The 143,239-nt window shown below is 44.3% G+C and overlaps 3 protein-coding genes, 1 long non-coding RNA gene and 1 pseudogene across 19 annotated transcripts in view; 3 read left to right on the top strand and 2 right to left on the bottom strand.

Moving 5' to 3' along the window:
* The window catches only part of LOC134809211 (uncharacterized), a 4,570-nt gene extending 3,476 nt beyond the window's left edge, over positions 1 to 1,094 (bottom strand). The window contains exons 1-2 of the long non-coding RNA XR_010154371.1: positions 1,019 to 1,094; positions 626 to 768 (exon numbers count right to left, since the gene is read on the bottom strand). This is a non-coding gene — a long non-coding RNA (uncharacterized LOC134809211). The remainder of the gene's footprint in view (positions 1 to 625; positions 769 to 1,018) is intronic.
* MFSD2A (MFSD2 lysolipid transporter A, lysophospholipid) overlaps positions 1 to 10,362 on the top strand; it is a 14,706-nt gene extending 4,344 nt beyond the window's left edge. The window contains 11 exon segments of the mRNA NM_001280162.1: positions 5,628 to 5,751; positions 5,888 to 5,966; positions 6,274 to 6,431; positions 7,022 to 7,112; positions 7,232 to 7,353; positions 7,507 to 7,590; positions 8,049 to 8,132; positions 8,225 to 8,337; positions 8,755 to 8,898; positions 8,987 to 9,163; positions 9,915 to 10,362. Coding sequence (NP_001267091.1) covers positions 5,628 to 5,751; positions 5,888 to 5,966; positions 6,274 to 6,431; positions 7,022 to 7,112; positions 7,232 to 7,353; positions 7,507 to 7,590; positions 8,049 to 8,132; positions 8,225 to 8,337; positions 8,755 to 8,898; positions 8,987 to 9,163; positions 9,915 to 9,978 — 1,240 coding nt within the window. The 3' untranslated portion in view covers positions 9,979 to 10,362.
* Positions 2,832 to 3,925, top strand: LOC134809209 (small ribosomal subunit protein uS5-like; annotated as a pseudogene).
* Positions 10,363 to 76,723: 66,361 nt separating the features above from the next.
* CAP1 (cyclase associated actin cytoskeleton regulatory protein 1) lies at positions 76,724 to 109,588 on the top strand. 16 transcript variants are annotated; one of them, XM_063804496.1, is made up of 13 exons: positions 76,724 to 78,002; positions 96,248 to 96,369; positions 96,981 to 97,081; positions 98,647 to 98,724; positions 101,182 to 101,325; positions 101,429 to 101,514; positions 103,159 to 103,264; positions 104,477 to 104,654; positions 106,627 to 106,811; positions 107,096 to 107,219; positions 107,368 to 107,450; positions 107,774 to 107,917; positions 108,388 to 109,588. In XM_063804496.1, the coding sequence occupies exons 2-13, from the start codon at positions 96,258 to 96,260 to the stop codon at positions 108,469 to 108,471; spliced, it is 1,425 nt and encodes a 474-aa protein (XP_063660566.1). In that variant the 5' UTR covers positions 76,724 to 78,002; positions 96,248 to 96,257; the 3' UTR covers positions 108,472 to 109,588. The 16 variants fall into 16 exon arrangements, with proteins under 16 accessions (XP_063660566.1, XP_009452952.1, XP_063660393.1 ...); XM_009454677.5 differs by having other exon boundaries at positions 76,869 to 77,642; positions 96,978 to 97,081; XM_063804323.1 differs by having other exon boundaries at positions 76,874 to 78,002; positions 96,978 to 97,081.
* A 63-nt stretch (positions 109,589 to 109,651) lies between these two features.
* Positions 109,652 to 134,636, bottom strand: PPT1 (palmitoyl-protein thioesterase 1). The gene is made up of 9 exons (XM_001172215.5): positions 134,065 to 134,636; positions 129,333 to 129,442; positions 128,980 to 129,107; positions 128,261 to 128,331; positions 126,334 to 126,436; positions 117,309 to 117,399; positions 115,478 to 115,576; positions 113,762 to 113,833; positions 109,652 to 111,122 (listed from the first exon to the last, which is right to left on the bottom strand). The coding sequence occupies exons 1-9, from the start codon at positions 134,186 to 134,188 to the stop codon at positions 111,000 to 111,002; spliced, it is 921 nt and encodes a 306-aa protein (XP_001172215.1). The 5' UTR covers positions 134,189 to 134,636; the 3' UTR covers positions 109,652 to 110,999.
* Between the last annotated feature and the right edge of the window lie 8,603 nt (positions 134,637 to 143,239).

Here is a 143,239-nt window from a genome sequence, read left to right as displayed (position 1 = left end):
TTGCCTAGGCTGGCCTTGAACTCCTGGGCTCAAGGTGTCCTCCCGCCTCAGCCTCCCAAAGTGTTAGGATTATAGGTGTGAGCCACCATGCCTGGCCCCTGTCTGGGTTTAAATCCCAATTTCCCTACTTAGAGCTGAGTCACTTCACATCTCTGAGTCTCAAGTTTCTTCATCTGTAAAATGGGGATAATAGTTATGCCTATCTCACACTCACAGAGTTGTGGTGGATTAATTTTTTTTTTTGACGTTCTTAGAACAGTGCCTGAATTAATTCTACTTCATAAGGTTGATGTAATTTTGAGACTTAAATAAGTTGATACTAAAATACCAAGCAGTGTTTGGGACACTAAGCGCTATGATGACCACTTCAGGGAAGCTCAGCAGGAGAGCTGGCATGTGGTCCCTAGTACAGGCCACACCAGGGGAACTGCAGAATCCTGGGCTGGGAATTAGACTTCAGGCCCAGCCTGCTGCATCTCTACCTCCATGTGGGACCCTCCAACAGCACAGTGATAAATAATTTGGCACCCCTTCAGGGTGGCTCCTGGCAGAGCAGGGGATGGAGTAATACCCGGAATGGGGTAGCAAACCCATAACCTTTGGCACCTTGGATGACGTAAATTACCTTCTCCCTTGGTACAAAGCCTGTGCTACTCAGCTTCAGGGGCAAAGTAGGCGGAGGTGGTGCCACGGATCGGATCAGACGGCAGGGGAGACGCACAGGATAGGCTGTCAGGCGGGGGCTCTGGTTCCCTCCAGGACATCCTGCTTCAGGGTGTGGGGGGGCATACCCCTTTCATCTCCAGCCCATCCAGGCTTAAGTGGGCGCCTTCCTGCCCCAGGGGCGCCCATACCTGGCCTCCGGCCTTCAAAGCTCTTCCCGCAACCCCTCCCCCCACTACAGCTTCCTTTCCCACGAGGCCCCCCACCCACCCCAATCCTGCCAGCCCCTGGCTAAGGCCCAGGTTGGAGCCTTTGATCCAGTCTTCAGGGCCAGGGGCAGGACAGCCTGCCTTACCTGTGCAGGCTGCTCAGGGCTCCCCCGGCGCCAGCCCGTGAGACTTGGCCCTGTGCCCACCTCCCTGGCAGCCAGTAGAAGGGGAGGCTCTGCTGCCACGTCGCCTCATGAGGCCCAGCCAATGGGAGGCAGCCGCTCCCAGGGATGGTGGCTGCAGGCCGGGTTACTCCCAGTTACACTGGGTTCCTCAGCAGCAGCTGCTCAGCTGCTTATGAGCAGAGGATGGAGTGTTTGACAAAGGCTGATGAGGAGCTCTTGTTCCCTGAGGAGACAGAGTCAAGAGAGGTGGAGGTGGGCAGGCCCTCCCTGTGGCATGTAGGAACTGAGCAACTTCCTGGGCAGGCGTGGCAGCCAGTTTGGGGAAGTTGCTGGGGGCCCTTCAGGCTGGTTTCTGATCTAGCAGGTGCCTGTGTGCGCATGCTTCTGTGGCTGGTGGTGCCTGTGTATGCCTGCACGCGGGATGGCTCGTGGGCTGAAGGCTGGTGTGCATATGACCTCCCTGTCCAAACTTTTTTTCCTTTTTGTGGTGAATGGGGTCTGGCTATGTTGCTCAGGCTGGTCTCAAACTCCTGGGCTGGAGCTATTCTCCTGTCTCTGCCTCCCTAAGTGCTGGGATTAAAGGCATGAGCATCACCATGCCTGGCCAGACCTCTCCATCCATACCACCTGACCCCTCCTCAGGCCAGGCCTGGAGACCTGGAACCCCCTTTCCTTTCAGTGTAGGAAGAAACTGGGTCTGTCAGGGTTTGTGAACCCTGTATCTCTCTCTCCTCCTGGGCCTCAGGGCAACCCCTGCTTTAAGCCTACATTTAAATCCTCTTCTTGAAACCAGGAAGACTTTTCTTCCTGCCCCCGCCTCCCCCCCCCACCGCTTTTTTTGTTTGTTTGTTTGAGACAGAGTCTCGCTCTGTCGCCCAGACTGGAGTGCACTGGCGTGATCTCAGTTCACAGCAAGCTCCGCCTCCTGGGTTCACGCCATTCTCCTGCCTCAGCCTCCTGAGTAGCTGGGACTACAGGCGCCCGCCACCATTCCCAGCTAATTTTTGTATTTTTAGTAGAGACGAGGTTTCACCGTGTTAGCCAAGATGGTCTCGATCTCCTGACCTTGTGATCTGCCCGCCTCGGCCTCCCAAAGTGCTGGGATTACAGGCGTGAGCCACCATTCCTGGCCAAACCAGAAAGACTTTGATAGTCACTTTGCCTGGAGTTCTCAAGGCCACTGTGTGAGAGACCAGATGTCAAGCAGGGTCCCATGGGGAGGCTGCAACAGCTGGACCTGAGGTCTCCTTCCCAGCCCAGGGCTTTCTACAGCTCCCCTGGTGTGGCCTGCATTAGTTACGCATGCCAACTCTCCTGCTGAGCTTCCCTGATGTGATCATTATAGCACTTAGTGTCCCAAACACTGTTTGACATTTTAGTATCAACCAAGTCTCAAAGTTACTTCAATCCTGTGAACTAGAGCCAAGGCACCTCCAGTGGCCTTTCAGGAGTTCCATTTCCACTCCCGCCTCATCTCCTAATTCTATCTCCCCGTTCTCTTTACTCCAGCCCTCCTGGCCTTGCCCTTGCTTAGGCCTGATACGCACCTATCTGAAGACCTTTGCACTGACTATTCCCTTTGCCCGGTCCACTCTTGCCTCAGATGTCTAAAAGGCCAACTCCCTCCTCTCATTCAGGCCTTTGGCATGGATGCCACCTTCTCAGTAAGGCCTACCCTGTCCACCCATTTGTGAATTGCACCCTTATTCTAATCTTCTGGAGCCAGCTTTATTTCTTTTCTTCACAGCACTCATCTCCCAACATGTTATATAACCCTTTTGTAAAACTACGGTAAAGTATATGTAACATAAAATTTACCATAACCTTTAAAAAATGTTTACGAGCTTCTTCTCCGAGAAAACACCAAATGGTGGATGACACTGGTGCAGCAGCGGGGGGCCTGGAGGCCCTGGTGGCCCTGGGATGGGGAACTCTGGTGCCTTCCGCGGAGGTTTCGGCAGTGGCATCCGGGGCCGGGGTCGTGGCCGTGGACGGGGCCCGGGCCGAGGCTGCGGAGCTTGCTGAGGCAAGGCCGAGGATAAGGAGTGGATGCCTGTCACCAAGCTGGGCCGCTTGGTGAAGGACATGAAGATCAAGTCCCTGCAGGAGATCTATCTCCTCTCCCTGCCCATTAAGGGATCTGAGATCATTGACTTTTTCCTGGGGGCCTCTCTCAAGGATGAGGTTTTGAAGATTATGCTAGTGCAGAAGCAGACCCGTGCCGGCCAGAGCACCAGGTTCAAGGCGTTTGTTGCTATCGGAGACTACAATGGCCATGTCGGTCTGGGTGTTAAGTGCTCCAAGGAGGTGGCCACCACCATCCGTGGGGCCATCATCCTGGCCAAGCTCTCCATTGTCCCCGTGCGCAGAGGCTACTGGGGGAACAAGATCAGCAAGCCCCACACCGTCCCTTGCAAGGTGACAGGCCGCTGCGGCTCTGTGCTGGTGCGTCTCATCCCTGCACCCAGGAGCACTGGCATCATCTCCACACCTGTGCCCAAGAAGCTGCTCATGATGGCTGGTATCGATGACTGCTATACCTCAGCCCGGGGCTGCACTGCCACCCTGGGCAGCTTCGCTAAGGGCACCTTTGATGCCATCTCTAAGACCTACAGCTACCTGACCCCCGACCTCTGGAAGGAGACTGTATTTACCAAGTCTCCCTATCAGGAATTCACTGACCACCTCATCAAGACCCACACCAGAGTCTCCGCGCAGCGGACCCAGGCTCCAGCTGTGGCTACAGCATAGGGTTTTTATACAAGAGAAGTAAAGTGAATTAAGCCTGTTTAAAAAAAAAAAATGTTTATGAGACAGAGTCTTGCTATGTTGCACAGGCTGGACTCAAACTCCTGGGGAAAAGCAATCCTCTTGCCTCAGTTTCCCAAGTAGCTGGGATAACAGGCATGTGCCACTGCCATTACAGCCATTTTTAAGCGTACAGTTCAGTGGCATTAAATACATTCACTTTGGTTTTTTTGTTTTTGTTTTTGGTACAGTAGGGATACAAACCTGTCGGTTCTCTAATATTTCTTTTTTGGGCAGTGCAGTTTTAACATTCCACATTAAGGATGTAATAATCAAGGAGTTTGTTTGTTTGTTTGTTTGAGACAGGGCCTCGCTCCGTCACCAGGCTGGAGTGCAGTGGTGCGATCTCGGCTCACTGCAACCTCTGCCTCCCGGGTTCAAGTGATTCTCCTGCTTCAGCCTCCCGAGGAGCTGGGACTACAGGTGTGCGCCACCATGCCTGGCTAATTTTTGTATTTTTAGTAGGGACGGAGGTTTCGCCATGTTGGGCAGGCTGGTCTTGAACTCCTGACCTCAGGTGATCCACTCGACTCGGTCTCCCAAAGTGCTGGGATTACAGGCATGAGCCACTGCGCCTAGCCTAAGTACATTCACTTTGTCGCCACCATCACCACCATCCATCCATTACATCCTTCCAAAGTGAAATTACGCAATATTTATCTTTTTGTGTCTTGCTGATTTTCCTTGGCTTAATGTCTACAAGGTTCATCTATGTTGTAGCATGTGTCAGAATTTTATTCCTTATGAAGGTTGAATGGTATATATAACTTTTAAATTATGTCAACTTTTCTGTTTGCCAACTAGTATGTAAGTTCCACAAGGGCAATGATTTTTTATCTGTTCTCTAGTTATCCTAAGTAATTAGAATAGCGCCCAGCCCATAGCTGGAACTTATGAGGAAATGAGGAAACGAGCTTCAGATAATTTAAATAACTTCCCAAGACTAAGTTTTATGGTTAGTTGGTGGAGCTAGAATGGAATCCCTGAAGAGTGGCTCAAAGGCCTTTCTCTTTACCATGGCCTGTGCTGCCTTGCTATACTGATGCCATGGAGTTAGTCCATCCTGAGGTCTAACCCCTTTTGATGGTGTGGAACTCACGTGGGGAAGGCGGACATTTGCCCACCTGGGCCTTCAACTCCTTCACTTGGAGCTGGCCTCTCCTCATCATGCCAGCTTCCCTGTGTGTGAATGTGTGTGTGTGTGTGTGAATGAGGTATGTGTGTGTGTGAATGAGGTGTGTATGTGAATGGGGGTGTGTGTGAATGGGGTGTGTGTGTGAATGAGGTGTGTGTGAATGGGGTATGTGTGAATGGGGTGTGTGTGTGTGAATGGGGTGTGTGTGTGAATGGGGTGCGTGTGTGAACGGGGTGTGTGTGTGCGGTTGATGAGTATCCGTGTGAGAACACGGGAGTTGGGGCTGCTCCTTCTCTTTGCTTCCTTGCCCAGCCACCTGAGGTCTTGGACTCCCGTCCTAGCTCTCAGCCCATTAGAGGCTGCTGCCTCTGGACTAGACTCAGGGTCTGACCTCACACTCCATGCCTAGGATTTCAGTCTGGGGTCCCAGTTCCCATCTGCCATTCCGGGCTTGGTCATCAGCCTCTTCCCAGAGGCCCAGGATGGGTGGATTTGGCAGGAGTATGGGGAAGGAAGGAAGAGCTTAGCTTCCTTCCCTGTGGGGACCCTGTGAGGCACAGCAGACTAGGCTGGGCCTGGTCCTGGGCTCCAGCCTCCAGCCTCCACTCACACCCTCCTCTTCCTCAGGATCATCTTCTCCACGCCCCTGGCCGTCATTGCCTACTTCCTCATCTGGTTCGTGCCCGACTTCCCACACGGCCAGACCTATTGGTACCTGCTTTTCTATTGCCTCTTTGAGACAATGGTCACGGTGAGTGTGGGTACCTCCCTTGGGTGTCTCTAGGGGCCGGGAGGAGGGCGGTCCTTGGGGCCCCCAGGGTTGGTACTGGAAGCTACATCAGTGTGTCCACCCGCCTGACCAGCCAATGACCTGTCTTCTATGCCAGTGTTTCCATGTTCCCTACTCGGCTCTCACCATGTTCATCAGCACCGAGCAGACTGAACGGGATTCTGCCACCGCCTATCGTGAGTCTCCCCAGCCCACCTGACCCCACCCTCCAGGGACCCTCCAGCCACACTTCTTCCCTTGCGGGTCCAGCTCTTTGCTCTGCTCTAGAGTGTGGGTGTGAAACTATCTTAAAAATAACTCAATCCCCTTATTGCTCAGATGAGACCTGGAGAGGTGCATATGCATTCAAACCAAGGTGTCACCTACCCCACTACCTCTACCCACCCTGCCTGGAGCTACCGCTGGGCTCCCACCCATTTGACCTTCCTCCCTGGGCCCACAATCCATGAGGCCCCTCCAAAACACCTCCTTTTCTCCTGCCAGGGATGACTGTGGAAGTGCTGGGCACAGTGCTGGGCACGGCGATCCAGGGGCAAATCGTGGGCCAAGCAGACACGCCTTGTTTCCAGGACCTCAATAGCTCTACAGTAGCTTCACAAAGTGCCAACCATACACATGGCACCACCTCACACAGGGAAACGGTGAGGCCCTGGGCAGGGCAGGGATTTGGGGAGATAAGGAACAGTGAGGTAGTTTGTAGTCATCCTAAAGATAGTAACAGCTAGTGTTTATTAAATAAATGTTGGGCATTTGATATACATAACAATTAATGCACCCAATATACCTACTTTGCAGAAAAAGAAACTGAAGCTTAGAGAGGCTGAATAAGTTGCCCAGAGTCATAAAGTTAGTGAATTGCAGAGATTTGGGAAGATTTGAATTCTGGGCTGTCAGACTCTGCAGCCTGGTTTCTGTTTTTTTCCTTTTATTATTATTTGTAGAGACGGGGGGGGTCTTGCCAAGTTGCCCAGGCTGGTTTCAAACTCCTGGGATTACAGGTGTGAGGGCTGCACTCAACCAGCCTGGTTTCTGAGCATGTTGTGAATCTTAACTGTCCAGCCTTGGGAAGCAACAGCAGGCCCGGGATGATCCTCCCATTTCACACATGGAGACAGTACACTCCCAGAGGGGAGGGGACTGGCCCAAGATCATTGAGTGGGGCTGCTGGAACTGGGGTGCTGGGATGAGCTCAAACTGACCATCCTTGTATGTCGCCTTCACCTCCTTATAGCAAAAGGCATACCTGCTGGCAGCGGGGGTCATTGTCTGTATCTATATAATCTGTGCTGTCATCCTGATCCTGGGCGTGCGGGAGCAGAGAGGTAAGGGGGTGCCTGGGAAGGGGTGCAGGCCTCAGCATGGACAGCTGTATCTTTCTGCCTGGCCCTCAGGCTTTGGGAGGGGTCTCTGCTCCTTCCTCACTGTCCGCTCTGGCCCCCAGAACCCTATGAAGGCCAGCAGGCTGAGCCGATCGCCTACTTCCGGGGCCTACGGCTGGTCATGAGCCACGGCCCATACATCAAACTTATTACCGGCTTCCTCTTCACCTCCTTGGCTTTCATGGTGAGTGGGTTCTGACATGCTCAGCCTGAGAAGGGGGTGTAATGGGAGCGGGGTGAGCAGAGGTCTCTGGGGCTTGGGGGATGTCTTGGGGAGGCTCAGCCCCAACATCACCTCCTTCCTTGCATTTCCTTCCCTACCTTGCTCCATGCCCAGCTGGTGGAGGGGAACTTTGTCTTGTTTTGCACCTACACCTTGGGCTTCCGCAATGAATTCCAGAATCTACTCCTGGCCATCATGGTGAGTGGGGCCTGAGCAGGGGCGGGCAGCCTGGGCTGAGGTGACATAGGCTGTGGAGTGGTTCTTGGAATAGGCAGAAGATGTTTCTCAGGCTGGCCCAAGGTCATGAAAGGATGAGGGAGGCTTCTCAGGGTATTTGGTTGGACCTTGCGAAGGTAGGACTGTGAAAGAAAGAGTTTGAGGTTAGATGTTTGAGTAGTGAGCACAGCAAAAGCAAGGGCAAGGACACCAGGAACTTGGCTCAGAGGTTTGAGAGGGCAGCAGACAAGGTGGGCCTGGACCAGCTCTGAGCTCCCCTGGGGAGCCGTCGAAGGTGCCTGTCATCTTCGTTGCTGCCCACATGATGTCATCTGGCTGCTCTTGGGCAGGGCTGGGAGCCACTTTGGGGTTCTGGGAAGGGCAGGAGGGGCTCTGCGGCTCTAAAGCACCTCCCTTTAACCCCCTTTGTCCATCCACAGCTCTCGGCCACTTTAACCATTCCCATCTGGCAGTGGTTCTTGACCCGGTTTGGCAAGAAGACAGCTGTATATGTTGGGATCTCAGTGAGTGGGGTTGAAGAGCAGAGCCTGGGTTGAGTTGGGATGTCTGGTGGGAACCTCCCAGCTGACTCATCTTCCTGCACCCCCTTCCCTAGTCAGCAGTGCCATTTCTCATCTTGGTGGCCCTCATGGAGAGTAACCTCATCATTACATATGCGGTAGCTGTGGCAGCTGGCATCAGTGTGGCAGCTGCCTTCTTACTACCCTGGTAGGTATATACAGGCCCCCCTCCTCAGGTATCTCCAGCCCCTAGTCCCCAGTTTTGAAGCTCCTTGGGGAGAGTTCTATGCAGTGTTCTCCCACAGGCCATTCTGTGGGTCCAGGTTAGGAGTGGGGGAGGTCTGTCCTGTACAGTTGTACAGGTAGTGAGCTTTGCAAGAACACCTAGTCAGAGTGAAAAATGGGGGCTGTAATCTGGCCTGGGCTCCACTTGCCACGCTGAGCACCTCCAGGCAGGGTTACTTCCTCTTAGAGCAAGAGGCCTTTTCTTATTCATGTGAAGGTCCCATATCCTCACTGAGCTGTGTACCCATGGTACTGCAAGCTTCCAGAGGGCCACCTCTTCTCATTAACACAGAGGCCCGTTAGGTGGGTCGGTCCTCATGGCTGTCACTACTCTGCGCAGGTCCATGCTGCCTGATGTCATTGACGACTTCCATCTGAAGCAGCCCCACTTCCATGGAACCGAGCCCATCTTCTTCTCCTTCTATGTCTTCTTCACCAAGTTTGCCTCTGGAGTGTCACTGGGCATTTCTACCCTCAGTCTGGAGTGAGTGGGGTGGGGACCTGGGGCAGGACTGGGCAGGGCCAGGCCCCAGGTGCCCCATCTTCACCGTTCTACCCCCTGGGTCCCATAGCTTTGCAGGGTACCAGACCCGTGGCTGCTCGCAGCCGGAACGTGTCAAGTTTACACTGAACATGCTCGTGACCATGGCTCCCATAGTTCTCATCCTGCTGGGCCTGCTGCTCTTCAAAATGTACCCCATTGATGAGGAGAGGCGGCGGCAGAATAAGAAGGCCCTGCAGGCACTGAGGTGAGTGGGGAGGGGACAGGATGCTGGAGGAGGGGACGTCACCGTGTCTAAACCCTCAATTTGTGTCTCCTGTGGCCAAGTCCAGACTCACCCCCCACACATCTTCTCTGGACAGCCGTAACACTTAAGTACGCACCAGGCACTGTGTTAAGTGGTCTTACCTTTATTCAACAAATACATACTGGCTGCCTACTATGTGCTAGGCATTGAGTGAACAAGACAAAAATCTCTGTCCTTAAGGAGCCTGTTATAGGACGTGTGCATCCATCACCTCCCATACCCCTCCAACAACCCTAAGTATCAGGTTCTTAGGGTTCCCCCTCTACAGGTGAAGAAGTTGAGGTTTCAGCAGGAAGAGTACCTGGCCCAGCTGAAAGGGGCGGAGCTGGGGTTTGAGCCTCAGCATTCCGGCTCCAGAGACTGCACTCTTCATCAGCCTCCTGGCATATAGGACCTCTAGTGTGGCCTGACCCTGCATCTGGGGAAACCAGTGGGCAGGCTGGAGTGAGTCATGCCAGCCCGTCAGCCAGCCCAGGCGAGAGTGTAGATCTAGGGTTTGCAGTACCCTGTGTGCAGCAAGGACAGTAAAGAGACCAACCAACAGTTGAAAGTGGGAGTGAGCAAACTCTGTGTCCCATGGTTCACTTTACTCCGACAGCAGGGCCAAGATCACGTGAGGAAGGAGGCAGGTGGGGCTGAGGAGGGGTAAGGATGGATGCTTCCTCCAACCCATCTCCTCTCTCTCTTGCAGGGACGAGGCCAGCAGCTCTGGCTGCTCAGAAACAGACTCCACAGAGCTGGCTAGCATCCTCTAGGGCCCGCCACGTTGCCCGAAGCCACCATGCAGAAGGCCACAGAAGGGATCAGGACCTGTCTGCCGGCTTGCTGAGCAGCTGGACTGCAGGTGCTAGGAAGGGAACTGAAGACTCAAGGAGGTGGCCCAGGACACTTGCTGTGCTCACTGTGGGGCCGGCTGCTCTGTGGCCTCCTGCCTCCCCTCTGCCTGCCTGTGGGGCCAAGCCCTGGGGCTGCCACTGTGAATATGCCAAGGACTGATCGGGCCTAGCCCGGAACACTAATGTAGAAACCTTTTTTTACAGAGCCTAATTAATAACTTAATGACTGTGTACATAGCATTGTGTGTGTATGTATATGTCTGTGAGCTATTAATGTTATTAATTTTCATAAAAGCTGGAAAACAGCTGCCTGTTTCTGTCTGTGTCCTCAGCCACTCACTGAGCCCTTCTGCCTTAAGACTCCGTTAGAGAACACACTGAGCCCCAGGTGCTACTGGGTGGGGGCGAACATGTCTGGAGTTGTGGCTGGAGTGCAGTGGCGCAATCTCGGCTCAGGCAATCCTTCCTTCTGCTTCACCCTCCCGAGTAGCTGGGACTACAGGCATGCACCACCACGCCTGGCTGATTTTTAAATTTTTTTGTAGAGATGGAGGTTTCACTATGTTGCCCAGGCCAATCCGTCTCACTGGACTCAAGCAATCCTCCTGCATTAGCCTCCCAAAGTAGTGGGATTACAGGTGTGAACCACTACACCTGGCCTCTTGCTAAGTCAGGACTGTTCTTATTTGAAAGATAAGAACACCCTAGTGTAGAGAGGGATTTAGCTAAAGTCACGCAGCCTTTAGTGACCTAACTGGAATTTTATCCCAACTCTGTAAGACTCCAATACCGTAATCGCCACTGTCTACTTCCTTGTGTCTGAGAATGACCAGGGGACCGGCAGACAGATGCTTGCTCTGGGTGTGCCTGTACACTGTGCTTCCTGCCTGGTGCATGCCTGAGCCTGCAGGGCTGGTGGGGCTAGAGGCCTGTGGGGTCCCTGGAGACTGGTGGTTCTTTCTCCACAACTGTTACTGATGGTATTGAAAGGTGAGAATGTACCTGCTGGATGTGTGTATCAGATGAGGGAGGATTTTACCACAGACGCACTGGTGACAAAAAAAACCAAACACCTCCAGTAGGGAACGGGGTGGTGGGGAAGGCCTAGTTGGGAGACTTGGCTAACTTCCATGGTATGAATAACTCCCACCATAGCCAATTTCAAGTTATCCATGGTTGTTCATTTGAACATTTCCTAAACATTTAGTAGTTGGCTTTTACAAGCTGGTAGGAGCTTGCCTAACACACCACTGGGTCTCACACTTAGGCCAAGCCCCCAAAATCACAAGAAGGCAAAGCTGGCAGGATCAGGAGCTACTAGTCAAATCTCCTGATTTTATAAATAGATAAATGAGGCCCAGACAAAAGAAGCTCTTAGGCTATTCTGGCTTGGTTCTTACCTTGAGTGTGGGGCTCCGTTTTGGGTGGGAGGGAGGTCCACCATTTTTACTGATGAAGTTCTGCCAGGTTACTTGATAAATTACATTAAGCGTTACTAACAGGCATGGTTACATGTGTGTAATAAGTATGAATTCAGTTAGTCTTCAGATAGTTGTCAGAACTTCCGTATGAGGAAGGTATTATTGTCATCCTCACGTTAGAGATAAGGAAACTGACGCAGGGAAAAGTTAAGTAACCTGCTCAAGGTCATTGGACAGTCACTGGAAGAGCTGATACTTGAATCGAGGTTGGCTATAGTGCCTGGGCTCTTAACCACTACTTAAGGCTGTTAGGTGAACCAATGGTTTTGTCAACACCAAGGCAAGTCACACACTGTCTTTGTATCAGCCATCTCATGTCAGGCTGTCTGGGCAAGGCAGGAGCCTAGAGTCTGGTCTGGCCTCTGGAGCTGGCCTGCTCAGAGACTCTGAGATAATGTTTATAGAAGCCCACTTATACCTCCTCTCTCCCTCCACTCTAACCAGTAACCACCAAGTCCTGTCTTTAAAAAAAAAAAAAAATTAAAGTTTTCAGCTGGGCGCAGTGGCTCACGCCTGTAATCTCAGCACTTTGGGAGGCCGAGGCAGGCAGATCAACTGAGGTCAGGAGTTCGAGACCAGCCTGGCCAACATGGTGAAACCCCGTCTCTACTAAAAATACAAAAATTAGCCAGGTGTGGTGGTGCATGCCTGTAATCTCAGCTACTCGGGAGGCGGAGGCAGGAGAATCGCTTGAACCCAGGAGGCAGCAGTTGCAGTGAGCTGAGATCGCGCCATTGCACTCCAGCCTGGGGGACAGAGAGAACCGGTCTCAAAACAGAAACAAACCAAAAACAAACAAACAAAAACAAAACTAGCCAGGCGTGGTGGCACATGCCTGTAATCCCAGCTACTTGGGAGGCTGAGGGCAGGAGAATGGCTTGAACCTGGGAGGCGGAGGTTGCAAAGAGCCGAGACCATGCCATTGCACTCCAGCCTGGGCAACAGAGCAAGACTCTGCCTAAAAAAAAAAAAAAAAAAAAAAGTTTTCCAAACCACTCAAGCTTGTTTCTTTCTTAGCCCTACAATTACTTCTCAGGCATTATGCTCTCTTACCTGGGTGAATAGACAAGCATCCTGTCTTGTCTCCTTGACTTTAATTTGATCTCCTCACCTTCTTTCTGCAAACTATCCAAGATAACTCAGTAGCTCTCCTGTTTAGAAACATTTCTGTAAACTGGGTGTAGTGGCTCTGCCTGTAATCCCAGCTACTGGGGAGGCTGAGGTGTGAGGATTACGAGGCCAGGAGTTCAAGACCAGCCTGGGCAACATAATAAGACCCCGATTCTATAAAACAAAAAACAATTAGCCAGGTGTGGTGGCTTGCACCTTGTAGTTCCAGCTACCCAGGCAGCTGAAGCAGGAGGGTCTCTGGAGCCCAGGAATCTGAGGCTGCAGTGACCTATGATTGTGCCACTGCACTCCAGCCTGGGGAACAGAGGGACACCCTGTCTCAAACAAAACAAAAAGTTTCCTAGAAATCCTTCTGTGAGTTCCTGTCTGAGTCCCCTACTGACCTCCCCAGGCCCAGATCTAGATGCAGCTCTTTTTGCAGGCCACCTGCGTGACCCTGGTCTTGCAGCTCCTGCTGCAGCTCTACCTGGCAGACACCCATCCAATGTGTCTTGACTCCAGCAAGCCCCTCTGAAGCAGTCCCTACCCCTCTGCCTTTGGGACATCTCTGAGGGATCGTCTCTTTCATCGTGGTCTCCCACACTGAGCCGAGGGCCAGGCATGGTGGGGTGCGGCAGGCACGTGGAGCTGAGTGAATGGGAGCTGTGACCAGAGCAGGCTTTGGCTGGGCGTCAGACCCAACTCCCACTGACCCACTGTGACACCTCTCTCCAGGTCACAATTTCCCCAAACTTCCTATGGGGATTTAGACTTTTCATTTTTTCTTTCTTTCTTTTTTTTTTTTTTTTGAAACGGGGTCTCGCTCTGTGGCCCAGGCTGGAGTGCAGTGGCGCCATCTCGGCTCACTGCAAGCTCCGCCTCCCGGGTTCATGCCATTCTCCTGCCTCAGCCTCCGGAGTAGCTGGGACTACAGGCGCCCGCCACCGCGCCCGGCTAATTTATTGTATTTTTAGTAGAGACGGGGTTTCACCGTGTTAGCCAGGATGGTCTCGATCTCCTGACCTCGTGATCCACCCGCCTCGGCCTCCCAAAGTGCTGGGATTACAGGCGTGAGCCACCGCGCCCGGCCAGGGGATTTACACTTGAACACCCTTGCTTCTCTCCAGTTTCACACTCACAGAAAATTGCTCTCCTCTTCCAAGATCCCCTGTTGAATTCTTGGGGACTTCTTTCGGGGTGGGACGGGTGAAGAGGAGAAGCAATGTCTGTTGGGTCATTGGCTACTCTAGGTCCCTTCTGGACAGATCATACCTACTTATTCTTGGGAGAAGAGCCATATTGAGTTCCTCTATGCTTGGATCCAGCATTACTACAAGAAACCCTGTCTCTCCCTCTTCACTCGGCCCTGCTGCCCTGTCTTGCCAACCTCACAGCCCAGCCACACCTCTGGTAAGGACCAGGTGCAGCTTTGGCGCCACCTGCTGGAAGAAAGGAGCAGCACCTCTACGTTTCAAAGAGGAAATTCCAGATCTGACATTGTTTTGGAATATCGATTCCATTGATCCGAACAGATATTTACAATGAGTCTACTATATGCCATACACCAACTAGGCTCTGAGGACAAAGTGGTGAACAAAATAGAGCTTACATTCTCAGTGGAGATCAATGACAAATAAATAATTTCAGATCGTAATAAGCATCATGAAAGAAGCGAGGTGATGTGATGGAGGAAACTGGTACGGAACTACTTTAAGTCAAGTGCTCAGGAAAGAATGTCCTGAGAAAGTAACATTTGGCTGGACACAATGGCTCATGCCTGTAATCCTAGCACTTTGGGAGGCTGAGATGGAAGGATCACTTGAGCTCAGGAGTTCGAGACCAGCCTAGGCAATATAGTGAGACCTCATCTCTACTAAAGATAAAAAATAAAAAAATTTTAAAAAAAGAAAGAAAAAGAAAGTGATCCTCATGAAAGATGAGAATTAGCTAAATGTGAAGAGAGCTTAGAGGGAAAGCGTTGCAAGTAGAGGAGACAACGCAGACCCCAAGGTCCCAAAGAGCTTGGAATATTGGAAGGACAGAAAGGAGACCAGTGTGGCCAGAGTGTAGTGACTGAGGCCAGGCACGATTGCTCAAGCCTGTAATCCCAGCACTTTGGGAGGCCGAGGCAGGTGGATTACCTGAGGTCAGGAGTTCGAGACCAGCCTGACCAACATGGTGAAACTCCATCCTACAAAAAACACAAAATTAGCCAGGCGTGGTGGCGCATGCTTGTAATCCCAGCTACTTGGGCAGGAGAATTGCTTGAACCTGGGAGGCGGAGGTTGCGGCGAGCCGAGATCGTGCCATTGCACCCCAGCCTGGGCAACAAGAGTGAAATTCTGTTTCAAAAAAAAAAAGAGAGTATCTCAGGGAGAAGGAACAGCATGTGCTAAAGCCCAGAGGCCAGGGAGATCATGGTGGAGTCAAGGAACAGAAAGGCCAGTGTGCCTGGAGCACAAAGATTGAGGGAATGGGATGCAAGATGAGGCTGAGGATGAAGGCAGAGGCAGATGGTCCACAACATGGCTTTGTGGGTTGTGTTAAGCATTTTGGTCCTTATCCTAAGAGCAGAGGGAGGCCATTGAAGAATTTTAAGCAGGGAAGTCATATGATAGATGAAGAGTTTGGAAAGACCTATCAGCTGCTCTGAGGAGAAAGAATTGAAGAAGGTGAGAAGGGAAGCTGGAAGACCAATGAAGAGGCTGCTCATGTAATGTTCCAAGGATGAGTGGTATTGATGAGTACAAGACGAGTGGAGGCAGTGGAGATAGAAAAGGACTGATTTGGCAGCTGGTAGGACTGGATATAATTGAGATGGAGAGGGAGAGGGGGAGAGAGTATGAAAGTGATGTCTATATTTCTTTTTCTTTTCTTCTTTTCTTTTCTGAGCTGGAGTCTCACTCTGTCGCCAGGCTGGAGTACAGTGGCACAATCTTGGCTCACTGCAACCTCCGCCTCCTGGGTTCAAGTGATTCTCCTGCCTCAGCCTCCCAAGTAGCTGGGATTACAAGCGCGTGCCACTACACTCAACTAATTTTTGTATTTTTAGTAGAGACGAGGTTTCACCATCTTGGCCAAGATGGTCTTGATCTCTTGACCTTGTAATCCACCCGCCTTGGCCTCCCAAAGTGCTGGGATTACAGGCATGAACCACTGCACCTGGCCTATATTTCTTTTTCGTTTGTTCGTTTTTAAGAGAACATCTCACTGTCGCCCAGGCAGGAGTGCAGTGGCACGATCATGGCTCACTGCAGCCTCCACCTCCCAAGCTTCAGCGATCCTCCTGTCTCATTTTTTGATTTTTTGTAGAGACAAGGTCTTGCTATGTGGCAAAGGCTGGTCTCGAACTCCTGGGCTCAAGCGATCCTTCCTCCTCAGCCTCCCAAAATGTTGGGATTACAGGTGTGAGCCACGGAGCCCGGCAATGCCTAGATTTCTATCTTGGGAAACAATGAGTGGGACTTCTAAACACAGCAAACATGAGCAAGTTTGGAGGCCAAAAAAATTCATTTGCCACTTGTTTGTAACATTTTCATATAAATAGGGAAGAAATCACACTTAGGAATTCCACTGTCAGGGACAAGCCTACAAACTATCACCACTACTACTATACAACATTTCTTTTTTTTTTTTTTGAGATGGAATTTCGCTCTTGTTGCCCAGGCTGGAGGGCAGTGGCGAGCGATCTCTGCTCACTGCAACCTACACCTCCTGGGTTCAAGCGAGTCTCCTGCCTCAGCCTCCCAAGTAGCTGGGATTATAGGCATGCGCCACCATGCCTGGCTAATTTTGTATTTTTAATAGAGACGGGGTTTCTCCATGTTGGTCAGGCTGGTCTCGAACTCCTGACCTCAGGTGATCTGCTCACCTTGGCCTCCCAAAGTGCTGGGATTACAGGTATGAGCCACCACGCCCAGCCACTATACATTTCATTGGCCAATATAAACAAGCAATATAAATTGCATTAGATAATGTAATTAGACAAGAAAAAGAAATAAAAATTGGAAAGATATATGTAAAATGTTTAATTTAATTTTATTTATTTTTCTTTTTATATATTTTTTAAAAACAGGGTTTCACCATGTTGCCCAGGTTGGCCTTGAACTCCTGGACTCAAGGGATCCACCTGCCTTAGCCTCCCCAAATGGGATTACAAGAGTAAGCCACTGCACCCGGCCTGGTAAAATTATCTTTATTTGTCAATGACATGTTTGTATTCCAAGACAACCCAAGTGAATCAACTGAAAAACTACTATAAACGATGAGAAGTCTCAGTAAGGAAAAAGGGTATAAAATTACTACACAAAAATCAATCCCCTTCATATATACAAACTGCATTAAGCTAAATTGCATTGTTCAATGTAATAACCACACCACATTGCCTATTTAATTTTAAATTTAAAACGAATTGTTGGGAATAACGTTCAAAATCCTAAGGAAATTGAATACTCAAACACAGGATTCTTAGCAAAGCAATTTTACTTCTGCGCAGAGGGGTGCTTCTCCTTGGCCAGTCGCCATGAGAGCACACCTGAACAACGGAGCACAAGAGCCTTTATTCCTGACGCAAGTCCTGCCCCTGTACCCTTTTCCCATTGGCTGGGGTCGGGTCATACACTCTAAACTAATCCTGGTTGGCTAAACATTTGAACTTTTTTTAGATAAGGTGGGCATGTAAGGGAGAGAGGGGAAAGAGAGAGGGGTATCTGCAGTGAGCGAGAGAGCTAGTCTTCTTTCCAAATAAGGAAAGGAATGTGAGCTGGTACTATTAACGCCTGGTACTGTGGCGTGTCTGGGCATGTAACAAAAGCAGAAAGGAAGAAAAAAAACGAAAAAGAAAAAAGGGGTGGGTAGGGGGGTACTATAAATTAAAGGATAAAGGATTGATCAGGCTATTTGAAGAGAAACCTCATCATATCCCACATAATTGAAATCAAATAAATTTAAAAATCAATTCCTCAATCACGCTAATCACATTTTAAGGTCTCATTACCACATGTGACTGTTGGTTACTGTATTATAGAATATGCTGTATCAGAACATTTCAATCATTGCAGAAAGTTCTATTGTTCGGTGTTGACTTAGAAGATACAGTGAAAGAGGTGACCTCATTTATGAGAACAACAAAATGCTTCTGAATAAGAATGAAATAATTCTTTGTCAAACCACATAACTTAGTTTTTGGTCATGGGCCACCTGCATGGACCTCCCTGTATTTCAGGACATAGCTAAAGTATTATCTCTCTGGGAGTCTTTCTTGATGCTTCCAACCTGAGTCAAAGATTCCTCCAGGATCTCCTAGAGCAAAACACAGTTAACCTTCATCATTCACAGATTCCATATTTATGAATTGGTCTACTTGCTAACATTTATTTGTGACCCCCATATTTTTTTCATTGCTAGTGTATAGAAATACAATTAATTTTTTTATTAGGAACTTTTTTTTTTTGAGATGGAATCTTGCTCTGTCACCCAGGCTGGAGTGCAGTGGCGTGATCTCAGCTCACTGCAACCTCCACCTGTCGGGTTCAAGCAATTCTTCTGCCTCAGTCTCCCGAGTAGCTGGGATTACAGGCACCTGCCACCACGCCTGGATAATTTTTGTGTTTTTAGTAGAGATGGGGTTTCACTATATTGGCCAGGCTGGTCTTGAACTCCTGACCTCAAGTTATCCGCCCACCTCAGCCTCCCAAAGTGCTGGGACTATAGGCATGAGCCACCATGCCTGGCCTGAACTTTTATTTTATTTTATTTTATTTTATTTTATTTATTTCAGTAGGTTTTTGGGGAACAGATGGTGTTTGGTTACATGAATAAGTTCTTTAGTGGTGATTTCTGAGATTTTTGTGCACCCATCATCCAAGCAGTGTACATGGTATCCAATGTGTAGCTTTTATCCCTCACTCCTCTCCCACCCTTTCCCATGAGTCCCCAAAGTCCATTGGATTATTCTTATGCCTTTGTGTACTCATAGCTTAACTCCCAACTCCCATATTAATACTCACGGTCATTCATGGATATGCACAGAGTGGCAAAAATTTCAAGTTGTCTAATGTGCATGTTCCCAGCTGAGGCTGAGCAAAGTGATGCCCTTCTTTTTTTTCACTTGGTATTGTTTATTTAGTGCCATGTTTTTTCATTTTCATACTTTTTCTTGCCCCAAACAGAGTGCTGAAGTGTTGTCTAGTGTTTCTAAGCACAGGAAGGCTGTCGCTGTGGTTTGAATGTGTCCCCCAAATTTCACATGTTGGAAATTTAATCTCCAAATTTGTATGTTGATTGGAGATGGGGCCTTTAGGAGGTAATTGGGATTAGATAAGATAATCAGGATGGGACCTCTATGATGGGACTGGTGGTTTTACAAGGAGGGGAAGAGCGACCTGACCTAACACTTTTGCATGTGTTGTCCTCCACCATGTTACGATGTAGCAAGAAGGCCCTCACTAGATGCTGACACCATGCTCCTGGACTTCGCAGCCTCTAGAACTGTAAGAAAGAAATTTCTTTTCTTGATAAATTATCCAGTCTCAGGTATTCTGTTATTGCAACAGAAAATAGACTAAGACAGCCGTGAAGTGCCTTACAGAGAAAATATATATGTTAGACAAGCTTCATTCAGGCATGAGTTATAATGAGTTCAATGTCAATGAATCAACAATACCAATTAAATAAGGTGTCTTTAAATAGAAGCACATGTAAAACATGGTTATGTATTGATCATTTAATAAAAGTGTTGTGATCAGGCCAGGTGTGATGGCTCATGCCTGTAATCCCAGCACTTTGGGAGGCCAAGGCGGGCAGATCAATTGAGGTCACAAGTTTGAGACTAGCCCGGCCAACATGGCGAAACCCCATCTCTACTAAAAATACAAAATTTAAGCCAGGTGCGGTGGCATGCACCTGTAATAACAACTACTCAGGAGGCTGAGGCAGGAGTATCGCTTGAACCTGGGAGGTGGAGGTTGCAGTAAGCCAAGATTGCGTCACTGTGGTAGGAGTTATTAAGAAGTTATTTTAGGCCGGGTGCGGTGGCTCACGCCTGTAATCCCAGCATTTTGGGAGGCCGAGGTAGGCGGATCACCTGAGGTCGGGAGTTTGAGACCAGCCTGACCCACATGGAGAAACCCCATCTCTACTAAAAATACAAAATTAGCCAGACTTGGTGGCACATGCCTGTAATCCCAGCTACTTGGGAAGGCTGAGGCAGGAGAATCGCTTGAACCTGGGAGGTGGAGGTTTCGGTGAGCCAAGATCGCGCCATAGCACTCCAGCCTGGGCAAGAGCAAAACTCTGTCTCAAAAAAAAAAAAAAAAAAAAAAAAGAAGTTAGAAGTTATTTTAGGCAGATAGAGTGGAAAAGGGGTCCTGGGAGAGTTTTCATTTTCAAAGCAGCTCCAAAAACATTTCTTGTCTAGCATGAAAGCCCTGGCTCTTAGGCCTGGGCGGCAACCTTTGATACGCAAATGCAGGCCATTAGAAGTTGGGTCCACCCAAACATGGGGATTCCTGCCCTCTTCTTCTTGCCCTTGCCCCATATATGCCTGGCAAAATAGCCACCCCCACATATCTCCACATGTGTAGAACATCATGGTGCCCTGTATTTGCATATTAAAAGGCTAGGGTGGGAGGGCCAGTTTTTTTTTGTGGGCTACATGAATGACATGCCTGGTCAAACTAATCCCCTGAGCCCTATGCAAATCAAACACCGCCTCCTCCAGCCTCTTCATATACCTTGTTAGTATCCGTGGCACGTGAGATCTCCTCTCTTGGCTTTGGAGCCCCCCTCCCTCTGTCTCTGTACAAGAGAGCTTCTGCCTTCTTTCTTCTCCCTTCCTTCTTGCCTATTAAACCCTCCGTTCCTTAAAACCACTCCATGTGTGTCCGTGTCATTTTATCTAAACTGGCATGAGGACCAAGAGCCCTGGTGTTTTTTCACTCATCGGAGCCGTATCATCACTGTACTCTAGCCTGGGCAACAGAGCGAGACTCCATCTCAAAAAAAAAAAAAAAAAGTATTATGATCAGAGGCTCTCAGGAACCTAATTTTGTATTTCCCATTTCCCCTAGGAACAATGGTCTAGAATTTGCTAATTCAGTGTTCATGGTGACTGTATGGAATATAATACAAGTCATAAGAACCAACTGTACATGTCTATGTCTCTTCTAGTCTTCGAGTTCCTAGGGCAGGACCCACCTTGGATCACAAGTCTTTGTATATCTAGGATCTAACACAATGCCTAGCACAAAGTGGAGTCATAAATATGTTGAAAAGAATGGAGGCAGGGAAGAGAGGAGAAGAAAGAAACTGTGATGACAGGAGGTAGCAGTCAGAAAAGGTTTAGGACTGGCTGTGTTGGATAAGATCTAGAGCCTACCTTTTTCCCTCCAGGGCAGCTGGGCAGGGTTGGGTGGGGCTTATATCTCCAAGGCAATCAAGGAAGTCCCTGATTGCTGTGGCTTAAGGCTCTTTCTGGGGTGAGGCCCAAGCCCTAAAGAGGCCCAGCCCTGCCTGCTCACCATCCAGGAAATTGCCCTTTGTCTGGTAGAAATCCTGTTAAATTAGCCTGGGTTGAGTGGACTGGATTCCTGCCCCAAGGTGATCCAAGGTGGGTGGCATAGGAGGAAGCTGGGATGTCCTAGGGCTACTGAGGGTCAGAGAAATAGGAAAGGGCAGGACTGTTTGCCCTTACTGTGTTTCATAAGAGATGGGGAATGAGTCCTAAAGTCTCTCTTTCTCCTGTCTGCCACTACAGTCACCGCAGTCACTCTCCCAGTACCTTCCCCTTCAGTGACTCCCATCTGGCCCAGGTGGCCATCCGTGTGGCCTCAAAGGATGCCAGTACCAGAGAAGGCCCAAGAACTACCCAGCCTAGACCCCAGGCTCAGAGAGGACAAGGGAGTTGCACAAGGTCACACAGCCAGCCACAGGCAGAAGGAGAGAATCTGTCTCACTCCTAGCTCAGAGTTATTTTTGTTTTCCAACCAATTTTTTTTTTTTTTTTTGGAGACAGAGTCTCACTCTGTTGCCCAGGCTGGAGTGCAATGGTACGATCTCGGCTCACTGCAACCTCCGCCTCCTGGGTTCAAGCAATTCTCCTGCCTCAGCCTCCCAAGTAGCTGGGATGTGCGCCATCACGCCCGGCTAATTTTTGTATTTTTCATAGAGACGGGGTTTCGTCATTGTTGGTCAGACTGGTTTTGAACTCCTGACCTCAGGTGATCTGCCTGTCTCGGCCTCCCAAAGTGCTGGGATTATAGGTGTGAGGCACCGCGCCTGGCCATTTTTTCCCACCAAATTTATCAGTTCCTTCTTTCTTTCTTTCTTTCTTTCCTTTCTCTCTTTCTTTCTCCCTTTCTTCTTCCTTTCTTCCTTTTTCTTTTCTTTCTTTCTTTTTTTTTTTTTTCAAGGTCTCACTCTGTCCCCTAAGCTGGAGTACAGTAGTGTGACCATGGCTCACTGCAACCTCGAACTCCTGTGCTCAACAAATCCTCCTGCCTCAGCATCCTGAGTAGCTGGGACTAGAGGCGTGCCACCTTGCCCAGCTAATTATTTTATTTTTTGTAGAGACAGGGTCTCCCTATGTTGTCCAAGTTGGTCTTAACTGCTGAGCTCAAGTGACCCTCCCTCCTTGGCCTCCCAAAGTACTGAGATTACAGATGTGAACCACCTCCTGGCCTGTCCGTTTCTTAAGAACCAAGACTTTTGTCCTGTGTCCTTCCCTCCCTTTTCACTGCCATCAGGGCTCAGACTCCAGAGCTAGTCCTCTAGCAATCTATGGCTTTCAGCAGATGGGTTTGGCCATTTCTGTTAACACAAAGGGACAACTCATAGTGTGGGAGGGGCCGTTCTACTCCTTGCTGTTCCTTAAAGGAGTAGCAGAGGCAGAGGACGAGACCTAGGCTGTCTAATCCAACCCCACCTGATGCATGGATGCCTGTGGCTGCCTTCTGCTTGCTCATGCCTTTGGCAGCCAGCTCATTTTGGCTCAAGGCAGCCTGTTTCATTTGTGGAGAAGGGCATAAAAAAAGGTTTCCTTCATCTTGAAAGCTATCTCCTTGTGGATTGTCCCCACAGATTCTAGATCCTCTCTTTGGCATCTGCACAATACAACCCTTCTCTTTGTCCCATGGAAGACCTGCATAAATTTGAAGACAGATCTTGTCCCTAGAAATGAGATCAAGGCCTGTCATTCTTCTAGTTATACTTGTTTTAGTAGTCTATAAAGACCAAGCATTTATTTTGCTTTTGTAATTAAAAATAAACAAAAAACTCCTTACTTTTCAATGTTTTATTGAGATATAATTTACATTCAGGAGGCTGGGCGCGGTGGCTCACGTCTGTAATCCCAGCACTTTGGGGAGGCCAAGGCGGCTGGATCACCTGAGGTCAGGAGTTCGAGACCAGCCTGGCTAACATGGTAAAACCCCGTCTCTACTAAAAATACAAAAATTAGCCGGGTATGGTGGCGCATGCCTGTAATCCCAGCAACTCGGGAGGCTGAGGCAGGAGAATTGTTTGAACCTGGGAGGCGGAGGTTGCAGTGAGCGGAGATCGCACCACTGTACTCCAGGCTGACAACAGAGTGAGACTCCGTCTCAAAAAAAAAAAAAAAAAAAAAAAAAGAAATCTTTACTTACCCCAATATCAAAAAAATTATCTTATGTTTTTATTTAGAAGTTGTTTTATTGTTGTTTTATACTTTTTTTATTTAGGTCTATGATCCACTCAAATTAATTTTTGTGTATAGTGTGAGTTAAGGGTCAGAGTTTATTTTTCTCTGTACTTATCCAATTATTCCAGCACCTTTTATTAAAAGGACGTCCCTCCCCTACTTGATTACAGTGGCATAAATCAAAAGAACCTATATGTGTAGGTCCATTTTTGGACTCTATTTTTTTTTCTTTTTGAGACAGAGTCTTGCTCTGTCGCTTAAGCTGTAGTGCAATGGTGCGATCTCGGCTCAATGCAACCTCCATCTCCCGGGTTCAAGCAATTCTCCTGCCTCAGCCTCCCCAGTAGCCGGGATTACAGGCACACGCCACCACACCCAGCTAATTTTTGTATTTTTAGTAGAGGCGGAGTTTCACCATATTGGTCAGGCTGGTCTCAAACTCCTGACTTCAGGTGATCCACCTGCCTCGGCCTCCCAAAGTGCTGGGATTACAGGCATGAGCCACCGTGGCTGGCCCTGGACTCTTTATTCTGTTCAAGTGATCTACTCAGCTATTCTTACTCCAAGAGTCCCCTGTCTTAATTACTATAGATTTATATAGTAAATGTTGAAATTTGGTAGTGTAAGTCTTTCAACTTCAAGGTTTTGTTTTGTTTTGTTTTTGAGATGGAGTCTCACTCTCTCCCAGGCTGAAGTGCAATGGCGTGATCTTGGCTTATTGCAACCTCCACCTCCCAAGTTCAAGCGATTCTCCTGCCTCAGCCTCCCAAGTAGTTGGGACTACAGATGCCCGCCATCATGCCCAGCTGATTTTTTTGTACTTTAAGTAGATAGGGGGTTTCAGCATATTGGCTAGGTTGGTCTTGAACTCCTGACCTCAGGTGATCTGCCTGCCTTGGCCTCCCAAAGTGCTGGGATTACAGGTATGAGTCACCATGCCTGGCCAAACTTCAAGGTTTTTGGATTGTCCATATGTATTTTGGAATCAGCTTGTCAATGTATGCGTGTGCGCGCACACACACACACACACACACACACACAGAATGTGCTGGGAGTTTGATGGAATTACACTGAATCTATGAACTAATTGGAAAAAACTGGCATCTTAACAGTATTGAGTCTTCTAATTTATGAACATGAAATATCTGTCCATTTATTTAGGTCATGTTTAATTTATGTCAAGAATGTCTTATAGAAACAGGCATGGTGGTGCATGCCCGTAGTCCCAGCTACTTGGGAGGCTGAGGCAGGAAGATCACCTGAGCCAGGGAGTTTGAGACCAGCCTGGCCAAAATAGTGAGACACTGTCTCTTAAAAAAGAGAGAGAGGGCCAGGCGCGGTGGCTCACACCTGTAATCCCAGCACTTTGGGAGGCCGAGGCGGGTGGATCACGAGGTCAGGAGTTCAAGACCAGCCTGGCCAAGAAGGTGAAACCCCATATCTACTAAAAATACAAAAAATTAGCCGGGTGCAGTGGCAGGCGCCTGTAATCCCAGCTACTCGGGAGGCTGAGGCAGAAGAATCGCTTGAACTCGGAGGGCGGAGATTGCAGTGAGCTGAGATCGCGCCACTGCACTCCAGCCTGAAAACAGAATGAGACTCCGTCTCAAAAAAAAAAAAAAAAAAAAAAGAGAGAGAGAGAATGTTTCAGGTTGAGGTCTTTTTTTTTTTCTTTGAACATTTATCATGATTCTTCTTACATTTTTTGTAGAGGTGGGGTCTTGCTGTGTTGCCCAGGCTGGTCTCCAACTCCTGGGCTCAAGCAATTCTCCCACCTCAGACTCCCAAAGTGCTGGGATTATAGGCATGAGCCACCACTCCTGGCCACAGGTTAAAATCTCGAACATCTTTCAATAGATTTATTCCTAAGTATTTGATATTTTTGATACTGTTGTAAATGATATTTTTTGTAAATTTCATTTTCTAATTTTTTTGTTGCTATTATAAAGAAATACATTTGTATGTTGATCTCATATCCAGTAGTCTTGCTAAATTCACATATTAATTATATGAAACCTCTACATTTTTAATTTTGAAAACATTTGCATTGATCTTAAAGTTCAAGCTAGTATTTTGATTATTTTAAAACTTCCTAGGCCGATGGGCGCAGTGGCTGATGACTGTAATTCCAGCACTTTGGGAGGCCAAGGCAAGAGGACTGCTTGAACTCGGGAGTTTGAGACCAGCTTGGGCAACATGGTGAAACTCTGTCTCCACAAAAATACAAAAATTAGCCAGGCATGGTGGTGCATTCCTATGGTCCCAGCTACTCGGCAGGCTGATGCGGGAGGATTGCTTGAGCTCATGATTGCACCACTGCACTCCCGCCTGGGTGACAGAGAAAGACCCTGTTTCAGAAAAACAAAAACAAAAACATCCTATTCTTTGACCGTCACCTTTCATCTTTCTGGCTCACTCTCTCTAATACTCTGAATCCAATAATTTGTCAACCTCTTCATGACGTCCAACCCATTGACCCTATCACCTTTTCATTGCCCTTTAAGTTGTCATCTTACACATCTTAGATTCCACAGTCTCATTAGTATTACTTTCTTGTTCCCTTTCCCCGCCACAGATCTTGCCTGGATTTACTTGTGTTTAAATCCAAAGCTCAGGCTCAGTCTGATTGCTTCAGTCTATTCAGGCTGCTATAACAAAATGCCAAAGACCAGGTGGCTTAAACAACAAGTATTTACTTTTCATAGTCCTGGAGGCTGGGAAGTCCAGGATCAAATGCTGGCAGATTTTGTTCCCAGTGAGGACCCTCTGCCTTGCATGCAGATGGCCACCTTCTCTCTGTGTCCACACATACTAGAGAGAGAGCACGCTCTGGGCTCTCTTACTCTTCTTATAAGGACACTAATACCATCATAGGGAACCTACCCTCATAATTTCATCTAAACCTAACTACCTCCAAAAAGCCCTGCCTCTAAATACCATTATAATGATGATTAGGGCTTCAACATATGAATTTGGGGGGTTCTCAACCCAGTCCATACCAATGGTTGAGAAAAATACATGATATTCACTAGTTTCACTCTAAATGGGCCAGTAATGCTGCTCATTTCCCTAATCGTTTGTTCTCCCACTCTCTTAGCCAACTATTTCACTCTTACTTCCTCAAGCCCCCAAAGTGTCCTCCCTATTCTCACTCTCAACTGATGATTTTGCTTCTTATTTCATTAGAAAAGCAATCAGAAAAGAACCTCTACCACTCTCCCACCACATCTACCTACCCCTAGCATCTGTGCCCACATGTTCTGTTTTCCTGCTTTTAATAATGAGAGAACTGCCCTGTTTTCATCTAAGGCCAAACCTTCCACCGGTGCACCAGATCCCATTTCCTCTCCCCTATCCAAGCATTTTCCTTCCACAATTATTTATTTATTTATTTATTTATTTATTTATTTATTTATTTGAGACAGAGTCTTGCTTTGTGGCCCAGGCTGGAGTGCAGTGGTGCAATCTCAGCTGACTGCAAACTCCACCTCCTGGGTTCAAGCGATTCTCCTGCCTCAGCTTCCCAAGTAGCTAAGATTACAGGCATGCACCACCACGCCTGGCTAATTTTTGTATTTTTAGTAGAGACAGGGTTTCACCATGTTGGCCAGGCTGGTCTTGAACTCCTGACTTCGTGATCCGCCTGCCTTGGCCTCCCAAAGTGCTGAGATTACAGGTGTGAGCCATCGTGCCAGGCCAATTATTTTATCTCTCTCAAATCTTCCATCTTTCCCTCTCTACTGATGCACTCTTGGGAACTTATAAACATGCTATGATATTTCCTGTCTTAAAAACCAAACCAATCTACACCCTTCCCTTGACAGCACACTCTTTTCCAGATACCACCCCATTTATATAATCCACTTTAAGAGCAAAACATCCCAAAAGGTTGACTCTATCCTGTCCCCATTTCTTTCTTTCTTTCCCTCTTTCTCTCTCTCTCTTTCTCTTTCTTTCTTGACAGGGTTTGGCTCTGTCACCCAGGCTGGAGTGCAATTGCATGATGTGGGCTTACTGCAACCTCTGCCTCCCAGTCTCAAGTGATCCTCCTGCCTCAGCCTCCCAAGTACCTGGGACTACAGGCGTGCGCCACCATGCCTGGCTAATTTTTGTATTTCTGGTAGAGACAGGATTTTGCCATATTGCCCAGGCTGGTCTCAAACTCCTGGACTCAAGCAATCCTCCCGCCTTGGCCTCCCAAAGTTCTGGGATTACAGGCATGAGCCACTGTGCCCGGCCCTGTCTCCACTTTTTCTACTCCCATTCTCACTTGAGCCCATTCCAATCCACTTACCCTAACCACAGGGAGTGCTGTAAAAGGGAGCAGAGAAATGGGGCAGTATCCATAGAGGTTGTATCTGAGAGATTGAACTCAAACACAATGAGGTTTGGCCCCCACCATTACATTAAAACTGCTCTGTCGGCTGGGTGTGGTGGCTCACACCTGTAATCCCAGCAATTTGGGAGGCCGAGGCGGGTGGATCGCTTGAGGTCAGGAGTTCCAGACCAGCCTGGCCAACATGGCGAAACCCCATCTCTACTAAAAATACAAAAAATTAGCTGGGTGTGGTGGCACGTGCCTGTAATCCCAGCTACTCAGGAGGCTGAGGCAGGAAAATCGCTTGAACCTGGGAGGCAGAGGTTGCAGTGAGCCGAGATTGCATCACTGCACTTCAGCCTGGGTGACAGAGCGTGATTCTGTCTCAGAGAAAAAAGACATGGACCATTTTCTTGCATATCCACAAGGCCATGATTATACCTAATAGAATGTGAAATTGTTTTTTGGTGTTATTTAATACGCAGTCTATAGTTATACTTTCCCTAATTCTCAGGTATGTCTTATTACAGTGGGTTTATTCAAATTTGGATCCAAAGAAGGTCTACATATCGCATTTTGTTGTGCACTTAAAATCTTTTTAATCGCCAGCAGTTCTCCTCCCCACCCTTTGTTTTTTATACCATTGACTTATTGCAGAGACCAGCTCAATTGTCCTGTAGAATGTTCCACATTCTGGACTTACTCTCTTTTTATAACGAAGCTTTTGTAACTGGGCCCTTTCCTGTCCTGAAATGAAATTCAGAGATAATGTAACTACTGTGTTTGTTAGAGCCTGGCAGGAAACAGATGGAATACTTAAACCAAGTCCAATTGAGGCCAGTTTAATGAAGGGATTATTGCCAAAGATGTGGGCAAAGTAAAGGGAACCAACAAGGAACTGTGGAGCACTGGAGAGAGTATCTGCCACCCTTAGGCCTGAGGGACCAACATGAGGGAATGGTATCTCGCCTTGGCTGAACCCAGCGGGAAGCCACTGGGCAAGAAAGCTGGTTGATGCCATCTGTAACAGTCAGTCTTCTGGGGCAGGAAGCAAGGTATGGAAGAGCAGAGTGGATCTGGAGGGGCAAATGGAGAATACCCCCTCACAATTATCTGCATACATAATTTCCTTTTTTCTTTTTTTTGGAACAGAGTTTTGCTCTGTTGCCCAGGCTGGAGTGCAATGGTGCGATCTTGGCTCATTTCAACCTCTGCCTCCAGGGTTCAAGTGATTCTCCTGCCTCAGCCTCCCGAGTAGCTGGGATTACAGACACACGCCATGATGCCTGGCTAATTTTTGTATTTTTAATAGAGAAGAGGTTTCACCATGTTGGCCCAGCTGGTCTTGAACTCCAGACCTCAGGTGATCCACCTGCCTCAGCCTCCCAAACTGCTAGGATTACAGACATGAGCCACCACACCCGGTCTACATACGTAATTTCAAACAAATGAATTTAATTTCCTAAACGTAATACAAAGACAAATAAGAGGAAATTAATGCATACAAATATTATATGCTTGAACATGTAAAAATTACACACAACTTTATCAGAAGCCCAATGTAAACATCAGATGCTTGTGGTCATTCTAGAATCAGTGTGCCTGTCAAAGTTGCTACATGCAGACCAATCCGGGAGAACTGGACTGGCAGCTCCAGCAAGCAGTGTTGTTGATTTTCTGAACAAAACAAAGCACACTCTTTCATCAATTACATGGAAGTGGTGTTCCTGGGAAACCCGGTGTATATTAAAACCATACAGAAAATACTGTGGTTCATGTGGAAAACAGAGTTAGATTCTAGGATGAGATAAATAATAAACATCTTTTTCACCAAATGAATGTCTGACAGGACAATTGAGAGTCATACGGGATGTGAGTCAACTTCTGTAGTGCAGGGTTGTTCTGTGTATTGCAGGATGTTTAGCAGCCCTGGCCCCACCCACTGAACCCCCCTGTAGAGCTCCTTACCCTAATCATCATGACATCCTCCCCCATCAATGTTGTGCCACGTTTCCAGAATTTTCTCTAATGAGTAGGTCATACCAGTGGAGAATCATTGGTCTAGGTGATCTCCTCTGGTCCTGCGGATTTATTAATACATTCACTGTCTTCAAAACTATTTATTCAGGCTTATCCTCTCTGCTGAATATGCACATTTATACGTGATGTTTCGATTTACACCATTAACTGGCATCTCAATATTTATTTATTTATTTTTATTTTGTGTATTTATTTATGTTTTGAGATGGAGTCTCGCTCTGTCGCCCAGGCTGGAGTACAGTGGTGTGATCTCGGCTCACTGCAACCTCTGCCTCCCAGGTTCAATCAAGTGACTCTCCTGCCTCAGCCTCCCGAGTAGCTGGGATTACAGGCATGCGCCATCACGCCTGGCTAATTTTTGTATTTTTAGTAGAGACAGGATTTCACCATGTTGGTCAGGCTGGTCTCGAACTCCTGACCTCATGATCCGCCCGCCTTGGCCTCCCAAAGTGCTGGGATTACAGACGTGAGCCACCGCACCCAGCCTCAAAATTTACATGTCAAAACCAAAACCTTGAATCTATTCCCCAACAGATACACCCCCATCCTTCTCTTCTCCCAGATTTATTTTAGCTTAGTATGTGGCAATTTAATTCTTCTACTTTGTTCAGGCCAACAATATTAGACTAATTCCTGAGACCTCTCTTTTTCTCATGCCCCATATCTGATCTATCAGTCAATTCAGTTGGCTCTACTTTCAAAATGCGTTCCAATTTGACCACTTTTTATAATCACTGCCATCATTATCACTACCACCCTGGCCCCAGCTATTGTCATCCCTCCCCGAATGGTTACAACAGCCTCCAAAATGGTCTCTATGCTTCGACTCTGGTCTCTACTTTCTATTTGCAACATGCCAGCCAGTGTGATTTTTTTTTTTTTTTTTTTTTAAAGACTGGATCTCGGCCAGGCAGGGTGGCTCACGCCTGTAATCCCAGCACTTTGGGAGACTGAGCGGGGGTGGATCACATGAGGTCAGGAGTTCAAGAACAGCCTGGCCAACATGGTGAAACCCCATCTCTACTAAAAATACAAAAAATTAGTCAGGTGTGGTGGCAAGCGCCTGTAATCTCAGCTACTTGAGGGGCTGAGGCAAGGAGAATTGCTTGAACCTGGGAGGCAGAGGTTGCAGTGAGCCCAAGATCACGCCACTGCACTCCAGCCTGGGTGACAGAGCGAGACTCTGTCTCAAAAACAAACAAAAATACCACAGACTGGGTGGTTTAAACAACAGAAATTTATTTCCTCACAGTACTGGAAACTGGAGGTCTAGGATCCAGGTGTCAGCAGGTTTGGTTTGCTCCTGAGGCCTCTCCTCTTGGTCTCAACTTCCTCACCTCGAGTGATCCGCCCGCTTTGGCCTCCCAAAGTGCTGTGACTACAGGTGTGAGTCACTGCACCAAGCCCAAATTTCCTCTCATAAGGACACCAGTTAGATTGGGTTAGGGCCCATCATAATGGGCTCATTTTAACGTAATTACCTTTTTAAACGTCCTATCTCCAAATATAGTCTTAATCTGAGGAACTGGGGAACTGGGGATTAGGATTTCAACATAGAAATTTTGAGGGAATGCAGTTCAGCCATAACCACACCTTTATTTATATAAGGAATAGGTGTTCACGGGTCAAACCAAGGGAAGGGCTGCTTATTCTCACGGCCCAATAACGAGATGCAGATGAACTGGGAAAGGAGGGAGTTTATTTCTGTAACTGGGTACAGGGAGAAGGCCTGGAAAATATCAGCAGACGAACTCAAAATTACAGTTTCCGGAGCTTATGTACCTTCTAAGCTATATGTCTACGTGTAAGTGTGCATTCATCTAAAGACGTGAGTGATGAACTTCTCCTGTAACTGAGATCTGAGTCCTGAAGACCTTCCTCTGGAGCCTCAGTAAATTTATTTAATCTAAATGGCTCCCGGTGCTGGGGTGATTACCCTTATCTTGTCTTCTGCTAAATCATGGAGGTTTGGGGAGTTCCTTCAGACTCTCAGTAAACTTATTCGTGGAGGTCTGGGGAGTTTCTTCAGACCCCTAATGAAACTTATTTAATCCTAAATGAGTCCTGTTAAGAATTGCTTCATTGGCCGGGTGGTGGCTCACACCTGTAATCCCAGCACTTTGGGAGGCTGAGATGGGCAGATCACGAGGTCAGGAGATCGAGACCATCCTGGCTAATACGGTGAAACCCCGCCTCTACTAAAAATACAAAAAATTAGCCAGGCATGGTGGCGGGCACCTGTAGTCCCAGCTACTCGGGAGGCTGAGGCAGGAGAATGGCATGAACCCGGGAGGCAGAGCATGCAGTGAGCTGAGATCGTGCCACTGCACTCCAGCCTGGGAGACAGAGCGAGAGTCCGTCTCAAAAAAAAAAAAAAAAAGAATTGCTTCATTATCTTGTCATGCTTCAAGGCTCAGGAAAGGCCTGGGCAAAACTCTTGGTGAGCTTTTGTTACATTCCAGCCTTTGTATAAGGACACTGCCTCTATCAGCTTTTAATATGTAACTCAACCCCTCAGTCAGTGCTGAAACATTTGTTATGGAGGCCTGGGTTAGTGAGACCTGGTCTGCCATATAGGTGCCTCATATTAGCTAGAGTCATTAATATTGTTGTTTGAAAGTTAAACATAGATAAAAGAGTGTATATGAATTTCACCGACTAGCCAAAGGTATAGACCAGGGATGTCCAATCTTTTGCCTTCCCTGGGCCATACTGGCAGAAGAAGAATTATCTTGGGCCTCATGTAAAATATACTAACACTAATGATAGCTGATGAGCTAAAAAAAAAAAAAACAACTCATAATGTTTTAAGAAAGTTTACAAATTTGTGTTGGGCCACATTCAAAGCCATCCTGGGCTGCATGTGGCCCGTGGGCCACGGGATGGACAAGCTTGTTGTATACCATACCAGATTGTTGGCATCTCTGCCCCATTCTCACTTCCTCCTATGCTTTCTCCTATATTTTGGGAGCTAGAAGGCTCAGAACTATATTTCTTAGCCTCCCTAGACAGGATTCTAGCCTGTATGCTGCAAATGAGAGGTGCTTATGTGAAATTTGGATGGCAGAAGGACTGGAGAGGCCATTATAATTCTGTTGGTGGTGAGTAGGCCTAGGGCTTCAGCAGATAGAGGATGAGAGATTGGGGTGCAGCTTCCAGACATCCTCCTGTGAATCACCCACTTTGATGCCTTTGGCAGATGAGATCACTTTGTGGTGGTTTCTTGTGATTTCTGTATTTCCTCATTTCCTAAATATTAGCAGATATATATTTTTTTGCTACAGGATTCTTTGCAAAATACTTCTCAAAATCGAATATTATCACTACTAAGCCTTCTTCCTCTTCATCAATTACATAGGTGTGGAAGCCCCACTGGACAGGCCAAGTTGGAATAGCCTGGTTCCCCAACCAGAAGTAGAGGCATGGAGCAGTTTTCTTTTCTTTCTTTCTTTCTTTTTTTTTTTGAGACAGAGTATTTGCTCTTATTGCCCAGGCTGGAGTGCAATGGCGCGATCTTGGCTCACCACAACCTCTGCCTCCCGGGTTCAAGCGATTCTCCTTCCTCAGCCTCCTGAGTAGCTGGGATTACAGGCATGTGACACCACGCCCGGCTAATTTTGTATTTTTAGTAGAGACAGGGTTTCTCCATGTTGGTCAGGCTGGTCTTGAACTCCCGACCTCAGGTGATCTGCCCGCCTTGGCCTCCCAAAGTGCTGGTATTATAGGTGTGAGCCACCGCACCTGGCCCGGAGCAGTTTTCATAACACCCTCTGGGCTTAGGTTTTCACACTCTTCCCAAGGAAACTGCAACAGGTGGTTGGTTGCAGGACATACAGGGTGACGGAACAAGCATTGAACTTAGGATCAGGAGACCTTAGTTCCAGGACCTACTATGTAATTGCTACATCAAGAGCAACACCTTTGACTTGTTGGGTCTTGGCCATGTGACCTGATACAGAAATACAGACTTTTACAACTATGTATATTTTCCTCTTTTCTTTTCTTTCTTTTTTTTTTTTTTTTTTTTCCGAGAAGGAGTTTTGCTTTTGTTGCCCAGGCTGGAGTGCCGTGGCACAATCTCGGCTCTCTGCAACCTCCGCCTCCCGGGTTCAAGTGATTCTCCTGCCTCAGCCTCCCAAGTAGCTGGGATTACAGGCATGCACGACAACACCCAGCTAATTTTTTATTTTTAGTAGAGATAGGGTTTCTCTCCATATTGGCCAGGCTGGTCTTGAACTCCTGACCTCAGGTGATCTGCCTGCCTTGGCCTCCTAAAGTGTTGGGATTACAGGTGTGAGCCACTGTGCCCGGCCTATTTTCCTCTTTTCTTTGTTATGTATATGTTTGCATATATTAACCAAAATTTTGCCTCTCCTTTTCTTCACTACCTTATACAGGAATTATTGGTAGTGGTTAACTTTGTGACATATGAAATAGCAAGGAGGAGAAAACAAATGTGAATAATAGATAACATTTACATACTGCCTTCTATGTTTGAGTCATTATTCTGAGACAGATCCACTCATTTAATCATCACAAAAACTGTATGAGAAAGCTACTATTCAGTATTATATTCCTGTCTTTTTTTTTTTTTTTCTGAGATGGAGTCTTGCTCTGTCACCCAGGCTCGAGTGCAATGGTGCGATCTTGGCTCACTGCAACCTCCGCCTCTCAGTTCAAGCAATTCTCCTGTCTCAGCCTCCTGAGTAGCTGGGATTACAGGCACGCGCCACCACACCTGGCTAATTTTTGTATTTTTAGTAGAGACGGGGTTTCACCATGTTAGTCAGGCTGGTCTCGAACTCCTGACCTCATGATCCGCCTGCCTCAGCCCCCTCCAAAGTGCTGAGATTACAGGCATGAGCCACCGCATCCGGCCTATATTCCTGTCTTATAGTTGGGGAAACAGATACTGATAAACTTACCCTGCTCACCCAAGCAGTCTGTGTCCTCATTGGGGCTTTTAATTGTTAATCTAGCCAGGCATGGTGGCTCACGCCTGTAATCTCAGCACTTTGGGAGGCCAAGGCAGGTGGGTCATTTGAGGTCAGGAGTTCGAGACTAGCCTAGCCAACATGGTGAAACCCCATCTCTACTAAAAATACAAAAACTTAGCTGGGCGTGGTGGCACGCACCTGTAATCCCAGCTACTCGGAGGCTGAGATAGGAGAATAGCTTGAACCCGTGGGAAGGAGGTTTCAGTGAACCGAGATCATGGCACTGCACTCCAGCCTGGGTGACAAAGTGAGACTTCGTCTCAAAAAAAAAAAAAAATCATTAATCTATATGGCCTCTTGTTACATGAAAACATGTGATAAATTGGTATTGACTTATAGTTTGGAAATGACTGATTTGGGATGTATTGCTCTCTATTCCAAGTTCTGTGACTCCCCAAATGAAGTAGAAACCCAGTGGGACCGGGAACTAAAGATATCAGGAATCCCGTTATATTTCCTCCTCTCATAAGTGGTTCTTCCTCTCTCTGCACACCACCACTCAGCTGCTCGTTCCACATGGCAGGTAGAAGAGGCCAACCCACAGCTCCCAAGTATGTATCTCCTCCGTTCAACCTTCCCAGATTGAATTGGATACTCCTGATTCTAATTACAGATGTGTGTGTGTGTGTGTGTGTGTGTGTGTGTGAGAGAGAGAGAGAGACATCACAAGAGTGAGAGTGATATTGCCGGTCCAATCCCTGTGGCAGAGTCATCAAACACACACTTGGTATGTAGGACTGCCCACCTGGGAGTGAAGTGGGCAGACACCTCAGGAGGTGGGTGTTTTGAGTACTTTAACTCTGTTTGATCGTAGAAGTATTTAGGTCCTATACCATTGTTTTCACCCGCTGAGGGACAGTAATATGTCTCTCCTGAAGGGAAAACATCTTTCTACTCCAGGCTCGGTGGCTAGCTCAGCTATAGCAGAAATGCTCTACCATACTAGCAGCCTGAAGTCCTGGGATTAACTTACAGTTCGCAAGGTACCGGCTGTGTGACTTCAGGCAGTTTATATAACCTCCCTGAGTCTCTGTGTACTGATTTCGGAAGAATCAGAAAATGCAAACAATTGCAACTAGAAAAAGAAAACCACACTCTTGTCTGGGCACAGTGGCTCATGCCTGTAATCCCAGCACTTTGGGAGGCCGAGGTGGGTGGATCCTGAGGTCAGGAGTTCGAGACCAGCCTGGCCAACATAGTGAAACCCCCGTCTCTACTAAAAATACAAAAATTAGCCGGGCATGGTGGTGTGAGCCTATATTCCCAGCTACTCAGGAGGCTGAGTCAGGAGAATCACTTGAACCCGGGAGGCAGAGGCTGTGGTGAGCCAAGATCGTGCCACTGCACCCCAGCCTGGGCAACAGAGTGAGACTCTGTCTCAAAAATTAAATAAATAAATAAATACAATAAAAAGAAAACCTCACTCTGTGTCCCCTTCTTTCTGCCTTTCTCTAGGCTCCTTTTTATGTAATACACACAAGCACAGACTGCAGGAGTCTAGGTTTAGTTTCAAAGCTTTGGCAGTGCCTTTATGTCTTTGTGTAGAAAAGGGAGAAGCCATTTAAGAGGTACCTGACTCTTCAATAGGCTTGCTTATTATCCCCAGCAGGCCTAAGGGAGCACAGTTTTGAAAAGCCAAGGATCAAAAAAAAAAAAAAATACGACTTGTTCTGTGTTGCAAAGAGAAGTCCTAACTCCATGGCGAGGGAGGAAGCTTTGCAAATTACAGGGGTAGAGGGAGTGAGGTCACTAGGGCAGGAACAATTTGTAAAACCCAAGGGTGGAGAACTGTGTAAACCTCCAGGGGAAGGTAGGTGAGGAGATGTTATAAAGGACTGGTGTGGGAGGGGTAAGTTCCCCTTCCTGTTCTGACAGCTGGAGGCAGCAGGGCTACCTCTACCCCACAGGGCCCCTTGGTGCAAGTTATAAACAGGTGCCCCCTCTCTGAGTGGCGCAGCTCACAGTTTGATGAGAGGAGTGTTGGCCAGGCACCATGAGCACTGCATGACTCCCAAGGCTATGCTCCACGGCCTGAGTGGCAGGCCTCATTGCAAATCAGTGGACTGCAGAGGAACATCTGCCAACAGGCATAGATCCAAAGGGAGATGGAACAAGGGCAATGCCCAGGACTCTCCCCATCTCCAGACATGCCTTGTAGAATGAGAAGAGGAGAGACCAAGCACACAGGTTTTATGTGTAGCCCAGCTCTCTACCCTCTGAGATTACTTAAAATTTCCTCTAACCTCCAATCCCAGACCCCATGAAGGAAACCCACACACTCTTCAAGGATCCCATGAATTCCCATGGATTCCATTCTCACATGATCCCTCTGCTTTTGGGATTCCACATATATGATCTCATTGCTTTCTCCAAGTTGTACAAATACTACTCATACTAAGCATTCATATAGGTAGCATGTATTATGAAAGGTTTGGAGGTGGAGGACAGGGAGATGATGAAGGAAGTGTTTAAATTGAAGTGATGTACACTTAAACTTTGCATAAGGATCAACTCCAATCTTAATTTTTTTTCAGTTGTCCTACTATTCTAAGGGTTTCTCACTAACCTTTAACTCTGTATCTTTTAAAATGTTCCTGGCTTCATTCTCTCCCCTTCCCATTTCCTCTTTCCTCTAGAACTGCCCTCTGTACCCCAAAGTGGTTTTCCTCTATTATGCCGAGCAATTTTGCTCTCTCCAGTTCTGAACCTCCAACTTGAATATTTGAACCCATCATGTAGGGTCTTATATTTAATGGAATCCATCCTCTGTAATACATACGATACAGCTATAAAAACCTAAGGAAAAAAACGTTGGCTTTATTCAACCATGCAACTTGCCTGGGAACATCCTCAGTTATGTGATTTTTTTTTTCTTTTTCTTTTGAGATGGAGTCTCGCTCTGTCACCCAGGCTGGAGTGCAGTGGTGCAATCTTGGCTCACTGCAGCCTCTGCCTCTTGGGTTCAAGAGATTCTCCTGCCTCAGCCTCCCAAGTAGCTGGGATTACAGGTGCACGCCACCACAGCCAGCTAATTTTTGTATTTTTACCAGAGACGGGGTTTCACCATGTTGGCTAGGCTGGTCTTGAACTCCTGACCTCTCAGGTGATCCGCTTGCCTCGGCCTCCCAAAGTGCTGGGATTACAGGTGTGAGCCATGGTGCCCAGCCAGTTATGTGATAATTAATAAGTAGGAGGGAAGCACAGAATATTAGGTAAAATTAGAAGCAGAGTGACTTTTAGCCAGACTGGAAACTTGAGTTTTCACATGGACTTCCACACTGCTGGGAAATATATAATGTTCTGTGTACCTGTTTAATCATTAATATATTGATATTTTATTAACTTGATCTCTAAGTAGAAATTTTACAAGCCAGGCACAATGGCTCACACCTGTAATCCCAGCACTTTGGGAAGCCAAGGCCGGTGGATCACGAGATCAGGAGTTCAAGACCGGCCTGGCCAAGATGGTGAAACCTTGTCTCTACTAAAAATACAAAAAAAAAAAAAAATTAGCCGGGCGCGGTGGCAGGCGCCTGTAATCCCGAGGCTGAGGCAGGAGAATCGCTTGAACTCAGAGGGCAGAGGTTACAGTGAGCCAAGATTGTGCCACTGCACTCCAGCCTGGGCAACAGAGTGAGACTCTGTCTCAAAAAAAAAAAAAAAGAATATGGATGCTGATGACATGGGATGGTTAGGACAGAAGATTTCTCATCCCGTAAGCAACGTGATAACCTCGTACCAGCCAAATGGAAGGCCACAGGAGCTTTGCATTTGCTGCTCTCTTCCCCTAGTTCTTCATGTCTCCTATTCCTGGTAATTATCATAAAACCTAGGAAGAGGAACTGAAAGCTTGCTTTCAAACAGGTGGAGTCCTTTAAGAAAAAGAATACAACCGGGCACGGTGGCTCACGCCTGTAATCCCAGCATTTTGGGAGGCCGAGGCAAGTGGATCATCTGAGGTCAGGAGTTCGAGACCAGCCTGGCCAACATGGTGAAACCCCATCTCTACTAAAAAGTACAAAAATTAGCCGGGCATGTTGGCAGGCACCTTAATCCCAGCTACTTGGGAGGCAGAGACAGGAGAATCATTTGAACCCGGGAGGCGGAGGTTGTAGTGAGCCAAGATAAAGCCATTGCACTCAAACCTGGGGGACAAGAGCAAGACTTCTCTCAAAAAAGAAAAGAAAAGAAAAAGAATACAAAAGTATGAATACAAAATTAGGTACAAGTTCTTGGAAAAGTGTTTTGCAAGTAAGGGTTCTTAAATTTTAAACTTCCTTAGCTTCATGGTAAATATGCCTCTAAGCCTGTCTGAGATTTGGGAAACTTCTTTCTGCCTTCTTTATTTCTGGCCATCAGTCCTTCTGGAAGGCAATGTGGAAAAGGACCAAATTCCACCATATTAATTACTGCTGAATGGGTGGCATAACATCAGAGCAGGAAGCCTGGGTCATCACAGAAACCAGCCTTTCACTAGCTCATTAAAGGTCGACTTTGAAATGAGAGAAACAAGTAGAAATAGCAAGAATCTATCCGGAAAACATCCGGGTTATTATGACTGTTTTCTCAGCATTATGCTGATTGTTCAGAGGTTGTTTGTACTGTATTATGAAGTGTGGAAAAGAGTCAAGATGATTAGGCCAACCTCTGTTATTTATAAGTTCCCTTGGCAGTAAGATCTCCCTCCTTTTTTTAAAAAAAAAAATTAATTTGCTAGGGATGGAATATCACACCATTTTTAATGAGATGGCCCCTGGCTTGCTACAGTATAGCCAGGGATGACACAGAGGCTATGTTTTCCAGCTGTCTTTTTTTTTTTTTTTTGAGATGGAGTCTCGCTCTGTCACCCAGGCTAGATTGCAGTGGCTGATTTTGGCTCACTGCAACCTCGGCCTCCAGGGTTTAAGCGATTCTTCTGTCTCAGCCTCCTGAGTAGCTGGGATTACAGGCACTTGCCATCACACCCAGCTAAATTTCATATTTTTAGTAGAGACAAGGTTTTGCCATGTTGGCCAGGCTGGAAGCTGTCTTTTAAATTGACCTGTGACTATATATCTGATGTGATCTGATTTGTATTTTGAAAAGTTCCCCTAGCTGTTGTGTGGAGAGCTGATAGTGGGGACAAGAGTAAAAGCAGGCAAATGAGTTAAGGGGGTATTGCAGTGGTGTAGGCAGGAGATGATGTGGGTTTAGCGTTGGTAGGTGGGACTTCTGATAAGTGGTTGGATCCTGGATATCTTTTGAAGGGAGAGACAACAGGACTGCTAAAGAATTGAACATGAGGTGGGTGGGGTGGGGGTTGAGAGATGGGAGGAAAAGAGGATTGAAGGTTGCTTCCTAGAGTTTGGCCTGACCTAGTAGATGAAATTACAGAAAAAAGGAAGATGGCTGGGTGCAGGGGCTCATGCCTGTGATCCTAGCCCTTTGGGAGGCCGAGACGGGCAGATCGCTTGAGGTCAGGAGTTCGAGACCAGCCTGGCTAACATGGTAAAACCCCATCTCTACTAAAATTACAAAAAATTAGCTGAGTGTGGTGGCACACGGCTGTAATCCTAGCTACTTGGGAGGCTGAGGTAGGAGAATCGCTTGAACCCAGGAGGTGGAGGTTGCAGTGAGCCAAGATTGCGCCATTGCACTCTAGCCTGGGCGACAAGAGCAAAACTCCATCTCAAAAAAAAAAAAAAAAAAAGAGAAAGAACAAAGAAAAATGGAAGATGAGGGTAAACACATGTTTGAAAAAGACAATTGAAAATTCTTTTTTTTTCAAAGTGAAATCGTTTACTAAATTGATTGAGTCTAATTCAAGAATTCTTTTTTGATCATGAAATTGACCAGGTCTATGACTCCACAGTCTAAGGGATACCTATTCTAAACAATGTAAATTTTCAAGTCAATCACTAAAATAGTCATCATAAATACTAAGCTCTATAAATGCCAATGCAAATAATATATTCACGGAAATAAATTTTATTTCTATTACCCTGACACAGAGAAAGCCATGTCTAGTCAGTGTTATAACTAGGTCAGCATAACCAAATTCCACTTCCTCTGGAGACTTTCAAGGCTTAAAAATAACATATAAGAAGAAGTAAAACTCAAATAACCACTGTATTTGTAGGCCAAGCAATAATATGTAAAATGCAACTCTTGAGGTTTCATTATCAACAGTAGACAATTCTGAATGATAATCTTAAATGGGCAAGTCTGATATATCTTCATTAATCAATTAATTTCTTTATTTTTGTAACTATCTCATATGCAAGCAAAAAATGCACTCAACTCCTTCCAAAAGGAGACAATTCATGTCCGGTTATGGCATTCATTCCTTCCCTGGTTACATTCATTCATTCAACACACATGTAATGAATGCCTACTATGTACCAGCCACAGTACTAGTTTATGGGAACACAATTATGAGCAAGACAATCTCTATGAAGCTCGTAGTCTAGTTGGAGAGACAGAAAAGTAAACACACAGAACATTCAATTCAGCATCTGCTGACTAGATAATCTGAAGATGTTCTTGTAATAAATATTTAGAAATGCTGGCCAGACTGGGCACAGTGGCTTACGTCTGTAATCCCAACACCTGGGGAGGCCAAGGCGGGTGGATCGCCTGAGGTCACGAGTTTGAGACCAGCCTGGCCAATATGGCGAAACCCCTTCTCTACTAAAAATACAAAAATTAGCCGGATGTGGTGGCAGATGCCTGTAATCTCAGCTACTTGGGAGGCTGAGGCAGGAGAGTTGGTTGAACCTGGGAGATGGAGGTTGTGGTGAGCTGAGATGGCGCCACTGCACTCCAGCCTGGGCTACAAGAGTGAGACTCCACCTCAAAAAAAAAAAAAAAAAAGAAAGAAAGAAAGAAAGAAAAAGAAATGCTGGCCAAAATTTAAAGAAATGTAGAATGAAGTTGGAAGAAAAAAAACATCTCCAGGGTCCAGAGTGAAGAAAGAGCTGAAACCAGACAGATAAATAGTTTACTAAAGTGATAGAAACTGATCAACTTAGAGCAGAAGATGTAGCTATGCTGGGGAAGGGCTATAATTCCAACAATCTAAAATATTCTAGGATATACCTAGTATGGGAGGGGACTACACAAAGGCATGGACCAAGAGGTGAGAGTCATTTGGTGCTACCTTGAAGGCTGAGTTCCACAACCTACCTGGCAAAGCGCTAAACCAACTGATGTGCTGGCCAATCAATGGCAAGACAATGTGATTGGGTGGGGGATGAGAGAAGTCATAAATACCATGATCAGTTCCATGAACGAGGACTGTAGCTTCTACCAGTATTCCTTCCTTGCTGCGTCATGGATATTTTTTCTCCTTTATTGAGGTATAACTTACTTATAGTAATATGCAGAAAGTCAGATATATTTTTAAAGTAATTTTCTTTCTCTTTTCTCTTAGAATCGTGTGTGGTATGGGTTGATGATGGTTAAATTTGTAATTTAGTACACAAATTGTAAACTATAGAGAGGGGTCATGATGGAACTAGGAAAGAAATAAATGAACATGGGTTGTCTCCTTTTAGAAGGAGTTGAGTGTATCTTTTGTTTGCATCTGAGATAATTATGTTAGGCAGAGGCATTTAAAAAATTGTATATGGCATTTTTAAAAGTGGGAAGACGTTGCTTGGCAACCCATGGTTGGAATGCAGAGGACATCTGTTGTTTTTCTCTATCAGCATTCTACCTCTTTCTCTGGAGAACACCCCCTCCCCCACTACACACTGGTTTGGTGGGGCTGTCAATCATTGTTCAATGCCCTTCCCTAGTCAGGGGATGATACTCAATCCCAGCTAGATCAATTGGATGTGATTTCTCTGGAAGAAAATTTTAGTGGGAGACAGCAAGACAGAAAACTTGAAGCTGATTCATTTTGGAGCAGTATCCTGAAGGGATTTCCTATGAGTTTCTGTTACCTGCATGTCCAGAACTGCCTTGATTCCTGTATATCTTGATACTTGGCTGTTCGCACTGTTCTTTTTTTTTTTTTTCCAAATTGTCTTTTGAATCTGTGAATTTTCACATTTTCTTTCAATAAATTCCTTTATGTTCTTTTTTAAGTTAATCAGAGTTGGCTTCCGTTGCTTGTGGCCAAATAATTTTAATTAGTACTTAATCTCTTGGCATTAGCTCAATTAAGAGGGTCCCATTGCAAAGAGGACCCAAAAATGAGATAATATTTAGTGATTCAGTATTTTCAACAAATGCATATTGCAATTTTCTCCTCAGGCATAATAACTCCACAGTATCTGAATTGGAAAAGGTTTTAGGAAGGGTACCAGTAATTCCTGACACATTGTATTCAGGACCACTATCTGAGGTATGGCTTCACAGGTTTTGCACTACAAAAAACTCCTGGAAGTGAAACTTACACAGGTTATGGTGTGAATGGTGCTATTGGTACTGTGCAGTGTAGTGTCCTGTTACAGTCAGTCCCTATTGCTGAATTTGGCTTTTTGTGCTAGCCTCATGCAGCTTCCTCCTCTTGAATTTTCTCACAAACCCACAGTTGAGTTCCCTGCAATCAGTCAGGGCTGTACCAGCCCAGCAGATCAATTTGTATGTGTCTAAATCAGATGGTGGACAGAGATCAAGACTTTGTTTCTCAAGAAGTTCCTAGAAAATCAGTGGATATACTGAATGTAGAAAATCAGTGGATACACTGAATGTTTGTGTACTTCCCAAATTCATATGTTGAAACGGTAACCCACAGTGGCGGTATATGGAGATGAGGCCTCTAAGGAAGTAACTAAGGTTAAATGAAGTCATAAGTATGGGGCCCTGTCTGATAGGATTAGTGTCCTTATAAGAGACACTAGAGGACTACCTCCACCCCTATTCATTCATGCATCGAGGAATGGCCATGTAAGAACATAAAGGTGGCTGTCTGCAAGCCAGAAAATGAGCCCCTACCAGGAACCAAATTGGTTAGCAACCTTGATCTTAGGGTTTCAAGCCTCTAGAACTATAGGACAATACCTTTCTGTTGTTTAAGCCGTTCATTCTGCATTATTTTCTTATGGCAGCTTAAGCAGGCTAGACAGTAGAGGTGGAGAGAAGGGTATTATTGGATTCACTCATCAAAAGCACTGACTCTGAAGTTATGTTCAATCTAGCCATCTTGCTACATAAAGAAGTGGAAATTAATTGATTGGGCATTTGTCGAGGGAAGGATAGACAGATGAATGAAAGATATGAGACAGGAAAGAACTGAATTTTGCTGTATGTTATGTTTTCTTTAACATATAATCCATTAATATCTTGTTATTGAAGCAAGGTAATTATTACACCACCAGCACCACACACACATACATAAACACACGAGCGTTACAGTCATTAGGGAAATGCAAATTAAAACCACAATGAAATGTCACCCCACACCCACTAGGATGGCTACAATTTAAAAAAAAAAACAGACAATAACAAGTGTTGGAGAGATTGTGGAGAAATTGAAACCCCCATACGCTGATGGTAGGGATGTAAAATGGTGCAGCCACTGTGGAAAATAGTTGGCACTTCCTCAAAAAGTTAAACATAGAATTTCCATAAGGCCCATATGACCCAGTCATTCTTTATTATTATTTTATTATTCTTATTTTTTTGAGACAGAATTTCCCTCTGTCGCCCAGGCTGGAGTGCAGTGATGTGATCTCGACTCACTGCAACCTCTGCCACCCAGAGGTTCAAGCAATTCTCATGCCTCAGCCCCCCATGTAGCCAGGATTTCAGGCAAGCACCACTATGCCCAGCTAATTTTAGTATTTTTAGTAGAGATGGGGTTTTGCCATGTTGGCCAGGCTGGTCTCGAACACTTGAGCTCAAGTGATCCGCCCACCTCGGCCCCCCAAAGGGTGGGATTACAGGCATGAGCCACTGCCCCAGCTGTGACCCAGTCATTTTACTCCCAGGTGTATATCAAGAAAATTGAAAACAAATGTTCATACAAAAGCTTATATACCATATTTGCAAACTATTCATCCAACAAGGGATTAATATCCAGAATATACGAGGAACTCAAACAACTCAACCATAAAAAATAAATAATCCCATTAAAAAGTGGGCTAAGGATATAAATAGATATTTCAAAAGAAGACATACAAATGACCAACAGGTATATGAAATAAATGCTCAGCATCACTAAGCATCAAGGAAATGCAAATCAAAACCACAATGAGATATCACTGTATCCAAAAGGAATGATTGTCATCATGATTATGATTATTATTGTTATTCTAAGAGACAGGCTCTTGCTCCATTGCCCAGGCTAGAGTGCAATGGCATGACCATAGCTCACTGTAGCCTTTAACTCCTGAGTTCAAGCAATCCTCCCACCTCAGCCGCCCCAGTAGCTAGGACAACAGGCATGCACTACCACACCTGGCCAATATTTTAAAAATTTTTCTAGAGATGGGATCTTGCTATGTTGCCCAGCTGCTCTCCAACTTTTGGCCTCAAGTGATCCTCCTGCCTCAGCCTCCCAGAGCACTGGGATTACAGGCTTGAGCCACCGTGCCCAGCTGAGACTCCATCTCTACAAAAACATTAAAAATCAGCCAGGTGTGCACATATACACCATGGAATACTATGCAGCCATAAAAAGGATGAGTTCATGTCCTTTGTAGGGACATGGATGAAGCTGGAAACCATCATTCTCAGCAAACTATCACAAGGACAAAAATCCAAACACCTCATGTTCTCACTCGTAGGTGGGAACTGAACAATGAGAACACTTGGACACAGGAAGGGGAACATCACACACCGGGGCCTGTCGTGGGGTGGGGTAAGGGGGGAGGGATAGCATTAGGAGATATACCTAATGTAAATGACGAGTTGATGGGTGCAGCGCACCAACATGGCACATGTATACCTATGTAACAAACCTGCACATTGTGCACATGTACCCTGGAACTTAAAGTATAATAATAATAAAAAAAATTAGCCAGGTGTGGTGGCTCATGCCACCTACTTGGGAGGCTAAGGTGGGAGAATCACTTGAGCCAGGGAGGTCAAGGCTGCTGTGAGCTATGATTGTGCCACTGCACTTCAGCCTGGGTGACAGAGTGAGACCCTATCTCAAAAAATAAAATTAAATTAAAAGTAATAGTCATTTTCAGGCATGGTGGCTCACATCTGCAATCCCATGCTTTGGGGGTCTGAGGCAGGAGGATTGCTTGAGGCCAAAAGTTGGAGAGCAGCTGGGCAACGTAGCAAGATCCCATCTCTAGAAAAAAATTTTAAAATATTGGCCAGGTGTGGTGGTGCATGCCTTTAGTCCTAACTACTGCGGCGGCTGAGGTGGGAGGATTGCTTGAACTACGGTGAGCTATGGTCATGCCGTTGTATTCTAGCCTGGGCAATGGAGCAAGAGCCTGTCTCTTAGAATAACAATAATAATCATAATCATAATGACAATCATTCCTTTTTGGATACAATGATATCTCATTGTGGTTTTGATTTGCATTTCCTTGATGTTTAGTGATGCTGAGCATTTATTTCATATATGTTGGTCATTTGTATGTCTTCTTTTGAAATATCTATTTATATCCTTAGCCCACTTTTTAATGGGATTATTTATTTTTTATGGTTGAGTTGTTTGAGTTCCTCGTATATTCTGGATATTAATCCCTTGTTGGATGAATAGTTTGCAAATATGGTATATAAGCTTTTGTATGAACATTTGTTTTCAATTTTCTTGATATACACCTGGGAGTAAAATGACTGGGTCACGGCCGGGGCAGTGGCTCATGTCTGTAATCCCACCCTTTGGGGGGCCGAGGTGGGCGGATCACTTGAGCTCAAGTGTTCGAGACCAGCCTGGCCAACATGGCAAAACCCCATCTCTACTAAAAATACTAAAATTAGCTGGGCACAGTGGTGCTTGCCTGAAATCCTGGCTACATGGGGGGCTGAGGCATGAGAATTGCTTGAACCTCTGGGTGGCAGAGGTTGCAGTGAGCCGAGATCACATCACTGCACTCCAGCCTGGGTGACAGAGGGAAACTCTGTCTCAAAAAAATAAGAATAATAAAATAATAATAAAGAATGACTGGGTCATATGGGCCTTATGGAAATTCTACGTTTAACTTTTTGAGGAAGTGCCAACTATTTTCCACAGTGGCTGCACCATTTTATATCCCTACCATCAACGTATGGGGGTTTCAATTTCTCCACAATCTCTCCAACACTTGTTATTGTCTGTTTTTTTTTTTTTTTAAATTGTAGCCATCCTAGTGGGTGTGGGGTGACATTTCATTGTGGTTTTAATTTGCATTTCCCTAATGACTGTAACGCTCGTGTGTTTATGTATGTGTGTGTGGTGCTGGTGGTGTAATAATTACCTTGCTTCAATAACAAGATATTAATGGATTATATGTTAAAGAAAACATAACATACAGCAAAATTCAGTTCTTTCCTGTCCCATATCTTTTATTCATCTGTCTATCCTTCCCTCAGCAAATGCCCAATCAATTAATTTCCACTTCTTTATGTAACCAATATTTTTAAAATTTTTGTAGAGATGGGATCTTACTATGTTGTCCAGCTTCTCTTCAACTTTTGGCCTCAAGGGATCCTCCTGCCTCAACCTCCCAAAGCACTGGGATTACAGATGTGAGCCACCATGCCTGAGAATGGCTATTATTTTTTTTTTAATTACAAAAAAAAAGTTTTTTTTTGAGACAGAGTCTCCCTCTGTCTCCCGGGCTGGAGTGCAATGGTGCAATCTCGGCTCACTGCAGCCTCCACCTCCTGGGCAATTGTCTTGCCTCAGCCTCCTGAGTAGCTGGGATTACAGGCGTGTGCCACCACACCTGGCTAATTTTTTGTATTTTTTAGTAGAGATGGGGTTTCACCATGTTGGTCATGTTGGTCTTGAACTCCTGACCTCATGATCCACCTGACCTCGTGATCCGCCTGCCTCGGCCTCCCAACGTGCTGGGATTACAAGCGTGAGCCACCGTGCCCGGCTTTTTTATTTTATTTTATTTTTTGAGATAGGGTCTCGCTCTGTCACCCAGGCTGAAGTGCAGTGGCACAATCATGGCTCACAGCAGCCTTGACCTCCCTAGCTCAAGTGATTCTCCCACCTTAGCCTCCCAAATAGCTGAGACTACAGGTATGAGTCACCACACCTGGCTAATTTTTAATGTTTTTGTAGAGATGGAGTCTTGGCTGGGTGTGGTGGTTCACTCCTGTAATCCCAGCACTTTGGGAGGCCGAAGTGGGCAGATTACCTGAGGTCAGGTGTTCAAGACCAGCCTGGCCAACATGGTGAAACCCCATCTCTACTGAAAATACAAAAAATTAGCCAAGTGTTGTGGCACGTACCTGTAATCCCAGCTACTTGGGAGGCCAAGGCAGGAGAATTGCTTGAACCTGAGAGACGGAAGTTGCAGTAAATTGAGATCACACCATTGCACACCAGGCTGGATGACAGAGTGAGACTCTGTCTCAAAACAACAACAAGAAAAGAGATGGAGTGTCACTGTGTCACCCAGGCTGGTCTCAAAATCCTGAGCTCAGGTGATTCTCTCACCTCAGCTTCCAAATATGCTGGGATTATAGACATTATCCACCTCGTCTGACCCATAATGACTACTATAAAAAGATAAAAGCAACAGATGCTGGCCAAAATAAAGAGAAAAGGGATCTCTTATACACCGTTGGTGGGAATGTAAATTAGTACCACAGTTAATGAAAACAGTATGGAAATTTCTCAAAAAGCTAAAAATATAACTACCATATAATCCAGCAATCACACTACTGGGTATTTATCCAAAGGAAAAGAAATCAGTATATCAAAGGGATACCTGCACTTGCATACTTATTGCAGGACTACTCACAATAGCCAAGATACAGAATCAACCTAGGTGTCCATCAATGGACTAACGGATAAAAAAAAATGGCATATATACGAAATGGAATACTATACGGCCATAAAAAAGAATAAAATTGTGTCATTTGCAGGAACATGGGTGGAACTGGAGGTTATTATGTTAAATGAAAGAGGCCAGGCATGGAAAGATAGATGCCACATGCTCTCGCTCATATGTGGGAGCTAAAAAATTGGTCTCATAGAGATAGAGAATAGAATGATAGATACTAGAGGCTGGTAGGAGTATGTGGGTGGGAAGGGGGAATAAAGAGATATTGATTAGTGGGTACAAACACACAGTTAGATAGAACAAATAAGTCCCAATATTTAATAGCAGAGTAGGGTGACTATAGTTAGCAACACTGTATAGTGTATCTCAAAGTAGTTAGAAGAGAGGACTTGAAATGTTATCAACACATAGAAATGATAAATGATAAAAGTCAAAGTGATACATGCCTCCAATACCTTGCCTTGATCATTACATGTTCTTTTTTTTTTTTGAGATGGAGTCTTGCTCTGTCGCCCAGGCTGGAATGCAGTGTCACGATCTTGGTTCATTGCAACCTCCACCTCCCGGGTGCAAGCGATTCTCCTGCCTCAGCCTCCCCAGTAGCTGGGACTACAGGCGCGTGCCACCACGCCCGGCTAATCAAAATATGTTCTATTTATGTAACAAATACATGTACCCCATAAATACATAAAATATTTTGTATCAATAAAAAGCAAACGATTTTTTTTTTTTAATTTTATTTGAGATGGAGTCTGGCTCTGTCGCCCAGGCTGGAGTGCAATGGCGAGATCTCGGCTCACTGCAAGCTCCGCCTCCCAAGTTCACGCCATTCTCCAGCCTCAGCCTCTCGAGTAGCTGGGACTACAGGCGCCCGCCACCACGCCCGGCTAATTTTTTGCATTTTTAGTAGAGACGGGGTTTCACTGTGTTAGTCAGGATGGTCTCGATCTCCTGGCCTCGTCATCCACCCGCCTTGGCCTGCCAAAGTGCTGGGATTACAGGCCTGAGCCACCGCGCCCGGCCTACGATCATTTAAAAAAAAAAAAAAGTCTTGTTAAGAATGTTCAGGTCCCGTGTAGTGGCTCACGCCTGTAATCCCAGCACTTTGACAGGCCGAGGAGGGCGGATCACCTGAGGTCAGGAGTTCAAGACAAGCCCGGCCAACATGGTGAAACCCCGTCTCTACTAAAAATTCAAAAATTAGCCAGGTATGGTGGTATGTGCCTGTAATCCCAGCTACTTGGGAGACTGAGGCAGGAGAATTGCTGGAACCTGGGAGAGGGAGGTTGCAGTGAGCCAAGATTGTGCCACTGCACTGCAGCCTGGGCAACAGCGAGATTCCATCTCAAAAAAAAAAAAAAAAAAAGAATGTTCATAGCAGGTTGGGTGCAGTGGCTCACCCCTGTAATTCTAGCACTTTAGGAGGCAGAGGTATGCGGATAACTTAGGCCCAGGAGTTCAAACCAGCCTGGGCAACATGGCGAAACCCTGTCTCTACTAAAAATACAAAAATTAGCCAGGCGTGCTGGTGCAAGCCTTTAATCTCAGTTACTCAGGAGGCTGAGGCATGAGAATCACATGAGCCTGGGAGGTGGAGGTTACAGTGAGCCAAGATTGCACCACTGCACTCCAGCCTGGGCAGCAGAGCAAGACTCTGTCTCAAAGAAAATTAAAAATTATGTTAAAAAAAGTTCATAGCAGCATTATTCATAAAACAACCCAAATGTCTATCAACTGATAAATGGATAAACAAAATGTGGTATATTCACAAATAAAATATTATACAGGCAAAAAGAGAGTACTGATATATGCTGCACCATGGATGAACCTTGAAGACATTATGCTTAGTGAAAGAAGCCAAACATGAAAGGCCACCTTTTAATGATTCCACTTGTATGAAATGTACAGAGTAGGCTAACTCATAGAGACAGAAAGTAGATCAGTGCTTGTGGGGTGAGAGGAACAGGGAATGACTGCTAATGGGTATGGAGCTTCTTTTTGGGGTAATGAAAAATTTCTGGAATTTGATAGTGGTGATATTTGCACAACCTTGTAAATATACTAAAAACCACTGAATTGTACGCTGAAAAGGGTGAATTTTATAGTATGTGAATTATATTTCAATTAAAAAACCCAGAAATGATAGCAAACTGATTTCTATATTTATAGACCTTGGGCAACAAGCGTTTTGGTAACACCACCCAGCTTTGCATTTTCCACCAAAATGTTAAGCAAAAGAATTACTCAGAGAACAAGGAGAAAAAGCTGGCTATAAATTTTGAAACATAATTTTTAAAAATCTATATTGCATACAATGCTGATTACAAATATGCAATGTAAAGCTCTGCAAAATGCAAACAGTATCTAAATGTAAAATGTAGAAAGTTGCAGTTTCCTATAACCCTATTGTAGGGATTAATGTAATGCTAGCAGTTTAACAGATCAATCCTAACATCTCAAATGCCTAATAAGATAAGATTTTATCTTTTACCAGTGAAATCTAAAACAGAATTTTGCCCCTATCAACATGAAAGAATCAAAAGGATCAGCACCCGTTTTTAAAGAGTTTATTCAGGCTGGGCACAGTGGCTCACACCAGTAATTCCAGCACTTTGGCAGACCAAGAAGGAGAATTGCTTAAAGCCAGGAGTTCAAGACTAGACTGGGCATCAAAGTGAGACTCTGTTTCTATTAAAAAAAATTTTTTAAGGCGTTTATTCCGTGAAAATGGGGTCAGTGAAATGGGGTCCGTGCTCTGATGTCAAAAGTTAAGGTCTTGTTTATAAAGGAAGAAAACAAAGAAATTTAACAGGATTATTTCTTATACAAAGCTGGTTTATGAATTAAAACAATTCAATTAGTTAATTTGTTTTCTTTTCCTTGTGGCTTGGTTTCATTTATTTTCTAATTTAAAAGAGTATATAATGTGACAGTCATGAAGGCTTTGTGTGAGAGAGGTAGGAAGGAAGTTAATCTGCAATGAAGATCAGCAGTGAAGTGGGACTAAAGGGAAGTACCCTTTAGTCATTTACAACATTTTACAAAACTATGTAGATAAGGAAGGAGGCTAATCTATAATCAGAGAAAAAATGTTTACAGTTTCCTAGGTTACAGCTGCCTGTCACATGACTCAAGTCTCATAAACACATGTCTTTAAAGCTCAAAATAATTTAATGTTCCAACAGCTTAGATTTTTTTCTTTTTTGAGGCAGAGTCTTGCTCTCTTGCCCAGGCTGGCATGCAGTGGTGCAATCTTGGCTCACTGCAACTTCCGCCTCCTGGGCTTAAGTGTTTCTCGTGCCCTAGCCTCCCAAGTAGCTGGGGCTACAGGCGTATGCCAACATGCCCGGCTAATTTTTTGTATTTTTAGTAGCGACGGGGTTTCACCCTGTTGGCCAGGCTGGTCTCGAACTCCTGACCTCAAATGATCCACCTGCCTTGGTTTCCCAAAGTGCTGGGGTTACAGGCGTGAGCCACTGCACCTGGCCCAATAGCTTAGATTTTGAATTACTTATTTTCACACCACTGATCAGTAAATTGCTCTTCTCCAAGCAATAATTCAGAGACCCAAGGTCATTCTATCTTCTGTCTTCATCTTGAACACACAACATTCAAAGTTGCCACAGAAGGAGAAAGAGCATGGAGAACTGTCCACAGTTCCATTGGCCAGATCTCAGGCACACGGCCATAGTTATCTGCAAGAGAGACTGAGAAATGTAAGCTGATGAGTGGCCAGGCGGAAGAGGAAACAGATTTGTTGAACTTTTGGCCAGTCTCTGCCACACGTATCTCACCAATAACTCTGTCAATAGTTTATAGCAAAGTCCTCCACCTTCTTTTGGTATGCATATACTAATATATAATAACATTTTTAGGGAATCATGCTATGTATATTGGATACTATGGACTGGGTAGGCTGATTCAGATGCGCTTATTTAGTCATCATCCATATACATTCAGAATTTAGAGTATACTGATTCAAACCTTGGTAACCTCAAGCGGGCATTACACATTGTTATTCAGATGTTTCTCATACTGACTCAGATGCTACTCAGCACACTCTTACATGTAAGCCTGTGGGGATGGCCAGTCCCAAGTCCGAAGAATTGAGGAGGGTTTCATAGCTCTGCTGAGGTTTATCTCCCTATGAAGTTGCTTTCTTTACTCCTTCAAAAAAAATTCGTTTTATCTGGCTTTTTATATTATATGTTGTTTTAATTTTAACCTCAGATGTGGTTAATTATTCTCTGCATTTCATGGCACATTACTGTCATTGGTCCATGCAATTCTTCTTCCACTTCTCCCCCTGTCTCATATATGTGTATATATGAGAATTGGGCTATGGAATGAAGGGAATATTTATATACACACACACACACAGGCACATACAGAAAATAACTGAAACCAAGCCATGAGGAAAAGAAAACAAATTAATTGAATTGTTTTAATTCACAAACCAGCTTTGTATGAAAAATAAACCTGTTAAATTTCTTATGTGTATGTGTGTATATATATACACACACACACGTGCACACGTGCACGCACAAACACACACACATATTCCCTTTCATTCCATAGCCCACTTCCTTTCTCTCCCGATAGACAACCACTATAATGTGTTTAATATGTATCTTGGTATTTGTGTCTTGCAAAACATATTTTACGTGCAAATATTTTAAATTTAATATTTAATAAATATTTAAATTTAATAAATAAAGTGACTTGTGTTTATTATGTATTCTGTTATCGCTTTTTAAAATCAGCACTGTTTTTAAGTTCAAGATCTATCCATGTTGTTAAGTGTACATCTAATTCATCGGTTCCAATTGCTGTATAGTACTTCATGGTGTACCTTCAACACATTTTATAGATTTATTCTCTAAGTGATGAAAATCCAAATTGTTTCCACAATTATTGCTCCTCCAAAACACAAATGATGCTTCAATGAAGATTCTAGTTCTTTTCTTTCTTTCCTTTTTTTTTTTTTAGATGGAATTTTGCTCTTTTCTGCCCAGGCTGGAGTGCAATGGCATGATCTTGGCTCACTGCAACCTCTGCCTCCCGGGTTCAAGTGATTCTCCTGTCTTAGCCTCCCGAATAGCTGGGATTACATGTGCATGCCACCAAGCCTGGCTAATTTTGTACTTTTAGTAGAGATGGGGTTTCACCATGTTGGCCAGGCTCGTCTCAAACTCCTGACCTCAGGTCATCCATCTGCCTCAGCCTCCCAAAGTGCTGGGATTACAGGATTCTAGTTCATGAACTTTTATGGACTTGGGTAGGAATTTCACTGAGATACTGACTCGGAAGCCAATTTACTTGATCATTAAGTATACAGACACACTATTTGACTATGTACCACCATGCTGCCCTCTAAAGTGGTTGCACCAGTCTTCATGTCCACCATGGAGTTCCTCTTTCCCCAACAAATATCACTGTCATATCTCTAATTTTTGCTATCAGATTAGATTGTTAATTTACATTTTTCTGATTGTAATTGCATTTAAGCATCTCTTCACTTGCTTATTATCCTTCTGCATTTCCTCTTCTGTGGATTGCCTACTCATAAACCTTTCCATTTTTTTTCTTTTTTGTAATTGGGGTTGCTCTATTTTTCTGCTCTATTATTGGGGTTGATATGCAGGACTTCCTTTTCTTTCCTAGGTCAGGGACCAGGAAGCTATGGCCCCCTAGATCAAATCTGGCCTGCCTCCAGTTTCTATAAATCAAGTTGTATTACAGCACAATCACACCCAGCCGGGCTCAGTGGTTCATGCCTGTAATCCCAGCACTTTGGGAGGCTGAGGCAGGAGACTCACTTGAACCCAGGAGGTGGAGGTTGCAGTAAGCTGAGATCACACCACTGCACTCTAGCCTGGGTGACAGAGTGAGACTCTGTCTCAAAAAAAACAAAAACAAAAAGAAAACACAAAAATTAGCTGAGCAGGGTGGTGCGCACCTGTAATCCCAGCTACTGGGGAGGCTGAGGCAAGAGAATCACTTGAACCTCGGATGAAGAGGTTGCAGTGAGCCGAGATCGCACCACTGCACTCCAGCCTGGGTGACATGGCAAGGCTCTGTCTCAAAAAAAAAAAAAGAAATGAAAAAAAAAGAACATATTCACACCCATTTACTTACTTATTGCCTATGGCTGCCTTCCTGCTACAACAGTAAAGTAGAGTAGCTGTGTCAGAGACTATCTGGACCACAAAGCCAGCCTGAAATATTTACTGGGTTTTTTTATTCTTTATTTTTCTATTTACTGTTTGTTTCTTTACAGAAAAAGTTTGCTAAATTCTGCTCTAGATAATAATCCTTTATTGATATTATAAATGGCAAGTATCTTTCCCCAGTTCATCATCTATCTTTTAACTTTGTTCACATAGTCCTTCAATGAACCAAAAATCTTAATTTCCTTTTTTTTTGGTTTTCAGTTAACCAGCAGTTTTATCTTAATTTCTATATAATCAAATTCATTAATTTTTTACCTTGAGTTATACTTTTTTAAGTTTTAAAAAGGTTTATTCCCTGTCCCTAGGTTATAAAAATATCTTCCTACTTTTTTCTATTAAATTCATAATTTTACCTTTTATGTTTAGGTCTTTAAGCCATTTGGAGTTCACTTATATAGGTGGTGTTAGATAGGGATCTGGTATTATTTTTCTCCATATAGTGATCCTATTTATCAAACACTTTTTTATTATACAATCCAATCAGCCTTTTTGCCAGTTTTCAATGTATTGCCTTACAGTTCCAAATCTACCCTTCATTGCCTGCTCAGCAAAAATCAAGATGGTCCCTTTAAATATTTCTCCTTTGCCAGGGGCATGATATAAAGCTTTGTCAGTAAGACCGTGCTAAAGGGACACAGAGGAAAATGAGTTTCTCCTCTTCTATCTTCCCATCTCATCAGGATTTTGCAGTATGTGGGATTGCAGGATTTTGCAGTTTCTGTGGCACTGAGCTAGTACCACATGGCTTCTCTAGACTTGCCTCCTACAGCACATAGCAGCCAGCATCGCTCAGTGTCCTCCAACTCCCCCTGGCTTCCTCTTGGGTAGATTTCTAGCAAATTTCACTGATATGACACCGCAGCAACTTCTCCACCATCCAGTGAAGAGGTACTCCCTCTGCAACACGTTTTGGAGCACAGCCCTGAGAGTGGGGGGGGGACTCTTCTTTGGGCATTCTATCTTGTTATAGTTAATAGTCCTTTGTAGCCATGTGTGGTAGCTCACGCCTGTAATCCTAGCACTTTGGGAGGCCGAGGTGGGCAGATCACCTGAGGTCAGGAGTTTGAGACCAGCCTGGCCAACATGGTGAAACCTTGTCTCTACTAAAAATACTAAAATTAGCTGGGCGTGGTGGCGCATACCTGTAATCCCAACTATATGGGAGGCTGAGGCAGGAAAATCATTGGAACCTGGGAGGTGGAGGCTGCAGTGAGCCAAAATCGCTCCACTACACTCCAGCCTGAGTGGCAGAGCAAGACTCTATCTCAAAAAAAAAAAAAAAAAAAAAAAAAAAGTTCTTTGTATTAAACTTTCCTGTTCAAACTTTTTTTTTTTTTTGAGACGGAGTTTCACTCTTTTGCCCAGGCTGGAGTGCAGTGGCATGATCTCAGCTCACTGCAACCTCTGCCTTTCAGTTTCAAGCAATTCTCCTGCCTTGGCCTCCTGAGTAGCTGGGATTACAGGCGCCTGCCACCATGCCCAGCTAATTTTTGTATTTTTAGTAAAGATGGGGTTTTACTCTGTTGGCCAGGCTGGTCTCAAACTCCTGAAATTGTGATCTGCCCACCTCAGCCTCCCAAAGTGCTGGGATTACAGGCGTGAGCCACCACGCCCGGCCCTTCCTGTTCAAATTACTGTATGGTTTCTGTCTCCTGGTTGCACCTTAGCTGACATATTTTCCTGGTTGGACTCTGAGTCATATTCTCATTGATTTGTAGTATACTTTAACTGTATATTAAATTCCCATATTTCTACATGGGTCTATGTCTGAGATCTCTATTTTGTTCTATTGGCCTACTGGCCTAATTTAATCTTTAATGAGATAATAAGTGCAAAATATCTACCCATTACCTAGCACATAGTAGTTACTCATTGAATGGTAGTGATAATGAACATGATAGAGACTACTTATTTTTGCCCTCACAAAGTACCCATCTAGGACCAATAATCTGGCTTTTGTTTAATTTTGTGGGGTTGGAGAAGGGAGGCAGATTCAGTAGGGAGAGATGACGTTCTTGGTTCAATCAACTTATGAATGAATGAAAATCCAGAAATTGCTGGATTTTTCTGGCTTTAAGCCACTGCTTTAGCCATCACCCATAATTCACATTCATGTAGGCATTTACTTCTACAATGATTCTAATAGATCTATTCTATAATTTTTGAATTTTCTTGGGCATAATTAGAAATCATAAACCTATACAATGCAGTCTCATAGAGAAACTCTAGCAAATGCTCCAAGTGTACACAGTACTATTTTTTTTTTACATTTTTGTTCCAAAAGAGAAGTTTCTGTCATAGATTAACCATAAATTATAAAACAAAATCTAAACAAGTAGTAAAACATCTCCCATTATTTTATTTTATTTTATTTTATTTTATTTTATTTTTTGAGATGAAGTCTGGCTCTGTCGCCCAGGCTGGAGTGCAGTGGCACAATCTCAGCTCACTGCAACCTCCACCTCCCGGGTTCAAGCGATTCTTCTGCCTCAGCCTCCTGAGTAGCTGGGATTACAGGCACCTGCCACCATTCCCAGCTAATTTTTTTGTATTTTTAGTAGAGATGGGGTTTCACCATGATGGCCAGGCTGGTCTCAAACTCCTGACCTCAAGTGATCCGCCTGCCTCGGCCTCCCAAAGTGCTGGGATTACAGGAATGAGCCATCACATCCAGCCTGTCTCCCATTCTTAGATGGGAAGATTTAATATGTCCAGTCTACTGAAATTAATACATTTAATACAATCCTAGTTATAAACGTGGTAACTTTTGTGAAGTGGATAAAATAATCTCTAAATTGATGATGTAGATTGTCACCACCTATAAACATCATCAATTTCTCCTCCCTGATGTGGAGTTACCCTTCTCCTTGAATACGGGCTGGACTTAGTGAATGCTAACTTGCTTAATCAATAGAATGCAGAGAGCCTGTGCAACACAGTGAGACTCCAACTCTATAAAAAATGTTTGTTTTTTTTTAAATTAGCCACACATAGTAGTGCACCCCTGTAGTCCCAGCTGCTTGGGAGGCTGAGGTGGAAGACCACTTGAGCCCAGGAGGTGGAGGCTGCAGTGAGTCATGATCGTGCTACTGCATTTCAGCCTGGGCAACAGAGAAAGACCCTGCTTCAAAAAAAAAAAAAAAATACAGAGGAAGAGTCATTCTGAAACGTCCAAGTTTAGATAACAAGAAACATTGCAACTTCCAGCTGGATCTCTTGAAATGTTTGCTCTTGAGACACTCCTCAGAAACCCACACACTAGAATGTGAGAATCCTAAGCCACATGGACAGGCTGCCTGTTGGCACTCTGATTGACAGTCCTAACTAAGCTCCCAGCAGAGAACCAGCATCAACTTCGAGTTATGTGAATGAGCCATTCTGGATATCCAGCCCAGTGAAGCTTTCAGATGGCTCCAGCTCCAGCCACCTTCAAATGCTAATCACATGAGACCCCAAGTGAGGACTGCTCAGCTGACTTCAGTCAACCCACTGAGCATGAGAGATAATAAATCATTGTTTTAAGTCACGAAGTTGGGTATAGATTGTTATTATAATAGTATTAGGTTGGTGCAAAAGTTATTGCGGGTTTTGCCGTTAAAAGTAATGACAAAAACCTGCCGATGCTGTGGCTCACACCTGTAATCCCAGCATTTTGGGAGGCCAAGATGGGTGGATCACCTGAGGTCAGGAGTTCAAGACCAGCCTGGCCAACATGGTGAAACCCTGTCTCTACTAAAAATATAAAAATTAGCTGGGCATGGTTGGGGGGCATGTGTAATTCCAGTTACTTGGGAGGCTGAGGCAGGAGAATTGCTTGAACCTTGGAGGTGGAGGTTGCAGTGAGCCGAGATTACACCACTGCACTCCAACCTGGGCCAAAGAACGAGACTCTGTCTCAAAAATAATAATAATAATAATAAACTAATGACAAAACCCACAATTACTTTTGCACCAAGGTAATAATAGGTAACTGGAATAGAAATTGATACAAGTAGTGTTATGCTGCTGTGACAAAAACCTAAAACATGGGACAGTGACCTAGGACCAGGTAGTTGTTGGAAGCTGAAGGGCCTTAGGAGACTGTTAGTGAAGATTTGAAGGAAATTGTTATTGGAGGAAATTGTTATTGGAGGCTGGAGAAAAAGCAACTATTTTTATGTAGTAGCAAAATGTTTTGAAGAATGTCACCTGTGGTAAAACATAAAATAGAAAGTATACTTAATGTACTGGTGAATTTGGCTAAGGAGATTTCTAGGTGGAATGTTCAAAGTGCCGACTGGTGTCTTTTAGCAGTCAATGGTAAGGGACAAGAAGAGAAAGATAATCTAACAAGGAAATGATTCTGCTTTCTAGAAGAATTTAGAGGGTATATAAAGTGCTCAGGACAATCTTTTTAGCCATCAAAAGTTTTTCAAAGGGGCAGGGCATGGTGGCTCACGCCTGTAATCCCAGCACTTTGGGGGACTAAGGTGGGGGTAATCACGCGGTCAGAAGATGGAGACCATCCTGGCTAATACGGTGAAAACCCATCTCTACTAAAAATACAAAAATTAGCCAGGCATGGTGGTATGTGCCTGTAATCTCAGCTACTCAGGAGGCTGAGGCAGGAGAATCGCTTGAACCCGGGAGGCAGAGGTTGCAGTGAGCTGAGATCCTGCCACTGCACTCCAGCCTGGGTGACAGAGCGAGACTCCGTCTAAAAAATAAATAAATAAAAATTTAAAATAAAATAGAAGTTTTTCAAAGGAAGAACAGTATTAAGATGAAGTCAAGAGTGCAGCTGTAAGACTTTTTAAGACTTTAGAAAGTTTTAAGTTTTAAGCATCTGTTAGATGTTCTCAAGTAAATGAGGGGCTACTAAGAATGTTAGAATGCTTCATAGACTCTTTTTCTACTCTTTTAAGAATCTTCGTCAGGTGTGGTGGCTCACGCCTGTAATCCCGGCACTTTGAGAGGCCGAGACAGGCGGATCACCTGAGGTCAGGAGTTCAGGACCAGCCTGGCCAATATAATGAAACCCTATCTCTACTAAAAATACAAAAATTAGCTGGGCATGGTGGCAGGAGCTAACTACGTGGGGGTGCCTGTGATCCCAGCTACTTGGGAGGCTGAGGCAGAAGAATCACTTGAACCCAGGAGGAAGAGGTTGCAGTGAGCTGAGATCGCGCTATTGCACTCCAGCCTAGGAGACAAGAGTAAGACTCCATCTCAAAAAAAAAAAAAAAGAATATTAAGGATGTTTCCTATAGCACACTGAATCTCAGACTATGGCAGAGAAGGACCTATCTTGAAAACATTTGTGACTTTGGCTTTCAAGAACTCAAATAAGATTCATAGGAAACTCATAATAATTTAAGAGAATTGCATATGTAGAAGCACCATCAGCTTCAACTGAAAAGAATAGTTTAAAATGAAAAAAAAACCCTTGGAACTCAGAACTTCCTATGGGCAAGAAGCAGGCTTCAAAAGCTACACAGCAGCAAATATAAGACTTTTTTTCTGGAAACGGAATGATGATTCAAAGTGAAGAGCCAAGAGTCCAGAAGGCAGAACTCAGAACCACAGAGAATCACTCCCAAGGAGCAGGATTGGGTCCCAGTTAAGGACATGGAAATGTGCATTCTGAAATCTGGGATTTCAGAATTACTATGGAACACTGACTGTTATGTGCCTCCTGTTCATCCCTTTTGAATGGGAGCATTTATTGCAGTTTTCCTATCCTCATATGACTATTGGATGTTGTGTTTGTGTTACAGATGACTTGACTGTATTTCACAGGTCTTCATATCAAGAGGAACCCACACTCAAGGAAGTACGCCTGAAGAGCTTCATCTGCAGCTAGACCTCATTTAGGTAATGAGACTGTGAACTTCAAGCTGATACCATGTGGGATGAGACTTTGGGGGTCCTGGGAGGAGAGTGAGTATATTTTGCACATGGAATGGACATGAATGGTGTTGGCCAGAGGGCGGGCTGCGGTAGACAGTCTTTAAATATGTATATCATCAGTCTCTGCTGTACTTGTAGTATGTCCTCTTTTTTACTTCTTTTTTTTTTGTACTTTTCTTCATCATTTCACCAGCGGTTTGTCTATTTTATTACTTTTCTCAAAGAACCAACATTTGGTTATGTCAATCTCTTTTATCACATATATTTGTTTTCTGCTTAGTTTCTCCTGTTGTTTTTTCTCCTCTCATTTTTATTATCTCATTACTTCTACTTTCTTTCCTTTTTTTTTTTTTTGTTTTATTTATTTATTTAGAGATGGGGTCTTGCTCTGTTGCCAGGCTAGAGTGCAGTGACATGATGACGGCTCACTTCAGACTTGATCTCCTGGGCTCAAGTGATCCTCTTGCTTCAGTCTCCTAAGTAGCAAAGACTGAGACACCATGCCTGGCTAATTTTTAAATTTTTTTCTAGAGATTGGGGTCTCGCTATGCTGCCCAGGCTGGTCTCGAACTCCTGGCCTCAAGCAGTTCTCCTGCCTTGGCCTCCAAAGTGGTGAGATTACAGGTGTGAGCCACTATGCCTGGCCACTTCTGCTTTCTTTGTTGATTTTTGTCTAACATCTTGACTTTAAAGCTTAGCTCTTTAAATTCCAGCCTATCTTTTTTTCTAATATAAGCACTTAAGGCTATGCATTTCTCCTTAAGTACATCCTATAAATTTCAATATAGCATTCTTAAAATCATTCAGTTCTAAGTATTTTCTGATACTTTCTTGTATGGTGTCTTCTTTGATCAGTTTAGCAGTAAGTATATTTAAAGTTTTTCCAACATACTGGGTATTTTAAGGTGTTGCTGTTACTGTTCTTACTGTCCTCCAGTTATAATGAGACACCCAATGCGGTAAGTATACTGATTCTTTGGTGTTTGAGACTCGTTTTGTAACCTGGAGCATGGTCAATATTTATAAAAGCTCCATGGAAATTCTTGACAAAAATATATGTACTCTAATATTGGCTAACATTTTCTAAGTATAACCTATTAAGTCAAACCTGTTTTGTTTGTTTGTTTTGTTTTGTTTTAAACTGCTTCCCTGTCTTGGACCTGTCTGTCAGAATTATATACTATCTGTGACATCTTTGGCAACAGTAACCCAATTTTTCCTTTCTTTATTAATGTGACATGAGATATTTGAAAATTCTATGATACATGTAGTATGCTTCATATCAAACTGAATTTGGGGGAGTTTTACACTTAATAGTTTGTCAATATTTTAGGATATTGGTACTTGATATCCTCTTTATATGAACAAATTGACTCTAAATTTTAAGCTGGAAAGCCATTGCAAAATCATGTAGAAAATAGGCTGGGTGCAGTGGCTCATGCCTGTAATCCCAGCACTTTGGGAGGCCAAGGCAGGTGGATTGCCTGAGGTGAGGAGTTCAAGACCAGCCTGGCTAGCATGGTGAAACCCCCATCTCTACTAAAAATACAAAAATTAGCTGGGTGTGGTGGTGCATGCCTATAATCCCAGCTCAGTCACTGTAGTTAAACTCCATTGGTTTGGTCTGTTAGGCTGAGTGCAGGAGCCTAGTCCAAATCAATGGCCTCCTGTAAATTTTAATTAATTAACTTATTTATTGAGATGGAGTCTCACTCTGTTGCCCAGGCTGGAGTGCAGTGGTGCAGTCTCAGCTCACTGCAACCTCTGTCCCCCAGGTTCAAGCAATTCTTGTGTCTCAGCCTCCTGAGTAGCTGGGATTACAGGTGCCCGCCACCACGCCCGGCTAATTTTTTTATTTTCAGTAGAGACAGGGTTTCATCATATTGGCCAGGGTGGTCTTGAACTCCTGACCTCAGGTGATCCACCTGTCTCAGCCTCCCAAAGTGCTGGGATTACAGGCGTGAGCCACCATGCCACACCTCAATGTCCTTCCAGCCTCAGTCAGCCAGGTGGTTTCAAAGCCAATTCCACATTTTAAGCTTTCATTATGGTAGCACCCATACCAAACTTTTCCTTAGAAACAGCTAAAAGCTGCATAAATTTGAGTCCTCTCACAAGTTCAAGGCAGATAGTTACTCAAGAGATTGAGGCTGAGGACGGGAGGTGGCTTGAGCCCAGGAGTTCGAGGTTACAATGAGATATAATCGAGCCACTGCACTCCAGCCTGGGTGACAGAGTAAGGCTCTGCCTCTAAAAAAAGAAAAGAAAAAAGTTCAAGGGGAAAATGGCAGTGAAAAGATAAGAAGCAGCAGGAGTAGACAGGGAGAATCTTCAGGCCATGGTGCAGGACTGACACCCGTGAGAGGAGAGAAGGAAAGAAGGAGGATTGGGTAGGAAGAGGCTCCGAGTGTTAGTGCAGCTCTGAAAAAACTCTTGGCCAGGCTGATTGCCCAGTGAAGGAGTCCCACATAAGGCAGAAATGGCCCAGCTGTAGTATGCCCTGGAGCTCGGTCATTGGCTGGGATGAATCCAGGGAAAGCGTGCCTTGGCAAGAATGCTGTGGCAAATCCCAGAGGTACGGCAGTTACCTCTACACCTCACAGCAGATTCTCTTTGTGAAGGTGGATGTAAGACGTTGTGCACACAGTCCACCCCTTGCTCACGTAGCCCATCCCTTGCACTGGCAAGATCCATCTGCCCCACATCATTGGAGAGAAGTTCCTCTACAGCTCTCACAGGCCTCTCTTCCTGAGGAGAAACCTGAATGAGTGAGGTTAGGGGGATGAACCATAGCCCCTATTGTTGCAGATGGTTGAGTTCTTTTTTTTTAAAAAAAAAAAAATCAATTTATAAGACTGGGTGCAGTGGCTCACACCTGTAATCCTACCACTTTGAGAGGCTGAGGAGGGAGGATTGCTTGAGCCCAAGACCACCCGGGGCAACATAGTAAGGCCTCATCTCTACAGATAATTTAAAAAATTAGCTGGGTAGGTGAGCCACTGTGCCTGACCATACATTTTATTTAACATATGAAATGCCCAGAATAGGCAAATCTATAGAGACAAGTAGATTAGTGATTGCCTATGGTTGGGCAGGGAGAGTTGTGGGGTGCTGTGTTCTGAATGTGTCCCCAAGATTCATATGTTGATACTGAATCACCAATGTAATAGTATTAAGAGGTGGGGCCTTTAGGAGATGACTAATAAGGGCCGAGCCCTCATGGATGGCATTAAGGCCCTTATAAAAGGCCTTGAGTTGGTGGGTTCCACCTCTTCTGCCATGTGAGAAGGTCCTCACCTGATGCCAAACACCAGTGCTTTGATCTTGGACTTCCAAGCCTCTAGAACTGTGAGAAATGTCTACTATTTATAAATTATTCAGTCTCATGTATTTTGTTGTAGCAGCACAAACAGACTAAGACAGAGGTGGCAGGGGAGAGGGGGGACAGAGTATGACCATTAATGGGTACCAGGTCCCTTTTTGGGGTGATAAAAATGTTCTAAGATTGATCATGGTAAAAGTTGTACAACTCTGTGAATATACTAAAAACATCGAATTGTATGTTTTAAATGGGAGACTTGTATGGTATGTGGATTATATCTCAATCAAGCTGATATATATGTGTGTGTGTATATATATATGTATATATATGTGTGTATATATATGTGTATATATATATATATACACACACACACATATCTATATCTAGGACCAGGACTTACTTGGCTTGGCTTGAACATAAAACTGTTTTCACTGTCAGCCTCTCCAGATGGTAAATGATTCTAAAGTTAAGAAATGGCTCTGGGCAGAAGTAAAATCCAAGACACCGTCAGGAAAATATTATCTAAAAAAGAAGTTAAAGGTTAAGACCTTTATAGAATGCTTTATAGGATGCTTTATAGAATCCATCTGATAGAAAAAAAAAGTCTCTCCAAAGATCTTAAGGACATTTTGGAGCAGTCTCTCAAGGGAAGGAAGTGCTTATCTCAAAGAGATTTATGAGATTAGCTTTTGTTGGAGTGGATAATAAATTCATGCATAAGGAACCCACAAAGCTTCTAAGAGAATTGCTCTGGCAGAAGCATCTATCAGCTAGGACTAATGGGGACATAGACAGTACAAAATGGAAAGATGCCTTTTATAGGGAGGAAGCAGGCTGAGAAGGCTACTCAGATACAAACTCAATTTTCTTATAGAAAAGGAAGGATGATTCAGAGTGTAACCAAGAGCCCAGATATTGGAGCTGAAACCACAATGAACAACTCTCTGGCAATTGGACTAAGCTCTAATCAACCTACATCAGTTGGATTTCAGAGTCGTCTCTGCTGTATGCCTCCCATTTTCCCTTGTTTTGAAGGGGAGCAACTCTAGAGCAACTCTAGCCATGGGAGCAACTGTAGAGCAACTCTAGCCTTTCCCACCATTGTATGTAGGATGTGTATAGGAGGCAGATAAGTTGCCTCGTTAATTCATATATTTGATATGTAGGAAACAAATGGCAGAGATAGATCAATTAGATAAATTGAGAGGCTCTTAAGATAGTCCAGGCAAGAGATGATGGTAGCTTGGAGTAGGTAGCAGTGAAGAAAATGAGTAAGTAGAGAGATTCAGAATATATTTTGAAGTTAGAGTCAATGGGCTTTGCTCATATATTGGAAACGGGACATAAGAGGAATAGAAGAGTCGAATCAAATTCAACTCTTCAATATTTAGCTTGAAGAGCTGGGTTAATAAGTTTCCCTTCAACTGCTTTTGTTTGTCCACTCTCAGAGGAAAATTTTTAAGCGTAACCTACACTGCTCTCCCCCTTTTCTCACCTCCCACTACACTTTATCTAGTCTCTGCCTACTACCAGTCTGCAAAAAATGCTTCTGAAAATATCACCAAAGGCCACCATGTCTTAAAATCCAATGGATACTTTTTAATCCTTTTTATGTGATCACTCTATTTTATTTAGTACAGGTATCCACTGCCTTTTTGAAATGTTTCTTCCCTTGGCTTTTTTGGACCATGTAGTTTTCTGACTTTCTGCTAACTCTCTAATTGCTCCTTTTCAATCTTCTTTTCTGGCTTCTAACTCTTCATATAGCTCTGTGCAGAGCTCTGGCTGACCCTTTTCTTGCCTCACTCTGTACTCTTTCAATCTTAGAACTCCACGGCCAAGTGCAGTGCCTCATGCCTGTAATCCCAGCACTTTGGGAGGCCAAGGTGGGCAGATCACCTGAGACCAGGAGTTCAAGACCAGCCTGGCCAACATGGTGAAACCCTGTCTCTACTAAAAATACAAAAATTAGGGCTAGGCGCGGTGGCTCATGCCTATAACCCCAGCACTTTGGGAGGCCGAGGTGGGCGGATCACCTGAGGTCAGGAGTTTGAGACCAGCCTGGCCAACATGGTGAAACCCCATCTTACTAAAAATACAAAAATTAGCTGGGCGTGGTGGGCGCCTGTAATCCTAGCTACTCGGGAGGCTGAGGCAGGAGAATCGCTTGAACCTGGGAGGTGGAGGTTGCAGTGAGCTGAGATCGCACCATTGCACTCCAGCCTGAATAACAGTGCAAGACTACATCACAAAAAAAAAAAAAAAAAAAAAAAGCTGGGCGTGGTGGCATGCACCTGTAATCCCAGCTACTGGGGGTGAGAGTGGGGCAGCTAAGGCATGAGAATTGCTTGAACCCTGGAAGCAGAGGTTGCAGTGATCCAAGATTGTGCCACTGAACTCCAGTCTGGGTGACAGAGCAAGCCTCTGTCTCAAAAAAAAAAAAAAAAAAAAAAATCTTGGAACTCTTAAGTCCACACCTTCTGGCCAGACTTGCCTTCTGAACTTCAGTCCTGCATATTCAGGAAATCTCATAGACACCTTAAATTGAACATGTCTCATACAGAACTTATCACCTTTTACCATCAACTTCCTCATCCTCTAGTGCTCCCAGTGTCTGTAAGGAAATACCATCCACCCAGCTGCTCAAACCAGAGAACTAAAAGTCCACTTGACTACTCCCTCTCTCTCACATACACACACACACCCCCAAAAAAGATCAGTCACTAGCTTCCGTTATTTCCACCTCCTAGATCACTCACTCTCAAATCTGTCCACTCCTTTTTTCTTTTTTCTTTCTTTCTTTTTTTTTTTTTTTGAGACGGAGTTTCTTTCTTGTTGCCCAGGCTGGAGTGCAATGGACAATCTTGGCTCACCACAACCTCCGCCTCCCAGGTTCAAGCGATTCTCCTGCCTCAGCCTCCCGAGTAGCTGGGATGACAGGCATGCACCACCATGCCCAGCTAATTTTTGTATTTTTAGTAGAGACGGGGTTTCTCCTTGCGGATAAAGCTGGTCTCGATCTCCCGACCTCAGGTGATCCGCCCACCTTGGCCTCCCAAAGTGCTGGGATTACAGGCGTGAGCCACCGCGCCCGGCTAAATCTGTCCACTTCTTTTCATCCCTACTGCTGCCACTGCAGTCCAAGCCATCATCATCTCTTGCCTGGACTTCTTCAACAGCTAACTTCTCTGGCCTCCTTGCATTCACTTTGGCCCTTCTTCATGCTATGGCTAGAATGTTCTTGTTCAAACACAAATAGGACCGTGCATGTTCTCAGTTTAAAGTCCTTCAGTGACTTCCCTTGGAATAGATTTCAAAATCTTTAATATAACACACAGGTTGTGCATGATCTGGACCCTGCTATTTATTTTGCCTCAGTCTCATCTCATTTCCTTTTATTCTCTGTGCTCAACCACACTAATCTTTTCTCAATTCCTTGAACCTACTATGCTGTCTCTCACCTTTGGGACTTCATACTTTTCCTCTCTGCTCTATTCTGTTGTCTGGCTAATTCATACTCATCCATCAGATCTCATATTAAATAGCATTTCCTCAGGGCATCCTGCCCTAATCCTTCCAGATTAAATCAGCTCGCCCTGTTATGTGTTTCCTTATACTTCTGAACTTCTGTTTGGCAGCACTTTGCTTATGATTCTTGTAATTATTTAGTACAGTATCTGTTTGGTGTCTGTCTTTGTCACTAGATTGTTAGCTCCAAGATGACAGACTGTGCCTATTTTATTCACCATTGTATCCACAGTTTTCAGCAGTGCCTGGCATGCAGTTAGATGCTTACTAAATATTTGCGGTCTTAGGGCACAGCGAGGGAAGACTTAAGTAGCACTGGACTTTGGCCACAGGCCAGAACTGTCTGTGACTACACCCACCCCCATGCTCCCCTAAGAAAACTTGTAAGAGTCAGGGGAAATGGAATTACTTTATGATTTCATGTACTGCCTATGGCAACATGATAACATATTCATTATAATTTTACTTATTAGAGTGAACAATTAGAAAAAAAATCCCTAGGGCTGGGCATGGTGGCTCACGCCTGTAATCCCAGCACTTTGGGAGGCTGAGGCGAATGGATCGCTTGAGGCCAAGAGTTCGAGAGCAGCCTGGCCAACATGGTGAAACCCCATCTCTATAAAACATACAAAAATTCGCCAGGCATGGTGGCATGTGCCTGTAATCCCAGCTGCTTGGGAAGCTGAGGCAGGAGAGTCGTTTCAACCTGGGAGATGGAGGTTGTAGTGAGCCAAGATAGCACCACTGCACTCCAGCCTGGGTGAAAGAGCAAGACTCTGTCTCAATAATAATAATAATGTAGTGAATCCTTAATTTTCAAGTAATACATTGCATGGGGCCCTGATACGTAAAATGCATTAAAATGAAGCCAGTATAGTTAAATGGGGGATGGGACAGAACTTAATCTCTTGGGCCTCCCCAGCTTTTCCTTTCCCTTTCCTTTCCCCATTTTTCTGTCTTTCTTCCCCCACACCTTGAAGGCTTTCCAATCCCTATCTCTTTTCTCTCTTTTAAAGCCAGGGCATCATTTCTATCCCAAGTTTCCATGAGGTACTTCAAATACTTTGTTGTGTTGTTGCTGTTAAACTGGCTCAAGTTGGTTTTCTGTTACTTGTAATTTTATTTTGTTTTGTTTTGTTTTTGAGACAGGGTCTCACTCTGTCACCCAGGCTGGAGTGCAGTGGCATGATCTTGGCTTACTGCACTTCAACCTCCACCTCCCGGGTTCAAACAATTCCCCTCCCACCTCAGCCTCCCGAGTAGCTGGGACTACAGGTGCAAGCCACCATGCCTGGCTAATTTTTTGTATCTTTTGGTAGAGACAGGGTTTCACCTTGTTGGCCAGGCTGGTCTCGAACTCCTGACCTCAAGTGATCCGCCAGCCTCAGCCTCCCAATGTGCTGGGATTACAGGCATGAGCCACCATGCCCAGCTTGTTACTTATAATTTAAAAAAAAAACCTTAAACAATACTGTTGCAGCTTATGATTCAGTTATGTAATAGAAAGAACACTGGCTCTGGACTCAGAAAACTCTGGTTTCAAATCTAGGTCCTGACTTTGAACAAGTTAATCATTTTCAACTTCAGTTTTCTAATCTGCAAAGGGGATAATCCTAGCTTTCACCATTAAAAGACAAAACACTAATATGTTAAAAGACCCATTATTGAGCAAGCTCTCAAGAAATGTTAAATAAGTAAGATTAAAGTCTTATTCAGAACCTCCCCTATCCGTCCAACTTGAAGGAATGAATAACTGAATTCAGTGCAGCCAAAATTAGCAAGGCTGCCATCTTGTGGTGACTCACTGGCACATTGTCCAATGTCATTGAGTGGAGTTGAAGCGAGATGTTCTAGAAACTAAAGCTACATAAAAGGATAGCAGACATACCAGAGAGGCATTGGAATAAAGATAATAACTAAGACTGGACTTTTAGGAACTGGCATATGCAGCAGAGAAGTCAGGGAAAGCGACAGAAAGAAGTGGCTGATGAAGGAGAAGCAAATAAATATATAATCGTGCAGTGTATCACTCCAGCCAGAGTTGACTTCCATACTGGAGTTGATAATTAACATGATCTTACTTCTTTTTTTTTGAGATGGGGTCTCACTATGTCACCCAGGCTGGGGTGCTGTAGTGTGATCTCGGCTCACTGCAACCTCTGCCTCCTGGGTTCAAGAGATTCTCCTGCCTCAGCCTCCCAAGTAGCTGGGATTACAGGCATGTGCTACTATGCCCAGCTAATTTTTGTATTTTTAGTAGAGATGGGGTTTTGCCATGTTGGCCTGGCTGGTCTCAAACTCCAGACCTCAGGTTATCCGCCCACCTCGGGCTCCCAAAGTGCTAGGCTTACAGGAGTGAGCCACCTGTCCCAGCCAGATCTTACTTCTTTTTTCAAGACTTCAGAAGCCATTAACAAATCCAGCCAATACCATTATCCTTTTAATACCATTGCCCCCACGCCACAGCTCAACAGTGCTCCTTCTGGAGGCTCTAGGGGAAAATGTGGCCTTGGTCACATCACTGTGACCTCTGCTTTCATTGTAATATTGCTTCTTCTGAGCTTCGTCTGACTTCTGAGCTTTGTCTGACTTCTGAGCTTCTTGACTCTGACTTTCCTGTTTCCCTCTTTCCCTTACAAGGATCCATGTGATTACATTGGGCCTACCTGGATGGGCCTACCTGGATAATCTAGGATAATCTCCTCATCTCAAGATTCTTAATTTAACCACATTGCAAAGTCCCCTTTCCCATTTATGGTAAGATAGTCACAGGTCCCAAAGATTAGGATGTGCACATCTTTGGAGCACCATAGTTCTGCATACCACAGTGCATTTTTCTCAACTCTACATTCAGTGACATAACCTTGGTAGCTTGCAATTGATTGTAGTGAGAGTATTTACACCACAAAAGTTGCCAATTGCTACAAATCAGGGCTATCTCCCATGGACAGCCTGATGTTAAACTTAACCTGCACCGGTTATGATGGTTAGCTCAGGTAAATGGGTCTATTTTCAAGGTAAAAGAGAAATGTCACTATACAATAGCTTGTAGGATTATGCATATAACCCAAAGAATACTAGGGGTACCTCCTACTTCTTCTAAATCCGGTGCTAAAAATTAATGGAAAATTGTGAAAATATTATACAGGATGGACCACCAAGGTCTCCAATCCCACAAGAAAGAGGGTTTGGTCACCTATAGGAAACTCAGTTATAGCCCCAAACAGAAGCTATATGATTAAGTTCTAGTCAATGAAATGTAAGTGAAATTAATATTTCCCACTTCTAGATCAGGACGTTTAGGACAGTGGCATGCCTTCTTCATGCCTCTTTCTCTTTCCATCTCTATGACACTAGTGAACTGAGGTGCTGGCTGAAGACAAAGAAGATATAGAATGGGTAGTGGATATATGAAGTCAAAGATAACTAAGGCTTTGTGATCAGTTACAGAAAGTTTTTCGCCAAGCCAGTTAAGTATCTACATGTCGTATTGAATTTTCTTCTCCTTTCATTTCCCTTTCTCCCATGAATATATATAGGGTGTGGCACGTTATAGTGGTTAACTTTAAAGTTCAGTCCACATGGTGGCACACGCCTGTAATTCCAGCTACTCGGGAGGCTGAGGCAGGAGAATCGCTTGAACCCGGGAGGCGGAGGTTACAGTGAGGTGAAATCAAGCCATAGCACTCCAGCCTGGGTGACAGAGTGAGACTCCATCTCAATAAATAAATAAATAAATAAATAAAGTTCAGTCCATACAGACTATTGAGGCAGGATTATTATGAACTGGAGAAAGAATGAACATGATTCAGAGATCCTGGATTTGTTGCTGGATGAAGTTACTGATGAGGATTTGAGATAATTTCTTTTTGGGGGGTAGAAGGTGAGTATAGTGAGTACAATTTAGGTTATAAAAGGGAGGGTTGTTTCAGTTTGGAGTTTTGTTTTGTTTTTTGAAGTGTAAGTAGAGAAAGAAGGGTGTATTTCGATGTCAGGCAGTCACAAGTGTTTATTATAGTGGACACCTATCATTCTTATTGTACACTCAGAATCTGTAACCCCTTTGTGTGTTTGGACAATATCCCAAACATAAGAGACAGAGAGACAAGACAGTGAGCACGCACCTTACACTATCAAAGCTGGCAGTGCTCACTGTCACTTTCCGCGTGTAGCAGACTCAGCCAATTCCATTCTCTTTAATTTGGATTCCCTAACACAAGTAAGTTAGGGAAAGGAGAAAAGCTAACTTGGGTTTGTTAATGAGTGGTTACTGCTATGGACAACTGGGCTTAGGCCCTCTAGGGGCCCTCAAAAACACCGTGAAATGCATCTGTGTTCCTCTCAGGGGCAAACAAGCTGAAGTATTTGCTGTTAGATCTGGCTATGAGACAGGAAGCAGGGTATGCTTTGTGGGTTCCTTAGAAAATGTCAGCTTTCCCATTTCAAACGCTGCACATTCCCCTTCCTCTTTCCTTGTCCCTTAAACCTGATTTGATGGCACTAGGGCTGCAACAGCCAACTTGCAACCACAAGGGTAAGGTGAAGTGAATTGCAGAAATATCAGCTCTGACATTACTGAGCCAGTAAAACTGCCTACCTTCATTTTTCTTGTATGTGAGAAAAACTGACTTTAAAAAGGTGACTACAGTCAAGTTTTCTGTTATCTGTGGGCAAAAGCATTCACATTCATAACTGATTTATTTGGTCTCATTTACAGCCAAGGGCACAGGCCCAATTTTGCTTTTGTGGGTTTTTTTATTTAAAATTTTTTTCCTTGAGATGAGGTCTCACTATGTTGCTTAGGCTGGTCTTGAACTCTTGGGCTCAAGTGTTCCTACCGCCCCAGCCTCCCAGAATGCTGGGAATACAGGCATGAGCCACCACACCTGGCCTAACTTTGAGTCCAAAGGTCGCAATACAGGCCAGGTGCAGTGGCTCATGCCTGTAATCCCAGCACTTTGGGAGGCCAAGGCAGGAGGATTGCTTGAGGCCGGGAGTTCCTGACCAGCCTGGGCAACATAGCAAGATTCCAGCTCTACAAAAAATACAAAAAGTAGCTAGTCATGGTGGCATGTGCCTGTAGTCCCAGGTACTCCTCCGGAGGCTGAGGTGGGAGGATCACTTGAATCCAGGAGTTCAAGGCTGCAGTGAGTTATGATTACACCACTGCACTCCAGCCTGGCTAAGAGCAAGATTCTGTCTTAAAAAAAAAAAAAAAAGAAGGCCGGGTACGGTGGCTCACACCTGTAATCCCAGCACTTTGGGAGGCTCAGGCGGGCAGATCACATGGTCAGGAGTTTGAGACCAGCCTGACCAATGTGGTGAAACCCCCCTTCACTAAAAATACAAAAATTAGCCTGGCGTGGTGGTGTGTGCCTATAATCCCAGCTACTCTGGAGGCTGGGGCAGGAGAATCGCTTGAACCTGGGAGGTGGAGGTTGCAGTGAGCTGAGATCATGCCACTGCACTCCAGTCTGGGTGATAGAGCAGGACTCTGTCTCAAAAAAAAAAAAGAAAAAAAAAGTTAGCAATACAAAGAAGCAGGAACTGTGGGAAAACTTTCTGGGGATGGGCACAGTAGTAGTAGTTCTGGTGGCACCATCCAGTATGTTGACACTTTAGACCTTATTTTGCTTTCTGATGGCCTTTGCCAGGGAAACAGACAAGAGATTCTCTATACTTAATAATAATTGTTACTACTCATTGAGTGTTTACTGTGAGCCAAGTGTTTTATTAGTTTTCTGTCCTAATTCCTATCAACCATTTAAGACGGCTATTAATATATTCTCTGAGGTTAAATGAGGATAACTCCAAGATCACACAGTTGGCAGAGTTGGGATTCAGTTTCAGAGTGACCCCAAAGCCAGATCTTAATCATATTTCTATATTGCGGCTATTTCTTTTGCCAACTCCTAATTTTTGGGCCTGATCCCCTATCTGAGGCTGAAATCTGGGGTCATACCCTTGGAGGGGAAGAAAGATAGGGTCACATAGACTGTTGTCTGTCATTAGCCCGTTTGGCAGGGGGATATAGGCTCTGCCCAAACGTAGACAGGCTCTGAGCCAGGTTGCACAGATGCAGGCAGTCCTCTGAGTCAGGCTGGGAAAGGCTCCAGATGAACCGCCAGACTTCTGTGTCTGAAACCCTGAGAGATAAAGAGGAAACTTGGGTGGCTCCCTCAGAGACAAAGTGATTCTGCAGGTTCAGAATGTGCTGAAATCCAGGCCATAAGAAAGTGGCAATAATACATGAAGAGGGGGAATGTGTGAGAATCAATCAACTCTCTGCTGGCAATTCTTGCTTGTAAATTGATTAATTGAATTCCTTCTTCTCTTTCTCTTCCCAGGCTGGATTTTGAGGACTGAGGCTCAAAACCCCCAAACCCAGATCCAATCCTTTTTACACCTTCCATTTCCCCACATGCCAAGTCTCAGAGCCACCTTGGCCCCTCTCACCCTTTTCATTTAGTCAATTTTTACTATAAATACTTATTATCAATTTTGTGCCAGAAAAACAAGGACTTATTGGGAGGAAGCAACTTACAGGAGAGGAAGATATTAAAAGATAAGTGCACAAATAATGAATGAGGATTGTAATACCTGCCAGGAAGGAAAAGCAGTATTGAATGAGAATGTGTCTTAATTCATTCCTGCTGCTATAACAAAATACCTAGACTGGGTAATTTATAAATAATACAAATTTCTTTCTTTTTCTTTCTTTTTTTTTCTGAGACGGAGTCTTGCTGTGTCACCCAGGCTGGAGTGCAGTGGTGTGATCTCAGCTCACTGCAACCTGCACCTCCTGGGTTCAAGTGATTCTCCTGCCTCAGCAGATTCGAGTAGCTGGGTTTACGGCCACGTAGCTGGGACTACAGGTGCCCACCACCATGCCTGGCTAATTTTTGTATTTTTAGTCGAGATGAGGTTTCACCATGTTGGCCAGGCTGGTCTCAAACTCCAGACCTCAGGTGATCCGCCCACCTCGGCCTCCCAAAATGCTGGGATTACAGATGTGAACCACCGCGCCTGGCCGATTCAGATTCTTATTAGATCTTTGTGCTTATCTTCTAGCAGTTCTCCCTGCCTCTTTTGTTGCCCACTGAAGGCCATGCCCTACACTGTAGCTAGATTTTTATTTCTAAAATACAGTATGACTAGTGCCTCCTCGCTTTCACATTAAGGTTTGACCTCTCTTGCCTAGCATAGTTTGCTCAACCTCCTTTTCTTCAGCCTTATCTCCTACTTTTCTCCTGCAGGAACCTCTCACCTCAGCCCAGCACAGATTCCCATCTCCACTACTGTTCATTCATGTTTGCTCTGCAAGGATCTATCTGTCCATCTCTGCCTAGGAAATGACTATTCTGAATTCAAGGCACTCACTGAACATGTGCTAGATGAGAACTCACCATGGATGAAGCACTGGGTACTGGACAAGGGGCAAGATCAGCGAGGAGGAAAAAGCTGGAAGACAGAAGGCAGCGTACCTTCTGATGACCACTCCAAATGGAAACATCATTTCCAAAATAGACTGTAAGCTCCATGAGAGCAGTAACAGGGTCTGACTTGTCCACTGCTGGATCCCTAGTTGTGCTTGGTATAAAGTAGCATAGCAATTATTGAACTCTTCCAATAATTGCTACTGTGTAGCTCAATAGTTTTTTTTCAGTGCATAAATACATGTGACAGATATTCTTTTATTTATTTTTTTGAGACAGAGTCTCACTCTGTCGCCAGGCTAGAGTAGAGAAGCACGATCTCAGCTTACTGCAACCTCTGCCTCCCGGGTTCAAGCGATTCTCCTGCCTCAGCCTCCCAAATAGCTGGGACTACAGGCGCATGCCACCATGCCCAGCTAATTTTTGTATTTTTTAGTAGAGACGGGGTTTCACCATATTGGCCAGGCTGGTCTTGATCTCTTGACCTCGTTATCTGCCCGCCTCAGCCTCCCAAAATGCTGGGATTACAGGTGTGAGCCACCGCGCCCAGCCCTTCATGTGACGGATATTCTTAAACTATCTTCTCATCTCCTACTGGAGTTACAAATGCATGGATCTAGACTTCTTAAAAGACTGGACATTCCTTAGGGCAGGGGTTGTAACTTAAGTCGTGTGTGCATTCTTTATAATGAAGCATTTTACAAAGTGGTTTCACATACATTACTGCTTCCGTTTCTCATTACAGCCCCATGAATATTCCCCATCTGATGAGGAAACTTTCTTCGTTCTCCTTCCTGCTTCCTCTTCTCTCTCCTCTTCCTCTAGAATGCATGTATGGTCTATGTTCCTTCTGTCTCTAATCCAGAAAGAGATTTAGAAGAACTAAATGCAGAGTCAAAGATTATGTCCAAATAAAGTTAGAGTTTGTGTGTGTGTGACAGAGACAGTGTTTTTAGTTAAATGTCAATATTTAAAATATACTATGACTTTTATACCATATTTTTTCATGTTGTCATGTTCTTTTAAACATGCTGGGAGCCATAAAGTTAGGAAGAGGCCCAGTAACCCGTCCAAAGTAACCTGACCAAAGTCTGACCCCTAGTAGAGGGCCTATGGCAGCACTGGAACCCAGTGTCTCCAGATCCAGAGGCATTCACCACCTCAAATCTGCCTCAAATGTCTGCAGTATGGTTTATCACTGGGGCTAATTAAGCTCATGGGATTTAGAGTCAGACAGATGTGTTTCCTTCAAAGTTTCAACAGTTAACTTTCTGACCTTGGCAAGTTATTCAGCTTCCTCATTTGAAAACTAGAGGGCATAATGGTACCTACCACCGAGAGTTGCTATTAGGAGTAAATGAAAATACGCTTGAAGAACTCAGCATGGGCCTGGCAAGTAGTCAGCGTGCAGTAAATGGTAGCTGTTATTTTAAGAACTTTATTTGTTGAATGATTGACTCTGGCACATAACGCCTGCATTCAACTTGAAACACGGAGCTGTCACAGTCGTTCAGCTGAAGGGGCGGGAACTGTGGCACTCGCCAATTTTTTCTAGAAATAAATCTTTGTGGGAGGATAATGACCGGTCGGAGAGTGTGAGTCTTGAGGGAACAAAGATCAGATCTCCCGGCCCAAGGAGTACGGAAGCGAAGCCTCCCCTGCGCGCGGCAGCCACCGTGCGTAACCTCCCCTGAACCGAGTAGCAGCCGCCTGAGCCCACCCAGCCCTGGGCGAGGCTGCCTCAGAAGCCGGATTTCAGCAGAGTGGGTGCAGGATCTGCTTTAATTCTGCTCATCTTATTCTCGGGGACCACACCCTGCGCGCCGGGAGGAAGGGCTCCAAAACCACAGGGCGGAGGCTTCCGCGCGGCCCCAGACCTGACCATCTATGGTCACAGAACACACCGACCAAACAGGAAGTGGGGTGAGAGCGGAGGGTTCCCTACCTTCCCAGCCCCGCGACTGCCAGCCGGGCTGGGGCTGACCCACCGCGCCCTCACTGACCCCCACGCCCTGCGCCCAGTCTCCGCAAGTCCTCCGACAACAATGTCCAGACTAATTGCCTTCCCACGTCACAAACGGGGAAACCGAGGTATGCACGCCCAGAGACAGGCGGAGCTTGGCCTCGATCCCCACCGAGAGCTGACGGCCGCCCGGATTCCCGCCCTCAGAGAATCCTGGCCCCCAGTCGTTCCAAGAACATTTACGGACTGCAGCTTAAAGGACCCGGCCTCTGCCATTGAGACCAAACTGACAGAGGAACTGGTCACTCTTCTGTTCTTTCCAGAGACGAGCTTAGCCAGGGACTTCTGCCCTTCCTGGGCCCGGGCCTCGGGGGCGATTCCGGGTAGGTAAAGCGGAACGAGGGCGTGGCCTCTCTTGTGAGCCCGCCCTCCCCGCGTCGCTCCCGCCTTGAGGGAGGGGCTCTTTCCCAAGTGCCCTCTGTGAGAGCCGGGCCGCTCTCTCCGGGGCGTGGCGAAGAGGGGCGGAGTCACGAGCGGGGCGGTGAGACTTCCTGCCCAGTCGCGGGCCAGCCTAGCGCTTCAGCCGGCGGCTCATTTCCGGTGGGGGCGCCGCGCCCAGTGAGGGCCCGGAAGTGGGTCGCGCGGAGATTGCTGGGCGGTTCTTGCCGGAAGCGGAGAGCGGCTGATCGCAGTCCGGAGGTGAGGCGGAACTCTGAGGTGAGGGTGTGCAGCTTGGTAGGGTTTGGGGTCCCTTCCGGGGCCCATCGGCCCCTGGTGTTGTTAATGGCCCTTCTGGCCTACGCGCGTGTCGTGAACCCTGCCGAGAGGGCCGGGGCTGAGGCCCTCAGGCCGACCCGGACACTTGGGCGCGGTCTCTTGAGGTGGGGCCGGGGTGAGCAGCTGAGTCCGGGTGCCCCGGGGAGGCCCCTCTGCCCGATTTCGCAGCGCTGCCCATCAGCTTCAGCGGAGGCCTGATTCCTGACGTGCTCTGACTGGAAGGAACCTCCGAGATCGGAGAGTCTTCCCTGTCTCCTGTTGATGCTCCCATTGCACTGATAGGTAAATTGATCCCTAGAGAAGAGGCTAGTCTGAGATATATAGCGAGTGAGGAAAAGAATCGGAATCATGATCCTGGTGCCTTAGATAACCAGCCCCAGTTCTTCCCATGTTGCTCGGAACCTCTCTAACTTGGGATGGTCTTCCGGTCGGTGTTGCCCCGCAGGCTGCTGCAGGTTAAAGGCCAGCGCTGCGTGGAACTTTTTTTTTTTTCTCTCCTCCCAAATTGAGCCGTTTGAAATGCCTAGGGAGTTTTTAAAAGAAAGGCGGGCAAATCCTTGTATTTACAGGCAGATATCCTCCCTTTCCTCCTCGGCTGCTGCTCTTACTTTGAAAAGCCAGGCTAACCTTGAAGGTGTGTACTTCTGGACCTGAAATCAGACGGCTCAGGTTTGGTGTGGCCTCAGTGCTAAGTGTCTGTGGCCATAGGTGCCTTAAACTTCTTTGAGCCTCCTTTTGTTCATCTTTTAAGTGGAGATCTCTGCTGACCCCACAAGATTAAATTCAGCGTAACAAATTGTGTTTATTCTGTGCCAGCATTTTCCCAGATGCGGGGAATGCAGCTTTAAAACAAAACAATGTAGACCCTGCCCGCGTGGAGCTAGCAGTGTTTGCAGGGATGTTTAAGAAGTAATTATAAATGTTGATGAGTGTTAGGAAAGAACAGGGTGCTCTGAAAGTATGTAACAGGGGGTTCAGGAAAAGCCCTTCTGAAGAAGCAGAGTTTTTAAGATGAATTTTGAAGGATAAATAGGAATGCGTTCGAAGAGTGGAATGAGAACATTTGAGACAGGTTAGCATCAGAACTGTGTCAGTTGAAGCTCTTTGTGGGGCTCTCTCTTCAAGTGAAAATCCGGGGGCATATCAGCACATTTATCATTTACCAGACTTTTATTTAATTAATTTATTTATTTGTATTTTTAGTAGAGATGGGGTTTCGCCGTGAAGGCCAGGCTGCTCTCGAACTCCTAACCTCAGGTGATCCCCCCACCTCGGCCTCCCAAAGTGCTGGGATTACGGGCATGATCCACCGTGCCCGGCCCCACCAGACGTTTATTAAGACCTTAATATGTATGAGGCACATTTTAATGAGATAGCCTTTGTGGCAAAGAATACAGTTCTTCTGGAGTTTACAGTGGGAGAGGAAATAGACAAGTAAATGAGGGATGGCTTACAGTGTCATAGTGCATAGCACAGGGCTACAAGAGCACAGTGGAGAAATACCTGAGCCAGGTGCCCAGGCTTCCAGGAGGAAATGGGAGGCTAACTCTTGAAATATTTATTTAGCTACATAGGGAATCCGGAAAAGGGATTTCCAGGCAGAGACTACTACAGGTGCAAGGACCTGGAGAGCCGGACAGCTGAAAGACCATGACGAGTTCAGTGTGACTGGAATTCTAGTAATGGCTGGGGAAGTGGAGGAAGTGAGATGTGGTCAGGTCAGTCATATGTGGAGGACATTGTAAGTCATGCTAAGGAATTTGGATTTTTACCCTGAAAGCTATGGAGATGCTTTGAAGGGTTTTATGCAGGAAAATGATGTCGTCAGATTTATATTTCAAAAAGTTCATTCTGTCAAGTAGGAGGGGACCAGCCCTGTGGGGAAGTAAAACAGTGTTTGGAAGCTCTTGCTGTAGACATGGCCTGAACTAAGACAGTGGAAATGGGAATGGAGAGGAGGCATCAGATGTGAGCAATATTAAGAAGATAGAATCCATAGAATTGGAGGCTGATTATGGGAATGAAGAGGTAAGAATAGCGCGATTGCCTGGCTTTCTGGCTTAGGGAACTGAATGGGTAGTACCATTCAGAGAGTATGAGAGGTAAATTAGGGAAGTGACATGGGAAAAAATGCATTTTGAATGTTTTTAGTTTGAGGTGTTTGTAGCACATCCAGGCAAAGATGTCTAATAAGGTGGGTCAGCTAAAGGAAAGAGCAAGAGTAAAGATACGGAGGCAGGAGAGGGCCTAAAGTGTTCAGTGATACTGGGGCCTGGAGTTTTGCAGAAGACCAGACTGCAAAAAAGGTTAGATGTCGGCCAAGTTGTGAAGGGCTTTTTGTTTGTTTGTTTGTTTTGAGACGGAGTCTTGCTCTGTTGCCCAGGCTGGTGTGCGGTGGCACAATCTCGGGTCACTGAAACCTCCACCTCCCAGGTTCAAGCAATTCTCCTGCCTCAGCCTCCTGAGAAACTGGGATTACGGGCTAATTTTTGTATTTTTAGTAGAGACGGGATTTTACCATGCTGGCCAGGCTGGTATCGAACTCCTGACCTCGTGATCCGCCTGCCTCGCCCTCCCAAAGTGTTGTGATTACAGGTGTGAGCCTCCGCACCCGGCGTGAAGGGCTTTTAATGCCTTGTTGAATTTGTTTGGATTTGATTTTGTGGGTGGCAGTTTGCTAATTGATTTGCCCAGGTCCAGCATAAAGAAATTTCTGGGCTGGGCACAGTGACTCACGCCTGTAATCCTGACACTTTGGGAGGCTGAGGTGGGCAAATCACTTGAGATCAGGAGTTCAAGACCATCCTAGCCAACATGGTGAAACACCATCACTACTAAAAATACAAAAATTAGCTGGACGTGGTTGCGTATGCCTGTAGTCCCAGCTACTTGGGAGGCTGAGGCAGGAGACTCGCTTGAACCTGGGAGGCGGAGGTTGCAGTGAGCTGAGATTGCACTGCTGCACTCCAGCCTGGGTGATAGTGAGACTCTGTCTCAAAAAAAAAAGAAAAGAAAAAAGAAATTTCTCGCTTTTTCCAGAAATACTTCCTCAATTGGGTAGGCATAATTGATATCTCAGAGAAGTTTAAATAAAATGGTAGCAGCAAAAGTACTTTGTAGAATACAGCCTGATGTGCAAACCAAAAGTGGTGATATTGTTAAGATTCAGTGAGTATATTTTTGCTTTGGAGTTTAGCTATTGAGTCTGTAAAATGTTTTGTTTCCAACCTAGGGATGATCTTTTATTCTCACCCTTTTTCCTGGTTGCAGTTATTTTTTTAGCTTTTAAAAAGTGACTTTCTTGAGGCTGAGTTAGAGACTAGCCTGGTCAACATAGTGAGACCCCTGTCTCTACCAGAAAAAAAAAAGGTGACTTCCTCCTTTCAGTTTTTTGTGAAGCATTGTGAATCAAATTTTTTTTTACTTAAGCAAATGCAATGTGTCACTGGAAGCTGAACCTCTGGTTTGAAATTTAATGCTGAGATTTGAAATCTGAGAGTTCTCGAGCGGTATCTTACCCAATTTTAGTGATTATTACTTTGAAATGTTGACATCAGTTTCTTTCTTTATTTGTGCTAACCTGGCTTTCATGACCTATACTTCAGTTTCTCTATGACAACCAGACAAATCTTTTTAAAGTTCTCTAAGAAGAAGCATTTTTCATCTTGTTAGTCTTCACTGACTTCATATTTACAAAGAATAAATTCTGAACTCTTTTTTCCATCTTACAGAATTCTCTACAGTTTAGACCCTTATCTTAATTTTTATTAGATGATACAGGTTGACTTTCTAATTTAGAAAGTCGTGAACTAGCATTTTACTTAACCTTTTGCACCTCCCTATGCTCCTTATTAAATTAGAACAGGGTTTCTCAACGTTGGCACAATTGACATTTTGGGCCATATAATTCTTTTTTTTTTTTTTTTTTTTTGAGACAGAGTCTCTATCTGTCACCCAGGCTGGAGTGCAGTGGCGCAATCTCGGCTCACTGCAAGCTCAGCCTCCCGGGTTCACGCCATTCTCCTGCTTCAGCCTCCCGAGTAGCTGGGACTACAGGCGCCCGCCACCAGGCCCAGCTAATTTTTTGTATTTTTAGTAGAGACAGGGTTTCACTGTGGTCTTGATCTCCTGACCTCGTGATCTGCTCGCCTCGGCCTCCCAAGGTGCTGGGATTACAGGTGTGAGCCACCGCGCCTGGCCATATAATTCTTTAATATGGAGTTGTCCTGTGCACTGTGGGATGTTAAGCAGCATCTGTCTCTACCCAGTAGATGCCAATAAGACTTCCTCAGTTGTGACAACCAAAAATGTCTTCAGACATTGCCGTATGTCTCCTGGAGGGCAAAATTGCCCCTGGTTGAGAATTGCTGCGTTAGAAAGTATCGTAGCTATGATTGTACAATGTCCCCAACTAAATTCTGTGAGGGCAGGCCCCATAGCCATACTTAGCACAGTCGATGGTACATGATAAGCACTCAGTATCCTACAATGAATGAATCATTTGTTTCTGTTGAAGCTTCAAGAAATTACTGTTCCTTCAAGGAATTTCTGGGTGGGCAGGTTGGAGTACAATGGTGCAATCATGGCTGATTGCAACCTCCAACTTCTGGGCTCAAGTAATCTTCTCGCTTCAGCCTCCTGAGTAGCTGGGACTACAGTTCTTTTTCTTTCTTTTGTTTTTTGTTTTTTGTTTTTTTGAGATGGAGTTTTGCTCTGTCGCCCAGGCTGGAGTGCAGTGGCGTGATCTTGGCTCACTGCAACCTCCCCCTCCCGGGTTCAAGCAGTTCTCCTGCCTCAGCCTCCTGAGTAGCTGGGACTAGAGGCACACACCACCACACTCAGCTAATTTTTGTATTTTTAGTAGGGACAGGGTTTTGCCATGTTGGCCAAGCTGGTCTCGAACTCCTCAAGGGAACCACCCACCTCAGCCTCTCAAAGTGCTGGGATTACAGGCATGAGCCACCACGCGCTCGGCCAAATGTTTGATTTTTTTCAGAGACAGGGTCTTGCTATGTTGCCTGGGCTGGTCTTAAACCCCTGGCCTCAGGTGATTCTCTGGCCTCAGTCTCCTGAGTCACTGGGATTACAGGCATGAGCCACCACACCTGGCAGATGTGATCTTAAGAGAAGTGCCATTGGTTTGAGTACTAGAAGCAAGCTTCTTGTTGATGGTGTAAGTCAGCAGATTTCCCTCTCTATTGAAAATTATGTGAATTCCTGTTTTGTTCGTGTTCCTTGTATTTAGAGTGCTTGGTTTTAGTGGACAGGGACTATCATTTATTTTAAAGTTGCATATAGGCTGGGCGTGGTGATTCACGCCTGTAATCCCAGCATTTTGGGAGGCCAAGGCGGGTGGATCACCTGAGGTCAGGAGTTCGAGACCAGCCTGGCCAACATGGTAAAACCCCGTCCCTACTAAAATTACAAAAATTTGCTGGGTGTGGTGGCATGTACCTGTAATCCCAACTACTAGGGAGGCTGAGGCAGGAGAATCACCTGAACCCGGGGAGTTGGAGGTTGCAGTGAGCTAAGATCGTGCCACTGCATGATCTGCGCCAGCCTGGGTGACAGAGCAAGACTCCGTCTCAAAAAAACAAAACAAAACCAAAAAAACAAACACTAAAGTTGCATATAGTTTATGGAGTTATTCACATTTATTTTAGTTGATAAAATTATACAGTCATGTGTTGCTTAATGACAGGTACATTCTGAGAAATTTGTCATTAGGTGATTTCATCATTGTGGGAACATCATAGAGTGTACTTGCACAAATTTAGATGATACTGCACATGGTGTAACTTATTGCTCCTGGGCTACAAACCTGTATAGTATGTTACTGTATCTAATACTGTAGGCAGTTTGTAACACAGTGTAAGTATTTGTTTATTTAAACTTTTTTTTTTTTTTTTTGAGACGGAGTCTCACTCTGTCGCCCAGGCTGGAGTGCAGTGGCATGATCTTGGCTCACTGCAACCCCCGCCTCCTGGGTTCAAGCAATTCTTCTGCCTCAGCCTCCTGAGTAGCTGGTACTACAGGTGCGCACCACCACGCCCAGCTAATTTTTGTATTTTTAGTAGAGATGGGGTTTAACTATATTGGCCAGGCTGGTCTCAAACTCCTGACCTTGTGTTCTGCTAGCCTCGGCCTCCCAAAGTGCTGGGATTACAGGCATGAGCCACCACGCCCGGCCACATTTTTAAAGTACAGTAAAAATAGGGTATTATAATCTTATGGGACCACTGTTGATTTTGTGGTCCATCATTGACCAAAATGTCATTATGTAATGCATGACTGTAGTTTCATAATTTTAAATTAATGCAGCTACAGCATTCACCATGAAATTATTTCTTGATGTACTATATGTTAACCTGATAAAAACAAAGTTCTAAAAATATGCCTCAGCTACAGTGCTGCTTTGTTTGCCTTGTATTACCAGACCTTTTGTGCCAAACTTTTCCATTTGGCTGGAAAATAGTTGAAATGTTTAATGGAAGGAGCAGACTTGCTTTGTTTTGTTTTGTTTTTTCCTCCAGAGGGCATTGAAATTCCTATACTTTAGTTAATTATAGACTTACAGTCTTTCCATATTTCTACTTGTAGATGAATCATGGCTAAGGACAAACGTCATCCTTGAATCCATCTTTATATATTAGAGTGGGAAATGCTGTTTTATTAAAGCAACTATTCAGGCTGAAATCAGCCAATGCAGTTTTCCCTTACACGCTATAAAACATGTAGAAGTAGAAAGGGACTGCCGAGTGCTCTGTGCAATTAGTCTTCATAATACTCTTTGAACGTAGGAGAGAAGAGAACCCATGACCACACAAAGTTACCTGTTTGCTCCAGACATTGAAACAGCTAGTTCCCAAGTCTAATTTCACTTTATACACTAACTTTACTCACTCCTGGAGTTTCAGGTAGAGGACATGTGTAAGGAGGGAACAGGAGACAGGTGTTGATGTTGGGTTGGATTCCTTCCCTCCATAGAAGATAGGCCTTTCTTTTAAAATCTAAACCTCGGGTGGCAGTGACTCAGGCACTAAATGTCATTGGTTTAATCAGTGAAACCAAATGCTTAGAGAAGAACAGTGGCTCCTGATTTGGGTTAGATTTAGATGGCATCTTTTTTTTTTTTTTTTTTTTTGAGATGGTGTCTTGCTCTGTCTTGGCTCACCGTAACCTCCACCTCCCGGGTTCAAGCAGTTCTCGTGCCTCAGCCTCCTGAGTAGCTGGGATTACAGGCATGAGCCATTGCACCCGCCCACCATCACGCCTGGCTAATTTTTTTATTTTTGTATTTTTAGTAGAGATGGGGTTTTGCCATGTTGGCCAGGCTGGTCTCGAACTCCTGACCTCAGGTGATCTGCCCTTCTCAGCCTCCCAAAGCGCTGGGATTACAGGCATGAGCCATTGCACCTGGCCTAAATGGCATCTTTACTGGGGCAAAGTGGTGCCTGTTATTTGGTTTCTGTGTTAAACAAGCCAACTTGTATCTTCTGGTAGCATGTGTAGGTTTTACTTTGTGACATGTTAAAACCTCGTGATAAGAATTCATTAGAAGTAGAACTAACTACTACATAGTTTAGTGGTAATTTAGAAGGGATAGTCAAGTAGAGATTTTTATTATTATAAAATATTATATGTTAAAAGAAAGTTTGGAAAACAGGTAGAAATTGTCAAAAACCCATCACCCAAATGTGACAAATATTGTAAATTTTGCGTTCAAGTTTTTTTCCACACTGCATTTAGCTATTCCCCTATAATTAGAAGTCCAAGATAGATATAGATAGATCAATAGATCTAACATTGCAGCAAACATCTCCATGCTTATCACTTTTCTCACATTATGATTTACTTTCTTAGGATAAAACCTTAGGTACAGGATTACAAAATTAAGAGAAGCATTTTGAAGCAAATCAATTGGGCTACCATAGTAGACAGGCTGATTTGTATGGGTGCTTTATTTTCAATTTTACCTAAGGATGATGACTTAGAAAAACAACTGTGGGACAAAGTAGAAAACATTTCAAGCATAGCAACTTCCTACTCAAGTAGAAATTCATGCTACTGTCTTAATTGCCTGGTGGGATGCAATAAGAACTGCACGCATAACCTGGTTCCATTTACTTCTGAATGACTTCCTTGAATAGGCAGAAGGAATTGGGTTAAGTTGTTAGAAGTATAAGAGTGTGAAGCAGCTTTGGCAGGAATCACTAGCCATTTCTGATTTTTTTTTTTTTTTTTTTTTTTGAGACAGAGTGTCTCTCTGTCGCCCAGGCTGGAGTGCAGTGGCACGATCTCGGCTCACTGCAAACCTCCACCTCCTGGATTCAAGAGATTCTTGTGCCTCAGTTCTGGCAGAAGGTGGTGTTTTTACAAGATGATTTCTAGGATTACAGGCATGCACCACCATGCCTGGCTAATTTTTGTATTTTTAGTAGAGACGAGGTTTCGCCATTTTAGCCAGGCTGGTCTCGAACTCTTGACCTCAGGTTATCCACCCGCCTCAGCCTCCCAAAGTGCTGAGATTACAGGCCTGAGCCACTGCGCCAGGCCTGGTTTTTTGGTTTCAAACCACAATAGACATTGCTGGAGAATCAAGCTCATAGTTTCTTTTTACTCTGCATGATATCCCTCCAAAAGCTTGTCTATTCTCATGACTTCATGACAGTTCTTTGCCAATGATTTGCAAACATTATCTCCAGTCTTGATTCTTTCCCAGGCTTTATTTCTAAATACTCACTAGTCATTTCCACTTAGAAGCTTTGTCTTCTTTTCAAACTCAGCATATCCAAAACTGACCTCATCTTGTTGCCCTAACTAGAACATGCCACAACCCATTTCTGCCTATAATGTCATTATTCTCTTAAGGCCCCCATATTTGCAAATCAGGAGTCATCTTTGCCTCCCTTCTCTGAATGCTGCTGTGCTCACAGTCAGTACCATACAGTTAGTACTTGTTCTCAGTTTAATGCACACTTGTTTCATATGACCTCCTAGGGCAGAACCAAGATTCGTGGGTGGAAGTTGCAGGGGGGCAGATTTGCCTCCATATAAGGAAGAACTTTTTAATACTTTGAGCTGTCTGAATGGAATGGACTGCCTCCAGAAGTCTCGGGTTCTCCATCACCGAAGGTGTTTGAGCAGAGGCTGCCTGACTAATTGCTAATTGAAAGGACTGTTCTGGCATAAGATGGTGTTTTTACAAGATGATTTCTAGAATCCCTCTAATCCTGAGAGCCAGTGAGTCGATAGAAGGTAGCTTTGTCTCTCCTGCTAGACTCCCTTAGGACAGGGAGACTATTTTACCTTTCTTTTATATTCTGTACAGCACTTAATTCAGGTGCTGGTCTCTTAATTGCCTAAAGATGATTATTTACAGGTTAATTGATTCTTTTCATTTTGTTCCAATATTTGGTTAAACACCAAATATTGTGGATTTTTTTCCTTTGAAATATCTTCTGTAGTCTGGGCACGGTGGCTCATGCCTGTAATCCCAGCACTTGGCTCACCGCAATTACAGGCATGAGCCACCGTGCCCAGACTACAGAAGATATTTCAAAGGAAATATCTTGGGGAGACTAAGGCAGGTGGATCACCTGAGATCAGGAGTTCGAGACCAGCCAGGCCAACATGGCGAAACCTTGTCTCTACTAAAAATAGAAAAATTCGCCGGGCGTGGTGGTGCATGCCTGTAGTTCCAGCTACTCGGGAGGCTGAGGCAGGAGAATCGCTTGAACCTGGAAGGTGGAGGTTGCAGTGAGCTGAGATCTTGCCATCACACTCCAGCCTGGGCAACAGAGTGAGACTCCATCTCAAAAAATAACAGTAATAATAAATAAATACAAATATCTTTTGTAGTAGCATTATTTTAGATGAATAACAGCTTTTAACCTAACTTTCTAGACCCTAATATCATCACTTGTCTCCACATCCCATTCTGTTTATCAGACAGTACTTGTAAGCTCTTTGCTTTCATCATATTATTCTTTCACTCAAAACCCTTGAATGGCTTCACATTGATCACAACGTCAAATTTAAATTTTCCCTGGCTTTCAGTGCCCTCCATCATCTGGCCCAGCTTGCTCATGCATCCTTGTTCCCTATAATACTCCATGTTCCATGCAGGCTAACCCACTCACATTTTCTGTACATAGCCTGCTTGGTCTCCTTTTTTGCTTTTGACTTGCTCTGGAATGGCTTCCCTTTTTTCTGTTGCCTCTTCAAGATGCCTCACTTCCCTCCTGAAACCAAACTTCACTTCCCTCCTGAAACCAAACTACTGCCAGTCCTCATTGATTTCCTCTGAACTCTCAGAGCATGTAGTAATTTATGTAATTCAGAACCATAGCAACAACATTCTGTGAAGAAAAATCTGCAAGAATAGGCTGATAATTTAACTTTCCCTAATCCAACTGGATATTCCCATAATAAAACTTTTAAAAATATAGGCTGGCTGTCATGGTTCACATCTGTAATCCCAGCATTTTGGGAGGCTGAGGCAAGAGGACTGTTTGAGCCCAGGAGTTTGGGACTAGCCTGAGCAACATAGTGAGACTCTGTCTCTATCACACACATACACACACACACAAAAGCCAGGCATGGTGGCATGTAGTTATAGTCCCAGTAGTCCCAGCTACTCAGGAGGCTGAAGCCAGGAGGTCAAGGCTGCAGTGAGCTGTGAACACACCATTGCCCTCCAGCCTGGTCAATAGAGCCAGACCCTGTTTTGTGTTTGTTTGGGGTTTTTTTGTTTTTTTTGTTTGTTTGTTTTTTGAGATGGAGTCTCACTCTGTCGCCCAGGCTGGAGTGCAGTGGCGCGATCTTGGCTCACCGCAAGCTCCGCCTCCCGGGTTCATGCCATTCTCCTGCCTCAGCCTCCTGAGTAGCTGGGACTATAGGCGCCTGCCACCATGCCTGGCTAATTTTTTTTTTTATTAGAGACGGGGTTTCACAGTGTTAGCTAGGATGGTCTCGATCTCCTGACCTTGTGATCCGCCTGCCTTGGCCTCCCACAGTGCTGGGATTACAGGCGTGAGCCACCGCGCCCAGCCTGTTTTTTTTTTGTTTTGTTTTGTTTTTTAAATAAAAGCCGAAAAACTTTAACAAATATAATCTACAGTATTTATTCCATTCACATTTTATTTTGTTGTCCTAACCAATATGAGTGCTTCTGGAGGGGAGGGACCATGTGTCTTCTATTTCTTCAGTAGGCCCACAATGCTAAGCACTTTGAATTTATTAGCATCTTCTGTGTGCCTAGTTTTTCTAGGTGCTGGGAGATAGAGTCAGTGCAGGAGGTAGAATGGATAAATTCCCATCCTTCTTGAGCCTATATTCTAGTACGTAATATGTAGTGCTAACATTTTACATTTGAATTGCATTTTAAGGCTTCTGAAGTGATTACTCGTATCTATGAAATCACCTCCTTTGATCCTTATATCTGTGTATGCTAGATGAGGATTATAATCCATTATGTGACTGTGTAAAGTTGCACAGTTAGTATGTACAGCTTGGGACTCAGGCCTCAGTCTTCTAATTTTATTTGGACTTGTGTAATTTTGACCACCTGTGTTTCTGAAGCTTTTATGATGAATGCTTAAGTAGTTGGGAATCCGGACATTAATTTATGGAGGTTTACGTATAGTTCTTGGTTATTGACAATTAGAAATGGCAAGTAACAAGATTAGGCAGACATACAGTTCTCTGCTCTGATACTTCTGTGTTTGGGAGAAGCCTTATTTATTTATTTATTTAAATAAAAGAGATGAGATTTTGCTATGTTGCCCAGGCTGGTCTTGAACTTCTGGCCTTAAGCCATCCTCCTGCCTTGGCCTCCCAAAGTGCTGGGATTATAGGTGTGAGCTATCATGCCTGGCCTGAGAAGCCTTATTTTAAACATTTGCTTTCCAAATATGTCTCATCTATCCTGAATGTGATTGAAAAAAAGTTGGCCTCCATGGAGAAAATTGAAAGCAGAAAAATGGAAGATGCTGGCCAGGTGCGGTGGCTCACGCCTGTAATCCCAGCACTTGGGAGGCCGAGGCAGGCGGATCACCAGGTCAGGAGATTGAGACCATCCTGGCTAACACGGTGAAACCCCGTCTCTAATAAAAATACAAAAAATTGGCCAGGCATGGTGGCTCACGCCTGTAATCCCAGCACTTTGGGAGGCCAAGGCGGGCGGATCACCAGGTCAGGAGATCGAGACCATCCTGGCCAACATGGTGAAACCCCGTCTCTACTAAAAATACAAAAAATTAGCCGGGCGTGGTGGCAGGTGCCTGTAGTCCCAGCTACTCGGGAAGCTGAGGCAGGAGAATTGCTTGAACCCGGGAGGTGGAGGTTGCAGTGATCTGAGATCGTGCCACTGTACGGCCAGCCTGGGTGACAGAGGGAGACTCCATCTCAAAAAAAAGAAAAATGGAAGATGATAATAATGTAACTAAAGACACCATAAAGAGACCTTGAGCCCATAGTGCTGTGCAAACAAGTTGGGGCTGGATACTATGATTAACCATATAGTCACTTAATTTGTTAAAAGCCATTGTGGAGTAGCAAGAAGAGCTGCAGAGTAGGATTCAGAATATTTGTACTCTAGGCCTAGGTTCTTTACTCACTAGTTGTTTGACTTCTGGCAAGTTTTTTTGAGACGGAGTTTTGCTCTTGTTGCCCAGGCTGGAGTGTAATGGCGTGAACTCGGCTCACTGCAATCTCCGCCTCCCAGGTTCAAGCAATTCTTCTGCCTTAGCTTCCCAAGTAGCTGGGATTACAGGCATGCACCGCTACTCCAGGCTAATTTTGTATTTTTAGTAGAGACGGGGTTTCTCCATGTTGGTCAGGCTGGTCTCGAACTCCCGACCTCAGGTGACCCACTCACCTCAGCCTCCCAAAGTGCTGTGATTACAGGCATGAGCCACCGTGCCTGGCCATCTGGCAAGCTTTTAACTGCTGTGAATATCAGTTCAGTTTCTTCATTCTAAAAATAGGGATCAATGTCTGCGTAACATACCTTGCAGAATTATTTTAAGTCTCAAAAGAATCAACAGATTAATAATGTTAAGCATTTATAACTATACAGAATTATTATATTTAATTGATATTATATATTCTAAGAAGAGTACTTTCCTTATGGTACTTAGTTTGAAGATCTCTATATCAGTGTGATTCGTGCCTGAGAAGGCAACATTTATTTGAAAGACAGGAGGGTTTGTAAGGTCCTGCAAAAGCAGATAAGCAAAAAATTAAAACAAAACAAAACAAAACACTTCTCCATGGATTCGATAGAGAAGATAGCCACACTGTGTTGAGGGGAGAGTGAGCAAGAGCCTTTATTTATTTATTTTCTTACTCAAACACCTTTATTAGCCCACCGTTCTTTTTTTTTTTTTTTTGGAAACATAATCTCTGTTGTCCAAGCTGGAGTGCAGTGGTGCAATCTCAGCTTACTGCAACCTCCACCTCTCAGGTTCAAGCAATTCTCATGCCTCAGCCTCCCAAGTAGCTGGGACTACAGGCGCATACCACCACGCCTGGCTAAGTAGAGACGAGGTTTCACCGTGCTTCCCAGCTGGTCTCGAACTCCTGAGCTCAGGCAATCCACCCGTCTCGGCCTCCCAAAGTGCTAGGATTACAGGCTTGAGCCAATGTACAGTGTTTTTAATGCCTCCTATGTTTATAGTAGTGGAATTACAGTGGCAAGACATGGTCCTTGCCTTAGGGTGGCTAGTTGCCTGTTGACTGTTAGAGGAGATCAGATGCATTCAGGGGATTATGGCCATAAACTCTTAGACTCTGAAGACTATCAAATAAATTATTTTATTTTTTATTACTAATGTCTTGAGACAGAATCTTGCTCTGTCACCCAGGCTGGAGTGCAGTGGTACTATCTCGGCTCACTGCAACCTCCACTTTCCAGGTTCAAGCCATTCTTGTGCTTCAGCCACTGTAGTAGCTGAGATCATAGCATGCGCCACCATGCCCAGGTAATTTTTGTATGTTTAGTAGAGACGGGATTTAGTAGAGATGGGGTTTTGCCATGTTGACCAGGCTGATCTCAAACTCCTGGCCTCAAGTGATTGCCTGTGTTGCCCTCCCAAAGTGCTGGGATTACAGGCGTGAGCCACCATGCCCGGCCAAATAAATGATTTTAAACCAGTGTGTGCAGTGTTGTGACAGAGATAAGTGCACAGTGTTGTGGTAGCACATACTAGAAATACTTCCCCAGAAGGTGATAACTTAGCTGAGACTTAAATGACAATAGGAGTTCTAGAGGGGCAGATGGGAAAGGGAAAACATCTAAGCAGAGTGGATAGCATTATAAAGGCTCAGAAGTGAGAGAAAGCATGGCTTTTTCTGGAAAACGCAAGTAGTCCCGGGTTGCCGTAGTGTGCTAAGGAAAGGTGTAGCAAGAGATAAAACAGGAGTGGTAGAAGATTAAGCAGGACTAGATGAGAGAAACCCTTGTTTGGACTTTACCCTGAACGCTCTGGGGTATGTGTCAAATGCAACTCTAATATCTTATCTCAAATGCAAATATAATTATAAATATTTCTTTAATACCATTCAGTACTCTGGGAAGTGTTGAGATAGATCACTCTGACTATAATATGGAGAATGGATGAACAAAGTTTATTACTGTAACTAGGGGAGACTAGCCAAGAAGTCATTGCAGTAATCTTGGTGAAGTCTTGATATCCTTTTTTTTTGAGACAGAATCTTGCTTTGTTGCCCAGGCTGGAGTGCAGTGGTACTCATGGCTTACTGAAGCCTCTACCTTCTGGGCCTAAGCCATCCTCCCACCTCAGTCTCCCAGGTAGCTGGGACCACAGCTGTACACCACCATGCTTGGAAAAATTTTAAATTATTTTTGTAGAGACAAAGTCTCCCTATGTTGCCCCAGCTAGTCTTGAACTCCTGACCTCAAGCAACCCTCCTGTCTTGGCCTCCCAAAGTGATGGGATTAGAGGAGTGAGCCACTGTGCCCAGCCAGTATCCTAACTCTTATCAGTCAGGATGGAGGCAAGGGGCATCTATTCATGAGATACACTAAATAGAGCCTATGGATTTTGATGACTGATAAGATGTTGTGGGGGAGTTTATGGAATCCTTACTGTTTTCCAGGACTGTGCCAAGCACTTCTACACGGATTCCTTCATTTATTCTCACTGAAGCCCTTTGGATTTTTGTGCTATTATTGTCTTCATTTTAAAGATAAGGAAATTGAGTCTCAGAAAGTTTGATAACTGCTTATAGTCACAAAGCCAGTGCATATTGTTATTCAAACCCCCAATCTCTCTGATTTCTCTAAAGAACACTCTTATCCACTATATAATACTGCCCAACAGTTTCCAGTTACTGACTTGATCAATCAGGTGATTGATAGCAGTGCTGGAGCAATGTTAGGGAATATGATTTCTGCTTTTGGACATTTCAGGTTGCCTTTGGGACATCCAGGTAGCGATGTCTAGGTGAAAGCTGGATTTTTTTTTTTTTTTTTTTTTTTTTGGAGACAGGGTCTCACTCTGTCACCCAGGCTGGAGTGCATGGTACAGTCACTACTCATTGCATCCTCGACCTCCTGGGCTCAGGTAATCCTCACACCTCAGCCTCCTGGGTAGCTGGGACTACAGGTGTGTACCATCATGCCTGGCTAATTTTTTTATTTTCTGTAGAGATGGAATTTTGCCATGTTGTCCAGGCTGGTCGTGGACTCCTGAGCTCAAACACTTCCTCCCATCTTGGCATTCCAGAGTGCTGGGATTGTAGTTGTGAGCCACAGTACTTGGCCTGAATCTAAAATTTAATCCCAGATGAATGGCCTGAGCTAGATGGATATGCTGCTCTGGTAGTCTTTAGTCTATAGGTGGTTATGGTGGTACCACCTCGCAAATAGGCTGGGTGTTACTACAACAAGGGTAGTCAGAGGCTTTAGGAGTGTACATGACCACCGGAAGAATATAAGTGTGTGTAGAGAATAAGAAAAGGTGTGTCTTTCACACAACTGAATCTCATTCTCTACACACACATACAATGTCATACTTAAATTCTGGACATTATTTTCCATAACATCTCAAATCTCATCTTACTCCCACCAAGAGCAAAAAAAACAGTTTCTGTTCTTTTGTATTTGGTTAATGGTAGAATGAGATTAGCTATAAATGGTAGCTGTATTGTCCTTTTTCATTCTGCTTAAGTCAGACAGTGGAACTTTAGCTTGTTTAGCAGTGAAAGCCTATAAATACAAATGAAATATGGAAAAAGGGAGCCAAAGTCCCATGAAGCTCTATTATTAAGCATTTAAGATTGGTAAATGTTCACAAACTCTGGCAGCCTCTAGCAATACATGTACTGTGTCTCCATGTTAACAGTGGTCTCAACCTGAAACATCCATGTATGAAGGAACATGTTTTATAACAGAACTGAGTGGTATCTGTTCATGGAAGGTAGCTTAGGAGTTTATTGCGTTCCTTGCCTTTTCCCCTGGACTTATAGTGTGGTGGATTGTATATATATGTGAGTCTGTCTCTTGATCAGTATGCATAATGGAACAGGGCAGGAATTCAGATATCAGTTGATAGTGTCACAACATTAGGGAAAGTATGTTGACTGCTTATGGTCTGCTCTATTTGAGAGTGGGACATAGACCTGGAGGCTTCTGCTGCTGCTGCAGGCCAGGGAATGGAAAGGTTTGTTTGGTTCTCATTCTCATTTTTTTTCTTTGCTTCTCTTTTAAACAACACTCTCTGACAAGTGATTGGGCCCACAGAGACCAGAGCCTGTACACAGAGAACGGACAGAGACTATATTGTCTTCCTTACTTTATCTTGTGAGCTGCTTATCTCTTCCACAGGGAGGACAATGTGTTAAATTGAGATAATTCTGGCATGCTGTCATCTTTGGGGGAATCATAATTGCTGTTGTCATTTTAGGCAGCTTCAAGGGAGTTGAGTTCATTCAGCTTCAGTTACCTGAACTGAATTCAGTTGCCTGAATTGACGCTTTTGTGAAATGGAATCTTTCCAAGTCAAAGCTTGGATTGAAATTTCACTGACTGGTTTTTATGAGATCACTTAGGGTCTCAAATACTTTATGTAGAGGTGAATTGATAATATTTTACACTTATGTGTGACTTATGGGCAACTTTTAGCACCCTTATCCCTCTGGAGTTTTGGAACGCTATTTGTGAGGTTTATAACTTCATAAATATTTATTGAACATCTACCTGCCAGGTAGTAGTCTAGATGGTAGAGTATACAGTAAGGAACAAGCTATATAAGGTCCTTTTTCTGTTGGAGCTTACTTTCTTTGGGATATTAGACATTGAATTAGGCTATTTCAGATAAGATAGTACTTGTGAAAGATCTATAACAAATTCTTTTGGATGTGTCTAGTGTCCTTCCCTACTGCATGTCCAGATCTTTCTCATCTTCATTTGAAGGCTGGCTCAAATGGCAGCTTCTCCATCATATCCTTATCTGATCCTTCCAGCTGATATATTACTCCCCTCTTTGAAATCTCATGCCTCTCTATCAGCAACTTTCTTATGTCACCTTAACATTTTTTTCTATTTGTTTCATAGTTGTTAGTGCATATGTTAAGTCTCCCCATTAGACTATAAATTACTGAGGGCAGGCCGGGCACAGTGGCTCACGCCTGTAATCCCAGCACTTTGGGAGGCCAAGGCGGGTGGATTACTTGAGGTCAAGAGTTCAAGACCAGCCTAGCCAACATAGTGAAACCCTGTCACTACTAAAACTACAAAAAATTAGCTGGGCATGGTGGCGCACACCTATAACCCTAGCTACTTGGGAGGCAGGAGAATCCCTTGAACCCAGCAGGGCGGAGCTTGCAGTGAGCTGAGATCCTGCCACTGCACTCCAGCCTGGGTGACATTGTGAGACTTTGTCTGAAAAAAAAAAAAATTATTGAGGGAAGAGTAAACATCCTATTCATCTTGGTTTGGGATATTTCACATGCAGGCAGCAGGATGTTGTGGGAAAAAAACACACTGAACTTAGAACCAGAAGGATCAGATAAGGATATGATGGAGTACTGGCTTCTCTATTCACTGGCCGTGTGACTAGGCAAGTCATTTAGCTTCACTGAAACTAAGTTTTCTATCTCTAAGCGTGTAGTAATCATCCTTCTATTCCTGAATAGTTGTCGGGAGGCTCAAACTGAGATAATGTATGTGACTATCCTTTGCAAATTCTAACTTTCTACACACAGTATCATAGTAAATATTGAGTATTTGAATGAGTAAGCATTTACTTTAGTGAACACCTTTTCCTGAGCAGTTCTCTTGCTTAATGAGGTCTTTTGATTTTGTAAATATGCTACTTTTTTATCTGATATTTTTGTATTGTTCCATTTTGCAGATGACATCTAATTTTATTAAATTATTCTGTTCCTGAGAATTGGCATCCTCTTCATCCACCTGGGGATGACCAGGAATTTTCTGTTTTTTTCTCTGTAGGTGCTATTTAATATTTAAATAACAAATGACATTTGATCTGTTTCAGCAGGTGGTCCATTATGGCTGACATGCAAAATCTGGTAGAAAGATTGGAGAGGGCAGTGGGCCGCCTGGAGGCAGTATCTCATACCTCTGACATGCACCGTGGGTATGCAGACAGTCCTTCAAAAGGTAAGCAGTCCACAGCCCAGCAGAATGCTTTCTTTGAGCGTCTTGGCCTGAAAATTTTCTATTATTCTCTCCTTTGGCGCTAACTTCCCAAAACTTAATCTAGAAAGTTTACCTTTTGTAATTTGTATTGCTGTGAACAGATAAGAGAGGAAATGATTTGTACAGGGAGGCCTGTGGTTAAGTTATTTTAACACAAGAACTTCCTGCTTGTGCAATATTTCCTGCTCTTTCTTTAGCAGAATGACTCCAATGTAAGTCAAATGACAAGTGATAATAAAATTCCTCTCTCCAAACAATTGGCAAATTGGACATTTTGCACATGCACCAGTTGGAACATAGAATGTTAGCACTAAAAAAAACCTTGGAGGATCATTTTGTTTATTTTCATTTTATAGATAAAGAAAATTAAGCTCAGAGAGGAAAAGGAATTTAGTCAGGGTCACACAACCAGTTAGTGGTGATACTGGACCTAGAACCCAGGTTTCCTTACTCCTGTTCTGTATCCTGTTGACTGTATTACCTTGCCTCCCCACTTTCACGTAGAAGCACGTTTTAAAGAAGCCTCCTTCTGATGCATGGCTGATTCTTTGTGGTGTGTTTGTCTTTAGCAGGAGCAGCTCCATATGTGCAGGCATTTGACTCGCTGCTTGCTGGTCCTGTGGCAGAGTACTTGAAGATCAGTAAAGAGATTGGGGGAGACGTGCAGAAACATGTAAGGATGTTTTGCCTTTTTCCCCTTCTTTTAAGGACTAACAGCTTTCTTCAGTCAGCCAAGGTCCTCATCCTTGGTTTAAGAGCTCCTTGAGAAGTTCCTCTTGGTTTGGGGCATTACACATGTTCTTTTTCTTTTACCTGTACTGAGGAGTTCAGTCCAGCCACAGAAACCATTCCTCATTTTTTTCTAGGCCCCTTGCTTTTATCACATATTTATACAGAAAGCTTGCTTGGTACATAAAATATGGTTCTGTTCATCTTTGTAGTGAAGAATATGCACCAGTTTGATCCCAACATATTACATAATCAAACCTACAGTGGCTTATTTAAAGGAGTCATTATCATGACTTAGCATTTATAAAACTATGCTTGATAGTTATTAGTTATGCTAATGTGGGTTATTTTCACACTTAACCCACAGCAAGAATATGAAGTAGGCAATGACAGGTGCCTTTCCTCCCACCTTCCTTTATGCCTCCTACGTCATCACCACCACCCCCCACCCCCACCCCACACTCACATATACATTCTACCTCTATTTTTGGGACCCAAAAACCTTCCTGCTAGCTCACCGAATTATAAACAGTAACCATGCTTGGGAACTTCTTCACCTAAACCTTTCTCCAAGACTGGTTGCTTGGCTTTTGGAAAATCTATTTTGAGCCTCTCAAATACCATCTGTTGCCAATGGTTTTAGCTCTAGAGAGTGGGACTGGGACTTTAATAAGGGTGTGGAGGCTTGCATTTTTACTTAATACAGTTCTGTAACATTTGAAAAAACTTTAAAACATTTATCATTTGTATTTTAAAAATGCAAATCCAGAAAAAAATAGATTGCTTTCTTTGAATTTTTGTATTTTAATAGTGCTTACAGTCTCATGTTTCTTAAATTCTTTTGACTGCGAATGACCCTTAGAAAGAAAGAACATATTCGTAACTGAGATAAAAGTTTCACAAGATGATATTTATACTACTTCTGCTGTACTTTTTTTTTTTTTAACTTTTTATTTGGAAATAACTTGAAGTTGGTGCACTGCACTCATACTTTTGTTCCATTAAGCTCACTAAATTGATTTAATTATTTATTAATGGGTCATGGTATCTGGCATTTGAGAGATAGCTTTAATCTAAAGGAGTAAATACCTTGAGAATTTTCAGTAGAAATTTAGGCCTTTGCCTTTACTCCTGTCTCCAATTTTTGAGAAAAGAAAGGTGTTTTTTTGGTTGCTGTTTGTTTTATTTTGCTGATGTGAAATAGGAAGGATTTTTCAGTGCACGGTATCACAATGCATGTGTAAGATGCTAACATGACTTCATGTAAGCTAGGTGATTATCCAATTAACTTCACTTCCAACTCTGGATATATATCCCTGATGAGTTCCAATAGGAACAGTAGTGTATGTAATTCTGCTATCAGTCCCTGGAATCTGGAATACATGAGGAGGATAACATGAAGTGCCTGGGTTGCTATCAGAGTACACGGAAGTAGAGGTTTCAGGTTACTCTTATCAAGACTTCTCTAGTTATAATGTGTCATCAATAGCTGATTCTTCTTTCTGGCAGGCGGAGATGGTCCACACAGGTTTGAAGTTGGAGCGAGCTCTGTTGGTTACAGCTTCTCAGTGTCAACAGCCAGCAGAAGTAAGTTCACTACTAGCTGGTTTCATTTTGGTTTGATGCTCAGGACGAGTTGAGAGATTTATGTCAAGCTATTATAACATTTTAAAATAGACCTACTAGGCTTTTGATAATATATGTTCATACCAAGTCCCAGAGGTAGAGCCATACTTCAAGTGCCTTAATGGGAAGGTACTATTGGGTACTTAATGGTCTCTACTGGCTTTTTCTCTGTCATTTTGCATAGGACTGTGGTTATCCCTGGGACTTTGCTTGCCTGCCTCTTTGCTGAGTCCACATTCATCATAGTGTCTCCAAAGCCCTTTAAAGATGATTCTCTTGCTTCACTGTGGATGGGCTTTAGTAGTGCTCCTGTGGAGATCTTAAAACTCCTACAGTATTGCTTCTCTCCTCATCCTTCACTGGTTGGGAGAATCTCTCTTTAATTTTACTCCCACCTCAAAATTTTATGGTGCAAGATGTGAAAAGTTGAATTAGAGAAAATTTAGATTTCTCTTGGAGTCAAAGAATATAGGTTTCCTTCTTTTGCATTTGGTTTTCCTAGTTACAGAGGAATAATAAAGCAAGTTGTCCTAAATGCTGTATTAAAACCCTTGACCCTCAGCATGCCTAGATAATATAAAAATAGTGCAAGATAATGTCAAATATATTAGATTCTGGTTAAGTGTGCTGGCTCATTCCTGTAATCCCAGCACTTTGGGAGGCTGAGGCAGGAGGATCACTTGAGGCCAGGAGTTTGAGACCAGCCTGGGCAACATAGCAAGACCTCATCTCTATTAAAAATTAAAAAAATAAAATAAATAAAAATAGCCAGGCAAGGTGGTGCATGCGTATAGTCCCAGCTACTTGAGAGGCTGAAATGGGAGGAAGATTTGGGCCTGAAAGTTTGAGGATGCAGTGAGCCATGAACACACCACTGCACTCCAGCCTGGGCGACAGAGCAAGACCTTCTCTCAAAAAACATTGTGTGTGTGCGTGTGTGTGTGTGTGCGTGTGTGTGTGTGTGTGTGTGTGTGTGTGTGTGTGTGTGTAAATGCCATCTAATTCTAATATGTAGAATTAGATTTTAATTCTTAATCTGTCCTGAATGGTTAAGATCTGAGAATTGAGATGTTCAGGAAATGGAGCTTTGGAGGAAGGGTGCAAACACAAACAAAATTCATCCATTTTGCCAAGGTGCCTACTTGAATGCTAAGCCCCTAATTGTTTTTTATTTTCTTTATGTTTAAAAAAAAAATTTTTTTTTTTGAGACAGGGTGTTGTTTTGTCACCCAGACTGGAGGGTAGTGGTGCAATCACAGCTCACTGAAGCCTTGACCTCCCAGGTGTAAATGATCCTCCCGCCTCAGCCTCCTGAGTAGCCGTGACTACAGTGTGCACCACCACGCCTGGCTTGCTTATTTACTTATTTATTTATTTATTTATTTTTGAGATGGAGTTTCTCTCTGTCGCCCAGGCTGGAGTGCAGTGGCAGGATCTCGGCTCACTGAAACCTCCACCTCCCAGGCTCAAGTGATTCTCCCACCTCAGCCTCCTGAATAGCTGGGACTACAGGCATGCGCCACCATGCCCAGCTGATTTTTGTATTTTTATAGAGATGGGGTTTCCCCATGTTGCCCAGGCTGATCTTAAACTCCTGGACTCAAGCGATCTGCCCACCTTGGCCTCCCAAAGTGCTGGGATTACAGGCGTGAGCCACCATGCCTGGCCCTAATTCTTTTTATTATTTGTAGAGACAAAGTTGTGCTGTGTTGTTCAGTCTGTCTTGAACTCCTGGTCTCAAGCAGTTCTCCTGCCTTGGCCTCCCAAAGTGCTGGGATTACAGGTGTGGGTCACCATGCCCAGACTAAGCCCCCTAATTGCATTTGATTCATCAGTTCTTTACAGCAGCTACTATATGGCTGGCAATGCATTGGGGGATTTAATGATGATAAAAGAGCTCGTCTTTGAAGAATTAATGAGAAAGTAAAACATATTCACATGGGTCCATTAATAGTTTGTATTGGTGAGTGATAAAATGCCAAAATTGGTTATGCTGACAACAAATGCTGTAGGAGGCTGGTGTGGCTGGGTTGGAGGGCCCTCATGAAGCATGAGGAAAATTTGGATTCATGGAAAAAAAAGAGAACATCATGAGTAAGGCACAGGAATGATGTCCTGAGTGTATGTCCTCTGAGTGGAACAAAAAAGAGACAGGTGGCTGAAATGGAGGTTCTGTGGTATAGCTGAAGTATGGGTCCTGATCATGAAGAACCATCAGGTGCAGCCTGAGGAGTTGGAACTCTGTGAGGAGAGTGAGATGATGAGCAGTATTTTAGCCTTAGGAATCAGGACAGGACTCATGCAGTTTATTTGGGTGCTCACTAGAGTCCATAGAGAATTCTTGCCTTCAGGATCAGAAGGCATAGACACCTTTGTGGAAAGATGTTAACCTGAATCTTTTCTTGTATCTTTTCCTAGAATAAGCTTTCCGATTTGTTGGCACCCATCTCAGAGCAGATCAAAGAAGTGATAACCTTTCGGGAGAAGAACCGAGGCAGCAAGTTGTTTAATCACCTGTCAGCTGTCAGCGAAAGTATCCAGGCCCTGGGCTGGGTGGCTATGGTGAGCAGCGCAGATTCCAGGGCTGGGGGTGGGTATAGATTTTAAGAGGGAAGGCAATATAGTTGGAGAGGTCCTGAGTCACTGACAGCTTGTCTCTCTCTAGGCTCCCAAGCCTGGCCCTTATGTGAAAGAAATGAATGATGCCGCCATGTTTTATACAAACCGAGTCCTCAAAGAGTACAAAGATGTGTAAGTTCAGCCTTTTCTCTCTTTTTTTCTTTTCTGAGACAGTGTCTTGCATTGTCACCCAGGCTGAAGTACAGTGGCACAATCACAGCTCATTGCAGCCTCAACCTCCCAGCTCAAACGATCCTCCCACCTCAGTCCTCCAAGTAGCTGGGACTTCAGGCACGCTCCACCATGCCTGGCTAATTTTCTAATTTTTTCGTAGAGATGAGGTCTCACTGTTTCCCAGGCTGGTCTCTAATGATTCTCCTGCCTTGGTCTCCCCAAAGTGCTGGGATTACAGGTGTGAGCCACTGTGCCCAGCCAAGTTCAGCTTTTTCTCAAGGGGTAAAGGATAAACCCATTTGGTTACTTGCTGGAGTAGCACTTTGGAGTTACTGAAGGCTGCCCTTAGCCACTGTGCTGGTTTTATCTCAGGGCTGCTTTCTGGAGAGCTTTACAGATATTATCTCACAGCTGCATTTGCAAGCAGGAAATACTTCTGCTTCCACTTCTGCTTTCTCTCCTTTGTTGGTAGAGGCCCTTTTAGTCTTCTGATCCTTACCCTTCTGGGTTTAGGAAGTTTTGCTGGCAGTAACATGGACTAATGCCCTTTATATAAGATTTTGTTCCTTTGTTGAGAATTTGTTACTGGCCCAATGGCAAAGGGTTCAATAGGACTTAATAGAAATTTTTCATGAAGTCAGTTAAAGTGAGAGTAAGGCTGCCTAGCCAATGCAGGTATTACGTAGGGCAGTCATTGCATGTCTAACCACATACGTCTACCAGTTCTGACTTCTCCATTGCTGGTTTTGAGCTGGAATGATTGCAGGCGAAATTTATTAAGTTGCATATCTACACAAACCTTTCCTTTCTTCCATCCTTCATCAATCAACAAACATTTATTAACTACTCTTTTTAAGGAAAACTACACCTTCCTGTGAGTGAAATGTGTCCCAGAACAACAGGCACTTCCTTATCCTTCTAGCAACATGGAATTAAGCATGACAGTGTTTTGATATATCCCACCATTATCCCATCACTTTACAGTTGAGGAAACTAGGTCTTAGGCTAAATAACCTTCCCAGCTAATACATAAGAAGAGAGGGGACTTGAACCGTAGGCACAATGCTATTTCTATAATTTAATGCTGATTGTTTCCCCCTAAGGGAAAGTTTTTAAGTTTGCTTTTGGTCGGGGTGGGCATATTTTGACATAAGGCATTGTCTCATAAGGCAGTTAAGTTTCTTAGTCTTAGAGTTCCACAGTGATACTTAAGAGCTCTCCTCTCTACCATGGTTTTATGCACAGAATGTCTGCTTTTATCAGTTAGATTGTGTTTAAGGTCTACTTTGAAAAAAGTTTCAATAAGCAGCAAGTGGTCAAAAGAAAAAAAAAGTTTTGGTACTTAAAACAGTTTGAGAAACATTGCTATGAGAGATAGAGATAGAATCCAGAGTCTCTATCTTAGTGGAGTTTGGTCTGATTAGGGTAATAGACTAGGTTGTATATACATAGAAGCTGGTGATGATAGAAAAGCTGCCATTGAGCAGAGCCTAAGAAACACCACGGGTAGGAGAATGTGAGCCCATAGGAAAGAAGGGTTCTGGAGTCACCACTGTTATGTACCCGGCCCACCTGTGACAAGTTCTTCTTTAATCCTCCCAGGGATAAGAAGCATGTAGACTGGGTCAAAGCTTATTTAAGTATATGGACAGAGCTGCAGGCTTACATTAAGGAGTTCCATACCACCGGACTGGCCTGGAGCAAAACGGTTAGTGAATCCTTCCTCCCTCCCTCCCACTTTCTCTCTCCAGCATGGGGTCCACAGGTTTCTTAGACTTCAGCACTACCAAAGTCTGTGAGGGAATGCTAGTTTTTTCAGTGGAAGGGAGGAAGAAAAGGAGGAGAAAGAAAGGGTAAAAAGAGTAGAGGAAGCAAGGATCAGAGGAGAAGGAATATTCAGTGGTATTCAATTTCAATAAATATGTTAGGGACAGTGATTGGTGCTGGAGCAGGAGACACACACAAATGAGTTACACTATCCCAGCCTTTAAGGAGCTTAAAAATAAGAATGCAAAACCCCAATGCAAATCACCAAGCCAAATGCTATAATAAAGATACAGACTAGAGTATGAGGAAGAGAAGAGTGCTTCTCACTAGAAGAGATTGTACTTTGAAGGTATATACTCTTCTGTGAGACTTGAAAGTAGTATAGGGCAGTGAGAAGTGGGATACTACAAAAGGCACAGCTTAAACAAAATACATGCAGAGTAAATGTAGAGATTGGTCATCTCTGACTTCAATAAGGGGAAATGATCAGAATTTTAGGAGAAAAGGCTGGAAAGGAAGGTAGGCTGAGACTTTGGGATGAGGTATTTGAGCAAGGGAGTGATAATGATTCAATTTGTCTTTAAAAGAGTCTCAGTGTATAGGTTAGGGATAAGGACTCATGCTCAGATTATGAAAGTGGTCATGGTGTTTGGGGGATAGTAGAAAAACATTTGCAGGAGATAGCACCAAGATAACAGAGATTTGATAAGGTTGAAGAAGTTGGAATCCTCAAAGAAGATTGAATAGTCAGTCTTGGATGGTAACATCTTTCACTGAAATAGGGACAAGGGGATGATTGTACAGGGAGAGGAGCAGGCAGGAAATGATGAAGTCAGTTTTGAATTTGTTGAATCAGAGGTACTGGTAACACACTAAGGAAGATGTCAAGTAGATTTGTGGAAATAGTTTTTAGAGCTGGAATCAGGTGAGGTCAAAGGCAAAATGTGATGGTCAAGAAATAGAACTGAGAGCTGGATCCTTGGGAAAGGGTGAGAAGGCATAAAGCCAAGTTGGGTATGGGTAGGACACATTAATCATTGCCTCAAAGGCTGTGGTGGGGACCCCATGTGCACTGGCCCATGTAGGGCACTACTGGGAATGGTACAGAGGGGAGCAGAGAGGATGATGATGTTACCTGCACTTATTGTTCCAGGGGCCTGTGGCAAAAGAACTGAGCGGACTGCCATCTGGACCCTCTGCCGGATCAGGTCCTCCTCCCCCTCCACCAGGCCCCCCTCCTCCCCCAGTCTCTACCAGTTCAGGCTCAGATGAGTCCGCTTCCCGCTCAGCACTGTTCGCGCAGATTAATCAGGGGGAGAGCATTACACATGGTGAGTGAGCACTTGGACACGAACAGTAGGTACAACAAGTTGTGTGGGCCAGACCCCACCAACCAGAACCGTCTGTAAACTACAACCCTGGCTTGTGTGGTGGAGACTCGTTTGGTGTGTCCTGTTCCTTTAAGGGACGGCAAAGCTGGCTTAAATGGAAATTGAAAATGATGATCACAGTTGGAGGAAGCCATCTGCCCCATGGGAAAGTGACTTAATATTAGGTAGCATATATAGAGGACCCTCTTGTGCCAAGGCACAGAGCTGGCGGTTTTCCCCAGAGCTTTTTCCATGGCACCACATGGCCTCTGGGAAGGCATTGTGTTAGGGAGTTAACTTCCTCAGAAGATGCATACTGGTTACATGGAAAATTTGCATGAGAGTGACCTAATGTTGGTATAAAGTAGATACCCTTAACACAGCTGGTGGAAGTCTGAGTTGTCCAGCCACTTCTAGGAATCTATGATCATAGTAGCTAAAAATGGTGTAACAACCTAAATCCAACAGTAAGAGAAATGGCTAACTACCACATGTCCTCTTGATGAAATGTTTTTTATTTTTTTATTTTTTTTGAGACGGAGTTTTGCTCTTGTTTCCCAGCCTGGAGTGCAATGGCGCGATCTCGGCTCACCGCAACCTCCACCTCCCAGGTTCAAGCAATTCTCCTGCCTCAGCCTCCCGAGTAGCTGGGATTACAGCCATGTGTCACCATGCCTGGCTAATTTTTTTTTTTTGTATTTTTAGTAGAGACAGGGTTTCTCCATGTTGGTCAGCCTGGTCTCAAACTCCTGACCTCAGGTGATCTGCCCACCTCGGCCTCCCAAAGTGCTGGGATTACAGGTGTGAGCCACCGCACCCGGCCTCTTGATGAAATGTTATGCCACCATTACATGTTTTTCTACAGTGAACCATGTAATGTTTAAGAAAAAAAAATCTAGTATGTAAATTACAACCACAAGGAATGGTGGAGATAAAAAGGCCATTCAGTATTTGTTATACAGTTAACATAGATCTGGCCATGTTCAAAGCGAGGCGTGTGTCAGCCTGCTGTGGGAGATGATGAATTATTTTTCCCTTAAAACATAAAAGAAATATATTTTTACTTTTATTTTTTATTTTATTTTATTTTTTTTGAGATGGGAGTCTCACTTTGTTGCTCAGGCTGGAGTGCAGTGGCGTGATCTTGGCTCACTGCAATCTCTGCCTCCCAGGTTCAAGCAGTTCTCCTGCCTCAGCCTCCTAAATAGCTGGGACTACACACCCGCCACCACACCCGGCTAATTTTTTTGTACTTTTAGTAGAGACTAAAAATACACCATGGTAGTCAGGCTGGTTTTGAACTCCTAACTTCAGGTGATCCACCTGCCTTGGCCTCCCAGAGTGTGGGATTACAGGCATGAGCCACAGCGCCTGGCCTAGAAAGATATTAAACTACAGGTTAACATGAGAAAGTTTTTAAGTGTCAATAGTTGAACTAAATTTGTTAACAATCTGTATGATTATAACCAACAAAACCAAATATATGTAGAAAACAATATTGTAGAGTTGCAAATGCCAACACTGACTGAGGAGGTAGGGGAAGTAGGGTTAGCTGTGGGGAGTGAGGGTATTTTTTTTTTTTTCCTTTTACCAAATTTTCTTTACTACCACTCATTTTTCTTTATTGCTTTAAAAACTACATATTTGTGCACATACATTTGATATGTCTTTCTAGATCTTTTTCTGTGCATTTACATATCCTTATCCTCACCCACAATATACACACATTCCATGTTGTTGTTAATGGAACCATATAATTTAATCTTGGGGAGAAGAGAAATGATAAAAGTACTTTTCCAAAACTGCTTGCAAGAGAACATCTCAAAGGCTCTGGTTTTGGCTTTGAATTTTCTGTTAAGGATGTTTAACATGACGATAGCAGCTCAAAGGTCTGGTATGAAGGACAGGAACAAGGTAGCTGTTGTTCTTACAGCCCTGAAACATGTATCTGATGACATGAAGACTCACAAGAACCCTGCCCTGAAGGCTCAGAGTGGTCCAGTACGCAGTGGCCCCAAACCATTCTCTGCACCTAAACCCCAAACCAGCCCATCCCCCAAACGAGCCACAAAGAAGGAGCCAGCTGTACTTGAACTGGAGGGCAAGAAGTGGAGAGTGGTGAGTTAAAAATACCTAGACGGGGGCAGGTATTTTTATTATTTTATTTTTTTGAGATGGAGTTTCACTTTGTCGCCCAGGCTAGAGTGCAGTGGCGCGATTTCGGCTCACCGCAACCTCCGCCTCCCGGGGAAAAGGAGTAGGAACAGGAGGTTAAATGGAGCTTAGCTAGATGAGGGCAGAGTTCTGGCTTCAATTGCAAGAACAAAAAGTTTGGGATAGCCTGGTTATTTTTTGTTCAGTGTGTGCTTTGTGATGAGAATCCTGGGATCTCTCTCTAACAGGAAAATCAGGAAAATGTTTCCAACCTGGTGATTGAGGACACAGAGCTGAAACAGGTGGCTTACATATACAAGTGTGTCAACACGACATTGCAAATCAAGGGCAAAATTAACTCCATTACAGTAGGTGAGTCTTTGTCGCTGTCCCACACAAGCCCCGTCCCAGAGCCCGAGAAGGCTAATACCATTTTACCTACCCTATCCTTAAAGATTCCTAAATGTATATTACTTTCCTTTAAAGTTACACTGTTGACACACTCCCTTTCTTCTCCTAGATAACTGTAAGAAACTTGGCCTGGTATTCGATGACGTGGTGGGCATTGTGGAGATAATCAACAGTAAGGATGTCAAAGTTCAGGTAACTCGATATTTTGGCTCCTTCTTTTTGTCCCTGAGGAATTAATTCAAAGACACATGGTAGACCCACAGATGTTGCTTTGGTGGGAATCTGATTCTACAAAGTCTGTAAGCTGAGCTGCTTTGGACGTGGCAGGAGAAGGGTTGGCTCTTCAAGCAAGTTCTTTTCAGGACCCATCCCAACCCACCCGAGTATCCAGTGTCTTGCGCATCTGTGAGCTTTTCATGTAGTTGCTGAGTCACGTGAAACAGGAAAGCTTTTCCTGCGACTTACTGTTGTCCTTCCCAACCACTGGGACTCAGTTCTCTTTGTTTACTCTGCAGGTAATGGGTAAAGTGCCAACCATATCCATCAACAAAACAGATGGCTGCCATGCTTACCTGAGCAAGAATTCCCTGGATTGTGAAATAGTCAGTGCCAAATCTTCCGAGATGAACGTCCTCATTCCTACAGAAGGCGGTGACTTTGTAAGTTTCTTGATCTCTTTAGTATGATGTTAAAAACAGAAGGGACTGAAGATTTCTTGCATTGGAGAAAGCTATTTTATGAACATTCTGCACTGAGCAGGTAAAAACCCAATAATGCACACCAAAAGTACACAGAAATGAGGTAGTCCCGTGTAGTGGAGCCCCAAAGGTAGGTGCTTTCTGCCTAAGTGGAGCTCAAGGTAGCAAAAAAGAATGGGGATGAGCCATGGCACCTTGTCAGGCTGGTGCTATAAAGCCATATGTACTGTTATTTACACCCCATAGACTTAATAGTCTGTCCAAGATCGCTGAACACTAGAACACAGCATGGCTCTGTGGGTTTGTCTCTTGCTACATCGTACCGTGCTCCTGGGGTTAAGTGGAAGCAAGCATTGGGAGAAATGTGTGAGATTTAGCCCCAGCTGTTCTTTAGCTCAGATTTAAACCTGCTGTCTCTTCTTTATTTGCAGAATGAATTCCCAGTTCCTGAGCAGTTCAAGACCCTATGGAACGGGCAGAAGTTGGTCACCACAGTGACAGAAATTGCTGGATAAGCGAAGTGCCACTGGGTTCTTTGCCCTCCCTTCACACCATGGGATAAATCTGTATCAAGACGGTTCTTTTCTAGATTTCCTCTACCTTTCTGCTCTTAAAACTGCTTCTCTGCTCTGAGAAGCACAGCTACCTGCCTTCACTGAAATATACCTCAGGCTGAAATTTGGGGTGGGATAGCAGGTCAGTTGATCTTCTGCAGGAAGGTGCAGCTTTTCCATATCAGCTCAACCACGCCGCCAGTCCATTCTTAAGGAACTGCCGACTAGGACTGATGATGCATTTTAGCTTTGAGCTTTTGGGGGTTATTCTACCAACAAACAGTCCATTGGAAAGAAAACAGTCCCTGGAATTAACAGATCAGAATGTTCACACTGGTTAATCTTTTTTTAACAATGAGCATGAAGGTAGCAGAAGCTGGTGTGTTTCCAGATGGTTCTTCTAACCAAACTAATTTTTCACTGTTGACAAGCGAGGCAAGGGTTGCACTGGACCAAAGGCTGAGGCTTGGCCATCTAGCATTCCATACAAAATTGTTTCCTATAAGCATTCCTTTTATTCTCTATTCTATCCTGGGTCTGCCTCAACTGTGAGATAGGAGAGTCTCTGGTACTAGCTGCTGTAGCAGTGCCCTTCATCCAGGGCAGTTAATGGAGTCTTGGACCCTTTCTTTCTCTGGGATCCCTGCCCAGCACCTTCCTATAGAGATGACTTTAAAAGGAAAAAACAAAACAAAAAAAACACCACACGATTTCAAGGAGTCTGGCATTCCTGAATCCTCCTTCCCTGCCAGGTGCCTGTCACCTGTCTTCACTGCCTCCTTTTCCCTGTCATGCTCATCAGCTTATGGCTTCTGTCTAAGCACCTGAACAGAGGACTGAAACCTCCACTGCAGGCTGGTTTTAGGTCTTGAATTATGTAAGAATCTTGCACAGCACTGCTAATGTAAATTTCAGTTGTTTTTCCCTCTAGGACAAACACTTACCAAAATATGCAACTTTTTTTTGGTGGGAAGAGAGATTGTCCTGTGATTTCTACCCATTTCCTGAGGCCTGTGGAAATAAACCTTTATGTACTTAAAGTTATACAGAAAATAGAATAAAGTTAATACCAAACTTGCTTAGTTGTTTACCTGTGATATTGGCTGTACAGAAATGCAAAAAATACTGAAAACACCAAGGATAAGAAACTACTCTTTAATTTTAGACAACCTCATAAAATTATTTTCACATCCCCCCCCAACTTCTTGCTCTTAATCCTCATCTTTTAGTTGAAGAATAAGGCTTAAGAGAGAGAAAGGAAAAACCATAATGGCTAAACTTAGCAGCACCAACACGGTTCTTTCATCAAGGCGTAGCTCATCATTTCTCCAAACTGACATGCTACAGAAATGTCTTCCAAAAAGCGTTAAGTTTTCACAGAGTGGGGACTATGATTTCCATGCTCAAATAGTGTAGGAAATGGTAGATTACGTTAGTTTTGTTTACTGTAACAGGAATTCTCAAGAGTCCTTAGACACTCTAATGTGGGTTGATCTCCAGAAGGAGAAAGGGAGTGTGTAGTATCTTCCAAACTTTTTGAGCAAACAATCCTTTTCTCATGGAACACATCAGAAACAGTTTGGAGTATGCTGGTAAATGTGTTTTGGGGATGGAAGTCAGAAAGCCTGATCTTTTTCATATGGTTCCTCCTATTCTCTGCTAAAGCCAGCAACAGAGTAAGTTGACTCTAGCATCAAGACCACTAGTCATATTAAGAAAGGGCAGGTTGGTCGAGAATGGTATAGGAAGAACTAGCTGCCTCACTTTTCACTTTCGTGCCTACATTTTCTTCGCTCCCTAAGTTATACAAGATGTACATTTCCTCTCTTAAGCAACTTAATTTGGGTGCTACTTCCCTTCTTTTGTGACAGCAACTAATTCATCACTACCTGAGGAGACAAAGTGGGTGCTGCAGAAGCAAGACTGTAGGCCAGTGGGATTTGTCTAATAATTGATAAGATGATAGCACAGAGGGCAACGTACTCAGAGAGGAAGGCAGCCTTAAGAAATTATGCAGAAATAGCCAAGCAAGATTTTTCCAAGCACTGGTTAAATCACCAGCAAAACAAAGCATTTATGTGAGTACCTCAGGCCTGGGCACCTCTTTGCTTGAAATATGGCAAGACTTGGAAAAACGTTTGCCCTTAGAATCTATCTCACTGCTTTAGTTAGTTGTCTCCTTTGGGCCTGGGCACAGTTCTGGCACTGATCTGGAACAGACTCCCTTTTCTAAAACTGAAATTGACCACATCAGAAGTTTGTAAAACAATCTCCATGGTAATTAAACTTGCATTCAACACCATATGGTAACAGAAGATGGCAAAGGATAAGATTCAGATCTTAGATCTTTCCAAGTAGGGCATGTTAGATGATAGAAGGATTAGTTGCAAGCTGGATCTGAGCTCAGGCTTGGGCATGAAGGAAACTGTCTCCCATGTGGTTTGGAAGAATTAGGGGCTCCCTGAGCTCTATTGTGAACTGTACGGGTTTCATCCAAGGAATGGTATGATGTGGGCATAAAACCATTCTTCAGACAACTGAAGATGGTCCCCTTCTGTAGCCAGAAACACTAGCTGTCCTGCATTGTCCATTTCCTTTAGCCCCAGGCGGTCCTGCAGAAGGAAAGGCCATAATTAATTAAAAAGCTTAATGAAGTTTTGGAGTAAAATGGTAAGTACGTTAACTTGAGATGTATTTTCAAAATGCAGTTTGTCCTGAGTATTAAAATTGATGTGTATTTTCAAAAATGCCAAAAAGAATATCTCCTACTTCTTTTTCTTTCTCTTTTTTCTTTTTCTTTCTTTCTCTTTCTTTCTTCCTTTCTTTTCTTTCTTCTCTCCTCCCCCTCCCCCTGTCCCCCCCCTTCTTCTTCTTCTTCCTCTCTCTCTCTCTGTCTCTCTTTCTCTTTCTTTCTTTCGAGACGGAGTCTTGCTCGGTTGCTTAGGCTGGAGTGCAGTGGTGCGATCTCGGCTCACTGCAACCTCCACTTCTCTCGCTCGAGCGATTCTCCTGCCTCTGCCTCGTGAGTAGCTGGAATTACAGGCGCATGCCACCATGCCTGGGTAATTTCTTGTATTTTTAGTAGAGATGGGGTTTCACCGTGTTAGCTAGGATGGTCTTGATCTCCTGACCTCAGGTGATCCACGTGCCTCAGCCTCCCAAAGTGCTGGGATTACAGGCGTGAGCCACCACACCCGGCCAGTTTTTTCTAAGTATTAAAAATAGATATGCAATTGAGATTGCTCTATACAGTGTTCTAGATTCTGATTTTTGAAAAGCTCAGAGTCAGAGGACTACCTATAGGTGGGCAAGCCATAGACGACACTGCCTCAGAATGCCATAGGTAAGTGGGACTGAGCCAAAGACAGAACATTAGCTAGGTAACTTAAAAAACATCCAACCCAGGACAGGCGCGGTGGCTCACGCCTGTAATCCCAGCACTTTGGATGGCCAAGGCAGGCGGATCACCTGTGGTCAGGAGTTCAAGACCAGCCTGACCAATATGATGACACTTTGTCTCTACTAAAAATACAAAAATTAGCTGGGCATGGTGGCGGGCACCTGTAATCCTAGCTACTTGGGAGGCTGAGACAGGAGAATTCGCTTGAACCCGGGAGGCGGAGGTTGCAGTGAGCTGAGATCATGCCATTGCACTCCAGCCTGGGCAACAAGAGCAAAACTGTCTCAAAAGAACAAAACAAAAAAACCATATCCAACCGTTAGGTAACAAACCCTGGACACTTTCATATTCTGGAGTTGAAAATGTCATTACCCATAGCCTAGGTGCTGGAGAACAACTTCCGGTTGGGAAGATAAGCAGTTACGACAGTGCCAGAATGGTGCTTCTGCCGTGGCCAACATCATTTTGAGTTTTCACAATAAGGAAGTTCTTAGCTGTAATTTCTCAAGCTTTTTTTTTTTTTTTTTTTTCCAAATCAGATTCTAGCTTCCCTTTTTACCTCACCAGCCAAGTTGAGGCACCCAATGCAAAAGAAAAGCCAAGCCAAGAGGAGACAAATGACCTCTGAAATAACATGGAGGAATTCTAGTAGATGGTGATTGGTTCAGATGTAGTACTTAGCATTTTGGAGAGTCTGTCTCCAATATAAAATCCTTAGGGCTAGGCGTGAGTAATCCCAGCACTCTTGAAGGCTGAGGCAGGTGGATCACCTGAGGTCAGGAGTTGAAGACCAGCCTGACCAACATGGTGAAACCCCGTCTCTACTAAAAATACAAAGTATTAGGCATGGTGGCGTGTGCCTGTAATCCCAGCTACTAGTGAGGCTGAGGCAGGATAATCGCTCGAACCCAGGAGCTGGAGGCTGCAGTGAGCTGAGATCACACCATTGCACTCTAGCCTGGGTGACAAAGCAAGACTGTCTCAAAAAAAAAAAAAATCCTTAAAGTGTAGAAGGCCCCAGAACTGGAGGTGGTAAATTACTGCAACTTCTGCTTAAGATACAGGACCTACTGCTAAACAAAATTCAAAACTCTAGTCCCACTCAACCTCCTGCAGGAGCTTCCCTTGTCAGTGCGTAATTTAGAAACAGGATTTCACATCTATTAATGTTTAAAAGTAATGTCCCTTGGCCAGGCGCACTGGCTCACGCCTGTAATCCCAGCACTTTGGGAGGCTGAGGTGGGTGGATCACCTGAGGTCAGGAGTTCAAGACCTGCCTGGCCAACATGGTGAAACTCCATCTCTCCTAAAAATACAAAAATTAGCCGGGTGTGATGGCACACACCTGTAATCCCAGCTACTAAGGGGGGCTGAGGCAGGAGAATTGCTTGAATCTGGGAGGCAGGGGTTGCAGTGAGCCAAGATTGCTCCACTGCACTCCAGCCTGGGTGACAGAGTGAGACCCTGTCTCAAAAAAAAAAAAAAAAGGAATGCCCCTCATCATGCATGGAGGCTTCCTGGATTTGTAGCAGACTGTACCTCAGCCAAGGCAGCTAGTTTTAAAACCTTTTTATCAAAAGAAGGGAATCAGACATGAGGTTTCTCTTGTTGTTTGGAAACCATAAGGTTTCAGGATGTAGTGGATTTTTGTAACCCAGTGCCTAATAAGCTAGAGCAAATAATCAAGAGCCTAACAAGCTTCACCCATATTGGACATGAGTCAGGTGTTTCAGGAGTACCTAGTGCTCTGAGGTGTACAGGAAAGGGCTCCAGCACCAAAGAACATAGCAGCTTCAGGAACTGGGAGCTGAAAAAACACCAACCTCCCAAGATAGACTCCCTGCCAGTTACCTGTGTGTACAGGGAGGTCTCCTGTAAGGGAATGGTTTCCTTGGCTTGGCCACTTCTGTAGAATCCAAACCACTGCAGAAGAAGCAAAAGAAATAAGCTCAGATATGACACACAGCACATACTGCCAAAATAATTTGAGACTGGTTAGAAGCTAAAACTGCCAACAAAGTGAACATCATAAAGCTGTAGGAAGAAGGAAAAATGGATAGGGTGCGTCTGAGTCATCTCTTCTTAAGGGTGGAGCCCGAGGGATGAGTTCATCTTTCTGAGAGGCTGCTTTCCACTTCCCCAGAATTTCTGCTTCCTAAAATTATTAAGCAATAAATGTGAAAAATTCCTGTGCTGAGCTCTAGACATTCAAGGATGAATACATAATGTTTCCAAAAAGCTCCCAGTCTTGCAAGGCACGGAAACAATTCACTGTTGAGTACAGAGGTCAGCAAACGTTTTTGTAAAGGCCAGATACAAAATATTTTAGGCTTTAAGGGCCATATGGTTGTAACTACTCATTGCTGCCACTGTAACAAATGCAGCCACAGACAGTATGTAAAAAGTAACTAAAACTGTTCCAATAAGGACACTGAAATTTAAATTTTACATAATCTTTATATGTCCAAATACTTGATATGTCTAAATAAATTTTACATAATCTTTATATGTCCAATTCTTTCCCCCAACCATTAAAAAATGTTAAAAACATTCTTTTATGTTAGTGTTTGGTGTTACTCGTGGGTAGCACCAAAACGGGTAGCAGGATGGACTGGGCCTGTGGGCCACAATCAGCCAATCCCTGGTGGTGTGACATAACGTGATGAGTGTTCTAACAGAGGCTGATGATTCTACAGAAGCGATCACATTCTGCTTGGAATGGGGATGGCATCCTGGCCTTGACAGACGAATAGAAATTGTCAGGTGGAGAAGCCAAGGAAGGGCATTCTAGAGACAGAAATATATGAACCAAGGCATACGAGAGAAAAAGCACAAGTAGTACAATATGGCTTGATCAAGAGTGTATGAAGCGTGCAGACAAAGCAGATTAGGCTGGAAAATGGGGTGAAGCCAGATCAAGGCAGACCTTGGAGGCCAAGCTTAGGAATTTATATATTTTGGGCTAGTGATTCTGAACATTTTTTGGGTCTCTGATCTCTGGAAAATGGATTAAAATTATAGATCCTTCCCCAGAGAATGTAATTACATAATTTTGCATAGAATTTTGGGGTTGGGGGATTGATTACAATCTTCAGTGTCCCATTTATGGACCTCAGGTGAAGAACTGTTTTATACAAAAGTTGGTGGAAGGGACTGAAGGTTTTTTCCCCAGCAGGCAGCTGTATTTTTTCAATTCATTTCAATTTCATTTTATGTTCTTTTTGAGACAGAGTCTCGCTCTGTCACCCAGGCTGGGGTGCAGTGGCACGATCTTGGCTCACTGCAAGCTCTGCCTCCTGGGTTCAAGTAATTCTCCTGCCTCAGCTTCCCAAGCAGCTGGGATTACAGATGGCTGTCACCATACCCGGCTAATTTCTTTTTGTATTTTGAGTAGCGATGGGGTTTCACCAAGTTGGCCAGGCTGGTCTTGAACTCCTGACCTCAGGTGATCCACCCGCCTTGGCCTCCCAGAGTGCTGGGATTACAGGCATGAGCCACCGTGCCCGGCCAGCAGCCCTACTTTAATGCCATTTACTCTCCTGGCATGTGGCCTAAGTAGTGTCTCACCTCCGAATCTACAGGGTCCACAATGGAATCATTGAGGAATTTCACCATCACAAACTTCTTCAGGGCCATCAGGTTTTTCTTGTAGGACTCATTGATACCCTGAAAGAAAGGCCAGCAACACCTAAGGTCATTACCATCAGATACCAGGGAGTAAAGCCTTCCTGTTTTCTGGTCTCCCTGACCCTGTGCCACTGTGTTTCTTCCCCATGGGTATGGGCTGTTTTCCAGCTTCCTGACCAGGATATACCCGTACAGCTTTTTTTTTTCTTTTTTTCTAAAAAACAAAATATTTTATTTTAGATTCAGGGGGGTACATGTGTAGTTTTGTTATAAGGGTATATTGTGTGATGCTGAGGTTTGGGGTTCTGTTGATCCTTTCACCCAGATAGTGAACACAGTGCCCAACAGGAAGTTTTTCAGCCTTAGCCTCTCCCTCCCAGCTTTTGGAGTCTCCAGTGTCTATTGTTCCCATCTTTATATTCACATGTACCCAATGTTTAGCTCCCACTTATAAGTGAGAACATGTGATATTTGGTCTTCTGTTTCTGTGTTCATTTGCTTAGGATAACGGCCTCCAGCTGCATCCATGTTGCTGCAAAGAACAGGATTTCATTCTTTTTTATGACTGTGTAATATTCCATGGTGTATATGTACCACATTTTCTCTATCCAGTCTACCGCTGATGGGCACCTAGGTTGATTTCATGTCTTTGCTATGGTGAACAGTGCTGCAATAAACACGAGTGCAAGTGTCTTTTTGGCAGGACAATTTGTTTTCCTTTGGGTATATACCCAGTCATGGGATTGCTTACACAGCCCTTTCTTTTCCTTTTTTTTTTTTTTTTTTTGAGATGGAGTCTCGCTCTGTCACCGAGGCCGGAGTGCAGTGGCGCCATCTCAGCTCACTGTAACCTCTGCCTCCCGGGTTCAAGCAATTCTCCTGCCTCAGCCTCCAGAGTAGCTGGGATTACAGGTGATCGCCACCACATCCAGCTAATTTTGTATTTTTAGTAGAGACAGGGTTTCACTATGCTGGCCAGGCTGGTCTCGAACTCCTGACCTCAAGTGATCTGCCCACCTCGGCCTCCCAAAGTGCTGGGATTACAGGCGTGAGCCACCACGCCCGGCCTTCTATAGGCTTTTCTTACCATCCTATCTGACTGACATGCCACCGACCATGGCATACAGGTACAACTATGAGTTTACACCACACTCCATAGGTGTCTATCACATAGGTGAGAGGCTTCTAGTCAGAGAAAGCCAAGACAAAATAAGAAACTGCAAATTCCGGGTTGTTCTGCTATATACTATTCTGTGTTGTTTTTTGTTTGGTTTGTTTTTCCCTTCAAACTTTCTGTTTAAAAACAAAAAACCAAAAGACTCTCCAGGTGAGTCAAATATAAACTGAGCCATCTAGTTTACCAGAACCTACCAAACCATGTTTGTGTCTGGGACATACTCAGTGCCTACTGTATCTCTCTTTTAGGTAAATCTCTAGAGAAAAATCCACCCCCAGACTGATCCATCAGGAAAGCTTCCCTCATTAAGACAGCAGCTGTGAATTTCCACCTCGCCCAGTCAGCAACCTACCGAGCTTATCCTGTGTGTTTCAACACTAGGAGAGGGAAAGAACTTACGGGAAGAAAGGCAAATGAATTTCACCCTCCCTAAAGGGAACTGAATCTCAAAGGCCCTGCCTCCCAAAAAAACAGAACTTCTCTTTCCTAGGGTCTGCCCAGGACAGTTTGGGAAACAGTCACTGCTGATTTGTTTATGAAGACCTAAACAGGAAAAAGAACGCACATCTATGGGAGCCCGGTTTGGGTGCTTACCCGCTCCTGATTTATATCTGCCAAGAAGATGCTGTGGTTGCGATACACATCCTCCTTTATGGGGTCATGCCAGTATTCAGCTTGCACGAGGCTGTAGGGAAAAAAAAGAATGAGGTGATCAAGCTACAGGTCAGTCAGTACGCCCAGGGCATGCTCAGTGCAAAGGCCACCAAGAGACTTTAAAAGGACAAAAGGCCAGCCAGGCACAGTGGCTCACACCTGTAATCCCAGCACTTTGGGAGGCTGAGGCAGGTGGATCACGAGGTCAGGAGTTCAAGACCAGCCTAGCCAAGATGGTGAAACCCCGTCTCTACTAAAACTACAATAATTAGCCAGGCGCGGCGGCAGGCGCCTGTAATCCTAGCTACTTGGGAGGCTGAGGCAGGAGAACTGCTAGAACCCCGGCGGCAGAGGTTGCAGTGAGCTGAGATCGCAGCACTGCACTTCAGCCTGCACGACAGAGTGAGACTCTGTCTCAAAAAACAAGGACAAAAGGCCAAAGCCCTCAAGTCCCAGGCCTTACCCTTTAATACAGAAGACAAGACTTGCACCTAGGAAACAGTCTGTCAACAAGACACCTTGTTGAGACAAAGACTGTTCAGCATAGAACAGAAATTATAAAAGATTCAGGCAAAGGACTCATCAATATTTGCTTCTCCTGTGACACTGGGGTTTATCATACTTATCATGCTGATATGGTTTGGCTGTGTCCTCACCCAAATCTCATCTTGAATTGTAACTCCCACAATTCCCATATGTCATGGGAGGTGACTGAATTACAGGGGTGGGTCTTTCCTGTGCTGTTCTCGTGACAGTGAATAAGTCTCATGAGATGTGATGGTTTCAAAGAGGGGAGTTGGGCCAGATTCTGTGGCTCATGCTTATAATCCCAGCACTTTGGGAGGCCAAGGCGGGCAGATCGCCTGAGGTCAGGAGTTCGAAACCAACCTGGCCAACATGAGGAAACCCCGTCTCTACTAAAAGTACAAAAATTAGCCAGGCATGATGGCATGTGCCTGTAATCCCAGCTACTTGGGAGGCAGAGGGAGGGAGAATCGCTTGAACCTGGGAAGCTGAGGTTGCAGTGAGCCAAGATCACGCCATTGCACTCCAGCCTGGGAGACAGAGCGAGAATCCATCTCAAAAAAATAAATAAATAAATAAATAAATAATAAAATTAAGAGGGGAGTTTCCCTGCCCAAGCTCTCTTCTTTTGTCTACCGTCATGTGAGATGTGCCTTTCGCCTTCCGCCATGATTGTGAGGCTTCCCCAGCCACATGGAACTGTAAGTCCATTATAAACCTCTATTTGCCCAGTCTCGGGTATGTCTTTATCGGTAGCGTGAAAACAGACTAATACAGTAAGTAAGTACCAGTAGAGTGGGGTGCTGCTGAAAAGTTACCCAAAATGTGGAAGTGACTTTGGAACTGGGTAACAGGCAGAGGCTGGCACAGTTTGGAGGCCTCAGAAGAAGACAGGAAAATGTGGGAAAGCTTGGAACTTTCTAGAGACTTGTTGAATGGCTTTGACCAAAAGCCTGATAGTGATATAGACAATAAGGTCCAGGCTGAGGTAGTCTCAGATGGAGATGAGGAACTTGCTGGGAACTGGAGCAAAGGGGACTCTTTATACTTTCTTTCCAATCTCTCTCCACTTCCTCTTCCCTTCCAGCCCCCACCTCCTCAAAATGGGCACAGTTACCCCAAGGCCTCACATGGGGAAATTCGAACAAACTCTATCCCAGGTTGGCAGGGAGAGAAATCAAAATTTCTACAACATACGCTCCGTAGCCAGAGTGGAAGAGCTGCCCAGAGGCAGTGGTCCTGAAAACCCCACTCGGTGGAGCAGGCTGGCGCTAAAACCCAACAGAGCCAGCTACGTCAGAGATGGAGCTCTCCCTCCCAGGAGCAGATGAGACTGAAGTTAAAGGAAGCAACAGTCAGAGTGACATTCTAGAATGTGTTTATACATGTATTTGAAACCTTTTAAAGGTTTAGAACTCTGAACATTTATAGAATGCAAAAAAAAAAAAAGTTCCTGAGGAAAATTAGAAGTGTTATTTCAGTGAACACACAAATAATAAGGAAGCAAAACAGTCTTATTGCTGCTATGGAGAAAATCTGAGTGGTCTAGATAGAAGAGCAAACCAGCCACAACATTCCCTTAAGCCAAAGCCTAATCCAGAGCAACGTCCTAACTCTCTTCAATTCAGTGAAGGCTGAGAGAGGTGAGGAAGCTGCAGAAAAAAAGCGTGAAGCTAGCAGAGGTTGATTTGTAAGGTTCAAGGAAAGAAACCATCTCCACAACACAGGAGTGCAAGATGGGGCAGCAAGTGCTGATGTAGAAGCTGCAGTAAGTTATCCAGGAGATCTAGCTAAGATACTTAATGAAGGTGGCGACCATAAACAACAAATTTTCAGTGTAGGTGAAACAGTCTTATATTGGAAGAAGATGCCATCTAGGACTTTCACAGCTATAGAGGAGAAGTCAATGCCTGGCTTCAAAACTTCAAAGGACAGGCTGACTCTCTTGTGAGTGCCTCACGGAGCTGATGACTTGAAGCTGAAGCCAATGCTGGGTTACCATTTTTTAAATCCTAGGGCCCTTAAGAACTACGCTAAATTACTCTGCCTGTGCTCTACAAATGGAACACAAAGCCTGGATGACAGCAGATCTGTTTACAGTGTGGTTTGCTGACTATTTTAAGCCCACTGTTGAGACCTATTGCTCAGAAAAGATTGCTTTCAAAACATTACCACGCAGCTGGGCATGGTGGCTCATACCTACAATGCCAGCACTTTCGGAGGCCAAGGTAGGAGGACCGTTTGAGGCCAGGAGTTCAAGACTAGCTTGGGCAACATAGCAAGACCCCACCTCTACAAAAGAAAATTCTTTTTAAAAGTAGCTGAGCATGGTGGTGCATGCCTGTAGTCCTAGCTACTCAGGAGGCTGAAGTGGGAGGATGGCTTGAGTCCAGGAGGTGAAGGCTGCAGTGAGCTGTGATCACACCACTGCACTCTAGTCTGGGCAAGAGAGCACAACCCTGTCTCAAAAACTATTTTTTTTAATTAAAAAAAGTTTAAAAACAAACTTAAAAAACAAACAAATATTACAGCTCATTAAAAAGCACCTGGTCACCCAAGAGCTCTGATGGAGCTGTACAAAGAGATTAATGTTGTCTTCATGCCTGCCAAGCACATCCATTCTACAGCCCATGGATCAAGTAGTAATTTCAATTTTCAAGTCTTATTATTTAAGAAATACATTTACAAGGTTGTAGCTGCATAGACAGTGATTCCTTTGATGCATCTGGGCAAAGTAAATGGAAAACCTGATGGAAAGGATTTATCATTCTAGATGCCATTAAGAACATTAACGGGCTGGGTACCATGCACTTTGGGAGGGTGAGGAGGGAAAATCAGTGGAGCCCAGGAGTGTGAGACTAGCCTGGGCAACATAAATGAGATCCTATCTCTACAAAAAAATTAAAAAATTAGTGGGGTGTAGTGGCTCACACCTGTAGTCCCAGCTGCTCAGGACGCTGAGGTGGGAGGATTGCTTGAGCCTGGGAGGTTGAGGCTGTGTTGCAGTAAGCTGTAATGGCACCACTGCACTCCATCTTGGGTGACAGAGTGAGACTCTGTCTCAAAAACAAACAAACAAAAATTCATGATTCACGGGAAGAGGTCAAAATATCGGTATTATCAGGAATTTAAAAGAAGTTGATTCCAACCCTCATGAATGGCTGAGGGATTCAAGACTTCAGTGAAGGAAGTAACTGCAGATGTGGAAATAGCAGGAGAACTAGAATTAGAAGTGGAACCTGACGATGTGACTGAATTGTTGCAATCTCAAAAAACAGATAAGGAATTGCTTCTTACGGATGAGCAAAACAGTGGCTTCTTGAGATGGAATCTACTCCTGGTGAAGATGCTGTGAACACTGATGAAACGACAACAAAGGATTTAGAATAAATATTACATAAGCTTACATAAAAGCAGCGGCAGGGTTTGAGGATTGACTCCAGTTCTGAAAGATGTTCTATTGTGGCCAAAATGCTACCAAATAGCATCGCATGCTACAAAGAAATCTTTCATGAAAGGAAGAGTCAATTGATACAAAGTTCATCATTGTCTCACTTTAAGAAATTAGCACAGCCACCCCAATGTGGGCGGCAGGCCACCCAGGTGCCGAGGCAAGAGACCGAGGGCATGAGCTGTTCTGGTATAATAAAATATATAAAACAACAAGAGTTATCCTAGACCTAGATCATAAACATGATTATATATGAATACCATTCATCATTAGTTTGTAGCAATTATTCTTTATTCCAATATTATAATAATCCTTGCCCTACAATCCTAACCTAGGAAAAGCCAGGCCATACAGAGATAGGAGCTGAAGGGACACGCTGAGAAGTGACCAGAAGACAATAGTGTGAGCCCTCTGTCATGCCCGGACAGGGCCACTAGAGGGCTCCTTGGTCTAGCGGTAATGCCAGTGTCTGGGAAGATGCCCGTTGCCAAGCGGACCGTGGTCTAGTGGTAGTGTCAGTGCCAAGGAAAAACACCCACTACTTAGCAGACTGGGAAAGGGAGGCTCCCTTTCCCCGGGGGAGTTTAGAGAAGCCTCTACTCCTCCACCTCTTGTGGAGGGCGTGACATCAGTCAGGCCTGCCCGCAGTTATCCGGAGGCCTAACCGTCTCCCTGTGATGCTGTGCTTCAGTGGTCACGCTCCTAGTCTGCTTTCATGTTCCATCCTGTACACCTGGCTCTGCCTTTTAGATAGCAGTAGCAAATTAGTGAAAGTACTAAAAGTCTCTGATATGCAGAAATAATGGCCTAAGCTGTCTTTCTCTCTCTCTCTCCCCACCTCGGCTGCCAAACAGGGAAGGGCCCCCTGTCCAGTGGGCATGTGACCCACGTGACTTTACCTATCATGGGAGATGGCTCACACTCCTTACCCTGCCCCCTTGTCTTGTATCCAATAAATATCAGCGCAGCCTGGCATTCGGGGCCACTACCAGTCTCCACGCCTTGGTGGTAGTGGTCCCCCGGGCCCAGCTGTCTTTTCTTTTATCTCTTTGTCTTGTGTCTTTATTCCTACAATCTCTCATCTCCGCACACAGGGAGAAAAACCCACCGACCCTGTGGGGCTGGATCCTACATCCTACATCCCAACCTTCAACAACCACCACCCTGATCAGTCAGCAGCCATCAACACCAAGGCAAGACCCTCCACCAGCAAAAAGATGACTTGCTGAAGACTCAAATGATTAGCATTTTTTAGCAATAAAGTATTTTCTAATTAAGGCATGTACTTTTTTTAGGCATAATGCTACTGCACACTTAATAGACTTCAGTATAGTGTAAACATAGTTTTTATATGCGCTGGGAAACCAACAACTTTGTGTGACTTGCTGTATTAACAATATTTGCTTTATTGTGGTGGTCTAGAACCGAATCCTCAGTATCTCTGAGGTATGCCTGTAGTTCGTTACATTACTCTCTAACTTTTTTGAATGGCTGAAAGTCTCTGAGAGAGCCTGAGTAGATGCCTTAATATTTCCAGAAAACCAAGTTGCAAGTTCATCGGCTGAGGGCAAAGACATGGGAAAACTGGACAATTGAGGAAAAGCACTCTGAGATCCACTGAGGGTGGGGTGCAAACTGGGAGTGGGGCCCAGAGCAGACCTGGGGAAGGCAAGTTGCTATGAAAATTAAACAGGATATGTAAAGCTCTAGCTTCCTCTGAGCTGGTACGGGGGAAGATGGAGGCCAAGGCCAGGGCAACACTGAAGCATTCATTGTGGCAGGGAGTGTAGAGGTAGGAGGGTAGAGCGTGGGGCAGGGGATGGCAGGGAGCAAACTGGAGGAAGGAGAAGGCTAGGAAGGGCTGACAGCATCTGCAAAGGCAAAAGGGAACTAGAGGGTAGTTTTACATCCAGGAAGGAGAGAGAGAACTATTACACCATTCCTCGTTGCCCTCACCATGCCAAGCCGGGGGCTTCCCCACCAGTTACTGTGCATATTAGGATATCACGTTTGCTTTGCTAAGGTTAAGTTATCTGAAGAATGTGGAAGACATCTTTTGGGGTCTCTGCCTCTCTTGCACTCTTCCTGCCCTGCCTACTGGTTTACAGGGAGGTGGGGTATGGTTAGTATGCACGGTCCCACTTCTCTGGCCACAGCTAATGAGAGCAGAGGTGGAGACCTGACCTGAGCTGGGGCATGGTCCCTTCCTGAAGAATCTGAATCGGGACAAACAGATTCTAGCCTCAGACTAAGACAATCTCCTAACAGAAAATTAAACATTTGGAAGCCGTGCGAGGCCACCTTCCATCATGTGGGTGGCGGGGGAAGCTGGTCTGCATGGAGAGAAAGAAGCAGCGACACAGAGAGAGAAGCAACAATGGCACTGGAGAGAGAATACCCTGGCTCCTCATGCCTCCCAATTCTTGATTCTAGGCCCTATGAGGCCTTAGGCACCAACAGAGTATTACTTTCTTTTAAAATTTACTTTGGCTTGATATGGGTTTCTTCTTGCAATCAGAATTAATCCTCCCTAATACCAGGGGCAACCTGGGACAGTATCACAAAGACAAAATGATTTCTCTTTATTACTTTAAGCCTTCACCATCTGCTCTGCTAAAACAGTTCTCATACTCATTCATCTGCTTGCTTGCTTTCAAAAACATGTTGCCATTTTTTATGATCTCTTACCTCCTCTCTCCCTGTTCTCTCTGCCCTTGTGGGTTTATCACTTTTTATTCTTCTGCTACCACTTAATTAAAGTTTAAGGAGGAAGTGAAGATAAACACATCAATCTATAGCTTTTAATCAGTATTTTTTATTTTTATTTTTTGAGACAGAGTCTCACTCTGTCATCTAGGTTGGGGTGCAGTGGTGCGATCTCAGCTCACTGCAACCTCCGCCTTCTGGGTGCAAGCAATTCTCTAGCCTCAGCCTCCGGAGTAGCTGAGACTACAGGTGTGCACCACCACGCCTGCCTAATTTTTGTATTTTTAGTAGAGATGGGGTTTTGCCATGTTGGCCAGGCTGGTCTTGAACTCCAGGCCTCAAGTGATCTGCCTACCAAGGCCTCCCAAAGTGCTGGGATAACAGGCATGAGCCACTGCACCCCGCCTTAATCAGTATTTAGGTGTCACTTGTCACCCCCCGACGGACTGCTCACTTAGCATCACTAACAGAATTCTGATCGCCAAGGGTTGTTTTGGTTCACACAAAGAAAGAAAAGTATAGGCTTTTTGGAGGCAACTGGGCAAGAGTGAGAATAAAGAGTAAAGGAAGAAGAATGAAGTTTAAATACCATGCAAATCCATGAGAACAGAGAATATGTAGAATATAAATAATAAAGTTGTAATTAGCCACAGCCAATCAAACCAGGCAAAGGGGAAAGCTTGGTGTAGCGTGAGGGTAAAAAAAAGGAGCTAGAGGTACAGAGTATCTTAGTTTTCTATAATAACCATCAGGTGGTACTGCTGACCCAAAACAGCTTTGTGGCTATTTGTGTAGCCAACGAGTGGGAAAAGAAAAGACAGCTATTAGCTGTAGGTGGTTACAACATGAGTCAGTCACAAGGCTGTATCTTGGAAAATGGCTTCAAGAATATACTGTAATAAAAAGTTGTTATTTGACAAGAATGAGACACTTGGAAAACCCACAGGATATTAGCTGATCCCAAACTCCAGCTATCATCAAGAGCACGTCAGACCTACCATCAAAACTTTTTTTTTTTTTTTTTTGAGACGGAGTCTCCCTCTGTTGCCTAGGCTAGAGTGCAGTGGCGCAATCTCGGCTCACTGCAAGCTCCGCCTCCCGGGTTTTTTAAGTGATTCTCCTGCCTCAGCCTCCTGACTAGCTGAGATTACAGGCGTGCGCCACCACGCCCAGTTAATTTTTGTATTTTTAATAGAGACGGGGTTTCACCATGTTGGTTAGGCTGGTCTTGAACTCCTGACCTCATGATCCACCTGCCTCCACCTCCCAAAGTGCTGGGATTACAGGCGTGAGCCACCACGCCCGGCCCACAACTTCTAAGGATAAAGCCCAGGAATCCATTTTTAATGAATTTCCCTGTGGTTCTGATATACAATTAAGTTTGGAAACAATTGAACAAGCACATACTACAAAAGTAATTCTGCATCTTCTTTTTTTTGAAATAGATTTTAACAGAGACAGGGGTCTCACTATGTTGTTCAGACTGGTTGTGAACTTCTGGCTTCAAGCAATCCTCCTGCCTTGGCCTCTCAAAGAGCTGGGATTACAAGTGTGAGCCATTATGCCAGGCTGGCCATGCTCAATACCCAAATACATTTGAGTAGTCAGGGACAGTGATATAGGGAGTAGCTAATGACATAAAGAATCTGTCCTCTAAATACCAACAATAATTCCTTGAGCTTAGTACTTTCTAAAGGCTTTCTGTTTGTTTTTTAAGGATGGAAATTTATTCTGTTATAATTACATTCTTCTTACATAGAAAAATGCCCTTGTTTTTCTTTCTTTGTTTTTTAGTTAATAGACTTTTTGGAGCAAGTTTAGGTTTACAATGAAATTGAGCAGATAGTACAAAAAGATCTCATTTGAAGGCCGGGTGTGGTGGCTCACGCCTGTAATCCCAGCACTTTGGGAGGCCAAGGTGGGTGGGTCACCTGAGCTCGGGAAGCTGGAGACCAGCCTAAACAACATGGAGAAACCCTGTCTCTTCTGAAAATACAAAATTAGCCAGGCGTGGTGGCGCATGCCTGTAATCCCAGCTACTCGGAGGCGGAGGCAGGAGACTCGCTTGAACCTGGGAGGCAGAGGTTGCAGTGAGACAAAATCACACCACTGCCCTCCAGCCTGGGCAACAAGAGCGAAACTCCATCTCAAAAAAAAAAAAAAAAAAAAGATCTCATTTGAATATCACAAGGAACTACTGCTGGAATCACTGTGAGCATGAAAGTCAGCATGATATTTTCACACGGTGACAGGTCTGTAATCTTTTCAGCTAACCATACGTACCGTTCCTGAACAACTTTGGAGTACGCCCCAGCATTCAGTGTTTTTCGGATGAAGTCACAGATGTGAGAGCTCTCTCCTGGGCATCGAGGGAGTCCAAAAACACCTACAGTGGTAGATGACAAATATCCACTCCTTCAATAATGATGTATCGAATACCCACTATGCACAAGGAACTGTGAGAAACAAAATGAACAGGACCAAACTCTGATTTCATTCACTTATTCCTCACGAAAATAAAGCGCAGAGAACTAATACTATCACCAGCTTCCTCCTGGTGCTGCTACACTCTTTCCTGCCTAAGGATCTTTTTACCTGCTCATCCCTGGAGGATGTGTTGCATCACATGGCTGGACGCATTTTCAGCTCTCAGGTCTTGGTCCTACACAAGTCACATCTGACCACCTTATCTCAAATAGTACCCACCCCCATTTCCTTCCCCTCCCCCAGTTATACTTCATCCTTAGCATCCTCATCAATAACATTGTTTTGAGTAACACGAATAGTTCTAAGCAAAATATTGGCAATAATTAATTTAATCCTCACATCCACCCTGTGGAGTAGATATCATTATTTGCCCTATATCACAGATAGAAAACTGTAAAACTGAGGTTAAATACCTTGTCCAAGGTTAGACAATAAGGGATAAGCCAGGATTCAGACACAGGCAGTTTGGCCCCAGAGCCCACTCCTTTAAGCACTACAACCACTAGTGTGTCCTTCAAACAGTATCCTGTTGTTCTTGTTGTTTTTTTCCAAGAGATTGGGTCTTGCTATGTTGCCTAGACTAAAGTGCAATGGCTATTCACAGGCACGATTACAGCACACCACAGTGCCTTGAACTCCTGGCTTCAAATGATCCTCCAGCCTCAGCCTCCCAAGTAGCAGGGACTACAGGTGTACATCACCATGTGCCCAGCTATCCTCCATTTTATTGTGTATATATATGTGTGTGTGTATATATATATGTGTATATAAGTGCATATGTGTGTATATATATGTCTATATAAGTCTATGTATGTGTGTATATAGATGCATATGTGTATATATATGTCTGTGTATGTATGTGTATATATGTGCACGTGTGTGTGTGTGTATATATATATTTCATGAATGCAAGAACCTTGTCTGTCTTGTTCCTGGCATATAATAGGTTTCCAATAAATATTTGTTAAATGAATAAATAATAAAGCTGTTTTTACCAACTTGCGTTTGTATAATCCTTATACTTTTAAAAAGTATTTTCCTACCTATTATTTCACTTTATCCTCCGAAAAATTCCCAAAGGACAGGCAGGGCCATATTTTGGTTTCCTCCATCTGTGAGTGGAACCTAAGATACCAAATTACTTGCCTAGGAGTAATAGTTAATTGGGTGAGTCCAGGTTTCCTGATTATACGGAGAATCATTCTGCTCCCACATTATACCAGCTAATAGCTATACCCATCACAACAGAGATGAAATTCCATTCTAATGACACATCCTTCCCCAATAGTATGGAATTCTGTCAAAATAGAAAAACCTGCTGTTTCTCAAAGAGTTTAAATTTATAGACACAAGAGCTTACACACTATTCTTTGCCTAAGCCTAAATTCAAGAGGATATCACCAAGTCAGAGAACAGAAAAGGTCACTCAATTTTCCTAACTCCTCAACCACCACCTGCCACGTGGCTATAACCATCTCACTTCCATGCAATCGTGTCAATGAAATTGGAGAGAAGTAGATGCCAACCTAGTGATCCAGGCCTCTGGAATCCTAAGTCTCTTCCTATGTCTCCAGCAATGCTGGCTAATTTGTTAAAAGCTAGAGAAACAGGATTTTGCAAGAATGGCTGATGTCTTGTGCAAATACAGTTCCTAGATTTTTTTTAAATCAGGTGGTCATGTGGGTTAGAATACAGAAAAAAGAAAGCAAAGAGGCAAAGTTACCTTGATGTTGTCCCCCAACCGAGATCAGATTGATCATGGGAGGTGAAGGGCATCTCTGAGCCACTGCCCTCCTACGGAATAAAAGGGAGTTTTAGCTCCGACTGTCAGATGGAAATGTATCATCCACAATCAGCATCACAGATTAAGCTAGTCATCCTCTGTGACTCCCCAAACCCGCAGAGTTTCAGGATTTTCCTGATATGGGCAAATGCAAATATTTCTTTCAACTTTCATAGAAAATAAATTAAGCTCCAGCCGGGCATGGTGGCTCACACCTGTAATCTTAGCACTTTGGGAGGCTGAGGTGGGTGGAGTACCTGAGGTCAGGAGTTCGAGACCAGCCTAGACAACATGGTAAAACCCCATCTCTACTAAAAATACAAAAAATTAGCTAGGTGTGGTGGTGAGCACCTATAGTCCCAGCTACTCGGGAGGCTGAGGCAGGAGAATCACTTGAACCTGGGACGTGGAGGTTGCAGTGAGCTGAGATCGCGCCACTGCACTCCAGCCTGGGCAACAAGAGAGAAATTCTGTCTCAAAAAAAAAAAAAAAAAAAAGAAAAGAAATTAAGTTCCATAAAGCTTCTTACACAGGAACATTTTAGGAAATTTCCCTTCCAAGATAGGTGACAATCTTGAATTGGAGGAGTGGATTTATCTGAATAAAAGAAAAAAAATCAATTCCATATAAGTGGTACAATATAACAAAAAGGAACGTACAGAAATTGGCCTCCCTGGGAGAATCCCATAGCATTGTAGCCTTGCTGCAATTTAGGATCCTTAGCAAGTGTCTGACACACCGTTGTTACTTGGGAATTGACATTCAAGAAGAAGCTGTTCTCCACGTCCTAAAAAAGAAGCCAGAGAGAAGTGAGAGGATGGGACTGAAAACAACCACTGACATCTTCTCTAAGAGGTAAACTCATTTAGGTTGGTATCCTCACATGAGCCACTCAAGGGTGAAAGTATCATTGTATGATCTGCTGCTGAAAACACAAGGCAAAGCATTTTAACAGTATATGCTATGAAATCAGTCAGCAACCCTTCAAAGGAACAGCTGTGAAGCGCCTTACCTCCATCAGGGTCTTCCCAATCTCTAAAGATAAGACGTAAATTCCAGGTATTTTCTTCTCCACCATTTTTTTAACAGCACCCATGCTTAAGGGATTGCAACAGCTGTCTCCTAGCCAGCAAAACACAATGATGGAAACTCATGAGTCCAAATATTATTTATCGTTTAAAAACTCTGAGGCCTCAAAGAGCATTATCAAGGATGTGAAAACAATGTATAGAATGAAGAAAATATTTGCAAAACAGTTATCTGATAAGGGCTTAATATCCAGAATATACAAGGAATCTATAACTCACAACTCAACAAAAAGATAACCTAATTTAAAAATGGGAAAAGAAATTAAACAGATATTTTTCCAAAGATGATATACAAATGGCTAACCACTGGCATGTGAAAAGCATGTGAAATGCAAACCAAAACCACGATGAGATACCATTTCATACAGACTAGGATGTCTTTAATAATAACTTTTTAATAGAAAATAACAAGTATTGTCAACGATGTAGAAAAATGGGACCCCTTGGACATTGCTGGTGGGAATGTAATAAGCAGCCACTGTGAAAAACAGTTTGGTAAGTTCTCAAAAAGTTAAACATACGATTACTAAATGACTCAGCAATTCAACTCCTAGTTATACACCCCAAAGAAATAAAAACACACGTCCATGCAGAAACTTGCATATAGATGTTAACAGCAGCAATGTTTGTAATAGTCAAAAGGGAGAAACAATCCAGCAGTCCATCAATGAATGAATGAATAAAATGTGGTATATTCACACAATGGAATATTACTGAGTTATAAAAAAGGAACAAAGTGCTGACACATGTTACAACTTGAATGAACCTCAGAAACATTATACTAAGTGAAAGAAGCCAGACAAAAAGCCACATAATGCATGATTCCTTTCATAGGATAAATAAAGAACAGGCAAATCCACTGAGATACAGAAAACTAAGCTGGAGATTATCAAGAAGGAGTAGGAGGTGGGGAATAGAGAGTGATTGCTTAATGGCTATGTGTGTTTTTCTGGGGTGTTGAAAAAGAGAGAAGTGTTAGTTGCACAACATTGCAAATACACTAAATGCCACTGAATTGTACAATTTTAAATGGTTAACTTTATATGAATTTTTACCTCAATTTTAAAAAATAGAAGAAAGAACATTTTTTGCTTAGCTCCTGTTTATCAAGTAATAACAAGCTTCAAAAGTCCATACAGGAGCTGGGTGTCGTGGCTCACGTCTGTAATCCCAGCAGTTTGGGAGGCCGAGGTGGGTGGATCACAAGGTCAGGAGCTCGAGACCAGCCTGGGCAACATGGTGAAACCCCATCTCTACTAAATATACAAAAATTAGCCGGGTGTGGTGGCACATGTCTGTAGTCCCAGCTACTTGGGGGGCTGAGGCAGGAGAATCGCTTGAACCTGAAAGGTGGAGGTTTCAGTGAGCCAAGATCATGCCACTGCACTCCAGCCTGGGCAACAGAACAAGGCTCCATCTCAAAAAAAAAAAAAAAAAAAAAAAAAAAAATCCATATAGGCCAAGCATGGTGGCTCATACCTATCATCCCAGCGCTTTGGTAAGACGAGGCAGGAGGATTGCTTGAGGCCAAGAGTTCGAGACCAGTTTGGGCAACATAACGAGACCCTGTCTCAAAAAAACCAAAAAGCCCATATAGGATAATTAAGACACCAAATTTACAAATGAAAAATAAGCAGAGGTACACATTCCCTTCCCCTATCACAGGGGATATTTGGGGTGAACAGATGCAAAGTTTTCTCTTCAGGGCCAGGACTAGGGTGAGGCAAATTAAGCATCTAGGACAGCGGTCTTCAACCTTTTTGGCACCAGGGACCAGGTTTGTGGAAGACAATTTTTCAAAACTGTTCCACCTCAGATCATCAGGCATTCGCTAGATTCTCATAAGGAGCACCCAACCCAGATCCCTCACATGCGCAGTTCACAACAGCATTTGAGCTCTTTGAGAATCTAATGCCACTGCTGATCTGACAGGAGGTAGAGCTCATGGTGGTAAGGCTGCAGGCTCACTCACCTCCTGCTGTGTGGCCTAGTTCCTAACAGGTCACAGACCCAGGGAGTTTGGGACCCCCGCTCTAGGGCACAAAATTTAAGGAGGCACTCATTCTCAGGTTTATGTAAGTGTTGACCCTGAATTTGAGAGTGAGTGCCTCCTTACATTTGCACTTCAGGAGCCTCTTCATCTTGTCCTAGCCCCAGACTTGTTTCTTCTATTTCAGGGAACTAGAACTAAGAACAGGAAGCAAACTGGCTACTGAGTAGAAGTGGACTGAGATCATTTCCCATTTTGAACTTACTTATTCCATTTTCAACCTGCGAGAAAGCTTAAGCACCAATTTTAGAAGAAGAAAAGGCTATTGCCTAGAGAATTGTCTATTCCTTTTATTTCTCTGAAAACAACGTTCTCCACACTGAGTTGTAATTGTAGGTTACTTAACTGCCTCTGCCTCCCCTGTAACTGACTGTGAGCTCTGGGAAAACACAAAGCTCCTACCCTGTGTCCTCTTTTGACCCCACTGTAGTAGCCCCAGGGCCTGTTGGAGAACCTTGCAAGTGTTTGTATTTGCTGACTCTAATTACTCTGAATATTTTTCTGTAACCCATCCCAATAAAGCTCTCACTATCACAACTCTCCCAAAACTGCTTTTGTCAAGATTAATCATCTTTATATTGCTAAATCCAATAATCAGTTGTCAGCCTTTATCTTCCTTGACCCATTAACATTTGATACAGTTGATCATGACCTATCAACATTTGATGCAGTTGATCATGCCCTTCTTCCTGAAACATTTTCTTCACTTGGCTTCAAGGACACGGCGCTTTCCTGACCCCTCCACTTCACTGGCTATTCGGTTACAGTCTCCTTTGCTAGTTTCTCCTCATTTCCTCCACCTCCAAATGGAATGGAGTGCCTCAGGGCTTAGTCCTCTGTGTACGCTCATTTCCTAGGTGGTCTCACCTAGCCTTTAACTACTAGCTGTATGCTGAAGACTCCCTGCTTAAAGCTCCAACCCGTATCTCTGTCCTAGACTCCACACTCCAAATGCCTCTACAACATCTCCTGGGTGTCTCATGAGGATCTCAAGTTTAGTAAGCCCAAAAGCAGACTCTTGATCTTTCCCCCACCCTAAGTCAGCTTGTCCTACAGGCTTCCCCACCTTGGTAAAATGAAAACTTCACCCTTCCAATTGTCCAGGCCAAAACCTGTGGAGTCATCTTTGGCTCCTTTCTTTCTCTTATTCCAAGTCTGATCTGTTAGCAATCCACCTTCAAAATCTAGCCAAACTTTGACCACTTCTCAACACCTCTACTGTTACTCTACAGTTCCAAGTCATAATCATCTCTTGTTTAAATTATTGCAATAGTTTCCTGTCTCCCTGTGACTATCCATGACCCCCTACGATCTATTCTCAATACAGCAACTAAAGTGATTCTTTAAAAATGTGTCAGATCATGTCACTCATCTGCTCAAAAAGTTCCCCATGACACTCTAGCCAAAGTCCCTGCATTAGTCTTACTAGGCCCAATAACTTCTGTACCTGCCCCTCCCTTCCAAACTAAACTCCTAACTTCTTCCCCTTGCTTACTCATTTCCAGCCACGCTGATCTGAATGCTGTCCCTTGAACACACCAGACATACTTCCATATCAGGGCTTTCCCATTTACTGTTCCTTCTACCAGATAGCCAAATGGCAACTGTCCTCATCTACCTCAGTTTTGTACTCAGATGTCACTTTTTCAGTGAATTCTTTCCCAACTTTGCTTTATTAAAAGTGCAAGCCCCCACCTCCAGTCTTTATCCTACACCCTACTATATTTTTCTCCATTGCACATATCACCATTTGATATGTTATTTTTACTTGTTAATTTCTTTATAATCTGCTTCTCCTACTGGAGAGTAGGTTCCAAAAGAACAAAGAATTTAGTCTGTTTAGTTCCCTGCTGTATCCTCAGCACCTAGTAGGTGCTCAATAACTGTGTTAAATGAATATAGGTTGAGCATCCTAATCTGAAAATGGGAAATCCAAAATTTGAAAGTTTTTCAGCGCAGACATGATGCCACAAGTGGAAAATTCCACACCTGACCTCATGTGATGGGTTGCACAAAATTATTTAAAATATTGCATAAAATTACCTTCCAGCTATGTGTATAAGGTGTATATGAAAAATAAATAAATTTCCTGTTTACACTTGGGTCCCACCCCCCAGATATCTTGTATATATGCAAATATTTAAGAAAAAAAATCCGAAATGCTTCCCAGTCCCAAGCATTTCAGATAAGGGTTACTCAATTTGTAAATGAACTGTAGGTGCCTAACAAATCTCTGTTCAATGTGTGAAGGAATAAATAAAAGGGTAGATGCGCCAGTCTTATAGCCAGCCGCAGCTCACCTAGCCTGACCAAGTGCGAGATGCTGCATCCTGACGCCACTACTGTAAGGATTAATCAAGGACAGCATGTAAAACTTCAACGCCGTGCGCGGCTCTCTCTTTCCTTCCCCTTCTCTCTTTCCAGTGAAGGGGACGGCTCCTTCCCCTTCTCTCTTTCCAATGCAGATCCTTCAAATCCTAAAATGTCGAGGCAGCCGCGTGCTGTGGGACCACGTCCTCGCCCTCTACACCCACATTTTGCAGATGCGAACCCAGGCTAGGAAGAGAGAGAATCGCCAAACCCTTTTAAATTTCTCACTCACTCACCCATCCCATGCCAGATCACCAACGGCAGCGGCGCCGGCGGGTCCAGATGCTGCAGCGCCCGAGAAGCGCAGGTCCATGGCAGGAGAGCCACAGCCAAGAGCCACAGGCAGCCGGGCGACGCCATCTTCGCTGTGTCACATGACCGCGGGCGCGAGACTCCGGGAACCGCGCTCCGCCCGCCTGGGCGTGGCGCCGCCGGTTGCAGACTGCAACCTGCGCATCCCGAACGGATGCCCAGCCTGATGGGCGTCGGCCCTACCCTGGAGCTTTCAGCGCGACAGGTCCCCCGCCAGACCCCGCTGGCCGAGTGGGGCTCTGCGCTCTCGTAGACCGCCCTCTGCGGTGAATCAAAATAATTGCTAACATATATTCAGTGCTGATCAGATGCTATCAGGCACTATTCTTACAACCTTTAACTAATTCACTCTTCATAACAATGCTGTATGCACTTCTCCCCCTGACAGGTGAGGACACTGAGGCACTGAGAATTGGCACTGAGTAAGGTGCCCAAGGTCACAGAGATAGCAAATTGGTGGTTCCAAAGTCGTTGCTCTTCACCACTGCCCTGTACTGCCTTTGCAAGAAACATGCACAGAGGAAGGAAGAAAGAAGGAGGGACGGTTTCCAGCCAGGACCAATCATGGCAGGGTGTGGGGTTTGTTCTGGATATTGAAGGAGAGGTAGGATTTCAACAAGCAAAGATGAAATTCAGAAGGACTGAGATGAGCTAAGGTAGAGAGGAGAAAGACAACTGTGTTTTCTAGAAATGTCGGGACTTCAAGACGGACGAAAGCATATGTTGGATGCATAAGACTGAGGGGAAAACCCATGGCCACTAACTGGCCTAATCTCAGCTGGATTATTTCAAGGGTCTCTCATCAACCATTTCCTTTTCCATTCTCTCCTCTTTAATCCATTTTATGCTCTATTGCCACATTCATCCCTCAATCCACCTTCATAATATCAGTTCCCTGCTCAAGTTTTTTTTCAACAAAACATCAAAAAATAGTTTAAATAATTTATAAAGAAATTAGAGTGTATCCACTATACAATGGAATAATATGAGGCCAGTTTTATAAAAAATGAGTATAGGGCCGGGCGCGGTGGCTCACTCCTGTAATCCCAGCACTTTGGGAGGCTGAGGTGGGCAGATCACCTGAGGTAGCGAGTTCGAGACCAGCCTGACCAACATGGAGAAATCCCGTCTCTACTAAAATTACAAAATTAGCCGGGTGTGGTGGCGCATACTTGTAATCCCAGCTACTCAGGAGGCTGAGGCAGGAGAATCGCTTGAACCCGGGAGGCAGAGGTTGCGGTAAGCTGAGATCATACCATTGTACTCCAGCCTGGGCAACAAGAGCAAAACTCTGTCTCAAAAAATAAAAATAAAAAATAAATAAAAAGAGAGTACAGCCCAGGCAACATAGCAAGACCCCATCTCTACAAAAAAAAAATTTTTTTTTAAATTAGCCAGGGGTGGTGGTATGTGCCTGTAATCCTAGCTACTGGGGAGGCTAAGGTGGGAGGATCACTTGAGCCCAGGAGTTCAAGGCTGCATTGAGCTATGATCTCGCCATTGCACTGAGCTATGATCTCGCTGTTGCCCTGGGCAAGAGTGAGACCCTGTCTCTCTCAAAAAAGAAAAATGAGGTAAATTTACATAAAGTGACATGAAAAATGCCCTTAATATGTTGTAAAAGAAAAGTCGATTACAAACCCACGGTCTGTAATCTCTTCTATTCCATGCCATTGGGACTAGAGGTAAGTTGTTAGTTGAAAAGTCAATTAAAATGCAGAATCCACTGGGCGCACTTTGGGAGGCTGAGGCAGGTGGATCACCTGAGGTTGGGAGTTCGAGACCAGCCTGGCCAACATGATGAAACCCCATCTCTACTAAAAATACAAAAAATTAGCCGGGCGTGGTGGTGGGTGCCTGTAATCCCAGCTACTCAGGAGGCTGAGACAGGAGAATCACTTGAACCCAGGAGGCAGAGGGTGCAGTGAGCCAAGACTGAGCTACTGCACTCCAGCCTGGGCAACAAGAGTGAAACTCTGTCTCAAAGAAAAAAAAATGCAGAATCATAAAGCATTATACAGTACAGTATACAGTTTTGTTTTAAGAAAAATAAGCTTATTGTATAAGCATTTTATTTTAACTTAAGACTTACAAATTGAAGTAGTTTCAGGATTTTTCTGTGAATATAGCCCTCTCAGTGAAATTTCCTGCCTTTAATGAACTATTTATAATTTCTTTAAAGGTTTCTTTAAACTGGAGCAATAACTGAAAGACACTTGTGAAGCAATCTGAATGCAATTTTTTTTTTTTTTCGAGACAGAGTCTTGTTCTGTCCCCCAGACTGGAGTGCAGTGGCGTGATCTTGGCTCACTGTAACCTCCACCTCCCGGGTTCAAGCGATTCTCGTGCCTCTGCCTCCCAAGTAGCTGGGATTACAGACACACCACCAACATGCCCCGCTAATTTTTTGTGTTTTTTGTAGAGACAGGGTTTCGCCATGTTGCCCAGGCTGGTCTCGAACTCCTGAGCTCAGGCAATCCGCCCCCCTCAGCCTCCCAAAGTTCTAGGATTACAGCTGTGAGCCATTGTGCCAGACCAACATTCTTTTTGTTTTTTATTTTTGATTCAGGGTCACATATGCAAGTTTGCTATATAGGTAAGTTGTATGTCAAGGAGGTTGGGTGTACGTTTTATTTTGTCACTGCCATAATGAACATAGTACCCAATAGGTAACTTTTCATTTCCACCCTCATGTAGGCCCCAGTGTCTGTTGTTCCCTTCTTTGTGTCCATCTGTACTTAATGTTTAGCTCCCACTTATAAGTGAGAACATGTGGTATTTGGTTTTGTTTTCCTGCATTAGTTTGCTTAGGATAATGACCTGGTCCAGTTCCATCTATGTTGCTGCAAAGGACATTATCTCATTCCTTTTTTGGCTGTGTAGTATTCTATGGTGTATACCTACCACATTTTCTTTATCCAGTCTACTGTTGATGGACACTTAGGTTAATTCCATGTCTTTGCTATTATGAATAGTGCTATGATGACTTTTTTTTTTTTTTTTTTTTTTTTTTGCGACAGGGTCTTGCTCTATTCCCCAAGTTGGACTGCAGTGACACAATCATAGCTTACTGCAGCCTGGAACTCCTAGGCTCAAGGGATCCTCCCGCCTCAGCCTCTCAAAGTGCTGGGATTACAGGTGTGAGCCACAGTGTTTGGATGTGAAATTATTCTAGATGGAAGACTTTCCACTCTCAGATTTCCGACCCAGAGTTACTTTAACAATTTTTTTAACAACTTGCCTTTAACAAGCTTTTCCAATGCATTCAACTTAGTTTTCACAGAAACATCTCTTTTCTCTTTATGCTCATATTTCATGTTTTCAAAAATTTAACTAAATTATGATAGCAAATATCACCGATATATTAATAAATAAATAAAATAAGCCCAAAGGCATTTAGTAAGCAAGTAGCTCAATTGACAGGAACAGAACTACCCAAGAGTTCTGAAAAGCAGCCTCTAGCCATGTGGGCATGCTGTGGGCATAGGTAAGTAGGTAAGTACATTTTAGAACTGGGAGAGTAAGTTAAACAGGGCATAAGAAAATAACTATGTATTTATGTACATACATATATGATGGTTGTACAACTCTATAAATTTACTAAAAATCATTGGTTTGTACACATAAAATGGGTGACTTTTATGGCATGTGGAATATATTTCAATAAAGCTGTTCTTTTTTTAAAGAAGACATCTGTGTATTTATATATTTGTACATTATCACTGAAAGGTCAAAGCATTGCCAAGAAAAAAGAGGCTGGGTGCGGTGGCTCACGCCTGTAATCCCAGCACTTTGGGAGGCTGAGGCGGGTGGATCACGAGGTCAGGAGATCGAGACCATCCTGGCTAACACGGTGAAACCCCGTCTCTACTAAAAAATACAAAAAATTAGCCGGGCGTGGTGGCAGGCACCTGTAGTCCCAGCTACTCGGGAGGCTGAGGCAGGAGAATGGCGTGAGCCCGGGAGGCGGAGCTTGCAGTGAGCCAAGATCGAGCCACTGCACTCCAGCCTGGGCGACAGAGCGAGACCCCATCTTAAAAAAAAAAAAAAAGAAAGAAAGAAAAAAGAAAGAAAATAAATATTTAAAAAGATCTGGAGACTGTTAAAAGTAATATTCTTGAGGGCAGTATTACAAGGAACTTTCACTTTTTACTTTATATACTTGTGTATGGTTTGAAATTTTACAGCAAGGATATACAATTTTTATAATAAACATTGAAAATATACACACATTAAAAATTATTAGACTTCTAGATTAAGAAAATGGAATAAAGCTATCTCACAGACTCTGTTTCAACCAATATCTAGGAAAGTTTAAAAAGTTAAAATTGTATCCACGGCAAAAAAAAGGTCAGTATCTTAAATGTCAGTAAGTGGTGGTCAAGGAAATAAATAGAAGATTCTGGGCTGGAGCATGTCAAGGCTTCCAGTTCTGCCTTCATTCCATCAAAACTCATACAATTAGATCCACAAAATCCTGACAATTAACACAAACATATCCACATACATTACAAGAGAGGAGAAAAGTAAACGCTTTCCTTCTCTTTCCCCTCCCATCTCTGGAAAATTGAAAATGGCTACTGGGGAGAAAAACTTGAAATGGGAAGTATGGAATAGACCAAATCTTTAAGGTGGCAGTGAAGACTCAGGAAAACATGCTGAACTGAGAGAAGTTCCAAAAAGTGAAGCTATCTTTTCCATGGAAATGGACTACACCAGCCATTAGTGGGGTGAACTTTGGAATAGACACTTAACAAAACCTCAGAAGTGATTGCAGAACTTAGGTATTCTAACAAAGGCTGCACATGAGCAGCCCTCTCCCCTCTTCAGACAAGCATAAAAATCATAGAAAAACTGCATACTGCATAAAATAACACTCTTCTAACTGCAGTTCAGTAGGAAAAACAAATAAGTTTCAAATAAAGTGGAAAGCAATTCTGGAGACAAATAGAAAAACAAAAAACTTCACCCCAAGTGCTTTGAGCTGTAGAACAATTTATTAAGAAAATGACCTCAGGTCAGGTGTGGTGGCTAACACTTACGTAATCCTAGTGCTTTGTGAGGTCAAGGTGAATGGATTGCTTGAGGCCAGGAGTTTAAGACCAGTCTGGGCAACATAGCAACACCTTGTCTCTACAAGAATAAAAAAATTTAACCAGGCATGGTGGTGGGCACCTGTAATCCTAGCTACTTGGGACCCTGAGGCAGGAGAATTTCTTGAGCCCAGGAGTTCAAGGTTACAGTGAGCTATGATTGTGCCACTGTACTCCAGCCTGGGCAACAGAGAAAGACCTTGTCTCTAAAAAAAAGACAAGAAAATGAGCTCAATAGAATAAGAACTCAAAACCAAGATAATAAAACAACTGAAGGAGATGAATAGGGAAATTGCACATTTGAGAATCCAAAGACTAATAAATACCTGAAAACACGGAACCAAATAGACATGGCTAGAAGTGGAATTAGTTTTTTCTTTTCTTTTTTAAAGACTTTTACACCCCTAGAAATGGAACTATTGATATGGAAAATGGTTTTAAATAATCAAAATAATGGTAGATGAAAACACAAAGATATTAAAACAATCAGATAGAAATCAATAGATATGGAAGACAGAAGTTATTGGTGTCCCTGAAATTGAGAACTCATTAAATGGAACAGAAGTATTCAAAAATATAAAAACAAAAGTTTGCCCCAAAATGAAGTACTAATCTACAGCTTGAAAGGTCAAGACAGAAAGCACTTTGATACAGAATATTCTGTCCTGAAAAATATTGTAATTAACTTATTGAACTTCAGATAACCAGGCAGAAAAAGTAGAATGCCTACAAGGAAAAAAACTCAGGCTATCCTTACATTTCTCAACAGCAACATTCCAGAGACAGAAGCCAATGGAGCACTGGCTACGGAATTCTGAAAGAACAAAAGTATGATCCAAGAATATTATACCCAGCCAAGATGTCATTTGGAAATAAAGATACTAGGATTCCCACAAATACAAAAGAATGCATAGGAAAGAGCTCTCTCTGGCCGGGCATGGTGGCTCACGCCTGTAATCCCAGGACTTTGGGAGGACGAGGCAGGCAGATTGCCTGAGGTTGGGAGTTTGAGACCAGCCTGACCAACATGGAGAAACCCCGTCTCTACTAAAAATACAAAATTAGCCGGGCGTGTTGACACATGCCTGTGATCCCAGATACTCGGGAGGCTGAGCAGGAAAATCGCTTGAACCCGGGAGCGGAGGTTGTGGTGAGCCAAGATCACACCATTGCACTCCAGCCTGGGCAACGAGAGTGAAATTCCATCTCAAAAACAAAAAAAAAAAGCTCTTTCAAATTCTTCTTGAGAAAATGTTTGAAAGTGAAATTCAGCCAATTAAGAAATAGGGCAAAATTAAGACTTCAGCTCTCCCTTTCCCTCTCCCTCTCCCTCTCCCCACGGTCTCCCTCTCCCTCTCCCCACAGTCTGCCTCTCCCTCTCTTTCCATGGTCTCCCTCTGATGCCGAGCGGAAGCTGGACTGTACTGCTGCCATCTCGGCTCACTGCAACCTCCCTGCCTGATTCTCCTGCCTCAGCCTGCCGAGTGCCTGCGATTGCAGGCGTGGGCTGCCACGCCTGACTGGTTTTCGTATTTTTTTGGTGGAGTCGGGGTTTCGCTGTGTTGGCCGGGCTGGTCTCCAGCTCCTAACCGCGAGTGATCCGCCAGCCTCGGCCTCCCGAGGTGCCGGGATTGCAGACGGAGTCTCGTTCACTCAGTGCTTGATGTTGCCCAGGCTGGAGTGCAGTGGCGTGATCTCGGCTCGCTACAACCTCCACCTCCCAGCCGCCTGCCTTGGCCTCCCAAAGTGCCGAGATCACAGCCTCTGCCCGGCCGCCACCCCGTCTGGGAAGTGAGGAGCGTCTCCGCCTGGCCACCCATCGTCTGGGATGTGAGGAGCCCCTCTGCCTGGCTGCCCAGTCTGGGAAGTGAGGAGCGCCTCTTCCCGGCCGCCATCCCATCTAGGAAGTGAGGAGCGTCTCTGCCCGGCCGCCCATCATCTGAGATGTGGGGAGCACCTCTGCCCCGCTGCCTCGTCTGGGATGTGAGGAGCACCTCTGCCCGGCCGCGACCCCATCTGGGAGGTGAGGAGCGTCTCTGCCCGGCCGCCCCGTCTGAGAAGTGAGGAGCCCCTCCACCTGGCAGCCGCCCCGTCTGAGAAGTGAGGAGCCTCTCCGCCCGGCAGCAGCCCCGTCTGAGAAGTGAGGAGCCCCTCCGCCCGGCAGCAGCCCCGTCTGAGAAGTGAGAAGCCCATCCGCCTGGCAGCCACCCCGTCTGGGAAGTGAGGAGCGTCTCCAACCGGCAGCCACTCCGTCTGGGAGGGAGATGGGGGTCAGCCCCCGCCCGGCCAGCCGCCCCGTCTGGGAGGTGGGGGGCGCCTCTGCCCGGCCGCCCCTTCTGGGAAGTGAGGAGCCCCTCTGCCCGGCCACCACCCCGTCTGGGAGGTGTACCCAACAGCTCATTGAGAAAGGGGCATGATGACAATGGCGGTTTTGTGGAATAGAAAAGGGGGAAAGGTGGGGAAAAGATTGAGAAATCGGATGGTTGCTGTGTCTGTGTAGAAAGAACTAGACATGGGAGACTTTTCATTTTGTTCTGTACTAAGAAAAATTCTTCTGCCTTGGAAAAAAAAAGACTTCAATAATTAAGAAGTCTTGGGAAAAGGATTTGTGATGATCATTGAATCTGTTTAAATACAGAATTAATACTGAATACCTGTGTGAATCATTGCTTTATGCCATGTACATATTATATGAATTAACAATGTAAAATAGTATGACTAAGAAATATTGGGCCCTGTGGAGGGGGGTAATGGAAGATAGTATAGTACGAGTGCACTCTCCTTGGGCTTACAATAGATTCTAATTTAAAATGTATTCTTAAAAAACCAGACCTGGGCAGTTGCCCATGCCTGTAATCCCAGCAACTAGGGAAGCTGTAGCAGGAGGATTTGCTTGAGCTCAGGAGTTCAAGACCAGCATGGGCAATATTGCAAGACCCCATTCCTAAAAAATTAGCTGGGTGTAGTGGCGCATACCTGTGGACCCAGCTACTTGGGAGGCTGAGGTGGGAGGAGTTCAAGGCTGCAATGCCACTGCATTGCTGTCTGGGTGACAGAGCACCACCCTGTCTCATAAAATTAAATTTAAATTAAATAAAATTAAATAGGCCGGGCGCAGTGACTCACGCCTGTAATCCCAGCACTTTGGGAGGCCGAGGCGGGCGGATCACAAGATCAGGAGATCGAGACCATCCTGGCTAACACGGTGAAACCCCGTCTCTACTAAAAATACAAAAAAATTAGCCGGGTGCGGTGGCGGGTGCCTGTAGTCCCAGCTACTCGGGGGGCTGAGGCAGGAGAATGGCATGAACCTGGGAGGCGGAGCTTGCAGTGAGCTGAGATCCAGCCACTGCACTCCAGCCTGGGCAACAGAGCGAGACTCCGTCTCAAAAAAAAAAAAAAAAAAAAATTAAATAAACTTCAAATAAACAAAACAACATAATGTCAAAGTCACTTTTCCTAACCCTTATTTGAAGTCCAGATTTTAAAATTTCTTTTTATACTTGTTCCTTTTTTCCTTTTTATTCCTTTAAGTTTATTTAATTCAAGTAAACTTGAATTTTTGAATCTTTAACTCAATTAACTTAAATTAGAATTCAGGATTAACAGAATTCAATTAACTTTAACTCAATTCTGTTAAATTCAAGTAAACTTGAATTTAATACTTTTTATTTTTTAATAACACACCTTATGATACAATTTTTTAAAGTACCTATGTCTATATACCTATTTATCTATCATTCTATCCATATAAAAGCATAAAAAGATATTTAGAATGATGTTAATCAAATGTTAATAGTGACTATTTTTAGATGGTTGGACTTAGGAGTTGTTTTTCTAAAAAAATATTTCCCCCCAGCTTTATTGAGGTATAATTGTCAAATAATGAGATTTCAGGGAGTTTTTTCTTTTTCTTTTGCCTTGCTTAGATGATTTGCAGTGAAAACATATTATTTTCACAAGAACAATAAGTTGATTTTTCTTAAAATAAAGCGTAGAGCAAATC

The sequence above is a fragment of the Pan troglodytes genome, chromosome 1, assembly GCF_028858775.2.
Source record: "Pan troglodytes isolate AG18354 chromosome 1, NHGRI_mPanTro3-v2.0_pri, whole genome shotgun sequence".
Taxonomy (NCBI): Eukaryota; Metazoa; Chordata; class Mammalia; order Primates; family Hominidae; genus Pan; species Pan troglodytes.
The sequence above is the reverse complement of the archived record's forward strand: the minus strand, read 5'-3'. Positions and strand labels throughout refer to the sequence as shown.

Bases quoted from the DNA above. Each gene is read 5' to 3' on its own strand.
- CAP1 (XM_009454677.5), top strand. From the start codon at position 96,258: ATGGCTGACATGCAAAATCTGGTAGAAAGATTGGAGAGGGCAGTGGGC. The intron at 106,812-107,095 runs GTGAGTTAAAAA...TCTCTCTAACAG, and splicing joins AGGGCAAGAAGTGGAGAGTG to GAAAATCAGGAAAATGTTTC. The intron at 107,918-108,387 runs GTAAGTTTCTTG...CTTTATTTGCAG, and splicing joins CTACAGAAGGCGGTGACTTT to AATGAATTCCCAGTTCCTGA.
- PPT1 (XM_001172215.5), bottom strand. From the start codon at position 134,188: ATGGCGTCGCCCGGCTGCCTGTGGCTCTTGGCTGTGGCTCTCCTGCCA. The intron at 129,108-129,332 runs GTAAGGCGCTTC...CTTCTTTTTTAG, and splicing joins TTGGGAAGACCCTGATGGAG to GACGTGGAGAACAGCTTCTT. The intron at 113,834-115,477 runs GTGAGACACTAC...CTTCTTCTGCAG, and splicing joins TGGACCCTGTAGATTCGGAG to TGGTTTGGATTCTACAGAAG.